The 144,179-nt window shown below is 41.2% G+C and overlaps 1 protein-coding gene across 1 annotated transcript; it reads right to left on the bottom strand.

Annotated features, from left to right (window-relative positions):
* Positions 1–42,888: 42,888 nt before the first annotated feature.
* NCKAP1L (NCK associated protein 1 like) lies at positions 42,889–143,371 on the bottom strand. The gene is made up of 31 exons (XM_070934997.1): positions 143,254–143,371; positions 139,938–140,048; positions 138,748–138,840; positions 134,572–134,628; positions 129,196–129,338; positions 127,904–127,994; positions 127,291–127,428; positions 123,102–123,150; positions 121,537–121,693; positions 116,806–116,862; positions 114,304–114,400; positions 112,127–112,230; positions 110,343–110,475; positions 109,420–109,501; positions 108,729–108,787; positions 106,685–106,830; positions 105,113–105,245; positions 104,005–104,124; positions 102,738–102,877; positions 99,557–99,688; positions 96,699–96,917; positions 95,870–96,000; positions 94,212–94,309; positions 93,721–93,814; positions 92,243–92,325; positions 92,009–92,089; positions 73,600–73,693; positions 68,682–68,798; positions 65,333–65,442; positions 49,068–49,157; positions 42,889–43,954 (listed from the first exon to the last, which is right to left on the bottom strand). The coding sequence occupies exons 1-31, from the start codon at positions 143,353–143,355 to the stop codon at positions 43,829–43,831; spliced, it is 3,387 nt and encodes a 1,128-aa protein (XP_070791098.1). The 5' UTR covers positions 143,356–143,371; the 3' UTR covers positions 42,889–43,828.
* Positions 143,372–144,179: the final 808 nt, after the last annotated feature.

The following is a 144,179-nucleotide window of genomic DNA, read 5'->3' as shown; positions in this document are numbered from 1 at the left end:
TCTAAACTTAGTGCCATTTGTTCATGTTGCCATCGTATAGTTTTCCAGTTTTTTTTCAAACTTATTTTAAAGGGAGTGCAAGTTCTCCCAAACAGGAATTTAAATAAAAATCTTAAGGATCAAAAGCTCTGGTCTCAGATTGCCAGTATAACATGATGCTTGGTTCAGAGGCAAATAGAAAAAATATGAAGAGCAAAGAAAAGGGGAAATGCTGAAGCCTGGAAATACATTTAAAATGGTTTCTTAAGGCTAGCACTGAATTTTTGGATCATTGAGAGATTGGGCCCCAACCCAATAAAGGCTTACATTTTCCTGATTTCAACCTAGAACAGGGATCTGCAACCTTAAACACTCAAAAAGCCATTTGGACCCATTTCCCACAGAAAAGAAAACACCGGGAGCCACAAAATGCTTCCCGTGCCTGACTATTTCTCAAGCGGCCACAAAACTAGTTTGTTTATTTATTTATTTATTTATTTATTTATTTATTTATTTATTTATTTATTTATTTATTTATTTATTTATTTAATAAAATTTGTATGCCACCCTATCTCCAAGGACTCAGGGCAGCTCACAACGACAGTCGACCAAGCGACTGTTAAAAACAACGAATATACATAAAAATCATGAAAGTTTTTTTAAAAAAATGTAAAATATACTACCCCATCAGTCCAGGCTGGGGGACATAAACAGCCAGGTTTTCAATTCACGGCGGAAGGTGCGAAGGTCAGGGGCCAACCGGAGCCCCAAGGGAAGTTGATTCCAAAGGGTGGGGGCGCTCACAGAGAAGGCTCTACCCCTGGGAGTCGCCAGCTGACATTGTCTAGCGGACGGCACCCTGAGTAGGCCCTCTCTGTGAGAGCGCACCGGGCGATGGGAAGTTGACGCTGGTTACAGGTGGTCTGACAAATAACCTGGGCCTAAGCCATGAAGGGCTTTATAGGTTAACACCAGCACCTTGAATCTCACCCGGAGGGCAACCGGAAACCAATGCAAGCCACGCAGGAGTGGTGTAGTATGGGAGTATCGGGTCCCTCCCGCAGCAACCCGCGCGGCCGCATTCTGTGCCAGCTGAAGCCTCCGGGTGGTCTTCACGGGCAGCCCCAGGTAGAGAGATATGTAGTTGAATTAAACATTCTGTTTTCTTCTGAAACTTTTCTTTTCTTGGATTTATCCATGGTTGGCCTACTGGGGCTTGAAAAGCTCAATAAATCGCATTCCAGCGGGTGTTGCACATTGGTGGTTGTGACGTATATTTTGAGTGACAGGGATCCGCAGCAGAGGGGTGAAAGAGCCACATGCGGCTCCAGAGCCACAGGTTGCTGACCCCTGACCTAGAATTAGGGACATGTTACTAGCAGCTAATTTCTGGCCCATTTTCTATCTGCAGTCTTCTGAAGAAACACCCCAATTCTCTGTTTACTGATGTTTATTTCTGTGAATCAAGGAAAGGTTGCATTAGAGTTAACTTCTGAGAAAACCTTATTCCTTTCTTCCTCTCTGCATTATAACTTGGTTGCTTAATATGCGCTATATAAAAAGAAGTCTGACAATTAAATTAACTTCCTCACAACACAGCATAATGTCAGGAAATAAAAATGAAATTGGAGCATCACAGGAAATGTGTAGGACACAAGCTTTCCTATTCATCCTCCCACCCCCAAAAATATTCTGGTGCCATTCCTCATTATAGTGGAGTTCCTCCAATGTCTCTGTGACTTAGTTATTACTCAGTTTTACGGGGGTAGAATAATGTTTTGGGGAATGGGTGTTGTGTCATCACTGATGGAGGGCAGAGAGATCTGCAAGACTCTGCCTAGAAACAAATCAATTAATAAATCGGTGGCTAATTCTATTTTCCTGGTTCTCATCTCCCCCAACCATGGTTGATTGGTTTGGATGTTGTGCAGAATGAACCAATTGCTAGCTTATTCAATTGCTAGCTACATTCAATAAATGTAGTTAAGCCATTGATTATTTGGCTCTGGGTGCAAACCCAGATACACAGTAGGAACATCTAGGAATCCACTCATGCTGTATTGAGCCAGATCATTTATTTTTTAAAAAAATTTGATTTATATGCCGCCCTTCTCTGGAGACTCAGGGCGGCTTACAATGCGCTAAGCAATAGCCTTCATACTTTTGTATATTTATACAAAGTCAGCTTATTGCCCCCACAAACTGGGTCCTCAATTTACCTACCTTAGAAAGGATGGAAGGCTGAGTCAACCTTGAGCCTTGGCGAGATTCGAACTTACAGTAATTGCAGACAGCTGGTGTTAATTACAATGCTAACAGTCTGCTGAGCCACCAGGCTCCCAACTACATTCACTAAAGGTACAAAACCTATCAAACCTTCCAGAAATGATCACTAAGGGTGACAAAAGGAGTAAATCCATGAAGTAGCCAGAAAGCAACTATATTGATATTTAAAATTTTAATCATGCAAATGATAATTACATCCAATTAAATTATTTTTCCTTTGGCTCTGTCTGGGTTTTTTTGGCCTTGGCTTCGACTTAATTTTCAGAGTGCAGCACTTGGCATGCTATAAAGTAAAAAGCCATTGTTGTCCCCCAAAGATTTGGGCATTGTTGATCAATGGTCCACCTTTAGAAGATGAATCTCTTTCCTGCCATAGATAAACACTAGGTTGATGCCACTGTGCTTTGGGGGAAAGGAAAGGAATTGCATGCAAAAAATTCAACACTAATGAAGGCACATCCATTAGTCACTCTGATGCTGGCCTTCATTCAAAGGTGGACCCTGTTTGTTCCAGGTAGACACCAACAAGTGAAAGGTGCCTCCTCATCTCCCCCAGCAGGAGAGCAGGAGGAATGTGGCTGTTTTCCTTCAAGTTGTCTATTGTGAAGGGCTTCTTTGTTGAGCAAATTCTGGGAGGAAAAGGGATGCAAAACTAATCTAGATAATGACTGTGCTGCTGTACCAGCAGCAGGGTGCATTAGAAGCTTATTATTGCTTAATGCTATGATTGATGAGTATGAAAATAGAGCATTGTATGAATCTAGAATAATAAAGAGTTCCTTGGTAGTAATTCCTAAGAGGGCATAGCTGTAGGAATGGCTGGGTAACAAGCTTAGAAAAATGGCTGAAGAAGGGAAGGAAAAAGACACAACATGCATCAGGAAATCAGGAAAGATTATGGTCATCCGTTGTGCCAAATCATAATTTGTTAATCATGGTTTGCTGAAAAAGCCACACCTGATGAATTCCACAAAACCAGCTTAGAGGTAAAACATGGTTTTCAAGCCACAATGGCTGGGTTTGTACAACCTGCTAAACAGAAGTGGGTTTCAATTTCGGTCGCTACCGGTTTGCTTGTGGGCGTGCACACCAGTGGTGGGTTCCTCCCGGTTCGGCCCGGTTCTCCCGAACTGGTAGCGATGACAATATGACATCACCAAACCAATTCTGCCCCCCCACGCCCCCCCCCACGCCCCACCCCCACCCCCCGCGTTATTCTTACCTTTTATTTGGCCCCATCCCCAATCTATTGCTGCCTCCTGAGTCCCAGCTGATGGCTAGAGGGAAAAAAAACTGTTTAAACTCTTGCCGCGGGTCTTCAAAGGGCCGTCCTACAGCTGATCAGTGTTAAAAGAAAACAAATGAGTAGACCAGTGCCTGCAAAAATACATGAGTAGATCAGTGCCTGCAAAAATAAATGGGTAGACCAGTGCCTGCAAAAATACATGAGTAGATCAGTGCCTGCAAAAATACATGAGTAGATCAGTGCCTGCAAAAATAAATGGGTAGACCAGTGCCTGCAAAAAATAAATGGGTAGATTGGTACAGCTCTGCAAGCAGTTAAAAGCCTGGTAGACCAGTACCTCTGCTAAATCCTAAATAATTGTCACATGACCATCAAGCCACGCCCACAAAATAAGCCATGCCCACAGAACCGGTAGTAAAAAATTTTAGAACCCACCCCTGGTGCACGCGCGATGCTCTGCACATACACAGAAACGTCCGGGCAAGTGGGAGGAGCCTCCTGCCACCACCACCACTTCTGGCTTGCCCGATCCGGAAGCAACCAACCACTGCTGCTAAACCAAATCAATGAGGCTACACAGGGCGATGTGTAGCTTTGTGAAAGAAGATCAAAAGTCAGGTGAAAATGCAATTCTGGGAAGCAGAATACTCCTGTTCTTGAATCATCCCCAATATTCAAAATCCATTGTAAAAAAACCCAACTAATCCATTTCCAAAATGCCTATTATTATTGCCCTTGCTGCTATTTACTAAATTTAATATAGCTACCCACTGCAGTAGACTCTGGGTGGCTTACAAAATATATAACTACCAAACACTGCTTGTTCAGATGACCTGGTCAAATGGTTTAAAACAGGGGTGTCAAACTTGATTTCATTGAGGGGCGCATCAGGGTTGTGTTTGACCTTGGGGGCCGGAGTGGGTGTGGCCAGAGTGGGCGTGACCAGTTTGATGTCACTTGTGTCGGGTGCCTGTGGCAGCCCGAATACTCTGCCAGCAAAAACGGCCTCCAAGCTCCGTTTTTGGCTGGGACGGCATCCTGCAACCCTCTGCCAGCAAAAACGGAGCTCGGGAGAGCCGCACATTTTAGCTGGTAGAGGCATCATGGGCCGGTCCTTCGCTGTTTCCAGGGTGGTCCCGTGGGCCAGATCTAAGCACCCTGTGGACTGGATCCGGCCCGTGGGCCTTGAGTTTGACACCCCTGGTTTAATACAATCCGGCTGACTTTCAAGCAAAAACACTGGAATTGCACAGAACAAGTGGCTGGAACATTTGCATCCTGGCTTATGAAATATTTGGTTCTGGATATGCAGTTTGTAGAAGAACAGTTGTGCATATCAGTGGTGGGTTTCAAATTTTTTTACTACCTGTTCTATGGGTGTGGCTTGGTGGGTGTGGCATGGCTTAGTGGGCGGGACTTGGTGGATGTGGCAGACAAAGGATATTGTAAAATCTCCATTCCCACCCCACTCCCGCGGGGGAGGGCCTTCTCTGTGGCTGCCCCAGCTCTCTGGAACCAGTTACCTCCTGAGGTCCGGACCATCCCCACCCTACTGGCCTTCCGAAAAGCGGTGAAGACCTGGCTTTTCCGGCAGGCCTGGGGCCGTTGATCTCGCTCTTGTGATCTGGCGAGATCTGGCCATGAATGGCGTGAATGAGTTTTTAATGTTTATAATGTTTTTAATGTTTTTAATTATTAAATGTTTTTTTTTAATAATGTTTTTTTTTAAATGTATTGTGAGCCGCCCTGAGTCTTCGGAGAGGGGCGGCATATAAATTGAATTAATTAAATTAAATTAAATTAAACTCCAGGGGAAGAATACTGTAAAATCTCCATTCCCACCCTACTCTAGGGGAAGATTGCTGCAAAATCTCCATTTCCTCCCAATCAGCTGGGATTTGGGAGGCAGAGAATAGATGGGGGCAGGGCCAGTCAGAACTTTTACTACCAGTTCTCCGCACTACTCAAAATTTCCGCTACTGGTTCTCCAGAACTTGTCAGAACCTACTGAAACCCACCTCAGGTGCATATGCATTTTATTTTACAATTCAAGGAACTGTTATTGAGGAAGGAGATTCTCCTTAGGAGAGGTAGGAAGGAATGCAATTTGCAAATCAAGTGACCTTTGGGAAATTGATCGATTTCTGTTTCCAAATAAATTATTACAAACCTTGGTAAAATTAATATTTTCAGTTTCTTGTGCTATTTATCACCCCATTGGTTAGATGGCATTCTCTGCTCTGTTAAAAAAGATACATATCAGAGGGTGAGTATCTAAACGACTAAATGATTTCAGAGTGATGGCTGAGACAGTACATCAGTCTTATAGGCAGCCTCTGCATTAGTGTCTGTTGATGACAACTATATCTTTCCTTCAGATGTTCAAGATCTAGTTCTCCTTTTTTCTAGTTTTCTATTGTTCATCACAACAGTTTTGTGGGCGAGGCTGGGACTAGCCATGCTCCCTCAGGGATCTCCATGGTAAAATGGGGATATGAGCCTGAACTTTCTACTTCCTAGCAAAGTCCTTAAACACTTCAGCACACTGGCTGGATTTCACATGTGGGTTGCTGGATTTTTCATATATTTATTTTGATTAAAAATAGCAATGGAAGAGTGATGTTAAATCAAAGCAGTAAGGTACAGAGGTGTTATGTCCTTATAAGGACGTCCGCCCTGATTGGCTGCTAGCAATCGGGCGGGAGATTTGAATCCCTGTCAAGGGGCGGTGCGTCTGCCGGGAGCGAATATAAGGAGAGCTCCGGCAGCGCGCCAGCAGTCTTGTCTTGTTACCTTGTAACTATTAAAGTTATTAAATGTATCAAGCTGGTCACGTCTTCATTTCCTGCGCCTGATCTAACAAGAGGAAAATGGGGACATAACGCTTCCCAGTTGGTTTATCCATTTGAACCCCAAACCTGTGCTCAGATTAAAAATGCATGTAGAGATAGTTCTCAAATTATGACCACAATTTGAGCCCAAAATTTATGTTGCTAAGTGAAACATACGTTGTGAGTTTTGCTCCATTTTATGACTTTTCTTGCCACCGTTCTTAAGTGAATCCGTGCAGTTGTTAGGTTAGTAACCTGGTTGTTAAGTGAATCTGGCTTCCCCCGTTGACTTTGCTTGTCAAAAGTTCACAAAAGGGGATTACATGACCGTGGGGCACGCAACCATCATAAATATGAGTCAGTTGCCAAGTGTCTGAATTTTGATCACGTGGTCATGAGGAGGCTGCAATGGTTGTAAGTCTGAAAAATGGTCATAAGTCACTTTTTTCAATGCCGTTATAACTTTGAGTGGTCACTAAATGAACTGTTTAAGTCGAGGGATACCTGTATTGTATTTTCCTCCATGGGATTATCAGTAGCCTGCTGGGTATAGGGAATGAATGCAAATATCTCTTTTTTTCTCCAGATATAACATCAATATTTCCAGAAAGTAAAAGAATGGAAGAATAACTGAACACTCCATCTCCCATTTCCTTAATCTATTTGCTTCTTCCTGCCAGCCACTGCTCTTAAGTGAAAATTAAAAAAAAAATCTAATTATCGACTTCCCATGTAATCAGCAGCTTGGCTAAAACAGGATCAACCATTAAGCTGCAATCCAGGTTGAAATTTCATTTCTGCCATGTGTTTAGTATCCTTTGACAAGTTACCACCTTTTAGCGCGCCATCTGCAAAATGGATGCAGTAACCCATTTCAACTATCTTTACTGCAAGGCAGTGGTGAAATGTAAAATTTGTTACTACCGGTTCTGTAGATGTGGCTTGGTGGGGAGTAATGTGACTGAGTGGGTGTGGCCAATTATTTTTTTTTTAACTTTTAAAACAATTTTTTCTTCAGCTGAAGAGGTTGTAAAAAAAAATGCTTTTAAAAGCCTCTGACGATCAGGCAACTCAGCTGGGATCAGCCGAAGAGGTTGTAGAAAAAATGTTTTTAAAAGCCTCTGACGATCCCAGCTGAGCCGCACGATCATCAGAGGGTTGGGGGTTTTTTTACTTTTAAAAGCATTTTTTTCGGCCGAAGAGGTTGTAGAAAAATGCTTTTAAAAATTAAAAAAAAAAGCCTCTGATGATTGCACGGCACAGCTGGGCATTGGGGGGGGCAGGGATTTTTGCTACTGGTTCTCCGTACTACCCGCCACCATCGCTACCTGATCGGGCAATCCGGTCCGAACTGGGAGTATTTCACCCCTGCTGCAAGACCTCTAAATACTTTAAATTACTATATCCTCAATCCTCAATCCTCAATCCTATTCCAGGTTTTTTTAAAAAAGTATCCACACAAAGCAGGATTTCAACATGAATACGTCTGTTCTTCCATGCTGTTCTAGATATGAGGAAGGAATTCACAGCCATTTGGACTGTGAAACTGTATCTTAGCTTTCTGCCTGGTGCCCCTGGCCTCTGCCCATGAATCCTTTGCTGAATTAAGATGGGAAGAAAAACACAGTGAGCTTGTCTTGCCAAGCAACTTTGAGCCTTGACGGTGAGCAATTGAACAGCGCAGATTTTAAAATGTACAGAAGAATCTTCCCCTGCCGGCTTAGTGCTGTTCAGTTCAGCAGCCACGGATCCAGCCTCAAAGCCAAAAACAGAGCAAAAGTAATAGAAAAGATATCTGTTCCAGGCTAGCCGAGGGAACTGACCTTTTTCGCTATTAAGGACTTAATTTCCAAAACTAGCCCAGACATACACAAAGTATATATCCCAATTTAAGATGCACAGGAGCCTCAGGGTAAGGAAAGGAGGCACACTGTACATGGTCAGAGGAAAACTGCTTTTCAAGTCTACAGGCTCTTTTTTTTTTTTTAGAAATGTTCTAGGGAACATTTTAGGGAACTACTTAGGGCAGTGATGGCTAACCTTTTTGCCATCGCGTGCCAAAAGCGGGGGAAGCACGGAGGGTCATGAGCGTGCGTGCCCACACCCATAATTCTATGTTCCCCGCCCCCCCCACTTGCAGGCATGACCCCTCCTCCAATACTCCCCCTGCTTTTGGTTTGCTGGCTTCCGGTAAAACCGGAAGGCCCGTTTTTCGCTCTCCCCAGGCTTCAGAGCCTTTCTAGGAGCCTGGAGAGGGCGAAAACGGCCTTCCCCACACCCCCCAGAGTGCCTCCAGAGGCTGGAAACAGGGTGTTTCCAGACTTCTGGTGGGCCCCAGAAGGGCCGAAAATCAGCTGGTCGGCACACACACGCGAGCTGAACTCGCGTGCCCACCGATATGGCTCCGTGTGCCATCTGTGGCACGCGTGCCATAGGTTCGCCATCACGGGCTTAGGGTTTCCTGCTTAAACAGGGGGTTGGACTAGAAGATCTCCAAGGTCCCTTCCAACTCTGTTATTCTATTCTATTCTATTCTATTCTATTCTATTCTATTCTATTCTATTCTATTCTATTCTATTCTATTCTTTATTGTCACTAAGCATAAAATTCTTAATGGATTTGATAGCAGTGCCTTCAGGAAAGACCCAGGATAGAGGCAAATAATTCAGATGAAATAACTCTTCATCGTTCACCCAAATCCCCACAACATCAATGCCTTGCCTTAGTTGCACTTGGGACCACGTGCTGGTGTCTCTGGGCACCAAGATAGCTTGTTATTTTACACTGCATGTACAATTACGAAGCAAAACAAGGCACCATCCAATGTGAAGCCCTGTCTTCCTGCTGCTGTACACAGAAAAAAAGAGAAAAAAGTTATGGTGGATGTCAAGTGAATAGATTTTTTTTTGACTGCCAAACCTGACCTAGTAGCCATTTTTTAAAGAAGCAAGCTTTTAGGGCAGCCATTTTGCGAAAACGACCAAAATTTCAAATGTGCCCCTCTGGCCTAAAAAAACTGCTTAGCATTATCTTGTGGACCTGGATCACACTGAGCCATCACATGATTTGTATGATTGTAGCTTAATGCAGTGTGTGGGCCCAACCACCATGTGATCTCTTCTTTTCATGATTTGTTCAACAAACCACGAACAAGCTAGAGATTCACACAAGGCATAGATCCTGACTACAGAATATTTTCTTCAACACATTTTTTGCAAACAGCAAACAAACCTCACAGTAGATTCCCCATCCCAAGTTTCTTCCTGGCTTAGTCCTTTATTTCTTTGGCCCTGCAATAGTTTCAGCACTTTATATTTTTTAGCCATTTTGTACTCATGTCCCTATTTGTCAGGCTACAGTTTTCCTTTTACCAATGTTCTCCTTTTAGACATCAGTTTAGCCTCTGGACCTTTTGTCCTGTAGCTCTAATTTCTGAGCCTTCTCAGCTTCAACCTGTCCCCTATTTCCCATCAAAATTCAAGAGCTTTTCCGACTTTCAGCTATTTCTTTGTTCTAGCCAAAATTGTTTCTCTATTGTCTCACTAAATTGGTTCTATTTCCCAACACTCTATTACAGGCACCAGAAGGCAGAAAACAGGTTATTTTATCATCCAGCATCTCAATTTGATTTTTTAGCTCTTTATTGAAAATGTCAGTTTATCAATGGAGAGCGAGCATCAAAAAAAAAATCTGAAAAAGAGTTCTTACAAAGTGATGGTTCTTGTTTAGTATTCTCTACTTACAGCGTAGCATTTTGGAGAAGTGAATCAATAACATAATTAAAATGCCACATCCGTTGCTGAGAAAAGGGATCAACTTATTCTAATAAGTAGGATATTATTACACAACCACACTCCCTTTATTCCTAAATTTCACCCCTTATCCAGAAGCCTAGGGTCTGCGGAATTGCAAATAATTCCCTTCCCTGAAAATATAACCATTTCAGGATCACTGTTTCAGCAAAACTTGTTGTGCAATGAACAACGATTCTGAAATCCGAGAGTCTTCACTTTTGTCATGAGGACAAAACACCCACAAGTATTCCAGTAGGGAGGCGATGAATCAGAAGTCCCATCATTGGCTGTAATTTTCTCAGCAATGCCCATGTTTGACTTTTAAGTAACACAGGAGAGAAGAGGGTGGACAGGAGAGAAGGAAGGGCATCCGTTGCTAAGTGCCTGGTAGGAGGCACATGTGTGTAGAGGGACAGCTTGTTGTTAGGACACCTGCTATCCCCATGTGTTGTGCATACAGAAACGTGATGGACCCCCTACTAGATTCTTGTCCATGACAGACAGCCCATTAAGAATCAGGACTACCAATGGATGCTTTGTTCTCAAAGGCAGAGTTGTCTTCTTTCTGGAAGAAGTATGAGCAATTCTCTACTATAGAACATTGTAAAAGAGGGATGGGGGGGCAGAGAGAGAGAGAGAGAGAGAGAGTTATATTGACTGAGCAGATGTAATCCACCTACTACCATTTCTTGTAACCATGAAGAACTTAGCCTGCTGTTTCTTGCTGACGTAGAGACTGACGTATCTACATATTTCCAAGGACTAGCAAATCTTTTAAGGGATGTGTGTGTATGTGTGTCCAGTAACGAAACTACAAAATAAAAAATTCAGTTCCTAAACAATAGAAACTGATAAACACATTCTGAATTGCTCCATCGTGGTTTTTTTTTTCCAGACATTTGTTTTCCTTTTCCTCCTAGACACATCCATGCAATATATTAAGTCACAGTATAGACGTGTTTTACTACTACACCAGAGGTGGGTTTCAGCAGGTTCTGACCAGTTCTGGAGAACCGGTAGCGGAAATTTTGAGTAGTTCGGAGAACCGGTAGTAGAAATTCTGACTGGCCCCACCCCCATCTATTCTCTGCCTCCTGAGTCCCAGCTGATCGGGAGGAAAGGGGGATTTTGCAGTATCCTTCTCCCGGAGTGGGGAGGGAATGGAGATTTTACAATATCCTTCCCCTGCCACTCCCACCAAGCCATGCCCACCAATCGATGCCATGCCCTCCATGCCACACCCACCGAACCGGTAGTAAAAAAATTTTGAAACCCACCACTGTACTACAGGTAGTCCTCAACTTACAATCATTTGTTTAGTGACCATTCAAAGTTATAACGGCACTGAAAAAAGTGACTTGTGACTATTTTTCACACTTATGACCATTGCAGCATCCCCAGGGCCATGTGATTTACATTCAGTTGCTTGACAACTGGTTCGTATTTATGAGAGTTGTAGTGTCCCATTTGATCCCCTTTTGTGACCTTCTGACAAGCAAAGTCAATGAGGGAGCCAGATTCACTTAGCAACTCACTTAACGTGAGTTAGTTACTCACGTAACGACTACAGTGATTCACTTAACAATCGTGGCAAGGAAAGTGATAAGGGGGGGACAAAACTAATTTAACAAATTTCTAATTTAGCAACATAAATTTTGGGCTCAATTGTGTTCATAGGTTGAGGACTTACCTGTACCTTTTTCTGGGGTTTTGTTTTTGTTTCTGTTTTTTTTTTACTTCATAACCTACAATTGTAGTGGGCTTGCCTCCAGGTTCTTACCAGACCTGACATTACTTAATTCTTTTAGATCGGCCAAGGGTGTTAAGTGCTGCCACCTAGCTGGGCTAAGCTACAATACATTGAGTACTTTATAAAGTTTAGGTCCCCAACCTTTGGGCCACAGAGTTGTACCAGTCCGTGGCCTGTGAGCAGTGGGCAAGCGAGCGAAGCTTCATCTACATTTGCAGTCGCTCCCCACCGCTAGTATCAACGCCTCAGCTCCGCCTCAGATCATCAGGCATTAGATTCTCATAGGAGTGTGAACCCTAATTGATTCCCTCAATGCCCGAATGGTTGCCAAAGTTGATAGACTCAACAGAGATGTCTAAATTGTCTGTTTTGATTAAAGAAAAAAAACACAATTACTTTTGTTTCTATTTGGAAACTGCTTCTGGGTTTTGTGCTTGAGGTGGAAAAACAATGAATTTTTGATTTTGGGTTTTACCAATTAGGTAGGTTTGTTGTTATAGAAATGGCTAGTTTATACTACTGGGTAAAAGTAAAAAGGTTTGAGGCAGGGGTGGGTTCTAATCTGCTTTACTACCAGTTCTCTTTGTGCATGCGCTTTGCGCACAATCACGCCAAACTTGCGCTTTGCGCAAGCACGTTGAGAATCTGCCCAGCTGAGGTGCGGCAATCCGCTCTGCCGCACCTCTCAGTTGGGTGAAAAAAGAAGAAATATAAGGTCGGAATAACGCGGGGGCGGGCGGGAGGGCCCATCTCCCGAAGAGAGAGAACCGGTTTGGTGACATAATAGCGTCACCATTACTGGCTCGGCCGAACCGGGCTGAACCAGGAGCAACCCACCACTGTTTTGAGGTTTGACACTATTATCTTATTTTACTGTATCAAAGGGAGTTGGAAGTCAATGCCTTTTCTTTCTTTTTCCTCTTTTCCCTACACATTTCCCTTCTCCCTCCCCTATTTTCCTACAATTTTCTTTTATATTTTGTATTATAAACTAATAATTTAAAAAGAGGAATGTGAACCCTACTGTAAACTGTGCATGCGAGGGAGAGGGATCTAAGTTGATTGCTGTCCCGCCCCCCAAGCCTGTGGAAAAATTGTCTTCCATGAAACAGGCCCCTGGTGGCAAAAAGTTTGGAGACTGCTATTATAAAGAACATCCCAGCTCATAGGGCAAAACCTCCACTCTCATCTGGACTCTAAACCAGCAAAGGTTTGCCTAAATGCATGAATACAGATCTGGGGTTTAACATAGCCATTGATCAGTCTCGAGAGGAAATTGAAGATCCCAGCTCAGTACTGTAGCAATCATCATCTTCTACATTATTAATATCAATTACTACCAAATTTATTTGCTGTCCACCTCGCGGTTCAAGAGGAGACTGAATCAATAAATTATTGTCGGTAGACGTAGTCTGCTGTCGCAAAGGCTAAAGCTAGCAAGGCAGGAACCAGCAGTTCCAGGGTAGAGAGGGCTGTTAGATGACCCTCAAGTGCATCTTTGTCTTCTCATTCCCTTTTTTCCTGATGACACAGAAGATGGCCACACAAAGATAGCACATGTCTTTCCTTTCCTGAAGGAAGGAAGAAAGGTTAACATTCTGCCACAATGGCCCACCATGGTAAGTAAGTATCCAGAATACCTAGAACTATACACTTCTTTCTGTGACCCCATAATGCCAAGATCTTGGTTTCTTCCTGCCACTTTGTCATTCCTGCAAAGAGCAACTGGGCTGATCTGTTGAATGCTACCTCTTTCCCACAAGCGCCTTGGGATACAGTTTCCTTGGACTTTGTCCAAGGAAGATTCTGGAAAAGATAATCAAGCAACAAATCACCGAATACCTAGAAGCAAACCAAGTAATAACCAAAAGCCAACATTGGTTTGTCAAAAACAGATCATGCCAGACTAATTTTATTGCATTCTTTGACAAAGTGACAAAATGAGTGAACCAGAGGAATACTGTCAATATAATTTACTTGGACTTCAGTAAAGCATTTGATAAAGTAGACCATAACCTACTACTAGATAAAGTAGAAAAATGTGGGTTAGACAGCATCACCACCAGATGGATTGGTAACTGGCTGACCAACCGCACTCAATGTGTAGTCCTCAATGGAACTTCATCTACATGGAGGGAGGTATGCAGTGGAGCTCTGTTTTAGGCCCAGTACTCTTCAACATCTTCATCAATGACTTGGACGAGGGGATAGATGGGGAACTCATCAAATCTGCCGATGACACCAAGCTGGCAGGAATAGCCAACACTCCAGAAGATAGGCTCAAGATACAGAAGGATCTTGACAGACTTGACCATTGGGCGCTATCTAACAAAATGAAATTCAATGGTGAAAAAACTAAGGTTCTACATTTAGGCAAGAAAAACAAAATGCACAGGTACAATATATGTGGTACCTTGCTCAATAGTAGTAACTGTGAGAGGGATCTTGGAGTCCTAGTGGGCAACCATTTAGATATGAGCCAGCAGTGTGCAACAGCTGCCAAAAAAGCCAACATAAATAGAGGGATAAAATCAAGTGTTAAATACCACTTTATAATGCCTTGGTAAAACCACACTTGGAATACTGCATTCAGTTTTGGTTGTCATGATGTAAAAAAATGTTGAGATTCTAGAAAGAGTGCAAAGAGGAGCAACGAAGATGATTAGGGGACTGGAGGCTAAAACATATGAAGAACACTTGCAGGAACTGGGTATGTCTAGTTTAATGAAAAGAAGGACTAGGGGAGACGTGATCGCAGTGTTCCAATATCTCAGGGGTTCCCACAAACAAGAGGGAGTCAAACTATTATCCAAAGCACCTGAGGGTAGAACAAGAAGCAATGGGTCGAAACTAATCAAGGAGAGAAGCAACTTAGAACTAAAGGAGAAATTTCCTGACAGTTAGAATAATTAATCAGTGGAACAACTTGCCTGCAGAAGTTGTGAATGCTCCAACACTGGTAATTTTTAAGAAGATGTTGGATAACCATTTGTCTGAAGTGGTGTAGGGTTTCCTGTCTATGCAGGGGGTTGGAGTAGAAGACCTCCAAGGTCCCTTCCAACTCTGTTATTCTATTCTATTCTATTCTATTCTATTCTATTCTATTCTATTCTATTCTATTCTATTCTATTCTATTCTATTCTATTCTATTCTATTCTATTCTAGCTGACCTACCATGTGTCAGGACCCTGAAGCAATCTTTTTATTAAGATGTTCCATCTCATTTGTTATCATGGCCCTAAATCATCTTGCCTGCTGATTCAACACATTTTCTGGGCCCATGCTTTGCTCAATCCCTTGATTTCTGTCAGAGGCCCACCAGGGCTTGGTGGCTCAGCAGACTAAAAGCATTGTGATTAACACCAGCTGTCTGCAATTACTGTAAGTTCGAATCTCACCAGGCTCAAGGTTGACTCAGCCTTCCATCCTTTCTAAGGTAGGTTAAATGAGGACCCAGATTGTGGGGGCAATAAGCTGACTTTGTATAAATATACAAAAGTATGAAGGCTATTGCTTAATGCATTGTAAGCCGCCCTGAGTCTCCGGAGAAGGGCGGCATATAAATCAAATTTTTTTTAAAAAAAATCACAGTTATTTTTGAAAAGGTCTATTTATCATTGAGAGCCAGTTTGGCGTAGTGGTTAAAGCATCAGGATAGAAACTGGGAGATCAGGCATTCTAGTCCTGCCTTGGGCATGAAGCCATCTGGGTGGCCTTGGGCCAGTCACTTTCCCTCAGCTGTAGGAAGGAGGCAATGGAAAACCACTTCTGAAAATTCTTACTAAGAAAATTGCAGGGGCTTGTCCAGGCAGTTTCCAATAATCAGACACAATTGAATGGAAGAGGGAAAAATTCAACTATTCGAATTCAAAATTTGGACACATGAACTCAGAACATTAGGATCCAAATCATCACCATCCTATAAAAGGAAAGACCTTCATCATAGTAGTAACAGTTCCAGTAGCAAATTCCACCTAGATTTATTCTGCAAATGAGTGCAAACTCAGAGTTACATTGAACACTTTACATTTAAAAACAAGTGATAGTAAAATCTTAGTTCTGCATTTTCATTGTCCTTCCATACCCTTTGATTAAAAGACTTGGCTGTACAAATTGCAGCCAATAACCAGTTCCCAGCTGCTTCTGCTTCAACCTTTCATTACAGATAGCCTTGCTGATACATTTTGGTCCTTTGTCCCTCATCTACAGTTACATGAAGAAATGAAGGGAACAAACAACACTTTATAGCAATACTGTCATGGTTATGTAAACTATAAACAAAACAATTGGCCTGACATTTCATCGTATTGCTGAGTTCCAATAACAAACTTCAAGCCTCCATCGCCATGTTAGGCCACTACTCATGCCTGCTGCCAAACCCCTCCCAGTTGCTGCAGATGTTTCCATTTCGAACAAAGTCCGCAAGGCATGGCAATTGAAGAGGTGCCAACACTATAAGTAGCATACCAATTTTCTCAACTGAAACAGTAACGACAGGACACTGTTTTTTAAAGTTCTCTGTGTCATTTTGTTCACGTATGTTTTATTATGTGTTGTTTCTTGTTTGGACTTTTCAATGCTTCTAGGCCATTTTAAATTGCTACCCTCTGGCTGTAATAAAACATTCAGGCTCAGCTTTAGCTCCTCAAAACCGGAAGGTGGCATTTAAAACCCTTTTCCTGAATTAGGTTGCGAAAGCTTCTCTGCTGCTGTTGTACATACAATGAATTAAACATAGAGAAATAATTATTTGGATGACTTGCTTGGATGGACCTGTATAAACACTCTCCTTCTAGGCCTGGAGATACAGAATATGTAATGGAGGAGGGAGAAGCAAAAACAAACGTGTGCATTGTGTTATGCAAGGCACACGGGAATAAACAACTGCCTGTTTCTGATTCTAAGATTATAACAGAAAAGGTCTGGATTCTTTGCCCGACTATCTTTTTTCCACTTGCACCAAATTGCCACAGGATTAAATCCCAGTAACTCCTTTTTTTCTATTGTGTCCCCATGATGTTATGGCCTCTTGTGCCCAACCCATCTGAAGCCGTTTAAAATCACCCATAAAGCGGTTTGTAATTAAAAGTTGTGCTTTCTCCCTCAGCCAGCAGTTGTTACTGCGAGTTCCATTAAATATGTTTTCCTGACCACTTTGTCAGCGGCAGTATTGTGTGACACTTAGGGGATGAAAACAGCATCTGCACTAATTGATCACTTTAGGCCAGTGAGGGCATATCTGCTTCCTCTGGTCTCTGAGCATGGTCTTCCAGGGCTGTTCTGGTTTAAGACTGGGAGGTTCTCTTTTTTAAAAGTGGAATCTTCCTTTCCACATAACCAGATATATAATTTTTATTGGGATCAATGCAGTGGTGGGTTGCCCCCGGTTCGGACCGGTTCTTGTGAACCGGTAGTAAAACCAGGGAAGGCTCCGCCCACCGACCCCGACATCATCAGAAAGTGTGTGCAGTCCCGCTGCAAACCAGTAGTAGAGATAAGTAGAACCCATCCCTGGATCAATGACCATTCATTGCTACTGTAGAAAGTCAGTGCCTATCCCTCCTAGAAGAATGAAATATTTTGGGAAATATTTTAAAAAGGCAGAATATTACATTTCTCCAAAGGGAGAAATGGAAAAACATGTTTTTTTAGCGGCAGCAAGCAGCCCCCCTTTCCTTAATAGCCCACAGCAGATATCAACACTTAAGAGATAAAGAGCTTATTGAAAAAGGAAGACAAGTATCTAGATAGCCCTATTCATAGCCAAAGCAAATCCATTCAAGACAGGATATTTTGAAGCTCCCTGCAGCAAAGTCTGAACAAAGGCAGAATGGTAGGCTTAGAAGCAGCCCCCTCACTCAAGATCCAAAATAGGATGAAAGCCATTAAGCCACAATAGCAGTGGTGGTATTCAGCCAGTTCTATCCGGTTCAGGAGAACCGGTAGCGGCGGCTGCAGGAGACTCTGCCCACCCGCCCAGACATCATCACATCCCATTTTTGACACTCTGCACATGCGCTAAAGGCTCTGCGCATGTGCACATTCACATTTGCGAACCGGTAGCGAAGGTAAGTGAATACCCCCCCTGCACAATAGGAATTGCCCAACACCCTTTTAGAACATAAGCCCTTTCATTGCACCATCCCAGAGCAGTCCAAACTTCATCTTCAGATAAACAATAAGCCAGAGGCTGATAAGATTAGCTCAGAGAAACACCTAGGAATTGCATTTCCTCTTTTGTCTAAAGAGCCAGCTATAGAAGACAACAGAATCTGACAACAGCCAATAAAATACATGTTCTTGCACAGGAACAGGAAGCTCAAGTGCAAAGCTTAAAGAAGGTATAACAACCCTCCCACACTCTCAACTCCATTTTGTCAGCTGCCTAGAACCACAAACCCATGTGGTTCTGCTTCATCAATAAACCATCTTTCCAATCAACCTCCATGTTTGCAGTGTCTTTCTCCCAGCTTGGAACTGAACCAGATGGATATTTCTTCCCACACTACATAAGCTTTGCAACAAACACAATGTGCAATAGATTATACCAGAGAAAATCTCTTGAGCGGACTCCTTGCTTGGAGGACTGGCAGGTAAAGAGCTTCCTCCACCTCTCCTCCACCTGACTCATCTCCCAACTCCAGCAGCTACCCCATACTGGGAGAGGGGCAGGTTAAAGAAGGGCAAGTACTGAGAAATAGTTCAACACATTAGTCTAATTGTGCGTCAAAAAACAAACAAACATGGCATTCACTGAAGTGGTATGATTGGCAGATGGTTTATCCACTGGCTGGAGATGTTGAGAAGGTTGGTGGACAACAGCCTTCTTTGCACAGGAAATTATAATACCATCCTTCAGCTATAAGACAGAACACAGACCCAGGAACTGGCAAGGGTGTCTAAAAAAATTTATACCATAGTAGTTTTTGCTGTCTCACAAATGGGAGGAGTGCATTCAGAGGTGCGTTTCAGCAGGTTCTGACCAGTTCTGGAGAACCGGTAGCGGAAATTTTGAGTAGTTCGGAGAACCGATAGTAAAAATTCTGACTGGCCCCGCCCCCATCTATTCTCTGCCTCCCAAGTCCCAGCTGATTGGGAGGAAATGGGGATTTTGCAGTAACCTTCCCCGAAGTGCAGTGGGAATGGAGATTTTACAGTATCTTTCCCCTGCCATGCCCACCAAGCCATGCCACGCCCACCAAGCCACACCCACAGAACCGGTAGTAAAAAATTTCGAAACCCATCACTGAGTGCATTGTAACTGAGCCATGGGAAAGAGAGAATACAGATAGGCCTCAACTTCCAACCACAATGGAGCCCAAAATTTATGTGGCTAAGTGAAAAATTTGTTAAGTGAGTTTTGTTCCATTTTATGTCCTTTCTTGCCACAGTTATTAAAATGAATCACTGCTGTTGTTATGTTAATAACAAGAGTCAATCCTGAAGCTGATGTGACCGAAGCCATCTTGGAATTTCAGTGCTGCCACACTGGGGCTGAGGGATAGGGAGGGGGAAATTGAGATAGTTGTGACTTTGTAGCCAAAACAAAATACTTTCTCATGAGAAATCAAGGACATTCTCATATCTGGTTCCTGAAAGGAGGAGTGATGTTACCACTCCTCCTTACAGCCATGTGACTGATTGTTTTGAGAAAGTGAAAAACTGTTGCTTTTAATTAGATGATAACCACAGGAATCCTCCGAGTCGGTTTTCACCAGATATGTGCCAATATGATATTTCCAATAAAGCTACCCTTTGAGGAATCCAATTGTCTCGGAGTTTTGCTTGCTATGGATCTATTACTTGAAACCCTGACAACAAGTTAAGTAAATCTGGCTTCTCCGTTGATTTTGCTTGTGAGAAGGTTGCAGAAGGGGATCACATGATCATGGGACACTGCAACCATCATAAATATGGACCAGTTGACAAGCATCATGTAGCCATGGGGATGCTGCAACAGTCATAAGTGTAAAAAATGAAACTTTTTTCAGTGCCGTTGTTAACTGTGGACAGTCATTAAATGAACTGTTGTAAATCAAGGACTACCAATACTGGAGGGTGTTGAGGAAATTGAGATGCAGAGAATAAATTGTATAAAGTGGGCTTGTATTAAATTAGACTTAGTGGTGTCAATCAGGCAAGAAGACAGTCCATGGGATGAGATATTAGATATTTGAAGAAACCACGAGAGTTTAAACATCAGGATCCTATGGTCAAGTTTAGGGACCAAGAGGTGACCCTTTCTGGATGCAAGAAGATTAAGAATCTCCTCATCATTTTGAGAGACCTGGCCAAAGAGAAGAAGTTAAATAGGCATGCTATTTGTGGACAGTCCAGATTGGAAATTGAACAGGGAAGGATCTACCTTAATTGTCTTGGGCAGGGAGAAAGCCCGTGGGTTTCCCTTATTACTGGGAATTTTCCATTTGATGGACAAGGCAACTGCTGACTTTCCATATAGTTAAGCCCAATAAAAATTAAATAACCTTGTGAAGCTACAACAGGGAGAGATTTTATTTTGAGGGAAGCTCTTGAGAAAATCTGATGATTCTTTCCTCAGGATTTGAAGAAACTAAACTAAACTAAACTAAGCAACTATCTGTTTAGTTATGAATGCTACAAACCTTCTTACTCACAATTTGTATACTATATTGTAGGAAAAGAGGAAGTAGAATAAATCGCCACTTGACATTGTTGAGATTGCTGTTTATAAAATAAGTCCGTTGACTCCATTCCCTTTCTGTGTGTCCCCATCCCCGTTACCCTAAAATCATACTTTTGAAATGTGGTATGGATAAGAACAAAACAGGCTATGCCTGCCCTCATGAGTGCTTAACACACGTAATAAAACCGCCTGCTCCCCCAAACCTATCATCTGTAAGTCCTAGCTTCTGCTTGAAATCATGATGTCATCATTGTCCCTCTCCATTACCCCCACCCCATCAACATTTACAATATTTACAATACACAACCAGACGCCATGTTCTTACCAAAACGTTGCTCAACTATGCTTTTACCATATTCTAATTTTTAATGAAATGGGGGGGGGAGATGGAATACTACAATAATAATTGGAAAGGAGTTTAAATGAAAACAACATGAAATAAAACAAGTGTCACTTTTCTCCTGATCCTACCCTCACTTTTTCTGACTAGGACGGCTTAAAGGCCAAGTACGGCCACATCAACTGAGAAAAGTTTGCCCATTTCTGCCTAGTGCAATGATCTCATTAATATTTCTGATGAATATTTCTGAAGATTTTTTTCTCTTTCTCTCTCTCTCCTTTCCCACATTGTGCCCAAGAGAAACCAAGAGAGGAGTTTTATAATGAGCTTTTTTTATCTCAGGGTCAATTAAAAGTCCCAAACTGGTGGCCATATGAATTTTCATTAACTTCTAGGTTTTTCCTGGCTGAGTAATTCATAGTTATCACATTGCTCTTTGAATGATTCCACTTCCTCTTTCAGTCTTATTTCCCTTTGGAAACAGACACAGGCCCAGATGCTACAGCTGCTGTCCTAAGGGAACACGGGTAAAAGAATGAAAGCTTAACTCTGTATCCTAAAAGAATCATCTGCTTCGAGGCAAGTGAGACATACCAATAGCCAGCTCTTTGGTGGGGATGGGGAAGTTTGAGGGCTGTGTATATTGGAATATACACAGCCAATTTTGCCTAACTGTTAAAGCATCAGGCCAGAAACCAAGAGTTCTAATCCCACTTTAGGCATGAAGCCAGCTGGGTGATTTGGCTCTCTCTCTCTTAGCCCAACCTACGTCACAGGGTTGTTGTGGAAAAAATAGGAAGAGGAAGGAGCATTAAGTATGTTTACAGTCTTGATTTATTTATAAAAACAATAAAGATGGGATATATATACATACATACATACATACATACATAACCAGTGGTGGGTTTCAAATTTTTTTACTACCAGTTCTGTGGGCGTGGCTTGGTAGGAGTGGCAGGGGAAGGATACTGTAAAATCTTCATTCCCTCCTCACTCCAGGGGAAGGTTACTGCAAAATCCCCATTTCTTCCCGATCAGCTGGGACTTGGGAGGCAGAAAATAGATGGGGACGGGGCCAGTCAGAATTTTTACTACCAGTTCTCCAAACTACTCAAAATTTCTGCTACCAGTTCTCCAGAACTGGTCCGAACCTGCTGAAACCCACCTCTGATACATACATACATATTTAAAAATAACACTTAGGCTATATGGTAGAATGAGTGCCGCCATCCTTTCCTTTGGCATAGTCCCTAGTTTCTTGATAGGACAAAATTTTATGAGGGATAGCACTTTTGTCTAGGGCTGGAGAGCAAGCATTCCTTTCCATCATCCCTCAAGACAAACACATTTTACAAGCCATACATATTGTACAAATGTAAACTACCCTTGTACTGATATACAGTTTCTTAGATTATTATGATTATTTAGATTATTGTGATTTATGCCTGGTTAGTCATGCTTTAGAAATATGTAAACCAAATCATGATTTATTGTCGTGTAGATGCAAATGAAACATCATCTATCTCAAGGGCATTCTTTTGGGGCTTTCTGTAACTGTGTATGTGTGAGATGCTTATGGCTAGCTGAACTATGATTTACCCAATTATCCCAGATCTTCTGAGTTCACGCAACCACCCCAAATCCTAAAGTAATTGTACAAAATACAACTAGGCTAAAATTAGTTTGATTATTTATTAATCAAATTTATATAGCATTTTCTCTCACGGAAAATAACTGGGCAGTGTATAACAATCCATAGTTCAATTAGCCATAGTTTAGCATCTCATGGGTACACAATCACAGAAAGCCCAGAAGAATGTCCCTGAGATAAATGATGGTTCTTTTCCATCTTGCACTATAGTAAATCATGATTCGGTTTACTTTATTTCTAAAGCATAACCAGTAGATTGCATCTAAACAGAGATGTAAGTTTTCTAAATCTTGAGTTTCTCTAATGGAGGGTCTGAGACCCTAGCAAGCATGGCCATTGATGAGAATTCTGGAACTTTATATCTTCAGATCTGAAGGACACCCAGATTAAAAAAAAAAGACAGGATATTACACAGTTACGGAGAAGTTACAGTTAATTTATAGCAAGAAGCTATCTTGCTTAACTTAATTAAATTAATTTATAGCAAGAAGCTATCAAGATAAGCATGGTCCCGCTCATGCTACTGGATTTGAATTGCAAACATTTGCTTGTCCAGTAGATGGCAGCAAAGAGTTATGGGGTTTCTGAGTCTCTTTGCTGCAATCTAGTGATCACATGGATCTATGCAGTCTGTGTGTGATAGGTCTAAGACCTACTATATGAATTTATGAATAATACAAATTAATAAATCAAGGAGAGAGGATACTTAAGAAGATTTGCTATTTAAAACGAGTAACATGGGGACTATGACAGCAGTGACAGCGTAAGGTCTAGAGGCAAATCTACATAGACATTATAACCCATTAGTGTGCTGATTGCTTTACCCGCAGAACACATGATGCATACTCTAATCCATCTTCTTGACACTATTTTTCTTCAAATAGCAATTTCCCCAAACTTCTCTTCAAGGAGTCATGCCTTTTGGCACTGCTAGGTCCCATATGTTTCCAAATTTGTTTTACATATCCAGCTAGAAGGAAGGTACAGAGTACTTCTGTAAGGTAACAAAAATCAAGCAGGAGAAGGATTAAATCCCTTTGTAAAACTGAACTATGCAAATATGTTGGACTTCCATGGAAAGCCTGCTATGGATTATGGAAAGCTAATATCTCTGGAGGCCATCCGATTGGGAAACTCAGTGTAAGAAGATCCTGTTGTATCTTTTTTTTAAAAAGCTTTTGCTATCACCAAAATGTCGTGAGAATGCGGTCTTCCCCACTTGTGATATATTGTTGTTGTTTCCCATTCCACTGACTTCCTCAAAAATAAATTATATATATATAAATGCAGCATCCTATTCCTCCCTTTACTACACAGTAATAGAGTGAATGTTGAATTAGCTGCTCCAGTTCCTATTGCACACAAGGCAAATGCTTGCTGAAGGCTACATCAGAAAGGACAATTCTTCATGAGGAGAACCAGAGCATGGAAGATACAAATTGTTGCACAGATGATATATGATCTGCAATGACTCATTCACGATTCAAGGGGAAAGCAAGGTCATCGTCTCAATGGCACAATCTGTGATTTACAGGGTCCTTGCCCAAGAGAACATTCACGTAGATCTGGCACCGGGACAGGATGTGTTGTCTTTTTCGTGGCTTGGGAATACACTTCAGAGCAGAAAGGCATTGATAAATCAGTTCTCCTTTGTCTACTGCTCTTCCGGTGCAGCCTCTGATTGAAGCTGAGCATCGATGTCAGCTACATCTTCAAAGAGGCTAAAAATGGCATAAAGCTTTCAATGAAAAGAGTCCCCTTTTTAAAAATCATTCAACAGTTCCAACAGATAGAAGGCAAGCAAACTAACTGAAATCAATAGCACTTACTCATAGATAAACTAAGATCACACAACCAGGCTGCAACTTTTTTCTCTCTATCAAGTCCCCCATTCTCTCAAAAATAGGGCTTCATCAGGTGATAGGCGGAGCCAGAAAACATCTGCAAGGGGAGCTCAGAAAAGTCAAGACATTTGTAATAGTTGGGGAATCAGGTGCACCCCTACCTGGGGCAGGAGAATCTATCTACAGCAACTCATGGACTTATCATCTACCGGTAGATATATTAGTGTAATACATACCTCTTGGGGATGGCCTTAGCGTCTCAGAAATTACCACTGGTCCAAAGGCATATTTTTTGTTCTCATCATTGGGATTATATAACATCAAATTTGCAGATCCTGTATTGGTTGCCTATTGGTTTCTGGGTAGAATTTGAAGCACTGGTTTTACTCTCTAAAACTCTTTATGGTTTGATGCAGTACCAATGTACCATCCTGACCAGTTTGATCGTACACTGCTACTGATACACAAAATTTGGGAAGTCATGGAGTAGAAACAAGGAAGCTCTGCTTCTCTGTGGCAGTGCTGCTACTTTGAGACAGCCCACCCCCCACCCCCAATTTAGATCAGGCCACCCCCCTCTTTGCTAATATTTCAAAAGCTTTTAAACACTGAGTTGTTCTAGAAAGCTTTCTCCCCTTTTTAAGACACCAGCTTTATTTTCTACTGTTGTAGTTTTCTGCTTGGGTGGTGATGATTTACTGTTTTATCGTTGCATTTACTGTGAATGGTCTAATTTGGTTACATATTTTAGGTACAGTAAGCCACTCTGAGCCTATGGATTGCAGTAGAATAGAAATGTGGATGATCAGTTAATCAGTCAACAGAATCCATTTCCATTTTACATGTGTTGGACTCGCAATTCATGTAAAAAAAAGGGACAGGGCTTTGACTGCATAGTTGCAGTCACCAATGTTGACTGTTTTGACCTTCCTGATGGTGCCACAGGAAGGAAGGCAGAGCAAAATGTGGATGCGAATGCATTTATTCCCTTTCTCTACCAAGCTACCAGTTGCAAGGAATGAACTGATAACTTCTACTAGAGATGTAAGCCAGTGGTGGGATTCAAATATTTTTACTACCGGTTCTGTGGGCATGACTTGGTGGGCATGGCATGGCTTGGTGGGCGTGGCTTGGTGGGCATGGCACAGGAAGGATACTGTAAAATCGCCATTCCCTCCCCACTCCTTGGGAAGGTTACTGCAAAATCCCCATTTCCTCCCAATCAGCTGGAACAGAGAATAGATGGAGGCAGAGAACAGATGGGGGAAGGACCAGTCAGAGGTGGTATTTACCGGTTCTCCGAACTACTCAAAATTTCCACTACCAGTTCTCCAGAACTCGTCAATACCACCTTTGATCTAAGTTCTTATAAGGGTGACAGTGAAATTAACAGAATAACAGAATTAGAGTTGGAAGGGAGTTTGGAGATCTTCTAGTCCAATCTCCTGCTCAAGCAGAAAATCCTACACCATTTCAGACAAATGGTTGTCCGAATTAAGTCAAAAGCAATGCAAGAAATTCAAACTTTCACATCAGAGACCCTAATAGTGCAGAATCTAAGTTCAGGTGAATACCAATGCAATCTAACTATATATGTGAAGAAGGCCCCCACGGCACAAATGCTGTTGCAGGTTAAGCATCAACCAGGGTGACTTCCCAATACTCATGCTCGCATAGTGACTGGTATCCTTTTGTGAACGTCGAGCCTTTTAACAGCAGAGCTTAATCAACCAAGCAAGAATACCGCTGACTTTCTTTAATGAGTTACAGGTAAGAATACAGAATCTGGAGAATCGAAATCAGAAGCTTCCAGTCCTCCATTACTAGCAAAGAGGGTCCATTATTAAGGAAGGGTCTTTGAAGTTTTTGGATCTCTTTCTCCCAGGCTGTTTCCATAATGGGCTAAGAATCTATTTCTAGAAACTGATTCTTTAATATGCCAGGAATGATATCTCCTTTCTGCTGATAGTTTGTGTCTAGAGATTTCTTCTCTCAGCCTCAGGACAATCTTTCACACCGATTAGCTCACCGGTGTGAAAAGCCACTGTTGTAGGAAAATCAGGGACATATTTTTATTGGATGCTATGCAATATACATTTTAACTTCCCTGTGTTAGATCTATGGTTGTATTTTAATTATATTTTTTTAAAAAAACCTCAACAATATCATCCAGTTACTCCAAACTATGGACGGATTTTCTTACCGGGTAGTAAACATGCAGGAGGTTTTACAGATGGGTTGGAAGCAGCTCCTAACCCCTCTTATTCTCCCCTGCAAAGGCTTATCTGAGCTGATGCTGCTGTGTTGCTTTTTCCCAGTCTTAAAACTTGCTGAGGATTAGAAAATCAAAAAGACCCATTGGAAGGGTCAACCAGCAAGGGGAAAGATCAATTGCCTCCTACCCACAGATTCTGACCTGAAAAATGCTACTTTAAATCATTTGCCTACTGTTGATCTAGTTCTGGTTTTAGAGTTTAGCTGCAACAGGTTTTAGAATTATCAACAGATGAAGATCAAGGAAGATTTAGCAGTTGGACGTGGGAAGAAGTCCTGCCCAGCCTTCTTAGTCACTTCAATCCCTGCAGGTAGCATCTTCCTTAATATCGGAAAGAAGATTGCATGCTTATTTCATGCCGTTTATTATCTGTTTGGTCCATCAGTTGGTCAAGTGAAACGAATAGTCTTAACTCCAGGGGTATTTGGAAGGCAGCTTGAGCAAGATACTTCCAACAAGTTCTGCTTCTAGGATGGGCCCGTCTTCTCTTTCTCACAACTTCTTTGAGCTCCAAGTCAGCAACATCTGTCCAAAAGGCAGTGATGTGTAAAGTCTGGGTCTTTTTTCTACTGTCCTCGATGCTCCCTCCTCTCCCAAAGAGTGTGAGTAAACAGTAGGGCTGGGAGTAAGGGTAGGAATATGGCTAATGCTCAGCAATGCCAACCCTAGTGCTGTGTTTCCTAGAGCAGGTCACAGATTGTGATGGGAGAATAGGGGTATTTGAAATATCTCAGCATCACTCTTTGTCAAACTACAATGCCCTTATCACAGTTATCAAACTGCGGTGATATCAAGACACCCAATCCTCTTTAAAATGCAAAGGGCAGGGGGTTTTTTGAGTCATAAAGCACTTGGCCTTAGGCTAAATGTTCAAAGCTGAAGCTGGAAAGTAAAAAAGGGGTGGGTGAAGAAGTAGGGTGAAAGTAATCCAATCTTGTCCATGTATTAGCTTTTTCTTGTTTCCATTCTCAAGACAGAATGTTAGAAGAGACATGTAGTTTTGAAGACTGAGTGACAATTTATTTAAACTGCAGCCTATCCCCATTTTAGAGGTCTGTAAGGGGCGTGCATAAGAGCACCAGCGTGCCTACCATCCCTGTCCTAATGTTTCCTCAATTTGTATCTATTTTATGTATCCAATCCATGCTTATACTTATTACCTAATACATTCTTGACAAAATAAATAAATAAACAATGACAGAAATGGATGCCTGAAGATGGACTTGAGACAGAGGTGGGCTAAGCCCTCAAATTTCAGCCTCTCCCTACAGTTCATCTACTTCTTCATTTAAACTTGGGCTAAGCCCCCAATGGTGCTTTCATTGGTTTTGGCTTAGGAGCTTCTGGGAACCCACCCATGAGGGTTTATAAATGAGAACCTATGGCTCAAAGGGGCATGCAATTCTACCGGTGCGGTGGCTGAAAGAAGCATGGCTTAAGGCATCCTTGTGAACCTGGTCACTGCAATAGATTCAACCAACATAGTTATGTAAGCCATGTGTTAACGGGGGGAACCAGTTTTAGAGTGCAACCCTAGACAGATCCTCTGAAAAGTCATCTTGCTCTTTGTGTGTGTGTATAGAATTACACTCTTATACATACTTTATATGCTGCTGATCTTTGGGGAAGCCAGCACTGTGTCACTCCAGTTGCCAAATAAGCTTTTTTTAAAGCCAAGCAGTTTAGAAACCAATGTCTTTGGCTTTGGCAATCAACATGTGTGATATGCCAGCTGCAGACCATTCCATTGTGCACTCCAAATGCTTTGTGTACTCCACTCCAGTCTGTCTTTTTGCTGCTGAGCACATGGGTTCTAAGGCCGCTTTCATTCTCTCCTCTGATCAAGCATCCTTCTGACAGATAACAGATCCAATGGGCTTGGGATCCGTGCATGAATTGTCCCTACATCTGGGGCTTTCAGGGATCCCCTCCTGACTGCAAGCATTGCCCTTTCTGTAAAGCTTCTGAAAGACCAGGGGATCTTATAACATCCCACTGATGCATGACATAAGGACTTGTGCAGCATTTTCATGTAATGTGCAGAAAGGCTTTGAGGCCAGAGATAAATCTGGTTCATTATGTGAATCTGCTGTATTAAGGCCAGGCAAGCAGCTTTAGGTCATAACCCGCATTTTATCTTAGATGACCAGAATATGAGAGAGAGTGCAGATTAGTGGTTAAAGGATAGCACAGTAGAAAACTGTCTCTAATTTTGGCTTTAACTCATACTTTAGGCAAAAAAGTGCAAAAACCATATTACAAACCATATTACAAGACCAGGGGTGAAATCCAGCAGGTTCTGTCAGGTTCTGGAGAACCAGTAGCAAAAATTTTGAGTAGTTCGGAGAACCAGCAAATACCACCTCTGGCTGGTCCCAGAGTGGGGTGGGAATGGAGATTTTGCAGTATCCTTTCCCTGCCACGCCCACCACACCATGCCCACCAAGCCACGCCACGCCCACCAAGCCACGCCACGCCCACCAAGCCACGCCCACAGAACTGGTAGTAAAAAAATTTGAATTTCACCACTGTACAAGACTATAATAAGAATTACAGTAATAATGTTAAAGCAGTACTTGTCTACTCAGAAAGTTGCAATGTAAACATTGCTGTTATGTGAACAATAATGTCCTGTCAGGAAACTTAGAAATTATTTATTTAGAAGTTATTAGGCAGGGCAATTGATTGTGCTTTATATTTAGCACATAATTTAAGTCTTTCTCTTTTTATTGCCAACCTCCTAAAATATGTGTTGCTCAGAAGGGTCTGCATTCACCAAATTGCTGATATTAACCTTACCAGATTGGAAACTATATTTCAGTACAGGTAGTCCTTGACTTAAAACAGTTCATTTAGGGACTGTTCAATGTTACAACGGCACTGAAAAATGTGACTTGTGACTGTTTGTCGCAGCTATGACCTTTGCAGCTTCCCATGTGATCATGTGATCAAAATTCAGATGCTTAGGAACTGGTTCATATTTATGAACGTTGCTGTGTCCCAAGGTCATGTGATCACCCTTTTGCGACCTTCTGATAGGCATAGTCAATGGGGAAGCCAGACTCACTTAACAACCGGGCTACTAACTTATCAACTGTAGCAGTGGTGACATGTAAAATTTATTACTACTGGTTCTGTGGGCATGGCTTGGTGGTGGGGTAATGTGACTGGGTGGGCGTGGCCAACTTTTTTTTTTACTTTTAAAAGCATTTTTTCTACAACCTTAAGAGGTTGTAGAAAAAAATGCTTTTAAAAGCCTCTGATGATCAGGCAACTCAGCTGGGATCTCAGAGGCTTTTAAAAGCTTTTTTTTTTCTACAACCCCCTCGGCCGAAGAGGTTGCAGAAAAAAAATGCTTTTAAAAGCCTCTGACGATCCCAGCTGAGCCGTGGGATCATCAGAGGCTTTTTTTTTACTTTTAAAAGCATTTTTTCGGCCAAAAAAAAAATGCTTTTTTTTACTTTTAAAAGTAAAAAAAACCAGCCTCTGATGAACGCGCAGCTCAGCTGGCATTGGGGGGGGGGGGTGCAGGGATTTTTGCTACCGGTTCTCCAAACCACCCGCCGCCATCACTACCGGATCGGGCAATCCAGTCCGAACCGGGAACATTTCACCCCTGAACTGTAGTGATTCACTTAATAACTGTCGCAAGAAAGGATGTAAAATGGGACAAAACTCACTTAACCAATGTCTCACCTAACAAAGATTTTGGGCTCAATTGTGGTCATAACTGTATTGATTTACTGATTGGACTTGTACATCGGTATAATCAAACAGCAGTTAACAATATAATCCACAATATAATTAAAACCCACATGATAAATTCAAATTAAGTTTCCCCATAAAATAGTATCAAAACAAGAGTGCTGTATTTTGCAATGTGCCACAACTGCCACAGACCTCAAAGCCAAGAGTCTTAATTAATTCTCCAAAAACACTCCAAAGCAATCCTGATTTTGGAAGCTTTGAGAAAGCAAATGATGTGTGAGCCAACCTAATTTCAGAGAGAGGTTATCCCATAAAGCCAGTATCCTCACAGAGAAGCACCACCTGTGAGCCTCAGCCTTCCCATATGGTGGAATTCATTGCAGAGGGTACTGTAATCCTTGCCCGTTTTAAAACCTCTCTCTCTCTCTCTCTCTCCTTCATTGTAACTTAGGATGCCAAAGACAAGGTTGATATATATGTCTACTTATTCAGATTGCAAATAACCCCCTCTGTGCTCAGATTCTTGGTGATAAACAAATATAGACTGAGTAATTAAACTCATCTATCGTTCCTGGCATCAGCTGCCTGTGTCTGGATTATAGTGCTTTGCATTCAACAAGTGAAAGGGATGGAGCACCATCAACTTAACAATTTTATTTTTATAGGCATCTTTTTTGCATATTTGATTTGATGCAGTGTGAGTTCATTCTTCTGTGAAAAGTGGCTCAAAGGTCCTCGATGAAAGTAGGTAAGCACTCATCGTTCTCCCTTCTTCGGTTCATGGAGGGACATGGCTAGACGGTTCATAAGCAGGTGAGTCAGAAAATCAGTTTCCCTCTTCCCTCAGTTCAATCAAACCCAGGTTATAGAATAAGGCTTGAAATGGAATAAGCATTGGACCAGTGGTGGAATTCAAATTTTTTTTACTACCGGTTCTGTGGGCGTGGCTTGGTGGGCATGGTATGGCTTGGTGGGCATGGCAGGAGGATACTGCAAAATCCCCATTCCCTCCCCACTCCAGGGGAAGGTTACTGCAAAATCTCCATTTCCTCCCAATCAGCTGGGACAGATAAAGCATTTTATGACATCATGTGAAATGTCATGAAACATTTCTTGTGGTCAGCTTCTGATGTTTCCCTACGCTGTATACCAGTGGTGAAATCCAAATTTTTTTACTATCGGTTCTGTGGGCGTGGCTTGGTGGGTGTGGTGTGGCTTGGTGGGCGTGGCAGGGGAAGGAGATTGCAAAATCTCCATTCCCACCCCATTCTGGGGCCAGCCAGAGGTGGTATTTGCCGGTTCTCCGAAATATTCCAAATTTCCACTACCGGTTCTCCAGAACCTGTCAGAACCTGCTGAATAGCACCCCTGCATTGGACCCTTTTTTTAATTGCTGAGGCCAAAAACAGGGACAGGTTTCTATGATGAAAATATGCCGAGAGCCTATGAAGCAGGCATGACACGACCTCAGAAATTTTACAGTTTCATGGATGGGACCATATGCATTCCTCTTTTGTCTACAGAGACAGTTCAAATGGCAATTACATCCTACTGGTCATGAGAAAATCTAGTTCATCCCATTGAAAATGATTAATGAGGCCAGGATCAGATGCCTTTCATCTGTTGACTATGATCGCTAGGGAGCTTAGAAGGAACAGTCAGAATTTGATATCCCGAAGGATGTGCTCACTTACATCCTTGTGGGTTCTACTTACCTTTACTACTGGTTCGCAATGGGAGCATGCGCACACACATGCTTCTGCACATGCGCAGATCATCAATTATGACATCTGGGTGGGTGGGCGGAGCCTCCCGCCACTTTTACTACCGGTTCTAAAGATCTGGACAGAACCGAGAGCAACCCACCACTGGATGTGCTCCATTAGAGAAAGGCCTCTCTGTATCTAACAGTAGGGTTGACCCTGGAATTATACCAGATCACCTTAAATAAAAGAATTCCTATCTATTTTTACTAGGATTCTTTTTCAATGAAGATTCAAGATTCCTGTGAATTGAGCTTGACTCCTGGTGTTTCATGGATATATCCAGGTGTTGTTGTTTTTTTACAACTATACAGAGGTGATTTGCTTGTATCGCCTTCTGACATCATATTGGCCTTCACCATATAATTTAAAATTTGAGGTTGCCCATCCAAATACTAATAAAGCCTAACCCTACTCAACTTCCCAGTTGAGACAAAACTCAGTCAGATGCTGCTATCTGAATATTCCTGCTTAGTTCCAGAGTGCATTATTTAATAATAAACAGCAATTCCTCTAGATCAGTAGAAAATGCCTACATTTCTTTATCATTAAATAATTTCTATAACCTGTTCACCTAGGATCAAAGAAAGTACTTCCAAATTATAGAATATGCTGTCTGGGCTAACTTAAGATAAATGCATTTTTAGAAGAAGAAGAAACTTTCAGAGATACAAGAGCTGACTGTGTATTTTGTGCTGAACGAAACAGGGCGGTAAGTGTCAAAATAGTCACAACCACACAGTAAAAGATCAAAGCCCCACTCTTTTTAAACATGCCTTGAGCGCCATTATTGTATGGATACAGTCACACCCCAACATCTGTCTGTTTGGGGACATGACAGTATTGCATTAAACACTCAATTCCAGAAGACCAAACTTGTTAGGAACATTGTCATCACAGTTATTCTTTCTCAGGCCAAAAGTTATTCAGGAAGGTTGCATATCATTCATTCAGGGGTCATTATGGGGAGGAGGCAAGAAAGTGGGTTTGGGGAGGGAGGAGCAGGAAAAGCTAATCCTAACAAGATTAGATAAGCAACGGAAGCAATTGTTTAAAGAACTGAAACAATTCTGCAGATTCAAGATAGTGTCAAGAAGATCAAGGCAGTCAAGTGAAGTCCTCATACAAAATCTGCTGACCATTGTCCCAGACTGTAGGACACTGATTCATGGTTTTAAATTGCAGGAAGACAAAGTATTCACTAAACTTCCTAGCAGTAAGAATAGTTTGAAGGTGGAACCAATTATTGAGGAATAGGGTTAGTTCTCCTTCACTGAATTCATTTCTGGAGAGGATGGACAGCCACTTGTCAGAGATTCTTTAATTTGGACTCCTACACAAAGGATCGGGCTCACGCTTCCCAGCTCTACAATATTAGGGAGTCCAAGCAAGAAGCTTTAACTGTATATTTCCATTTCAGCCCATTTCAACACTACTCTGCTTTAACACCTCTGAAGGCTACGTCCTGTCTTGCTTGCCGTCGTTCAAAAAATGAAGTGAATTCTTACAAGAAAAGCAATGCCTTGTCTGCTACATACATTTTCCTTGCACTCCTCAGCATTCATGGCAGGTACTGTAGATTGTCTTAAAAATTCACTCTCAGCAGAAGGTGCTTCTTTTCTACGTTGCTCCAAACCTCTTCTCTCTTAACATCCATCTGCCCATCCTCTTCCCTATCTCTTAGGCAGGATTGCCAGAGTCCACAACCAGAAATATAACAAGTCTGTTTTAGGCAATATGAAAAGACATACAGGAAAAAAAAATTTACAGTCTTGACTGTAAATCATCTATATAACCAATTAGTTACCATATTTATAAGCATATAGTATGACTACACGTTGCCAAACCGAAAAGGTTGAATTGTAATATTTTTGTCTATTCAATAAAATTTATTTTAAAAAAAAAGAAAAAGAAAAGGCATACAGGAAAGATTTTTCTCTTCCTCAACATGTTAGTGGTTCAGGAGTAGAGATCAATGAAATGGAGAAATATGTGAATCAACTTCAGTTAAGAAACTACAAGGATATACCTGATGTTTAGTGGGTGAGCCATTTCCCACAGAAAGACAACCCTGGATGGAGTTGCTGTCATAATGCTAGGCTCAACCATCATAATAAAGCTTACTGTCATTAGTTTGGTGACATATTTGAGGATGGGATCTGTTCCATCTCCTAGCTATTGAAGGTTGTTAGGGACACACTTTTCCCACTGTCCTTGCTAGGGGGCATTTTAGCTTGGGCTATGGAACAGATGCAACATAGAGATATCTGCATTCATATTGTCTGCCCAGTGCCTATAGCATCTTATGAGAGATCTTGATAACTGTGGGCTTAGCTTTCTTCTGAATGAGCAGCAATCCTGTCCTGCATTTGTTTTAAACGAGGAAATGGAGCTGGGTTTCCCAGGTATGTGATGCTGTCTCTATCTTCACTTGATGGATAACAAGTTTTTCATTGCTTCGGCTGACACAGTTTCCCATAATAGTGTTTTTACTGCTTCCACTACTCTTATTTCTGACTGAAGCGTGAGTTCTATATTGATGATCCTGGTTACAATGTACTTCCTTGGTCAGTATCATGGAGTTGCACTTCTCAGGGCTTACTTGTGCAATGCTTACTTCAGTTGTCCTGAGTGGGGGTGGGCAGCACTGCCTATTCCATTCCAGCTTTGATGGCCCTCAGTGCAGTGGTGGGTTTCAAAATTTTTTACTACCGGTTCTGTGGGCGTGGCTTGGTGGAAGTGCCTTGGCTTGATGGGCATGGCAGGGGAAGGATACTGTAAAATCTCCATTCCTTCCCCACTCCAGGGGAAGGTTACTGCAAAATCCCCATTTCCTCCCAATCAGCTGGGACTTGGGAGGCAGGGAATAGATGGGGGTGGGGCCAGTCAGAATTTTTACTACCGGTTCTCCGAACTACTCAAAATTTCCACTACCGGTTCTCCAGAACTGGTCAGAACCTGCTGAAACCCACCTCTGCCTCAGTGCCATATAATACCTGTTATTATATGCAGGCCAATCATGATAATGGCTATCTCCTGACTATCTCTTGGTACTGCCAGTCCCAAGGATAGGACTCCTTGGCTGCTTGTTGCCAGCACTGGCATTCCCCTGCAGCATTATTACAGGATGGAGCATGCTTTCTATTGATTGCTCTCTTTCTCCTTCCAGCATTCAGAAATAGACACATAGATAAGTCCAGGAGGTGTTGTGTCTGGTAGGAGCATTGAAAGAGCATCTGCTCATTACATTACTCTTCACCTCTTGGTTGAACAACTTGATAGGTGACTGTACTGTATGTTCTAAGAACCTGCCTGGGATCATCTACTCCCACCCCATTCAGCGTTAAAGAGCAGGAAATTAGTTGGGAGGAACTTAAAACAGAGGAATCTATCAGCTGGCTTCTTTAAGTTGGCCGGTAGTCAGTCAATAAGGACAGCACCATTCTCTGGCTGCATGCACATGGCTGAATTGGGACCCTCCATGGAGCAGTTCCCTTTATGCCAGCATACTTTTCTAATAGCGGCAGCATTTCAATATGCCATCTGAAAAGGCAGAGACTGAATTGGCAGAACTGGTTGAAGGCTACTCTTGGCCATTTCATTATAAAGTTTGGAATTTACAATAGGATGAGGAGTGGATACAGTAGCCCCAGACTCTTCTTAATCTGGACTCTTTCTAGGGCAGAGACTGTTATGCTACTGACTGTAAGGATTCAGCTTAGCCACCTCATTACCTTGGGCTGTGGCAAGTAATAGCATAGGATCAAAACATGCAGAGTGTTTCATCCCTTCCAAAATACTAACTGAAAGAAAAGGCTTTGGGTAAATGCTTCCATCTTAAGTTTATAGGAAACTGCCTTATCTTAAGGCAAAACCAGTGGTGGGTTGCCCCTGGTTCAGACCGGTTCGCAAGAACCGGTAGTAAAACGGGCGGGAGGCTCTGCCCACCACCACGGATGTTGTCATAGGCGATCTGCGCATGTGCAGAAGCTTCTGCGCATGCGCAGAAGCTCGCCGTGTGCACGATCCCATTGCAAACCAGTAGTAAAGGTAAGTAGAACCCACCCCTGGGCAAAACCCTTCTAAATTTGTTCTGTACAAATCACACTATCAGGCAGAGGCTTTCCGAGATTAAGCCAGAAGTCTTTCTTAGGCCTTCTCAGAGAATCCAAATCCTGAACTCAGGCATTCTACTCTGCCATTGCTTTGTTACAGCCCCAGCATCTATTCAAAGAATTTTCAGTGAATGCTTGACATCAAGGGGAGAAACTCACAGACCCTATGTGGTCCCCAGAGGCCACTTTTTTTGCCTGTCACTGAAATCTGAGATCACGAAGTTTATTTGCAAGCAACATTAGGTAGCCAAGTGGTTTTTAAGGATTTTTAAATTTACTTGGAAGAAATTTGACATACAAGTTTCTTTAGTGGATGGGCCCTCTTTTCTCTTCGAGTCAAGGACACTTGAAAAAAAAAATTCTGTGTCTGACAGTTTTTAACTCATATTTTTAGGCTTGCCTATTTCTAGTTGTTCTTCTGTGAATTCAGAGTTTTAAAGGACATGGAGGTTTGTCTGATTATTAGACAGCAGAATTGAGGTTTGCATGTGCCCTGATCCCTTGTGGATATAATAGCCCTCTTTTATAAGTGCATTTGACACACTGTACAGAGGGAGTATATATATAGCATCTTATGAATATTAGTTTATTGTTTGCATCTTGTGATTTATGTCGATTGCTTTTATTGGTATCCTATTATGATTATGTTGATTGCTTTTATTTAGTATCCGATGACTATCACTAAATTGCATCTTATGATTTATGACAATTGTATTTTATGATGATGATCATGATTATCACTTGTTGCTTGCATATACTCTGAGAGCCTCTTCACTGGAGACAAACTCCTTGTGTGTCCCAATCACACTTGGACAATAAAGAATTCTATTCTATAGATAGTGCACACTTGGTGAAAAGGAGTCAGTAAGTTCCAGTGAGAAAGTAAGTATTGGGTTGCTTCTTTCAACACTTGGCTTTTATTTAGCATGATGGTGCATGGCTCTCAAGATTATTTGCAATCTATAGATGCACCTTTAAGCCTGATTATTCCCAAGTTAGACCAACCTCCTGTTCTACTCCATATGCCCAGGAGAGTTCTGCTGTCGTTTCTGTGTATGTCAGCTCTGTTTCTTTGGGTCTTCCTGAATGTTTTTTCCCCCCAGAAATGAGTCAACCTTAAGTAAACAGGTTTACAACTCATGTATAATGGCTTGTCCTGGTTGCTCTCAGCTATTGGAATATGGCTGCTAACATCTAGAAGAGTTCCTCCATTTTGACTTCTGGATGTGATTAGATTGGAAGAGAAGGCATACAAGTTTCTTTAGTGAGTGGGCCCTCTTTTCTCTTCGAGTCAAGGACTCTTGAAAAAAAAATTCTGTTTCTGACAGTTTTTACCTCATATTTTCAGGCTTGTCTATTTCTAGTTGTTATTCTGTGAATTCAGAGTTTTAAAGGTCCTGGAGGTTTATGTTGTTTTCCTTCAATTGCCAGAGGAGCCTTACAAATGGAGCATTATAGAGATGTTCATATACTGTACCCAGAAACATAGCAGGGTACTCTGTTTGTTCTTTGGCCAAATCAGTTGGTTGGGAGCAGTGGTGGGATCCTACCAGTTTAACAACCGATTCGCTGAGCGTATGTGCCAGATGCACACTGAGTGCGCCAGACACACACTGCACACATATGTGCAGTTTGCTGAAAATTGAACTTCTGCGTTGCTGAGAGCAAGGAAAACAGCTAAGGAGCGGCAATCCACTCTGCCACCCTGATCAGCTGGGCTTCGGAAGCAGAAATAAAGGTGAGTATAACGCAAGAGCAGGCGGGTGGGCCCATTTCAAAGAAAGAGAACCAATTTGCTCATGGCTGAAAGTTTGAGCTAATGGTTCACCCAAATCGGTCTGAACCGGTAGAATCCCACCACTGGTTAGGAGCCAAATTAAATTGGAAAGAGGGCCATAAAGCCAGTCACCTCTATTCATTCTGATCCTGAATAGATCTACTTTCCTGATAGGATCGAAAAGAAAAGGCCAAGATGATGGGTAGCACTATCAGGATTTGTAGCAGATGGTAGGTGCTCCAAGTATGCAAGAATCAGAGACACATTTGTCATACCGCCGGCTCTCATGTGCAGCTTCAAGGAGACCATGCGGTTGTCGGTTTAAAAAAATATATGTAAACATGCCAGAAATTATCACAAAATATTTGGCATAGCAAGTGGTAAAACATCATTCCATTAAAAAAAAAAAAAAGCTTTCCTTTTCTCTGTTTGCCTAAGAGTTCATTTTCAAGTACCTGAGTGCTGAAAAAGAAACAAAATGTTCCTGTATATAAAACTCTCTTCTCTCCTTTTCTCAAGTCTGCTTTTCTACTCTAAAAGCACCAACATCTTAAAACAATCATCCTAGGGGAGGTATTGGTTGCTCTCATCTCTGTTTTCCCCACCCAAAACTATATCCTTTTTCAGACAGACAGACCAAGTATAAAATGTAGGCTTTTCAGAGCTTCTGGCTAAGTTTTATTTTTGAACAACTAAGCCAGTTTCATGAGGAACAAGTTTTCTCCTAGTAGTTCTGAGGGGTCCTCAGCTTTTGAACAGGGTAGTAATGGAGAGGAGTAGCAGCAAGAGGCAGCGTAAAATATAGATGGAGTAACAATGAAAATGTAATTAAATTCATATTCTATGTAAATAATGCATATTCACCAGATATTTGATAATTTCCCCTCCTGACATATTAAAAATGACAACCCGAAATTACAACTTTGAAAAATGATTTATAAATGAATGAAACAAACTTTAACAAGTGAATTTCTTTTCCAATCTGTTATTTTATAAATAATATATTACAGAATTTTCACAAAGTAAGCTCAATTATCTTTTTATACATAGTAACTGCTGCAAGGAGAGTCTATGCTTCCTATTAGAGGGTAGACTGTAGAAGAATAGCTAATTAAGTGCTGGGAATACATCTCAATGCTCCAAATTTGACATTTCAGGAATAAATGAGACAGAATTTAAGTCCATTTAGAAATCATTTTATGATTGTCATTCTATGTAGGAGCAAGTATTACATCCAATATTTGGGTTTCTTTTAAGATAAACTATTCAATTGCTCAGTTAGAAATTACTGTGATTCTTAATCTCATTTTATGATACAGTATATACTGTATTACATAGATTTTATAATGATTTTAGTATTTAAAATTATATATAGTATATTTTATTATTTAAAACTAATCAATGAATTATTGAAAAAATTAACCTAATTCTATGGGTGGTCAATTCCTTGTTTATCCACTTTGAGGTTTGTTTTTCCTTTTAGCCACTTTGTATGCATGTTTGTGTTTTTCTTTTCTTTCAAATGTATCATCAACATCATCATCTTAAAAGCCAGTAGCAACTTTGGAGAGGCACTGGAGTATCTTAAGCACTTAAAGGAGGATGCTTGTAGTTCTAGATTGACAATTTATCATCTTTTAGGTGAAGATGATAGACTTCTACTTGGAGCAATGATGGCGAAGCTTTTGGATTCAGCATGTCCAAAATTTGGTAAATGTCTAACTTGAATCTGTTGGCGTGTCTCACACTCATTCACACACAAAAAACAAAAGAGAAACAATTCTCTATCTCTCCCCCATCTAGCCCATCCTGAACAGGGGCATTCAGTGGTAGCGCCAAGACTGGGCCTGAAGAAGAGGCCTGGGCCTTGATTTTAGCCCAGTGCCACTGCTTTTAACCAAAGTGCTGCTTCGTACCATTTTGCAAGGAATGTGAGCCTTGGGAAACGGTGCAATTGGCATGCAGTTCAGCACTCCCTAGGATCTGCCATGCGTCGCTTACCTTCAGGCAATGTTCCCTTCCTGTGGACAGGCCCTGTGGCCTACTGGAGGCTGCTCTGGGTCACATGAAGCCTTTGTTCTTAAAGCTGTTTCAGAAAATGGACTTCCCAAGCCTCTGCACATAAAAGCACACTTCACTCTTGTGTGATTTTGGGAGGTTGCTGAGGATGCGCAAAGACATGGCTTCCTCATGTGATGTCTGGAGGGTCCAGACTCCAGAGGCTGTGCAAGAGCACACCCCATTCTTGTGTGGCCTCCACCATCTTCAAAATAGGACAAGGCATACTTTTGATAATAGTTGCTGCCTAAATTGTTAATAAAATGGTTTTCCTGTCTCGGTCTGCTTCATTGGAAAAACATGCATACCGAAGCATGAGCCTAGAGCAGTGGTGGGTTGCTACTGGTTCACCCCGGATCGAGCAAATGGTAGCGGCGACAGCGGAAGGCTCCGCCCACCCGCCGAAAAGCATCGCACATGAGCGCGGGTGCCCACGCGCAAACTGGTAACAACAGGTTTTGAAACCCGCCCCTGGCCTAGAGACAGATTTGGCCTTCAGCCAGGTGTTGGTGAAGGTTAGCATGTCATCCCAAATGTCATGGCGTGTCACCTTTGACACGTGTCAAAGATGCACCACCACTGACTTAAAGTCTGCCATTCTCTTTCTTGCCCTTCTAAAAGCCAGGCTTATACACTGAGGGGACTTACAAACCAGGGAGCAATGATGACCCATTTGCAAAATCTTGTTGTTGTTGTTTTTTACCATGAAGACGGGGAATTGGGGTGGGGGTGGCAAGGAAGGTGAATATGCAGCGGACCATATTAAAAAAGGATAAAATTATACATAAGACAGATAGAATATTTCCCTCCATGCTGTCCTCCCCTGACATCAATGCAAAATTGCCATGGGAGCCCGAGGCTCATTCTGACTCACCTTTCTAATATAAAACTTTGTTCTTGAGTACACTTGAACATGGCTAACACAAACAGAGAGCTTCTGCCGTATGCAGGAAGAAAGAGCTTGGAAAAAGGTAATTCACTGCAGGCAGAAGAATTAAACATCCTTTTACTCCCCGCTTCGCTGCTTTCAGTCATCCGACTTTCTGAAGTTGTGTTTCTCAGAAGCAGATTCTGCCAGGGATTCCCAAAACTGTTCACAGGAAGAACACAATAAAGTCTTAAGCAATAGAGAATAATGATATTACTGAAATGATTGTTTAAAAATAGATTCCAATGGGATTTATTGGTTAAAAAGTTTTGTTTATGGGAAGAAGGAAACCATGATAGGCAAAGTGAGAGGGAAGAGATGGTAATTGGCCTGTTTGTAAGCACTGCAAATATCAGAAGTTGCTTATTTAGAGATATTTTTCTTGCTTTTTTGTTATTCTTCACGAGGGATGGTATTCACTTACCTTCGCTATTGGTTTGCAAATGCGATCGCCTCCTCCACACATGTGCAGAGCTTTCTGCACATGCGGAGAGGGTCAAAAACGGGACGTGATGACATCTGGGTGAGTGGGCGGAGCCTCCCGCTGCCGGCGCTACCGGATCGCACGATCCAGATAGAGCTGGCTGAATTTCACCACTGTTCTTCGCCCTTTCTTTTGCCGTTTATAATTTATTTCTATTTATTACTATTTTTGGGGTTTCTGTAATTTTTAAAATCTTTATAATTTTTTTTAACAAGAATGATTTGTATACAATATATCTATATACTACCAAAACTCTTGGGTCTGTATTGGAAAGTATAGGGCAACAATTATTGAACCAAGGTAAACTTGAATCGGCTAACTTACAGAAGAATGCCAGGACTCCCGTGGGAATAAAATTTGAGGAAGTCGTGGCCACTTCAATGCCATCATGCCTTTCAATCATGCTTCATAACAACCTATAGGCTGTATGGCACAAGGGAAGATGGCTGGGCTATATTCCCACCCTTTGTTCCCTGGATCCAATCAGCTGGTGGCAAGGTCCAACAGGCAAGCAGGGATTGGCTGCTTTGGACAAGACAAGTCAATGGGGAAGCCGTAAGTCATTCCCACTGCTTTTTTTGTCCATGTGGTCATTCCATTGTCCTCTCCCCTCAGCAAAGTCTCTTACTGAAATTAGACCAGTGGACTAATTCCACTGGTCAGCCGAGGAGTCATTTCCAATGCTGCCTGCCAGCTTCCTACAAGCAAAGTCAGTGGGGAAGCCGGCAGGAAGATGGAAATCGCTCCTGCTCCCACTGCTGCATCCAAATGGCTGGCTGTAAGTCCCAAAGGGTGAACAACGAATGGCTGCTTTGAAACAGAGGCTGAAATATGAATTCTCTTAGGGGCAGTGGGCACGGATGGAAGGATGAGGGTTCAACTGGGATGCCTGTGAGGTAGGGGGTGTTCTCTTGCTCCCCGGAGAGAAGCATCCTTTGGGGTCATGCTGGAATGGACAGAGGGGGTGCAGTTTTCCTCACGGTCCATAACTCCCTGTTATGAAGCACTGTGAAGCACTGGCGGCTCCAGAGGAGCTGAGACCTGTTCCCCCGCCTTTCAGCAAAGTGGCAGGAAGTTCCACAAGTCAGCCAAGGAGGAGAAAAAAATGATTTATTATACTCCCTGCCAGCTTTCCACAAGTCAGTGAGGAAGCCAGCATGAAACTGGAATTGCTTAACCTTCCATTCTTTTTTGTCTGGCTGCGATCATTTTGTTTCTCGTTTAGATAAGAATTTCTAAAAGGTGGCCAAGTGTGTGTGTGTATATGTTCATTCCAATGAATTCTCAGGTTATACAGAACAAATATTGTTCTTTCTTCATCCTCAGAATCATGTGGGGCAAGTTGTGTGCTTTCCTAGATGTTATTAGGCCAGGAGAAGAAAGAGACGAAGAAATTTGAAGATAGATTCACGTTTATTATTATCCAAAGATATCAAGCATGTCTAAAGGATCATCAAGGTACCTGCCATCCTTCTGTCAAGGCTTTTAGATTAGTTTTGTGTGATCCAGCTATGGTGGTTTGTTAAAGAAACCATGGCTTAGCAAGTGTAAACCTAACTTATTATTCCCAATCATTAGTTCAGTCTTAATGCTTTGGGCTACAGTTTCCATCTCAAGCCAGTGCATCAATTGGTATTTGGACTGGGAAGGACATAAGGGGTAGATAATATTAGGAATGTCTTCCCTATTCCTTGTTGACAATTCCCATGATTGTTTTCAAAACAAAAAAACCCAAAAAGAATAATCAGACTGATTAAATTTTCTGACACATACTTGGAATACAAGACTGTTGGCTGTTTCTTTTCCAGAAGTGATTACTATAATCATTCATTTATAATTTTATTTGCAAAATATATATAAATATATATATATATATATTTACAAAAATTGGCGCTTATCCTAAGAAGCTTACAACCTAATTGGTGGATTGAAAGAATTAATGTGTGCTGAAAAATATTTAGACTTCTTTTTTCCACAGGTGACCGGAATGAACATTTTGGGATTTATTTGGAGGCTGGTCAGTCCAAGCAGACATTTTTCAAAGGCCACAAAAACCGCAACTGGTGAAACATAGCACATTCTACCAATAAGTACCCAGAAAACTTTGATGGCAACCATCAAATCGTTATACATTTCAGACTAGTAGTAATACTGGCCAAAACAAAGGCCATCAAATGTTAGCTAAGCACTCAAGAAGCTAGGACTGGTTCTCTTTAGACAATAAGTTGAAGGGTCAAAGAGACAGCTTGGCCAAAGCATCCACTATCCTTCCTATCCAAAAATTCTGCATTTATGATCTGGCAATCCGGATGGATGGCCAGAAGGGAAGGCTTTTCAATGTGCAGAGACACGACTCAAAAGTGAGTTTCGGGAGATTTCACGGTAAGCATTTCGCAGCAGCACATAAGGGAAGCAGGTCTCCAGCATATCAACGGTCAAGAAGGATGACTCTTCCACAAGCTGAAAGAGATACATAAAATCAGAAATAAGTCAGAGAAATAATTTACTGGGTTACCTAAGACTGCCACTTGACCAACAGGTTAGAATCAAGCATCCTGCCTGATAAAATATCCAGATTCTATTCTGGACTCTGGAAAGAGTCAGGCTATCTTTGTAAACAATATATATATATATATATATATATATCACATTCGCATTCAGAGTTTGTTTCCTGAAGAAGACAAATTCATTTGCTTTATAAGAGGTGTGGCACTCTTAAAATACTGTTTCAGAACTGCAAAAATCTGTTGGGACCACAGACACCAAACGAAGTCCATCTCAAACAACTGCAACCTCTTGTCTATTCTACAGTCTTGGCGGATTGTGAAATTTATTCCCGATTCCTTGTTTCTATGACAATTCCACAGCTTTAAGGGCTGCTTTGCTTTGTTTTGTTTTTTTTAAAAAAATAAAATATCTATTTGATCTTTTTCGGAAGGTATCTAGGGAAGGAGATTCTATCTCTTTGTCTGTTGATTTTTGGCTGTGTATGATACAGACTGCAGCATTCTTTCTCCACCATGGACACAGCAGAAATTAGAATACTGCTGACCATCCAGCACATCTGATGACGATCAGCAGGAGTTACTGTAGCAATGGGGCCCTGCCAAAGGTGATGCTGATGAAGCAGCTATACCTCTTCTCCAATTGGGATAATGAGTGAATACCAGGCTAGGCTAACTCATTCACACACTCAGGGGAGAAATATTTGCATTTAAATTGCTTTGCTGCAAAAGCTATGTGGCCAGTGAAGAATATCAAATCCCACCCAGGAAGCCAGAGCCCCACCTGGCTGAGCCATCTCCTCCCATCAGCAAGAAAATCAATAACTATCTCCTGCTGCCAAGGGAGCCCCTAATGGAGATGCATCACCTGAGCTGCTACAAGGACCACTTTGTTGTCTTTTCCAACCAGGGCAGCTTTTTTTTACCAACCCAAGATGTCCAGCCCAGTAATAGTAACCCCCCCACTGCCCAAGAAGGAGTGATATTTGATGTCTCTATCATTGTCATCTGGTGGAGGAGATGTTAGTACAACCAAAAAAAATGACCAAAAATGCATAATAAGTATTGATCAGTTTCTCTCGTTTTAAACGAAAAGATCTGATATCTAACAACTATTTCCTCATATTGTAAGTCAAGTCATGTCATGTAGCTTGGCTTATTTGCTGCAGATTTTGTGCTACTTTATGACAATGGTAAATCACTGGTGGGTTCCTCCCGGTTCGGCCAAGCCGGTAGCGGTGACGATATGGTCCTCGCACTTTTGACCAGTCCTCCAACTTACGACGGTCCTCACATCTTACGTTTTTTGCCCTATCTTGTCACCATGGTGAAGAGAAGCAGTTGTGAAATGAGTGACACGGTTGTTAAGAATGCTACAATGGGCATAAATGATGACCAGTCATAAGTGCGAAGACCGGTCAAAAGTGCGAGGACCTGTCAGAAATCACTTTTTTCAGCCCTCTGGGTAGTCCTTTTGTGAACATGGACTACTCAGAGGGCTGAAAAAGTTATTTTTGACTGGTCCTCGCACTTTTGACCAGTCCTCAAACTTACGACTGTCCTCACATTTTACGTTTTTTGCCCTATCATGGTGAAGAGAAACAGTTGTGAAATGAGTGACATGGTTGTTAAGAATACAGCACGGGCATAAATGTGAGGATGGTCATAAGTGTGAGGACCAGTCAAAAGTGCAAGGACTTGTCAGAAATGACTTTTTTCAGCCCTCTGAGTAGTCCCTATACACATAGCCATGGCCACCCAGTCACATGACCAGATAGCCACGCCCACCCAGTCACATGACCTCCAAGCAATGCCCACAAAATAAGCCACGTCCATAGAACCGGTAGTAAAACAGTTTAGAACCCACCACTGTGGTAAATGTTTTTTAGAAAGTGGGGCAGCAGTCTGTGGTGCAACAGTTTTCATTACAGAAAGTCCTTGACTTACAATTGGTCACTTAGCAACCATTCCAAGTTATGACGAACCCCCCCGAAAAAAGTTCTTATGACCAATTCTGAAGTTACAACGAGTGGAGAGGGGCCTCAGTCACACGACCACATTTTTCGCACTTAGCAACCAACCTAAATTTATGGCCATTTGGAGAGTCCCACAGTCACGTATCTATGATTTATGATGTTTTTCCAGTTTCTGGGTAGGGGAAAAAAACACCCATAGTGTACAATAAATTTGCTGAACAGCCACAGCATTCACTTAACAATCACTGCAAAAAAAGTCATAAAATTGGATCGGTCATGTGACGATCCAGTTTATAACCATTATGATTTAGGACTGTAGGCTCAGTTAAAGTCATAAGTCAAAGACTTGCACACTTGGTGCATCACTTTATGGTGATTGAATTCAACCACACCCACACCAATGGCCTAAAGGACACTCCTTCAAATTTCTTTCCAAAGTAGCCTTCCTCAAGTACAATGATTTTTATTCATCACTCGTTTTATGGTCACTGATCAAGGCTGTGTGCAGTTCATAAAGAGTTACAACACATAAAGACACCTCTAAACAAATGATGCAGATTAACACAGAACAAGCTCAAATATCATATTCATACATTATCTAAAATACTAGAAAAAAAGGGAAAAAAGAAAAGACTCTCTACCAAATTACTAAACAAATGAAAAACTAAAATCCTAATATACCAAACTACTGAAATGCCAAAATGCTATATTAATACACTACTAAATTATTAAAATATTTAAGGTATAACCAGATTTATCAGCCAGACAATCTGTCTCTTTATTACTGTTACAGGTCAATGTCAATTATTGAAACGTCCATGAAAACAATACAAAAAGCAGTAATTCTTATCTGTCTTGATTTATGTTCCTCCTTATAGCAGCTGTATCTGGCAGGCTGCCAAATAAAATTAGGTTACTTCCCCTGCCATATTAAACTCTTTATCTTCAAGTAGATAATGTACATATAATACATTGGGTACAAATGGGATGTTTTGTATTAGGAGGCTGTTATCTAGATTCAGCGAATATCCCTATAAAGGAGAGGTTAGAATATGGACTAGCTTTTCTAACATAACATTCCCACATGAGCAGAGTCTTTCATTGATCAGGAAGTTCTTGTATCTTCCCTCAGGGATTACTAAAGAAAGGAAGTTGAAATGTTGCAACCTTAAATATCTGTTTACACATAGCCAATTACTGCATGTATACACAGACAAATCGTTACATAGAAATATGAAGATATGTGATTCTCTGAGCTTTGAATCTATGTGGTTGATAGGACTCGAAAACAACTTGATGGCACAAAATTATCAATCAGTTAATCAGCGGTCCTCTGGTCCTTTAATTTGGAACATGTGTATTACCGTGTTGGCTTTCAATGTGGGTGCCACCAGCAAGCTCCAAGCAAAGTGATCTGATCAGCACAGATATTTCTCAACAATATTTTTCATGATTATTAATGTCCTCTAAAGTTTCACAGCTTTTCTAAGAGTTTTAGAAAGACGACACTTTCACAGACATGATGCAAAAGGAAAGACGGAGGGAAGAGGAAAAACAACCAACCAACCATGGTGGATTTGATGATATTTCTTAGAATAATAGCAATAGCACTTAGACTTATATACCGCTTTACAGTGTTTTACAGCCCTCTCTAAGCGGTTTACAGAGTCAGCCTATTGCCCCCAACAATCTGGGTCCTCATTTTACCCACCTTGGAAGGATGGAAGGCTGAGTCAACCTTGAGCCTGGTGAGATTTTAATTGCCAAAGTGCAGTCAGCCGGCAGTCAGCAGAAGTAGCCTGCAGTACTGCACTCTTAACCACTGCGCCACTAATAATGTTAGTTATTAATAAAAAAATAATTTTGGTTTTGAATGTTAACAAAACAAAGGAGATCATTGCAGATTTTAGAAAGAGCCAGCATAGTCATGCTCCACTTTGTATCAAGGCTGCAGCTGTGGAGATGGTAAATAGCATTAAGTAGCGGTATCTGGAGGTGCAGATAACTAACAATTTGACTTGGCTTCTTCATATGTTATATTTAGTGAAGAGTGCAAACCAGCATTCATTTCCTGCATCAGATGAGAAGAGCACATCTTTCTCCTTCTGTCCTGGCCACTTTTTACAGAGGGACGATTGAGAGCGTTTTAACAAAGTGCATCGTTTGGTTTGTTGGTAACAGTGCCTCCGATAGAAGGTCCATACAGACAGTGGTAAGGACAGCTAAGAAGATTATAGGAAGCTCGTTTCCCATTATTTGGGAAACTGCTTATAAGCACTATGTGCTTAGAGCTCAAAGAATTATTAGAGGCACCACATCCCCACTTCACGGTCTGTTTCTGTTGCTCCCCTCTGGAAGGAGGTTTTGAAGTATTTCTAGCAGGATTATGAGATTCTGTAATAGCTTTGTTCCCTATGCCATCTGTCTGGTAAACTCACAAGATTCGTTTTTCTCGCGATGTATATGTATACATCTGAACTAGACTGTGATGTTTCTCTGTGTCATACAGGTGTGTATACAGTATGTGGGTATATATTGTACATAATGGTTATCTTTGGAGAACTGAATGCAACGAAATTTCATTTTAATGTATGCTGATTAGTATACATTTAAAGTGACAATAAAATTCTATTCTATTCTATTCTATTCTATTCTATTCTATTCTATTCTATTCTATTCTATTCTATTCTATTCTATTCTATTCTATTCTACTCTACTCTACTCTACTCTACTCTACTCTACTCTACTCTACTCTACTCTACTCTACTCTAACGTTGGATCAGATTTTACTCCTGGTCTCTACAACCTTGTGCTTCTAGCACAGAGATAGGAACTATCTGGCCTGCTAGCTACTACACCTCAAACAGCATCCTTCACCACTGTTTGTATTAGTTTTAATTGATGGAGATGATTGAACACATTTTGCAGGTCACAAGTTACTCACTTCTACCTTAGAAGTTTTTATTTCTGTCTCCAGATATTACCTTGGGAAAAAAATAAAGCAATCTAATCTGATTCTCATTTATTTGAAGCACAGTATTAAAGAAACACACATCTAATAGCCTAAAATGGCCTAACCTTTAAGACACTTACCAGGTACAGGAGCAATGAGATGGACTCCCAGTTTTTGGCTTTCATCCGATCAACTTCTTGCCCTCCCTGTGAGATGCTAGCAGAAGCCAGCTATGGAGATAAAGAAAAGATAACAGAACTTCAGTCAGTTTTCCAATGATAACAAAAACTAGAACCATGAGATTTAATTGAAATGATTAAAATGTAAACTGCAGATCTAAACTCTTTCCCAAAAAAGAATACTGGTCAAGTTGAGGAAATTATTAGACCTCACAGAACAAGACATTGAAATTTTGGTGGGTTACAAAGTGCACTCATGCTTAAACAAAAGACAACCTACCTCCCTGTTTTAAAGACCAAGCATAGTATCAAAGTTTGTCCTATTTATTTTCAGATGGAAACCACAATCAGAAGTGGACATTTTATATATTTGTACTTTAGATTTATAAAGCTGTCCAACTCAACACTGACTTTGGGTGGTGTACAGATTAAAAATAGATACAGTACCTAAAACAAATAAAGATAACAAAAATAAATGTAGCGGAGGAACAAACATATAACGAAAGAGATACTGCACACTAGCTGGGCACACCCCAACCTACCCCAGAGCTGGAAGAAATATAGTAGGTTTTTGTAGATAATTTAAAAGCTTGCATGAGTTGGAAGAATTTAAATTTCTGAGCATTCCAAAAAGCAGGTATGTCTCTCTATGTCCCATCATATTAGATTGCTTAACGGATGAACATAATCTGTGCCAGTTGTGTCGGATTTTACATGGTAGGTAGAAATGATAGGACAAAGCTGGTCCCAGGAAGATAACCAGGTCATGAATGGTTTCATAAGTGATAACAAGCATCCTGAATTGCATTCATCAGTTAATTGATAACTAATGCAGCTGGAATACTGGAAGTGTTACACGGGCATACCAAGAGTCACCTCTAACTGTTCATGCTCCTGTGGATCATCAGCATACTGATGATGCCTGACCTCTTGTCATTTCTTGACCTGACCCAGCAGTTTCACGTAGAGGTTGAATTGAGCCCCAAGGCAAACCACAAATCACAGGCTCTGGCTGGACCTCTCTCTGCTTGTCAACACCAAATGGAAGCAAGACAATCACAGCAGCACCATAACTCTCATTCCCAAGCCCTGCTTCTAGTCCAGAAGAATGTCATGATTGATACACTGACTAAGAGTTCAAGAAGAATGAAGACAATGGCTTCCGGTTTGCTTTTCGTCGCTGCCAGACAGTCCCTCGGGACCGCCAGCCCCATCGCCTGTAAAGAGCCGCCTTTACAATGGAAAGGCGGCTCGAAAAACTCCATTTCCAGGAGGAAATGTGAGATAGAGCAGGTGAGTGTAGGTAGAGCTTTCCGCGAAGCCCCCAGAGTTTTTTTTTACTCTTGGGGGCGAGCGGATGAGGCTCCCTATTTCACTCGCCGTTCGCTCCGGGCGTTGGGAGACCTCTGCTTTTTTGCAGAGCAAGGCAACGAAAACAAGCTTTTCAAGAAAACTAACAGATTAAGTAAAGAGGATGAGATCTGGACCTGGACCTGTGACCCTAAATCGCAAGTATTTTTACTTATTTAGCAAAGGATATTGAACAAAGTAAAAAAAGAACTTTTAAAATGGCGACTGCCGAAGTTTGAGCAGGGAAAGCTGAAAAGGGAAAGTCCTTCCGTTTCTTATTAAGCCACAAAGTAGCGGAATAAATACTCCTAGCTACAATTGAAGAAAAAGCTCCACTTTTGTGTTTTCTCTTTCCTGGAGATTTGATATTGATCTTGTTTGGAAAGAAGCTTTTTTTTCTCTTTCTTTGTTTTTCTTTTCTTTTTTAAGAGAGTTTGCCTGTGTGGAAATATGGCGTTTAGACTTACAAAGCCAGACAAACAAGTAGTGAGGGGGGATTCCCCCATCTATAAACTACATGAACAAGTTCTAAACCTACAGACTCAGAAAACTGATTTTAATATAATTGAATTTCTCTTGGAGGAGATTGTAAGAAGGGATGAGATTGTGAATCAGAACTTTGAAAAATTCAAGCAGGAAATTAAAGAAATGGTGCAATTAAAGTTTGATACTTTGCAACGAAAGATTGCAAAAGTGACTAATGGTTTTTCAGAAATTGTTATGAAGTTGGGTACAAATATTGACTTATTAGAGTCTAAAATGGAGGAAATTGAGGATAATTTGGACAATAAAATACAAAGAACTGAAAATGATTTGATAAATACTCAAGATAATAGCTTAGAAGAAAAACTTAAAATGGAAGCTGATCATAAGACTTGTAATGCAGAAAATATAAAACAACGGATTGAAAAAGAAGTTTTAATGATGCAATATAATCTCACAGAATATGCAATTAGGCTGAGAGGATTACAGGAAAACAACAGAGATGACTTAAGGAAAATATCTTCTGAAATTCTGGCTGGGATCTTAAAGGTTAATCCTGAGGAAGTATTTTGTAGGATTGACAGAGTTTATAGAATAAACTCCTGGATTGCAAAGCAAAGGCAATTGCCAAGAGATGTGGTGATTTATTTTACAAACAAAGAAATAAGAAATAATATCGTGCAAAAATCTTTTAATTCTACTCTGCATTTGTTTGGAAGAAAGATTTGGATATACAAAGAGCTACCACCTAAGATGTTATTGGAAAGAAAGAAATTTGGTTTTCTGGTGACAGAGCTTAAAAAACGAAATATTCTATTTAGGTGGGATGCCCCAGCTGGTATAATATTGAGATATCAAGGAGTAAGATATCAATTAAATACTGTTGAAAAAGCGGAAGAATTTTACCAAATGAGTTCAACATTTTTATGCACAACACAAGATAAGCAGAAGGAGTTGGAAATAAAGGAAAAATATCGAGCCACAGAGGCCTCTGTAGATGAATCGTCTTTGGATTCTTTAGATACCTCAGCTGGATTATCCATAAATAAAAGAGATGTGGCATTGGATTCTAATGCGATGATTCATCAAGTCACAGACAAGCATGGAAATCAATTAGCTGATACACAACTTATAGAAAAGAAATATGAGTCACAAAAGCAAAACCAACAAGATCAAGCTATAAATCAGAATGAAAACCGATCAGTCGATATACAACTCGTAGAAAGGAGATTAGGATGGAGATCAAACCCACAACAAGTCAAGAAAAAAAGAAATAGATCTCGCAAAAACAAAAAATTCTAAATTAAGCAACAGTGAAGCCAGTTATTTAAAAGATGACTGAATACATGAAAAGATAGTTGAGGCGAAGTATTGGTCAATATTATCCTGAGGAGAGTGACAGACCTCTGCAATGCTGTAATTTTGGGATGTGAAAAGGGCCTTAAATTGTTGGATTGGAATTATCCATTTTGGACTTTTTTTTTTTTTTTTTTTTTGATAAATATATCATGCTTATCCTGAGCTATATGGCAAGAGAGTTATGCTGGGGCATGCAGAAGATCTGGTTGTTACCCCATTATGATGGTGGGATTAATAATCCTGAAGAAATCCACTATTACAGATATTATATGGAATACAAATATAATGTCACTCGGGTGGTTGTTTTCCTTTTTTATATACATGAAGATATTTATTATTGATGGGGCAGATGATAACTGAGGATTTTGAACATTCTGTTGCAATCAGGATGCTATGTTACCCTAATATGGGTGTTGGAGTTAACAATCCAGTGGAGAGACATCAAAGAAGATATTATATTATATGGATTATAAGTTTAAAGTCATTGATTTTATCTATATAAAGGAATATATTTTTTTTAGTAGGGTGGGCAGAAGAATAAAGATATTAAGAATTGTTATGTATGGTAATTTTGTAGGAAAGTGGGTGGAGACAGGTTAGTTTATTGATTGTTTAGTTTAAGAAAAGAGATGTTTAAGAGATACATTTATGGGAGTGGAGGAAATGGATAGAGCTGAATAAATGTTAAATTAGGATTTATTATATAGCTTTTTAGGGAAAGGCTGTTTTGAAATGTTATATTAATACACATTAAAGATTAAATGTTAAAATAGGATTTATTATATAGTTTTAAAGTGGAAGGTTGTTTTGAAATGTTATATTAATATATAGATATATGTATGGGGGAGGAGAAAAAGGGCAGATTATTGCTAAATTGGGAGTTATAATAATGTTATTATGCTAAACCAGAAGTTATTATACAATGTTACAGTAGAATGTTATTTTGAAATGTATGGTAAAAGGGGGATGTAATAATATTATTAGAAAGAAAGGGTCAGTATTTGAGGGATGGAGTAAGGGGATGGTAAAATATTATATAATCTGTTACGAATTTGGATTTTATTTTGAAGAAGTCACAGGGGGACGGGTGGTGAAGGGGGTTAGGGAGGAGGGGGGGAGAAAAAAGGGGGAAAAATTTGGATTTGAAAAACTTTTTCAATAAAAAAAAAAAGAATGAAGACAACTGTTATCATTTCCATTCGCACTTTACCAACAAGGGTGTTCCACGCTGTGTCTGTACTGTGCCTTGGCCTGAAAACTGACTGAAAATGGTCCATATTATCTGTCTCCTCAAGGGGACCCTGAAGCTGTGGTTTGACCCCTTTCTTAACAACCTTTACCCAAAACAGAATGCTAGACTGGATAAAATTTATCCAGAACCATTGGGTCAAGTGATGGCTTTTTGAAGAGGAGGCATGCCTCTGACTCCTTCAAGGCAGGAAAAACCACCCTCTCTTTCAAGGATGAATTTACCATCACAGGCAACCAAGCACTTGTCACCTCCTATGAAGCCTTAAACAAGGGACGTATATCTAATAAGCATGTGACTGGACTAACATTTCATTTCCAACTCCTCAAGAATCCCATAACGAACAATTCTTAGTTAACAGGACAAGATTGTGTCTTGGCCAGTTTGTCAGGACCTGTCCAGTTGGAATTTAACTCAGAGCGGAACCAAGCGACTTTCTCCATCAGATGCTATGGAGCAGCACAAAAATAGTGTTGAAGTACATATTCAGCAACTATTAGTAAAATATGAGGAGGAAAACAGGAATCCGTGAGAAAGAACTTCAAGATTATCTGACCTTGGAGCTCTTTGATATAAGATGAGGGAAGAGGAAATGCTGTCAGGCTTTCTGTTATTACATCTATTATAAAGTATAAATCTAATATTTCTGATGATGATGTTTACCAACTTCAGATCATGTCACAATTGCCCCACGTATGCCATGTGACCATCAGTGTGTATTAAGTCCTCAGTTCCCTGGGTCAGGTCCATGTAGCCAACATCTCCAGAGCTGCATCAAATTCTGTCACATGAAGACAAGCAAAGTCTCCCAGAACTATCCATCTTGGATAGCTGCTGAGCTCAATGACAGAATTAAACATCTTAAGCAGCGATATCTCTGGGTAGCAGGAAGGACAGTACAGCAGCAACAAACTCAGCTGCTCCCTTGAGCTCAACTTCAGGCCCAGGGTTTCACATCTATTATCTGCAGCTTAAACGCTCTGAAAATCACTAGGGCTTTCTAGATGAGCTTTCTTTCTCCTCAGCGTTGCTCTTCCCAAGCTGTTTTTCTTTCCCCTGGGGAAGAAGATAAGCTCCATTTCTCTTCCCCTCCTAGATAGGACAAAACTCCATGGGAAGGGCAGGAAGGTCTCTCTTATTATCCCTGTCCTGAGCTGTGTGAAACATTTTCCCTCTGCCAATGCTAAATCTGCCGTTTGTTTGTTTGTTTGTTTATTATATTCTGCCTTTATTATTTTAAAAAATATCTCAAGGTGGTGAACATATCTAGCACATCTTTCTCCACCTATTTTCCCCTAAACAACAACCCTGTGAGGTGAGTTGGGCTGAGAGAGAGCGACTGGCCCAAAGTTACCTAGCTGCTGGCTTTCATGGCTTTACGAATAGCTTTGAAAGCCAGAAGGACTGCCCAGCAACATTCAAACAAGAAGCCAAATGCTCTCTGTCTCTCACACACATAATATTTTCTCCAGAGCCTCTGTGTGTGTGTGTGTTTTGAAATCCAGGATCCCATTCAAGCAACTAAAATCTTTGTCAGACTGACTTCACTGATTGCATTAGAAGGTCTCTGTAAGTAAGGGTTGTCTTCCGTTATTTCAAGTTAATTCCCTTTAATATTTGAGAGAATTGACTATATCAAAAGAGTTCCTTTTGGGAGATGGGTAGCTTTATAAATTTAATACATATGTAAATTGAAATGGGCATTTCCCATTAAAACCTTCCTCACGTGTAAAGACTGCAAGATATACTCCTAATTCTTAGGATTATAAGATTTAGTTAGGTTCATACTTTTCACTTTTTTCTAGAGATATTCTGAAAGGTATCTTCCTTTCCCAACTTGCATCAATATGATAGAACTCCCCAAAAAATTTTCCACACCATATTGCCTTCATGTCATCCCGTGCCCATGAATCACCCTTAATTAAAAAGTAGTATTTCCCCCTTACCATCCTGGCACCAAGGATGATAAAAATTTATCCCCATTACTTTGGAAGGAAGTCAGATGACTAGTAGGAAAGAGATGAAGGATAAGATTAGCAATAAGGGACGACAATTTTATGCCCGTATAGTTTTCTTGTCAACCTCAAAATAGATCAGGCCTGCCACAGCCATTTTTTCCGTTTCTCAGATTGCCACACAGTGTTGGGAGGGGGGGAGGAGTCTGGAATGTCAGCCCAGACGACAACAACAAACCATCCCGTGGGAACCAAGGTCATCTCAATAGGTGCTGGCCAGAGACTGAAGGGAGTTGCCAAGGAGATGCCAGGACACCTAATTGGACAATATGACCTGTGATCATGAGGGAGGGAATTATCTATTCTTTAATTATACTGAAACCGCAGAAAATATTTAGAGCTGATTTCATTTTCATTCATGCTGAAATAATGTATTCAATAAAACAGTCCTTTGAGAAAGCTGAATCTCAAAGTGCTGAACTGGCTGGGTTCGTTAGCAACAGCAACAGCACTTAGACTTATATACTGCTTCACAGTGCTTTACAGCCCTCTCTGAGTGGTTTACAGAGTCAGCATATTCCCCCTAACAATCTGAGTCCTCATTTTACCCACCTCGGAAGGATGGAAGGCTGAGTCAACCTTGAGCCTGGTGAGATTCGATCTGCCAAACTGCTGGCAGCCAGTGATCAGCAGAAGTAGCCTGCAGTACTGCACTCGAACCACTGCGCCACCACGGCTCATTAGTCAGAACTTTGACATTTCCGTCAAGAAAGAATGAAAGGAAGCATTTCGAGTCCAAGGGTGTGTCAAGAGATTCAGCCTGGCTACTAGCAGCCTAATTTCATTTTTTTCCCCCTCCTGGAAACATTCAAAGAATCTACCAATGGGTTAAAACTAATTCTTGCTCTTTTAACAGCACATAAACACACACACGCCCCAATCCTAGCCTCCATCAACAAAAGCTGCCTACCCCATCTATTTTTTTCCCCCATCCTTCAAATTGAGCTGAGTTCAGGCAAAACATGGAAGTTGACTGCTGCTTCCTTTTTGGATATTTATTTTTGTTCAACTTTCCTGACTAGCTTAGAGCCTTCATAGTTTATCACATAGTATTAACCAAACCCAACACTGCTTAGCAATCAAGCTCAGACAAGTGGTGCACCCTGCCCTACCCACTAAGCAGACCTGGCCAAGGAACCAATTCACTGGTAGGCTAACACTATTTTGATTGCTACCGTATCATCAATGAGGAGAGAAACGTGCAGGTCTGATTGTGCTGTACCTCTTCCAGTTCGGACCTGTTCGGGTGAACCGAATGTTAATTTTAATCTGGTTCGTCGAACCGGTAGTTGCAAAGACTGGCTGACCCTGACCACCCCTCCCCTCCCCTCCCCTCCCCTCCCCTCCCCGGAGTCTCCACGTGGCCCATTTTGGATGCGAGGTAAGTGCAGGGCCCGAGGCTCTGGGAGGGTGAAAAACAAGCCTACTGGAAGTACCGGAAGTCTGAAAACGGGCCCATTTCCGGCCTCCAGAGGGCCTCCAGAGCCCAGGGAGGCCGTTTTTTGCCCTCCTAGGGGCTTGAGGAAAGCCTCCGGAGCCTGAGGAGAGCGAAAAACGGGCCTACCGGAAGTACTGGAAGTACCGGAAGTCTGAAAACGGCTTGTTTCTGGCCTCCAGACCCTGGAGGAGGCTGTTTTCGCCCTCCTGGAGGCTTGAGGAAAGCTTCCAGAGCCTATGGTGTAGGACAGTGGTGGGTTGCTCCTGGTTCGGCCCGGTTCAGCTGAGCCGGTAGTGGTGATGATGTGATGTCACCTAACTGGTTCTCTTTGACTGGGAGCTGGGCCCTCCCATCCGCCCCCGCTTTATTCCTTTATTTCTTGTTTTTTAGCCCAGCTGATAGGCACGGCACAGTGGATTGCCGCACCTCAGCTGGCCTACAAACCTAACACGCTTGCGCGGAGCAAAGCGTGTGCGCAAAGAGAACCGGTGGTAACACCGGTTAGAACCCACCACTGGTGTAGGAGGCTGAGTAGGCCATGCCCCCATGGCCACACCCACCCAGCAACTGGGCAGAGAACTGGTTGCTAAAATTTTTCAATCCTACCCCTGACCTCTTCCTTTTTATAATCCAGAAAATTGAGAGATGTTCCTGCCTGAGCTATTTCCAAAAGTAACCTCATTGCTTTGGACTTTAAAATGCCTTAGCCTCTTTTACCTAGGCAACAGTTTCTGAATATCTCTTGACAAGGTCATCTGCCTTACTGCCTACACTTGAGATAATGAACAAAATGGACTTTTACCAAGTAGGCTGATGCAGAAACAAATCCCTTTTCTCCACTGCTATATTTTCAATCTGGTCAGTAGTGAAAGGCACTTACTAGCACTGAAATGGAGCTGACCAGTGAAGAAAGAATGGAGCAACTTGATTTTCCTCTGTCAGTCCTTTCACTTGCTTTCTTGCATTCTGGGTTGATTATGACTACCCGGTAAGTTGTTAAATACTGTACCAGGCTGCATTTCCAAACATTCAGGTGGTCCTCAACTTACAACAGTTCATTTAATGACCGTTGAAACTTACAACAGCACTGAAAAAAGTGAGTTATGACCATTTTTCACACTCACAACAGTTGCAGCATCCTCATGGTCATGTGATCAAAATTTAGATACTTAGCAACTGACTCATATTTATGACGGTCATATGATCTTTTTGGCAAGCTTCTGACGAGCAAAGTCAATGGGGAAGCCAGATTCACTTAATAAACTGGGTTTTTAACCTAACAACTACAGTGATCCACTTAACGGTGGCAAGAAAAGTCGTAAAATGGGGCAAATTAACCTAACAAGTGTCTCACTTAGCAACATAAATTTTGGGCTCAGTTGTGGTCGTAAGTTGAGCACTATCTATATTCGGCAATCAGCAAACTCCACAGCTCACGAAGATCAAAGCATGTGCCTTTTTTCTTTTTAATTAGCTTAAAAGGTTCAAGGCATGCACATTTTTCACAGGTGTGATTAAAATATTGAAAATCACCTTCCTTTAAACAAAGAATATTTAAAACGTTGTAAATTCTGCAGAAAAAAAACCCCATTCATCTTCTTCTCAGAACCCCCATAAAAACGCTTTCCCGTTTGTGTGATATGTAAATTTAATCAGTTAAAAACTAATGCATTTCTAAATGTCTCTGGAGCTTCTCAGTCATCCAGGTCATGGTTGTCCCAAAGGTGCTTTTTTTTTCAAGAGGCAACTGGACTTTCTGGTTTTTCTATGAAGATGTTTCGCTTCTCATCCAAGAAGCATCTTCAGCTCTGACTGGATGGTTTGCGTTTATGAAGTGGCACAATATAGGAGAACAAACCCTTCATGATAAGATTCAGCAGCCCATCTGCATTTAAAAAAACAAAGGCCACTCTTTTGAAGACAGCAAAGTCTAAATTTTGGACATAGAGAATCACTGGTTTGAAACAGGGGTCAAAAAGGCCATCTATGTCAAAATTGAACAGCTCTCTCTCAACAGAGGGACAATAGACATCATCTATCTGGTGTTCTACAACACAGTCCTTTCAGCTCCAAGAAGGCTCCACACCCATTTGCACCACTCAGGGGACCCTGAAGACACAGATAAACCTCCAGGTGGCCTCAACAATTCTCTAAAAAAAAATCCAAATCACCAGCTGTCTGCAAGGAATATAAATCTTTCATTCCCCACCATCTAGTCAGAGCTGAAGAAGCTTCTTGGATGAGAAGCGAAACCAGTGCTGTGGAGTCGGAGTCGGAGTCGGAGTCGAGGAGTCGGAGTCGGAGGAAATTTTGGGTACCTGGAGTCGGAGTCGGAGTCGGCAAACAATGCACCGACTCCGACTCCGACTCCTACTAAATTTAGATTCAAAAATTGAATTTGATTAAGATTAGAGATGAGGATGAAGGGTAATATTGGTTTTTTACAAAAATAGATGAGGAATAAATATGGCAAAAAGGAAATATAGAAATTGTAAATTTAATTGAAATGACTAAACACTGTTTAAATTTATGAACCGGCCAAATACTCTGTTCAAAGAAAATACATTGTATGTTTGTATGTGTGTTTCTAATTATTGTTATTTATTCATATTTGTTCTCTTTTATTCTTTAAAGTTTAACAATTCATTCTTTATCTTAATATCTTTATATTTGTTTGGGGTTGGCTTTCTTCCCTTTCATCTTTTTTATTGTACAGCAATCTTTCTCCTCAAACCTACCACCTCTCTCTTTTCTTTCCTTCTTACTTTCTCTTCCTCACCCTCTTCTTCTCCTCCCTACTTCCTCTTCCTTTCTCCTTCTCCTCCTCTCTTCCTCCCTCTCTTACCCTCACTCCTACTCTAATTTCCCTTCCCTTCCTTCATCCCTCTCTATTGCTGTATCCTTTTATGTATATGGACTACTCAGAGGGCTGAAAAAGTTATTTCTGACTGGTCCTCTCCCTTTTGACCAGTCCTCGAACTTACGACTGTCCTCACATTTTACGTTTTTGCCCTATCTTGTCACCATGGTGAAGAGAAGCAGTTGTGAAATGAGTGACATGGTTGTTAAAAATGCTGCACGGGCATAAATGTGAGGATGGTCATAAGTGTGAGGACCAGTCAAAAGTGCGAGGACCTGTCAGAAATGACTTTTTTCAGCCCTCTATACACATAGCTATGGCCACCCGGTCACATGACCAGCTAGCCACACCCACCCAGTCACATAACCTCCAAGCCATGCCCACAAAATAAGCCACGCCCACAGAACCGGTAGTAAAAAAATTTAGAACCCACCCCTGGTTGGGGGTCACCACAACATGAGGAACTGTATTAAAGGGTCGCGGCATTAGGAAGGTTGAGAACCACTGGCTTAGAAGAACTTGGTGGAACAGCTTCTTGGATTCAACTGTAAGTGTTTATATTGTATAGGACAAATCATGTCTAGGTTTAGTGCTGGGATATATAGCTTATTTGTTTGTATGTACGTACAACTTACAAGACTGTGTATGTTGATATTAAAAATCTAATTATATGCCAGTTAGTATAACATATTTTATATTTTAGGGAAAGAGGCATCCTAAACAATGGCAAAAAGACTGCTAACAACAAACACAACAAAGTCTACTGTTTATGAGCACTTTGCATTATCAAGTGATGGAAAACATTACGTGTGCCAATGTATTAGAAAAGATGATGATGGTGAAAAACAATGTGATGCAAAAATTAGCAGTTTCAGTGGGCCTGATAAAAATGCACCTACAAGAGCATCAAATTTGAAAAGACACTTACAGCGTTTTCATCCCAAAGTGTTAGAAGCCGTGAATGAGAAAGATAGCAATGAAAACATTGCATCTACTTCTGTGACAAAAAACGTTCAGAAATCTACTGGAGAACAATCACAAATAAGAAAATTCTTTATATCTGACAAAGTTACCATAAGGATGACACCAGAAAAATTCAAACACCACATTATTGAAATGGTAGTAAAGAATAGTGTACCACTATCCTTCTTTTCACAGACAGCCTTTTTAGGCCTAAATGGAGAAATGGCAAAAAAACTTGGTGTTTCTCTGGAAAGAGAAAGTATAAGGAAACTTATAATTGAGGAGGCCAAATGTAAAAAGGAAGAACTACAGAAAGTTATGAAAGGACATTTTGTCTTCCTTAAAATGGATGCATGCACACGTCACAGAGTCAATTATTTCGCTATTAATGTTAGATTTGTGGATGAAAATAACAAAACAATAACACGGACCCTCGGAGTAAAGGACACTCAGGCACATCACACCAGTGATTACCTTCAGAAGTTAGTGGAGGGTGTTCTAGAAGATTTTGAAATTAAAAAGGAACAGATTTTATGTGTTGTGACAGATAACGCTTCTAACATGTTGAGCACAATTGAGAAGATGAAGGCAGATGAAGAAGGTATCAAACAGATATTAGACTTAGAGGAAGACAGCTCTGCAAGTATTAGAGAAAGTTTAGAAACTGAAGAGAATGCTGACATTTTTTTAGACAACTTTGTTGAAGAAGCATTGAAGCTTGCTACTATTCATCATATGCGATGTGCTGTTCATACACTGCAACTTGCCATAAGAGATGGATTAAAAGATCGCCATGCAGCTACATTAATTGGCAAATTACGGCAAGTAACTGTTGCAGCCAGGGCCCCAAAAACAGATGCAATTTTGAAAAGACGTGCAGGAAAAGGAGCCATTTTGGATCAAACAACTCGCTGGGGAAGCACTTATTTAATGGTGAAGCGTTTGCTTGAACTTAAAGACTTCATAGCAGAAATGGACAATGAAAATCTTGCATTAACTGCAAGCCAGTGGACACAAACAAAAGAGCTGGAGAACCTTCTTTCTCACCCCTTCACTGTCACCAAGAGGTTGCAATGTGATGATCTAACCCCGGGTAAATTCCTCTTGGAATGGAAGAGCCTGTTATATCGCCTGAACAAAAATGGAGGGTTAATAGCTGAGGGCATTGCATCTTCAATGATGAAAAGAGAGAGTCTTTTGCTGGAAAATGAAATCTTGTTAGCGGCTATTTATGTCGACCCAATGAGCCGACTTTTATTGAACAGTAAACAGATTGCTACTGGGAAAAAGGCCCTCTATGATGTAGCAGTTCGCATGAAGGGATTACGACCTGAAATACCTCCACAGGAGGATGGAGTTCTTTTAAGCAATAGTGGTAACTCAGAATCATCTTCTTCAAACGAAGAATTAGACTTTGATTCCTTCTTAGACAAAATGGAAGTTGCTAAAGGAAAGCGACGTCGCATAAGCGTTACAGAACCAGTAAATGTCCAAATAAAAAAATTCCAACAGGAGTTTTATAAAGCACTAAAAGAAGTTGAAAAGTATGATCGCTCATCAAAACTTACTGTCGAAGAAGCCATCCTTGTTTATCCAGAGATCGTTAGTGATGTGGCCAGAATAGTTACTGCAATGCCACCCACCCAAGTCAGTGTCGAAAGATTATTTTCAGCCCTAAAAATAATAAAGTCTGACTTAAGAGCCTCTATGAAAGAGGATCTGGCAGAGGCAATTCTCTTCCTTAGAACTCTACATTGAATTGATTTGCATTTGCTAAGCCTATAACTACATTTCAAGATTAATATAAACCATTTCTAGGTTTTACAGATTTTGTTTTTGGTTCATATAGATAAGCTTTGTTTTTGTTCTAAAACAACCAAATAATGTGGTTTGTATTTTTGAACTGGTAAAGTTCCTGTTCCTGATGTTTATGCCTGCTGCTACTATCCAGCAACTTGATTAATTAAATTAATAAAAAAAAATTAATAAAACTTTGTTGTTTTCATTGTGTTTGTCTTTTGCTTAAACTGTTCAATACAGTAGACTGTTGGCTTCCCAGCCAGTAGTCCTGTGGTAATGACATGTATGTTGCCTTTCTTTCCTTCAAGGAATGTATAAAATACATTCGCATATTAATACAGAGGAGTCGGAGTCGGGGAGTCGGAGTCGGAGTCGGAGTCGGAAGTACAAAAAACTGAGGAGTCGGAGTCGGAGTCGGAACATTTATCTCCCGACTCCACAGCTCTGAGCGAAACGTCTTCAAATAAAAACCAGAAAGTCCAGTTGCTGGACCTTTGGGATAATGCATTTCTACCTGATTGGGGCAGCCTCTTCAAGGCTTCATCTTTTCTCATACTCTAAAATAATTAAAAAAGCATAATATCTCCGGGGTGGGGTGTTTTAAGGGATTCACAACAGAGACTCAACTTGTGAAGAATTTTCCTCTACTGTGCTCTCCCTGTTGAATTGCAGTCTCCTAGTGGAAAAGGGTAGCAACATTTACCCACAAAGTGCCAGCTCAGGGACTGTATAATAAAGCTGATTCTCCAGTGCCCACAACTCCCTTCCTCATTTCCATGACCCCCTTTTACCTGGCAGGATGGCCAAGTGAAATGGCAACCTTCCCATGGTATCTAATTAACAGATATACTGATTCCCAGAGGCCAGAAATAAGGAAGCCATCATGCTGAGTGGCACCTCTATCCATCACTAATAGCCGGTGGGTTTACCTTTTTTTTTTTTTTTTTTACATTTGTGTGGGATGATATAGTTGCGCAAGATGTGAGTCACTTGAAATATTAGCAAGGAGAAATGCCTTTGGTCAAGGAGAATTTGCAAGACTGTGGAACTGGTCCCTGAATTAGGGGTAGCAGACAACTGTGTCCAATTTGCAAATGTGTGTCCAGTCTAACAACTGGAAAAATCTCAAGAAGATCATTTAGTCAGACCCCCCCATTCCCTTGTTTTCTTTTTACCAAGTAGCAGCCCAAATGTCGGGTCTGTGAGAGGCAGTGTTTCTGAGCGTGACCCGCATGAATTTTCTTCCTTTCGCAGATCGGAAGGAAGCAGAACTTTAACGTAGGTTTCTTATCAGAAAGACATATGGGCTTAAGGAAGACCAAAAGAGAATGGCCAGCTGTTAACAGGAGATAATGGGCACCAGAAAGGCCCAAACTCCTCTTGAGGCAATATTTTTATGACAGCGACTGAAAATTTACAAACTAGTTGCACAAGTTCAAGCGTTCAAGAATTCTTTATCAGGCAAGATAATTCCAAATAAGAAAAATGAGCAGAAGGTAAAATCAAATTGGGCTTAACGTGCACAGTGTAGATCTAGCTTTCACTTCAATCCCCCTCCTTTTGTCCCCCCAGATTTTTAATCACTTTGATTAATGAAGAAAACATTGAAACTTGAAAGCCTGAACATGCACACTTATTTGGTAAATCTTCTGGTGGAGAAGATTTCAGGTGCCTTTTGGATTTTTTTCCCCCTCCTGGCTAGCCTGTCTATAGTACTATTGTTTTTCACATACAGTACTGTTCTAAGCAATATTGAACAGGCCACAATGACTGGACATACAATATTAAGCAAAAGTCATTATAGGCATATATACAGTTTCAAATACTAGTTCCTTAAAAAAAACAACGAATGAAATTGATTGACAATGTATTTTTCCCCTAACCATAAAAATTAGATCTATTTTGTCGTAGTGAACGTATTTCATAAAATGCAATCATGATTATCAACCTTAAACCTGACCAAATACAATTTGTTTCCATCTTTCTGCAGCAAATGAAAGAGAAATGACTTTCTCAGTAAACAAATTATTTTCACTAGCAGTAAAAATAAAAAGAAGCAAACCAACCTCCAATTTTCTGTAGAGTAAATCAAAAGTGAATGCAAGGAGAGAACAAAGGGAACAATTCAGAGGTTGCCTTTTTATAAAAATGACACCAATAATGACCATTGTGTGAAACAGAAGGGAATGGCCCACAGCACAAATGCGGTATCTTTAGTCATACATTACTGTATATTTGCTGAAACATTTGGATCTCTCTTTCCCAGAATGATTTTTTAAAATCATTCAAAACAGCATTCAGGAAAATGAATTGCCATGCTCCGATGTTTCAAAAGAGTGTTTTTAAAGATTAATAACATTGGAAATATTTTGTTATGCAACAGACATGTTTTGATTTGATTTTTAAATTAAACCCCAGCAAAAGATAGTCCTTAGGTTAATTTTAAAAGAATAAAAACAATACAAATGTTGACAGGAAAAAAAAATAATGAAAGTAAAAAAAAAAAGTAATGTGAAAAAAATGCAAAGAAAGAAAAAAGAAGGGAGGAGAGGGGAGGGGAGAGGCATGATTCACAATCTGGGGACCTTTGTTCTCCACTAAGCTATGGCCTCCTAATTGTACTGATCTAGAGAAATAAAGGAGACTTGGGGAGTCCTGAAAAGCCATGGAGGAATAACACATGCAGGAAAAATCAAGAGTTCCACTCACAACCAGAAATTCCTTGAGATGGCTCTCAATATTTTTGTTGTAGATGGTGAAGAGTGCAGCCGACACCTGGATGATAGCTTTGGCAAGGCAGTGGATATTGTTTCTATAACCTGCAGCAAAGAAACAGTTGGGTTCAATCAACATAGTGGACCATGGTATTCTTAGTGATGTTGGACATACTACAGCTATTTGGCTTTGGCCAAAATACTACCATATTTTTTGGAGAATAAGACCCACCGGAGTATAAGACGCACCTACCTTTTTTGGTGAGGAAAAGAAGAAAAAGAAATCTGCCTCTGCCCAATTTTGCCTTGTTGCCGCAAACAGCAAACAGTCTGCTTTTACTTTCATTTTCATTTTCAGCATAACTTGATTAGCACAAGGGGAAAAAAAAATCTGCTCCAGCAATTTACCTCTTTGCAGCAAGCAGCAGAGCCCTGTGCAAAACAGCTGAGAGCAAATCAGCTGAGAGTCGGGAGGCGATCCAATCATTGTGCTAATTAGGCTGTGCTGAAGCTGAAAGGAGCAGTTACCTCTTGCTTGCAAGGAGGTAACTGCTGCGAGGCAGAGGCCAAAGGGTGGGGGCCAGTGAGTGGGCGCGGCTACATTCGGTGTATAAGACGCACCTAAATTTTCATCCCCTTTTATGCAGGAAAAAGGTGTGTCTTATACTCCGAAAAATACAGTAAGGGGGGGGGAACAATATTTCAGGGGCTGAGGATATAACCAAACCTCCTAACAGCCCCATTTTACTACTTTTCTTGCCACATTTGTTAAGCAAATCACTGAAGTTGTTAACTTAGTAATACAGCTGTTAAATGAATCTGACTTCCCCATTGTCTTTGCTTGTCAGAAAGTCGCAAAAAGTGATCACACTGCAACTATCATAAATATGAACCAACTGTCAAGCATCCAAATGTAAACCACATGATGATGGGGATGCTGCAATGGTCCTAAATCACTTTTTTCAGTGCTGCTGTAATTTAGAACGGTCACTAAATGAACTATTGTAAACCATAACGGTATGGTTGTAGACGTTCTTTGCATCTATTTTGAGAGGGATCTTCTAGCTACTTTTGCAAAATTAAAATCATATTCTACTTGGTCAACTGGACTTTAAAATTTGAGGAGGCACCTATATGCTGTAGAGCAATTAGTAAGCTCCCAACAATGCAAGGATGTTACCCAATTTCCCCGTCTCCATAACCCAGTTACAATCCTGATCTTTGGCTGCTTTCGCTAAATAAGAGGCGTGGCCAATATTATCTGCCAAAAATTGTACTGTTGCTACCCTCAGGCAGCTTTTAAGAACTTTCAACAATTGCTTGAGCCAATGTGACCTAATTCAACGAATTTCTGTGGTGCAGCCAATGAGGGTTAAGGTAGGATGATTAAACCTGGCTTCACACTCAAAAGAAACTCAATTTTAGACATATGCTTGGAAGCGTTCAAATCACCATCACAAAAATTATATTATGGCAAGGGGGCATCAAATGCTGGAAGTAGCCCAGAGCTCCTTCTGACTATCATTGCCTAACATTGATTCTTAGTGCAAGTCTTTTTAGCTGCAGCCAGCAATATTGTTCATGTTAAGCTTTCTCCCTAACCCTGGTGATCCCAGGTAACAAGGCTTACTTCTAGCTAAGATCTGCCTCCTCATTTGCTTAGCCTTTAACATATTAGAAAAGAGAGGGAGACACTGAACTGCCCCAAGGGCTGATTCCATTCCCTCTCATCCTGCCTACAGACAGAATACAGAGTTACCACAGTTCATTTGGTGATTGTTTGACGTTACAACGCCACTGAAAAAAAGTGACTTATGACCGTTTTTTAAGACCTTAAGACCTTTGCAGCATCCCCATGGTCACGTGATCAAAATTCGGACTCTTGGCAACTGATTCATCTTTATGATGGTGGCAGTGTCCCAGGATCATGTGTTCCCCTTTTGCGACCTTCTGGAAGCCAGATTCACTTAACAACTGTGTTCCTAATTGAATGCCTGCAGTGATTCACTTAACAGCTGTGGCAACAAAGGTCGTAAAATGGGGCAAAACTCACTTAACAAATGTCTCACTTAACAACAGAAATTTAGAGCTCAATTGTGGCCATAAGTCGGAGACTACCTGTAATTGTCAAGGAAAGCCAAGGGAAATCTCACTTTATCCATTACCTGGCCATCACTTCCTCCAAATAGAGGCCTGGTTCGACCAGAAAAGGAATTAGCATTTCAGGTATTCTCAGATGGCAAGATCTACAAACATTTATTTTTGTTTAGTTTTGCTCCCTGTATGTGAATCAGATCCTGCTGGCATCTGTGGCGAAGGAGAAGGGAACAAAGTATGGTGAGGAGAAATGAAGCTGCAGGAGTGGCTATACTTGTATTCTCGGAGCATTGACAAAGCTTAACCATTATGTAGACCTCAACCTAGATTCGGTCATCACATTGGACTGTGTTTTGAGTATTATATTAAGTTTTTCCCAATTGCTTTTCTCATTAGATCTGGCAAGAGAGCTGTGCTGCAAGTCCTGTTTCTCAAAGAACTACGCTTGGCAGCCTGAGGAGGTGAGCCGTCTCTGCTCTGGTACCCATCTTATGGAACATTCTCCCCTCTGAAGTAAAGACAGATCCATCCCTTCCTACTTTCTGGGCCCCATCAGGTCTGGCAGTCTTAGGGGACTGGTGACATCTTGAGATGCTATGTTGCTGACTGAATCTCTCTATGTCTCTCTCTCTGTCTGTCTGTCTGTCTGTCTGTCTCTCTCTGTGTATCTCTGTCTCTCTGTGTCTCTCTCTCTTGTCTCTCTCTCTCTGTGTGTCTCTCTCTCTCTGTGTGTCTCTCTGTGTGTGTGTCTCTCTCTCTGTCTCTCTCTGTCTCTCTCTGTCTCTCTCTCTCTCTCTCTCTCTCTCTTGTCTCTCTGTCTCTCTCTCTCTCTCTCTCTCTCTCTGTGTCTCTCTCTCTCTGTGTGACTGTGTTTGACATGTTTATTGTTTTAATAGGGGTTTTTTTTTGCATAAAACAGCACAAGTCACTTCTTGTGAGATGGGCAGCCATATAAATTTGATAATTAAATGCAAGCAAGCAAGCTTAAGTCTTCTACAACTCGGCTGCCATAATCCAGGCAACCAGTAGATGGCACCAAAAAGGTGGGTCCCTGGATTTTTGCATTTTTAGACACGGCAGTCATAGGGAAGCTACCCCAAATCAGGATACAGATTGGGATTAAATTGCTGCAACTTGAGTCAAAACACAGTACAAGTTAACATGTCATACAAACCAGGTAAGACAGCAAATAAGTATATTAGCAGACATTTGGAGAGGGTGCTCCATATTGGTATTACGTCTCTTACCATCTATCTCAGTGAGGTAAATAGAGGAAGGATCTGAGACCAGGAGTGGCAGAGACACAGCTATGAAGACTAGGAGCAAGCAGGCTGTCTTGTAGTCCTCCTCAGGGGACGAGCTCTCTATCAGGGAGACAAAAAGGATGATGTACACCATGAGATTTCAGAAATAAGTCTGATTTACTTTAGCAGTTTCCTTTCCAGCTGCTCAGAAGGCTTGCTCCCCCCACCCCTCCAAAAAAGGAGGGGAAAAACAAGGAAAGGAGAATTAAAAAAAAATGGTGGTTCTGACTGGCCAATAAATTAACTGATGGAAGGAGCTGGCTAGCTGAACAGAACGGACACTGCTCAGCTCTGCTTCAGTCAACACATCTGCACCATAAAGAAATAAATAAAAATAAGGCACTGCTAGAATAATGGGTGGTGGGATGGAGGACAGGAGAAGAGAGGAGGGGGAAAAACCCCCATAAATTCTACACATCTCATTAGTGTTCCTTAGACTGAGAGGGAGACCAATGTACCTCTCTGGTGCAGATTATGTATTTGTAAGCATGTATATGCAAGAGGAAAGAGAAAGCTGATTTGATTCAGTTCATATTATAAAATGAATATCAACATTGCCCCCTTCAGGCCCCACTAATCCTTGATAGGACACCATATTATACAAAGCGATGCCGGAGAAGCCTCAGGGAATAAGAGGCTGGGTTCACAGGCCCTGCCAAACTTTAATGTGGATTGTGCTTTATGAGACCTTATGTAAATCCACTCATTTGAAAACCCTCAGGGTTGTTTTTTTCTTCTTATTGCCTGTTCAACAAACCATAATTTAATCCAAGCATGTCATGGTACTATATATGTTGGGGGGGGGGAGGATTTCTTACACAATTGGCTTGGGAATGTAATTATTGTGGCAGGAAGAGGTGACTTCGGGTAAATGGTGCCACATAACTATGGTTTCTCGAGCCAGCAGGAAGGAAGCAAGCTTGCAGGGAGTCACCCCAGGCAAAAGCAAGATGCATAACAAACTACAACAAAGTCATAGTTTCAGCTTGAAGCTAGCATGGCAGACATCAGGGAAATAATAACTCACTTAGTTAATACAAATACTGTACAACACAGGATAAAGGAAAATATTCAAGACAATTAGGATTGTAAGAAGATGGCAGTCCCGATCTATCAAATTCACTGTTTTGCAGATCAGTTTGAAACAGATTCTTTACTTCCTCATGCAGAGAAGAAATGCATATAAGCAAGCACAGCATTGCCCTTAGTTAAACCCTTTCCGAGAACCGTATTAGGCATTATCCTTACACAAAATGTCCTTATTTTCTGAGAAAGGGTCACAAAATTGCAGGCAAGCTTTCAAACTGCTCTCCAGAACTTTTTACGAAGAAAAAAAAATGGTAAAGAAAAGAGAGAGGGAAATAGGAAGAATGATTGAATGCTTAAGCCAAGGAGTCTGCATTTAATTACAATCTTGAGATGGACTGGAAAGAAGCCCGCAGGTTTTCAAATTAGGTTCAGTCAGATATTGAGGCAATTTGGGATTGCATTGGGGACTCTCCTAAAAGCTGGAGGGAAGTTAAGCTAATACAATCCTGGGATGTATATACAGAGGCATAGAATCAAGGTCATGTGAAGTATTAGTACCGCTTTATAAAACCCTAGTAAGACCACAACTAATACTGGAATACTGCAACTAATTTTGGGCACTATACTGCAAAAAAGATGTTGAGATCTTGGAAAATTTTCAGAGTAGAGCAACTAAGATGATCGAAGGCCTGGAGACTAAAACGTGCGGGATTTGGGTTTGGTTAGTCTAAAGAAAAGAAGAATTAGGGGCAACATGATAGCAATATTCCAGTATTTGAAGGGCTGCCACAAAGAAGAGGGGGTGAAATTATTCTCCAAAGCACCAGAGGGCAGGACAAGAAACAATGGTTGGAAACTAACCAAAGAGAGAAGCAACCTGGAATAAAGGAGAAACTTCCTAACAGTGAGGACAATTATAGTAACCAGTGGAATAGCTTGCCTTCAGAAATCATGGGTGCTCCATCACTGGAAGTTTTTAAGAAGAGACTAGACAGTCACTTATATGAAATAATACAGGTTCTCCTGCTTGAGCAGGGGGCTGGACTAAAAGACCTCCAAGGACCCTTCAAGGGAAGAAAACACAGAAGCAGTAGAATGCAACTTCCAACATCTACAAGAGGACATTGCCCACAGCCCAGAGGCTACCATACAAGGACAAATCATGCACTATGAAGTTCGTTTGGAAGTGGGAGAAACTTTGAATGTAATTTACCAGATTCCTTGCATGGATTGCCCCTGCAACTATGTGGGACAGACAGGGAGGAAGCTAACCACCAGACTGCGAGAACATGAGTGAGCTGTTAAAAGAGGAGACTCTAACTCATTGGTAGCCTCAAACTGCAATGAACAAGGACATGCATTCAATTACGCAGCTACTAGATTGTTGTCTGAAGAGGAACAAAAATAGCCAGAGAACTGATTGCAGCCTGGGAAATGGGCCCTTGTCAGTCAACAAAGAGCCTGGTGGCGCAGCAGACTAATAGCCTGTTATTAACATTCAGCTGCCTGCAATTACTGCTAGTTCGAATCTCCCCAGGCTCAAGGTTGACTCAGCCTTCCATCCTTTCTAAGGTAGGTAAATTGAGGACCCAGTTTGTGGGGGCAATAAGCTGACTTTGTATAAATATACAAAAGGATGAAGGCTATTGCTTAACGCATTGTAAGCCACCCTGAGTCTCCGGAGAAGGGCGGCATATAAATCAAATTAAAAAAAAACAAAAACAGGAGTGCTGATTTACCACCAATTTATCAAATACTTAGGAGCCGAGGGCATATTGGCACAAGGATACAACTATCAATGACTTAATAGTCAGCCATCAATACCCCAATTAAGAACTAAAATCTACACACAACCAGGCACCATATACATACATTACATAGAACAGCCCAGTGCACATATTCTGGAGAGAGAGAAGTTCCCTGAGGATGGGCTCCAGCAGAAGCCCGAAAACTTGGAAGAATAAACCTATAGTTCTTGTGACTGATTCAGATTCTCTCCCTTGGCAACGTTATCCTGGGACATGTATATTTATCTTCATTTGCAAAACATAAACTGTAGGAAATTTTCATTTTTGAAATTCTAAACTGAGAAAGTTATAGAACAAGGATCAGGAAAAGCTTTCATCAGGGTGTAAAAATGAAGGACAGAACAAGGCTATTGCCAGAAGCTGGTTTAGAAGCAATAAAGAGGGGCATGATTACTGTCTTTTTAGCCACTGATAGAATGATAGGAGGACTGTAGTTTTGCTTAGATACTTTCATGAAATGTACAGCAGTTTTTTTTGTGGAGAAAGCAGGATTTATGGGCACACCAAGAAGCTGCTGGGTCTCTGCTCCTTTTTCCCTCGTTGTCAGCTGTGCTGTTACATTCACAAGATGGAATATGGAATGGAATATTCTTTATTAGTCAAGTGTGATTAGACACACAAGGAATTTGACTCTGGTGCATAAGCTCTCAGTGTACATATAAGCAATGAAGTGATAAATCATAGATCATAAATCATAAGATACAAACAAGTGATAAAAAGCAAAAGCACTTAGACTTATATACCACTTCATAGTGCTTAATTACAGCCTTCTTTACAGAGTCAGCATATTACCCCCAAAAATCTGGGTCCTCATTTTACCAACCTCGGAAGGATGGAAGGCTGAGTCAACCTTGAGCCGGTCAGAATCAAACTCCTGGCAGTCGGCAGAATTAGCCTGCAATACTGCATTCTAACTACTGCACCACTACGGCTCTTATGGCTATGTAAGATATCAATAGGAAAAGGTAAAGGAAACATGAGTAAGATAAGAAGATTATGATCTGCCATTTCTTCTTTTGTTATATAATAATATAATATTTTATATACATATATATATATATATATATATATATATATATATATATATATATAATGATTTTTGTTATAAGCAAAATAAGCAGATCATAGGTTTTTCTCTGTGAAGATCAAAGAGGCTGCTGTTCATCTCTGACCTATGTTGCAGCAAAGGAGGATGAAAAAAAGACTGCTGGTCATACAGCTAATCAGCTGATCGAAGAAGAGTATGCACTTCCACAGGAATAGTAGTTGCTTATTGTAGCATTCTAGTGCCTTCAATTATTGAAGGTGTCCACTCTGATCCCATCTGCCCAGATTATCTAGGCTTTGAAAATAGGAAATAAAAGAAAATAAAAAACATTTTTTTAAAAAATGTGCCCCAATGTCTCACTCTAATATCTATTAAATATATTAGTCCCCCATTAGGCGTGAAGCCAGCTGATAACCTTGGGCTGGTAGCTTTTTCTCAGTCTTAGGAAGGAGGCCATGGAAAATCACAGAGGACTTATCCAGGCAGTCGCCAAGATCCATGCATGTTTGAACGAATCTCTAAGTAAGAGATTGCATATCTCTCACCCACAGAGATGTTCAGAACCCATAAATACTGTTTATTACACATACTAGACTGTCCCTGCCAACTGAGAAAGGCACAGTTAAAAATGCAGCATAACTGCATTTTCTTCGCTACGATCTGGCAGTGGGCCTTTTCAGTAGAAACAAACCAGCAATGGCATCCAAGCAGTGACAGTTCCTGGAGACAAGAGATGAAATATTTTTGCTGAGTTGATGCTCAGCTTGGACAGATTCCCTAAAAGAGGATCTTTCCCAGTGCTAGATGATACAGGATCTTTCTGTATCATCTAGGCAAGTTTCCTAGATAGGGGATCTTTCCCAGTGCTGGGAAAGATATCCTATCTGGAAACTTGCCTAGATGATATAGGAAGGCAGCCCTACACTTTTATCTTAATGGGGCAAGCCAGATAAATGTTAGTAAGCTGTATACTTACCTTTCTTCAGGTTGGAGAGTGCAGAGACCAGGGCTGGGTCGATGTCACAGGGGAGTCCTGCAGCAGTGGCCAGTTCAAAGATGCTCAAAGTCACCTAAAGGGATGGCAGAACCAGATCTTATGAGAGGGACAGAACTATTGCCGGACTTTGTCCCTTTTCTCTTTCTTATAATGTTCTCTGTCGCCATGGTGGATCTGGTCTACATCGCATTAAGCAAACAACATGGTAGAATTCCAGACTGTATTACCTCAGACTGCAAATGGGCCATATTTTTTTCCTGTGTTGCTAGAAAGAAAGCAACATATTTTCCTGTGTTGCTAGAAAGAGACCAACATAACTCTTTATAATTAAAACAAAAACAAAAAGATCACGTATCTTCAGACTCCAGTGGTAGTTTTTACAAAAACAGTACAGATTCACACTTTTTATAAAATCAAAATATAATTTGTTTGGTAAGTTGAAAACAGAGTAAAACTGAATCTGATATAAAGCAATGTGTGATCCTCTTACTTAAAGGAAATAAAAAAAATGAGACCCAGAAAAAAATGAGAACTTCTTATTTTCCCTCAGAACTTTGCTATTTCATTTCCACTTCATGCTGTTTAAGCTTCATTGTTATAATAAATGTATACATGTGAAAAGCTTATATTTGACACTCAGTGATTTTATATGCATTATAGCCCTGGCTGTAAGAAACACAGAGGCTCATGATGTAATGACACTACCTCACAAAGGGAGATTTGATTGGCACCACAATCTGCCTTTTTGTCACTCAGAAAACACTTCTCCTCACACCAAGATGAAAAGGAAATATTAGATAATTCAACATTGTTTTGTCCACAGTTAACCTAGACAGGACGCAAGACAGGTTGCCTCTACTGCTTCATCCTTGTTAAGTCTTTTGTCTAAGTAATATTTGCATATTCAGGAACAAAACCAATGAAGCAAAGCAAAAAAAGCAAAACCAGAGATATTCAGAGTAATTGCTAAGGTAGACCTAAAATAAAATGTCATGTAGGTACAGTAAGTGCTGTTTTCATTGTAAAGTTATAATAACAGAGGCTTGCAAGTATGAGTGTGCCCCCTCCCACTCTTTATCTTTGTGAGAACTATGGAAGATCTCATTTGAAGCATTTACTCAGGTTACATTCCTGTCCTGGATTTAGTCCTCTTTTATTGTCTTGGTCCTCCTGTTCCTCAAGGCCATTCTCCCTTCCCTCCCACACTGTGTGTCATGGCTAACTCGCTAGGCACCCCGCTCGCAAGCGACAACAGAAACAGGGAGGGGGAGAGCAGGTTTGGAATGCACGGGAGGCTTGGGAGGAAATTGTGGAATGCAAGAGAGTCGACTGTCACCTAGCAATGTCCTAGTGCCAAATGTCAAATGATGGGAAAGCTCCAAGATGCTCAGACCAAAACATATTGACTGTAATTGATTACTGGACAACGAATAGTGGGTGGCCCAGGAGGGAAAAGGGGATTTTACCTATGCTGCTTTGCATGCAAAAACTTCAGAACTGGCTTTGCGTTTTCTGTGCTTATGTGGAATTATTAGTAAAGTTATACTAATAATGTCCCAGGAGTTTCTTTTGCTGCATTTGCCATAGGGACTGTTGACACTTCGCATATAACCATATGATACCCATTACACACACACAGAGCTCTCTAAATGCGGATGAAGTCCTGAAGGTTTACAGCATCGGGAAGAGAGGCAGGTTTTAGTTTGAATTTTAATGTAGATTCATCATATTAATTCCCCCAAATATATGACTATGACTATCCAGGCCATTTCTTTGGCAAAGTGACAAAATTAATGGACCAGAAAAATGCTGTGGATATAATTTACTTGGACTTCAGTAAGGCATTTGATAAAGTAGACCACAACTTACTACTTGATAAAATAGAAAAATGTGGGTTAGATAGCATCACCACTCGTTGGATTCGTAACTGGCTGACCAACCGCACTCAATCTGCAGCCCTCAATGGAACTCCATCTACATGGAGGGAAGTAAGCAGTGAGGAACCCCAAGGTTCTGTCTTAAGCCCAATATTCTTCAATATCTTTGTCAATTATTTAGATGAGGGGATAGATGGAAACTCATCCAATCTGCAGACAACACCAAGCTGGCAGGAATAGCTAACACTTTAGAAGATAGGTTTAGGTTACAGAGGGATCTTCACAAACTTGAACAATGGATGCTATCTAACAAAATGAAATGCAATGGTGAAAAAAGTAAGGTACTACATTTAGGCAAGAAAGACCAATTGCACAGGTATAGTACAGGTGGTACCTGGCTCCATAGTAGTAACTGTGAAAGGGATCTTGGCATCCTAGTGGACAATCACATAAATATGACCCTGCAGTGTGCTGTAGTTGCCAAAAAAGCCAATACACTCCTAGGATGCATTAACAGAGGGAGAGAATCAAGATCATATAAAGTGTTAGTACTACTTTATAATGTCTTGGTAAGACCACACTTGGAATACTGCATCCAGTTTTGGTTGTCACAATGTAAAAAAAATATTGAGACTCTAGAAACAGTGCAGAGAAGAGCAACAAAGATGATTAGGGGACTGGAGGCTAAAACATATGAAGTACGGTTGCAGGAACTAGGTATGTCTAGTTTAATGAAAAGAAGGACTAGGGGAGACATTATAGCAGTGTTCCAATATCTAAGGGGTTGTCACAAAGAAGAGGGTGTCAAACTATTCCCCAAAGCATCTGAAGGCAGGAAAGCATCTGAAGGCAGGAATGGAAGGAAACTAATAAAGGAGAGAAGCAACCTAGAACTAAGGAGAAATTTCCCGACAGTTAGAACAATTAATCACTGGAATAACTGGACTATTGTAACACTCTCTACATGGGGCTCCCCTTGAGGAGCACTCGGAGGCTCCAACTGGCGCAAAGTGCGGCCGCGCGGGTGGTGACAGGAGCGACGTGGCGCTCCCATGTAACGCCTCTCCTGCGCGAGCTGCACTGGCTCCCGGTGGTCTTCCGAGTGCGCTTCAAGGTTTTGGTTATCACCTTTAGAGCGCTCCATGGCTTAGGACCTGGTTATTTACGGGACCGCCTGCTACCACCAATAGCCTCCCACCAACCAGTACGCTCCCATAGAGAGGGGCTCCTCTGGGTGCCGTCGGCCAAACAATGTCGACTGGCGGCCCCCAAGGGGAGAGCCTTCTCTGGGGGGGCACCTACTATCTGGAATGAGCTTTCCCCGGAGATACAGAGGATCCCGGATCTGCGTACCTTCCGTCGCGCGTGCAAGACTTTTTTATTTCATCAAGCTGGCCTGACCTAAGTTTTTCCCCTTTTTAAATGGAAATTTTAAATTTGGTTTTAAATTATTGGGGTTTTAAATTTGTTCAGCCAAATTATTTAATTTGTTTTATTCTATTTTAAATTTTGTATTTATATGTTTTATTCTATGGCTGTTCACCGCCCTGAGTCCTTTGGGAGTAGGGCGGTATACAAATTCAATAAAATAAAATAAAATAAAATAAACTTGCTTCCAGAGGCTGTGAATGCTCCAATACTGGAAGTTTTAAAGAAGAGATTAGACGACAATTTGTCTGAAATGGTATAGGACCGTGATGGCAAACCTATGGCACATGTGCCACAGGTGGCACGCATAGCCATATCAGTGGGCACACCAGCTCAGCTCTGGCGTGCATGCACGTACTGGCCAACTGATTTTCGGGCCTTCTGGGCCCACCAGAAGTAGGGAAACAAGCTGTTTCCTGCCTCCAGGAGGCCTGGGGGTGGGTGGGTAAGGCCCATTTTTCTTTCTCACCTGGCTCCAGATCCTCTCTATGCATCTGGGGAGGGCGAAAACAGCCTTCCCCACCTCCTCGGAGGCCCTCCGGAGCCCTGAAACAGCCCATTTCCCAATTCCCGGTTGGACAGGAAGTGACTTTTTTGCTGTCCCCAGCTCCAGAGACTCCTAGAAAGGCTCTGGAGGCTGGGGACAACAAAAAACATCACTTCCTGTCCAACTGGAGTTGGGAAATGGGCCGGTTCAGGCCTCCGTAGGGCCTCCGAGGGAATGGGGAAGGCTGTTTTCGCCCTCCCCAGATGCATAGAGAAGATCTGGAGCCAGGTGAGAAAGAAAAATGGGCCTACCGGGCCATCGCATGCCAGGAGCGGGGGGGAGGAGGGGTTACGCGCGCATGCGCAGGGTGGGGCGCATAGAATTATGGGTGTGTGCACACGAACCTCCCCCACCCACCCCTCCTGGCATGCGATGGCAAAAAGGTTAGCCATCACTGATATAGGACTTCCTGCCTGAGCAGGGGATTGAACTTCCAAGGTCCCTTCCAATACTGTTATTCATTGCCTTGTGCTGTAGACATCTTATGAAAGTAAGGCAAATAATGTGTTTATGCTTTCTTACTGCCCATGTTGCCTCCCTACTGCACAAATACAAGATTGAGTGGGAAGAGGAAGCAAAACACATGTGGTTAATTCAGGATCAGTGACAAAAGAAACAATTCCCCCTATTGGATTTGCTCAGGCAAGATCTTGCCCCTCTAGGATGCTACTTCAGTTCCCTATATCTCAATCTTCCCTGAACCTAGCCTCCACAACTACAGCCAAATGCAATTTTTTTTCTTTGAGGATGGTCCTTCAGGCATACAGGCTGCCTGCCTGCTCCCCTGCCTTGTGGCAAGGCCATTTTGCATTCCTGCTGCTCTATCACTGAAATGGGGCCACTGACTCTCTAAACGTATGAACTGGATTTATATTTTCAGTTACTACTAAGAGCCAGAAGGGAGAAGAGAAGAGGAATTAACTGGCTTGAAAGTCTTCTGCTGATTTTGTGTAAAGCTGACAGAGGAGGCAGCTGGGGGCTAAAGAAAGTATTAAAAACATTTACGGTTGTTTAAAGCGGAACAGGTCGGCTCCTGCTATCTCATGCCCGCTCTATCAAGCATCTCTATGAAATACACAAGCTGATTTAAGTGGAGAGGCTGATGGTGAATGACAGAGCATCCACCCTCTCATTTAGGTAGCCTGTAGCAATTCAGCACCCTTGCAGTAAACACAGGGACTTATTTCTACAGATCTTCCCAATTCTTAACTCCTGGCTGTTGGTTCACATTCTGTTTTCTACCGCAAATACAAGCTCAGTTAACTTTGTAGACTGGTAGGGATCCGGAGCAAATTAGAATGAGATCCCCTTCCATCTTCTTGGAAGCAAATGAAAGAAAGACTACCCTGCAGCTGCAGGGCTCAAAAAAGTATGGCCCACTCTGTGCTTCTCACCATTGTGTGTCCTGAAATAAATAAAAGTGTTGTGAAATCACGTGTCCTATTAAGCCATAATTTATTGATCCAATAAGAACAATATGGAATTAATACAACAGACGACCAAAGTAATTTTCACCTGCTTGGACAATTTTTTGACTGTGTATCCTATCATGATGCAGTTCTGAGTTGTTAGAGGTCTGTGTAGAAAACAAATCAGGAATAAGGTTGAAAGCTGCAAAGAGTGTGCTCTGCTGATACATCATACCAAGCTACAATTATAATTGCATTCAACAAATCACAGTTGCAAATATTGCTTTTGTGCTTTCATCTTTAAAATTTAATCTTGTTTATTTACTGATTCCGTTTACATATTGTGCTAAGACAAAAATAAGGAAGCCTTTGCATTATGTGTAAATGGCAAGTCTCTATGGAAATTTCTCAAGCAGAGGATTTTAAATGCTGGCTCCCCAAATGCTTGGTTTCCATACCTGCCAAATATATTAAAATAAAATCAACCTAACAACCTACAGGTAGTCCTCAAGTTACAACCACAATTGGAACCAGAAGTTTTATCACTAAGTGAGGCAGTCATTAAGTGAATGTTGCCTAATTTTTTTACCTTTTTGCCACAGTCGGTAAACAAATCAATCAATCAATCAATCAATCAATCAATCAATCAGAATAGAGCTGAAAGGGACCTTGGAGGTCTTCTACTCCAAACCCCTTCTCAAGCAGGAGACCCTACACCTGTGATACCACAGGTGGCACGCAGAGCCATATCTGTGGGCACGCGAGTGTTGCCCTAGCTCAGTTCCAGCGCGCATGCACGTGCCGGCCAGCTGATTTTCGGCCTTCTGGAAGTTGGGAAATGGGTCGTTTCTGGCCTCCGGAGGGCCTCCGGGGGGACGGGGAGGCCGTTTTTGCCCTCCTAGAAAGCCTCTGGAGCCTGGGGAGGGCGAAAAAATGGGCCTACTGGGCCCACCGTGCCATTGCGTACCAAAAGTAGGGGGAGTGTGGGGGGTTGTGAACGCATGCACAAGGGGCGGGGCATATAGAATTATGGGTGTGGGCACACGCACGCGCCCTCCCCGCGCTCCCCCCACTTTTGGCACTCGATGGCAAAAAGGTTAGCCATCACTACCCTATACCATTTCAGACAAATGGCTGTCCAGTCTTTTCTTAAGTCCAGTGATGAAGCACCCACAACTTCTGAAGGGAAGCTGTTCCATTGGTTAATTGTCCTCACTGTTAGAAAGCTTCTCCTTAATTCCAGGTTGCTTTTCTCCTTGATTAGTTTCCATCCATTGTTTCTTGTCTTGCCTCCTGGTGCTTAGGAATCAAAGCACTAGAAGGCAAGACAGAGAAATCAAACCATGTGATTTAGAATAAAAAATCAGAAATCAAATCATGTGAATCAAATCACATGGTTAAGTGAATTCAGCTTTCTCCATTGACTTCACTTGTCGGAAACTGTCTAGGAAGGTCACAAATAGTGATCCAGGATGCTGCAACCATCATAATGGCATGCCAGTTGCCAAACACCTGTATTTTGATCATGTGACTACAGGGACGTTGCTATGGTTGTAAATACAAGGACTGGTTGTAAGTCACTTTTCTCAGCAATATCGTAATTTTGAATAGTCGTTAAATGAATGTTCATAAGTGGAGATCTACCTGTAACCAATCTCACACTATTCAATTGCTACAGTCTTTTCTGGAACAACAGAACTGTCCTGTATGTCCTCTAAGCCATTCCTTGGCCACAAATCATCAAAGCAGCCGATCAGAGGGATACAGACGGCTTGACACAGAGCCTTTCTCCATTGCTAGTTGAATTGCTCACTACTTACTAGCATGACATTTTTCTGCTCCCATTGCTGCTCCCTTATTCTACCTCCACTGCCTCTGTTTCAAGCCACTGAAGTCCTCTGACTGCCTTCCAAGATAATGAGTAACAAAGGCCAACAGACTTGGAATCTTCATGCCGCCTTTGATCAGCATCAGAGGAAGACAGAAAATGCTAAATGCTACAGTATTGGCATCACCAGGGGAGAATCAAGCCTGTTTCGCTCATTGACTGTAGATGAGATGAAGGCAACTTCATGGGAACCTGGCAGGAAAAAATGGCGGCCACGGTTGTGCTGTGTTTCACTTCAAGTACAGAAAAGCCCATATGGCATAATTTATGCAGATTATCTGCCTCACTTCAAGTCATTATATGCATTGTGAAAAAAACAGAAATGCATGGAATGTGAAAAGTTCAGATTCACTTGGAATTGACTAGGGAAACATTTCAAGCCAAGGTTTAATGAGGGGTTGGGGGGTAGTGGAGACTTGTTCATTTTTATGTTAATTCAGTTAGGGACCTTCCCCATCGGCATCACTGCCGCCACCATCTTTATTTCTTCTTCAGCCTCAAGCACTCTTGTAGAGTTTCCCAAAACTCAATGATGGAGGCATAGGTGACAGTGCCACTCAGTGGCACCACTTCCTTTCAAAAACATCAACCAAGACATGTTAGTGGAGAAATGTGTGGATGGATTTTAACAGAGTTTTGGGACTTTCGACTTCGAGTCTCATCAGGCTCAAGGTTGACTCAGCCTTCTATCCTTCCGAGGTCGGTAAAATGAGGACCTTGTTGGGGGCAATAGGCTGACTCTGTAAAACCACTTAGAGAGGGCTGTAAAGCACTGTGAAGCGATATGTAAGTGTTAAGTGCTATTGCTATTATGTATATGGGTGAGTGTGCTGGGGGAGACTGCAAAGCAGGGGAAATGCATAAGACACTTACATGCAAGGAGAGAGAGAAGCAAGAGAGAGAGAAAGAGAGAGGGAGAGAGGGAGGGAGAGAGGGGGGAGCACAGAATGGTAGGTAGGGTTAGGGTTAGGGTTATTGCTATTTACCATTCTCTTTGGAGAGAAGCAACTCAAAAAGAAACCTGGAGAAGAGGTAATGTTTCTATACAGTTGAAAGAGAGAACTATAGCAGCAGAACTGCAGGAAAGCTGAGCAGAGTGACATAACAGGAGCACTAAGGCTTTCCAGCTGGATTGGGCTGGGCACCAAGACTTAGCTAAGCAGATTACTCAGCAAAGCAAGATCAGTCAGTCAATTGTTTTCCCAAAACCTTCAGCCAATGCTGTAATGCCATTGTGTAGCTAGAGGCAAAAATATGCCAGTAACTTCATCATGATAAAGCCATTAATGGCTGCCAAGTGATAATTTTTCAATTGACGCAACTGCAGAAGTGAACCTATGTACAGTAGATATGTAGAAGCAGTCAGCAAAATACACAACAGAAATCTCAGATTAGATGAGATCTCTAGAAATTCAAGTGCAGTACAATAGTCATGCTGTTCTGTCCCCAACCCCACGCACACACACCAACAGACGTTCAGGAGTTAAAGACCAAACCAGCCAGCAAAATCCTTTTCCTTATGATAACGGAACTTGGCAACAACCTAGTGGCTGCCTGCCAAAAGTTTATTATTTACAAAGAGGAGAGATAACTTCTCCCCACTTCTAATACATCAAAAGAAAGCAGTTCAATAATTACGGAATTAAATCAAGTCCAGAGATATTTCCAGCAAAGTCTTAAAGCAAAAGTCTGGCAATGCAGAATGGCGTGGAAGCTTTCAGCTTTGTTCGTCACAAGGTTTGACTGGCCACCACGCTCCCTTTTATATCCTGTGGGGTGTGGTCCAGTGACTCAGCCTAATCTCGGGCACGCCCTTTCTTCTGTTGCGTGCGCTTATCTCTGCAACGCTGGCGTGGGTCCAGCCAAGACTTATTACCCTCATCACTGTCCATCTGTGGCTGCATGGACGTGCTTGGCCCCGGCCCTATCTCTTGCTCTTCGGCGGACACTGAAGGCATTGCCAGAGAGGAGGGTCCTGGAGAGGGAGGCCTTGCCAACTCCTCCCCTTCACTCTCAGAGTCCTCTCCTGCCGATGACACAGGCTCAGGTAACGGAGCCACAACTCATGCATACAGAGAAAGAAAGAGTGAAAAAAGATTCCTGAGGTCAATAAGTCATAGAGGATTTGGTTCATTCTTTAACAGGAATTCTCACTTGAAACGCACATCTCTTCAATATGAACTTGGCAGAGTTTAAAATGGGAAGTGATTGGGAGGGGAAGAGGGACACTATAATTCACGAACGAAGGCAAATATAAGTGTCCCAGGAAATGTTGCAGGATTCAATCTGGGTTGGTCACCGAAACGAGAGGTTTTGTCTTCCAAGTTTTTGGACTCATGCTGGAGCCCATCTGCAGGGAACTTCTCTCTCTCTCCAGAATGTCTGCTCTGGGCTATTCTCTGCATGGTATTCATATGGTGCCTGGTTGTGTATGACTTTTTAGTTGTTGACTGGGGTGTTGAAAGAATAAACAAAATGCGAGGTGGTTTGAAACCTGGGTTTGAAATAGGGTTAGTTACTGAATCAATTCCTGGCAAATAGATGGGGAAGAAATGGAAGTAGTGACAGATTTTATTTTCCTGGGCTCCAAGATCACCGCAGATGGGGACTGCAGCCAATATATTAAAAGACACTTGCTCCTGGGGAGGAAAGCTATGGCAAATCTAGACAACATACTAAAAAGCAGAGACATCACCCTGCCAACAAAAGTGCGTATAGTCAAGGCTATGGTTTTCCCAGTTGCAATGTATGGCTGTGAAAGTTGGACCATAAGAAAGGCTGAGCGCCAAAGAATTGAGGCCTTTGAACTATGGTGCTGGAGAAGATACCTGCAAGTCCCTTGGACTGCAAGGCAATCAAACCAGTCAGTCCTAGAGGAGATCAACCCTGACTGCTCTTTAGAAGGCCAGATCCTGAAGATGAAACTCAAATACTTTGGCCACCTAATGAGAAGGAAGGACTCACTGGAGAAGAACCTAATGCTGGGAAAGATTGAGGGCAAAAGAAGGGGACAACAGAGAACGAGATGGTTGGATGGAGTCACTGAAGCAGTCAGCGTGAGCTTAAATGGACTCCAGGGTAGAGGACAGGAAAGCCTGGAGGAACCAACAGCCTTGGTAGTACAGTGGTCTAAAGCACCCTGTTATTAAGACCAGCTGCCTGCAATTACTGCAGGTTTGAATCTCGCCAGGCTCAAGGTTGACTCAGCCTTCCATCCTTTCTAAGGTAAGTAAATTGAGGACTCAGTTGTGGGGGCAATAAGCTGACTTTGTATAAATATACAAAAGGATGAAGGCTATTGCTTAGCGCATTGTAAGCCACCCTGAGTCTCTGGAGAAGGGCGGCATATAAATCAAATTTAAAAAAAAAACATTGTCCATAGGGTCACAATGGGTCGGACACGACTTTGCAACTAACAACAACAACAACTGAATCATTGCTAACATTCTTTTCATTATACCTTCCTCATGTTTTTCAATAAATATTACTTTTGGAAATTTCCAGTGAAACAATTTAAAGGGGATCCAATTGAAAGAGTGAAGCCTGATGGATGGGCCAAAAAGTTCCCCATCCATAACATAAAGGCTTCTTCCATCTGGCCCTTTTTAAAAAGGAAAGGGCAATCCAAAGCCCTTTTTATGTCACCATGGAGCTTTACCTGATAATTTATTTATTTATTTTTTTATGGGGGGGAAGCACAGAAACACACTAACCTCTTGAAAAGGCTTAGTGTTTTTCTTAGAAAGACAATCACTCATGTCTTCCCCACCAAAATAACTCCCAGAAGGAATCAGCCCCATGCTGAGATTCCACATACTACTTAACTCAAGGTGGTGAACATATCCAACATACCTTCTCCCAGGGGTGAAATGCTCCCGGTTCGGACCGGATCGCTCGATCTGGTAGCGATGGAGGTGGGTGGTTTGGAGAATCGGTAGCAAAAATCCCTGCCCTCCATATGCCCAGCTGAGCTGCACAATCATCAGAGGCTTTTTTTTTTAACTTTTAAAAGCATTTTTTCTACAACCTCTTCGGCCAAAAAAATGCTTTTTTAAAAAAAGCCTCTGATGATCGCGCGGCTCAGCTGGGATCATCAAAGATCCCAGCTGAGTTGCCTGATCAGCAGAGGCTTTTTTTCTTTTAAATGCCTCTGACGATCCAAGCTGAGTTGCCTGATCAGCAGAGGCTTTCTTTCTTTTAAAAGCCTCAGACGATCCAAGCAGATTTGCAAAACTCAAAAAATGATTTCAACTCTTCTCGTTTCTTTGCAGAATTCGAAAATTTGGCAAAAACCTTCCGCACTACATTTTCGATATCAAAAGATAACTGCTTTAATGCATTTTTTGCGCTGTTGTGTAAAATGTGATTATTGCAATCGATCTTTGTCTCATTCTAAATTATGAAAAAAAAGACAAAACGGGATTCTCCTATCCTTATTCTCTTAGACTGTACAGCTTTAGATTACGTACCATTTCATCATAAAGCTTTTGAATAAAAAAAATGTCCACTATTTTGTGAAAAAAAATAGTGAACATAATGTGAAAAAAGTGGACTGTCCACTCAAATAGTGGACACCTGGCAGTCACAGTCTGTTTTCTAGCCTGTTGCCTTAAACCACTAGACCAAACTGGCTCTCCGTATTAAATGTGGATCCTGGTTTATCAGTCCTGACACAAGTAAAAATGGCTTGATTCAATTCCTGCAAATGCCTCCGGAGTGCAGAATCTGCACTCTGATCCTGATTTTTCTCTACCTGTGCTTCCCTTGTTTCTGGGTGGCTCCCCACAGCCTGTGATTTGTGCCTCCATTCAGCAGAAATGTTTAAGGATTCGAATTCCTTTCTTCCTATATTCACACTTGCTAGCTGGAAATGATGAAGTCAAGATTCCTTCTATTTATTCATAGGGACCCCGCTACTGGTAATGATTGCAATTAAGTCTAATACAGCCGGGGGGAGGGGCGATGTAGGAAGCAGAGAACAGCACTAATTAACTGAGCTATGAATTTAAATCAGTTTCCTCATTTACATTCTTCGTGTGCACTCTGTCCGCTGCTGCTGTCCTTATCAAGGCAACAGGACTGTAGTTAATACCATATCTGACCCAGCTGGTAGGACTAGGCCCAAACACAGAATATGCATTTAATGGAGTGTACACAAGGGAGAGGAAAGAAATCCATGACATTCAGACAGATCTTGAATTTCAGAATTCTTTTGAATCACAAAATAAAAGGTGGTGTCATTGTGAATAATCTCATAACATGGGAGCCTCTGGCCAGGACACAAAGGAGTATTAGATTTGTTTGCCACCTTGAGTTATCTAAAAGGTGCTTTTTTTTTTTCTTCGAAAGGCAATTGCTCTGTTTTTTCCTTGAGGAAGAACTATCCTTCCATCCCCCTGCCTTCAGAACTGATAAAGCTTCTTGGATGAAAAGCGAAATGTTTTCTTCTCCTTCCTCAAGGAAAAAAAAAAATAGGCCTTTTGAAGAAAAAAGCACCTTGAGACAGCTATGACCCGGATGACTGAGAATCTCCACAGACACCTTGAGTTATTTGTAAAAATAAAAAGGCAGGATAAAAATAAGTAAAAGAACATGGACAAATGGTTCAGAAGAACAATCGTAGTTTTATAGTATGTTCCTTTCCATCAACAAACACAACAGCATGGGATTTAGCTGAAAACGATTTACTTTATTCCATATTTTGTTCTTCCATGTGCAACATTTTCAATTATTGTGAACATTTATTGTGCAGGTCCACTCAGGGGAAAAATATTCTTCTATTTTGCAATATAGATTGTTCATAATTGTGGGTCTTTTATTGAGCTATTAATGCTAGGGATATTTTTTTCTGCCTGGTTTTGAAATGTCATACCAATATGAACTGAAGCAGCATCCTCATATTTCCATCATTCATTTCTACTGGCCCCTGTGTGGGCATACGCTCCCAACACAATATCGAGAAAATATCTAAATATCCCCTGAAACTTTAGCAAAATTGTAATTAGGTTACTACCTATATCAAAGATTAATTCATAAACTGAACAGCACTGGGGTGGGGGAATTCCCATTTGGGGATTATGGTAAGAATGAAAATCAAGCCACAATGCTTAAAAATCACCATTAATATCAAAGAGCTATATTGGGGCATGCATACATGTATCTCATATATAGTATAGATCATTTATACAATGCTAGTTCCATGTATAAAGGGATGCAGTGGCTTAGTGGCTAAGACACTGAGCTTGTTGATCGAAAGGTTGGCAGTTCAGCGGTTCGAATCCCTAGTGCTGCGTAATGGGATGAACTCCCGTTACTTGTCCCAGCTTCTGCCAACCTAGCAGTTTGAAAGCATGTAAAAAATACAAGTAGAAAAGTATGGACCACCTTTGGTGGGAAGGTAACAGCGTTCCGTGCACCTTTGCTGTTTAGTCATGCTGGCCACCTGATCACGGAGACGTCTTTGGACAGCGCTGGCTCTTAGGCTTTGAAACAGAGATGAGCACTGCCCCCTAGAGTCGGGAACAACTAGCACATATGTGCGAGGGGAACCTTTACCTTTAGTTCCATGTATCAAAATATGGGGTGAGAATTTTTATTGGGAAGGAGTGCAGGTTTGGCAGGGGAGACTTTTAGTGCTAAGAAGAACAACTGCAGAGAGCACCATGTTCCCAGGAAACACAAAGGCAAGAAAACAAAGGACAGGAGACATGGCCGGGTAATTTTTTTGGTGACTGAGAGCACCCTTCCACTCCTCTATCCATTTTAAGCTTTATCCAGGTAATTATGTGCCTAGAGTCACACTGCATACACAGAAAGAATAGTGATTTTACATATTGGTTTAGTTTGTTTCACCTGCCATTTATTTATTTAGTTAGTTAGTTTGCTTTTATACCAGGAGAGGTGGTGGCACAGGGATTAGAATGCAGTGTTGCAGACTAACTCTTCCCAGAGCCAGGAGTTCGATCCTGACCAGCTGAAGGTTGACTCAGTCTTACCAAACCACTTAGAGCGGGCTGTAAAGCACTGTGAGGCAGTATATAAGTATAAGTGCTACTGCTATTTCAGGGCTTATAGCTGTGATGGCGAACCTATGGCAAGCGTGCCACCTGTGGCACGCAGAACCATATTGGTAGGCACACGAGCATTGCCCTAGCTTAGGTATGGTGCGCATACCTGCGCCGGCCAGCTGATTTTCGGGCCTTCCAGGCCCACCGGAAGTCAGCAAATGGGACGTTTCCAGCCTCTAGAGGGCCTCGGGGGTGTGGGGAGGCCGTTTTCACTCTCCCCAGGCTCCAAGAAAGCCTCTGGAGCCTGGGGAGGATGAAAAACAGGCCTACCGGGCCCACCGGGCCATCACATGCTAAAGCAGGGGAAGCACGCAGGGGGTCAAATGCACATGCATGGGGGGGTGGGACGCATTGAATTATGGATATGGGCACATGCGCGCGACCCCCCCCCCCCAGTGCTTTTGGCACATGACGGCGAAAAAGTTAGCCATCACTGGCTTATAGCATAGTTTTTATTTACATTCCACTACTAAATGGCAGTAATCTATGCTATCCGTATTCATTAGTCACAGTCAATGAAGACTCTGGGGAATTACATAAGGCAGATTCCAAATGTACAGTACATATGGTTGAAATTCAACTTTTCAGGCATCAGATTTCTATAACTATTAATATGTTGTCTGTTAAGGGCCATAGATGTGAAGACCTTTAGTAGAAGAACATTGCAACTCTTTATGTTACATAGCTTCTATTGTGTAGTACAATATTTTCAAGGTTCTCATCATTTTTTCTCATTCTCTCTCTCAGCTCTCTTTTGACTCTCATCTCTGTACTTCTGGTCTTTTTCTGATCCACTCTTTCTACATGCTGGAGGATAGCATCCTAGAGGCACTTAGGTAGAGACAGACTTAAGTAGCTGAGGCCTTTATTATTTCCAAAATAAAGCTTGTCTATTTTTGTTCCATGCAAGTACTAGCCTCCAGAATACTTTCTTACAGACATTATATTCCTAACTTTAGCATTCCTCTTGTCACATTTTCTTTTCAATGTGTAAAACTATCTGATACCTCATACAAAGAGCCTTGAGGCTACAAATGGTCCATCCTTTCATCTGTGCCAATTTCCATGATCTCACTGTCACAAAGGTGTTTTTTCAAGAGGCAACTGGACTTTCTGGTTTTTCTGAAGACGTTTCGCTTCTCATCCAAGAAGCTTCTTCAGCTCTGAAAGATGAGAAGCGAAACATCTTCAAAGAAAAAACAGAAAGCTTCTTGGATGAGAAGCAAAACGTCTTCAAAGAAAAACCCAAAAGTCCAATTGCCTCTTGAAAAAGCACCTTGTGACAATCATGACCTGGATGACTGAGAATCTTCAGAGACATGTTCTCACTGAATGCAGGTAGTTCTTGAGTTACGACCACAACTGAGCCCAGAATTTATGATGCTAAGTAAGACATTTGTTAAGTGAATCACTGCAGTTGTTAAATTAATAACACCATTGTTAAGTGAATCTGGCTTCCCCATTGAAGCCACTTTCCTTGTCAGAAAATGACCCCAGGACCCCATACTTATGACTGCAATCGTCATATGTGTGAACCAGCTGTCAAGCATCATAATGTAAATCATGTGACCATGGGAATGCTGCAATGATCATAAATGTGAAAAATGTCATAAGTCACTTTTTTCAGTTCTGCTGTAATTTCGAACGGTCACTGAAAGAACTGTTATAGGTTGAGGACTACCTGTACTGTGATGCTGGGAACACAGTTTCAGGAAGACTGACTTAAAACCCTGAGTCTTTTCAGGGAATTCTGAAAATCCCAATTCACCTGAAAGCCTGATTCACTTACTGCTTTACAAGCTGCAAAAACTGATTGGATTTCTAGAAAAAAAACGGAGGAAGTGGCAAGCTGAGTAACAAGAAACCAAGGACATACACATGGAAAAGGCAAAATGAAGATCTAAATTTGCTTCCGTGGCATCTCTAATTAAAATAGATTGAGCCGCGGGCTCTCCAGAGACACTGGTGAACTTCTGCCAAGCTCTCCAAATAATGGAAAAGCACAGTTAGTAGCACAGCAGTTCATGCAGTCCATCTCAGTCAGGAATGAGGATTAAGGGATTAAGCAAGAGATAGAATAATGCTTTGATGTAGCTCCTTCTACAGTACAGATTTGGGGCTTAAATAGCACTGTCAATAAAGTATGAAGACAATGCTCATGTATGACCATTGCTCAACAAGTGCATCTGCTCTACATACAGAAAGTCCAAGATTCAATCCCTGGTATGTCCAGTTAAAACCAATCAGATCTATTTACAGTATGTACTTTTCTATTAAACAAATGTATAAGGCTGTCCAACTTACACATGGTTCCTCTGGGTGGCTTAAGAATTAAAATGTCACAGTGGAAGAAGCCATAACACATACGCCCCTCCAATATTTAGCAAATATGGCTAAAGATCTTGGAGAGCTACTGTCAATCAGAGTAAAATGCCAGATTGAAAAAGAGTCTGCTTATGTACCACTCATAGCCTGCAGCTGCCTAGAAAGATTATAAAAGAAAAATCAAATAGAACAAATGGAGCTGGTGTAGTGGTGAAGATGCTGACCTAGAAACCAGGTGACAGTGAGTTCTAGTCCCATCTTAAGACATGAAAGCCAGCTGGATCATTTGGGGCCAGTCCTCTCTCTTAGCCCAACCTCACAGAATAGTTGTGGGGAAAAAGAGGAGGAGGAATTATGCACGTTTGCCACCTTGAGTCACCTATAAACAGTAGTGGGTTTCAATTTAGTTTGCTACCGGTTTGCTCATGTGCGCGTGCGCGTGCATACGCAGAAGCGTCTGGGTGGGTGGATGGAGCTTCCCGCCGCCATCGCTACCAGTTCGCACTACTGGTAGCAACCCACCACTGCCTATAAAGTAATAAAGGCAGGATAAAAACCTAATAAATCTAATCTAATAGATACAGAGACAATTTGCTCAATTCTGCCTGCTATGTGTATGTGTGTGAGATAGAATATGCATCAGCACATCACCTGCCAAGATAGAATGATGCTCCAGAGATGCTAAAAAATGCAATGACACAGCCATAACATCCACTAAGTCTAAACTGAAGAAAGTCACGATGCATTTAAAAGATAGCAGACACTATTACTGAAAGAGGTGCCTCATTAACAGAGCGGCACGGAGAGAAAAAAGGAAAGAGGACAGAGACATAGAAAGTTAATATAGAATATGAGCCAGTAGGCTACACTCTTCCATCTCTTCCAGTCTTTGATGCAATGATTGCATCAAAGTTTTGGGATACTGAAATAACAAAGTTCCTAAATTTGGCACTTTCAGAACTGTGCTGAAAAATGCCTTTAAAGGTGTTACAAAGAATGCCAATATCTTTAGCATTAGTTCAATATATACCTTACAAAAGAGCTGATGAATCTTTTATTTTAGATTAAGTATGAACAGTGTTTGAGGGGTTGGGAGTTGTAATTCAGACTTTTAACCTCCCAGAAATACACAGGAAGTGCTCTCAAGAAGTCATAGAAAGAGTAGGCTACCCTATTTTCTGTTCCTGATTCAGAATCACTAGGGAAAATAAATCACAGTCCATTTCAGTGTTTGGGGGATTTTAAAATTGGGGCTTCCCAGAATGTTATCATGCCTAACCTTAAGACATCCTGTATTTTTAAAAAACTGAAATCGGCTCCCAAAAGGCATTCTGATACAGGGAAGGAGTCAAATTCTGACAGTGAGAACTTGAGGTGCTGGTGAGCCGCAGATTAACAATCTTTGCCACTGTGTTGGCAATTTCAGCTCCCAACCTGTCAAATGCTGTCCCTATCTAATCTATGCTAAGAGAATCACCAGCTCTTTTGTAAAGATATGTATTGAATTAATGCTACTGACATTCTTTGTAACATCTTTAAAGGCATTTTAAAAATAAAATTAGCATTTAAACTTAAATCAGCAGACTCCATATGGATATGAAATTTCCTTTCAGATTACTGTCTGTGTGAGCATGATGTACACATTCTAGGATGACTGATAAAAGACACCTGCAAAGTAAATGCTCTCCTACACCTCCACAATTTTTTCTGCATACTGATAAAGCAAGGACAATGGTTCTGGTAGAGTCAGTATTGTTGTCAATATAGCATTCAGAAAGTGCAGAGAATGGACCCACCTGGCCACAGGCTTCATACAAGAAGAGAAAGAAAAGCATCGACCATTTTACCTTTATGTCCATCTCAGGGTTGACAAATTCTTGCAGATACTGAATGGGTCCCATCAGGAAAGGGCAACGATTGCTGAACACCTGTCCATATTAGAATGCAAGAGGTGAGACAACAAATAGGATCTACAGTACCTTTTGCTTACAAGCTATTTAATTGCCTTCCCTCCACCAAAAAAACAAAGCAAGGAGCAAGCCATTGTTTGTAGCTATGTGTATCAGGGTCCCACCACTTACCTTTTGAAGACCCTCCTGTGCCATTGACCGGAACCACAGAATTTCCCCAATAATTGTCATCCTTTTTAGAACATTATCTATGCCTGGACAGAAGAGATTGTGATTAGACACAATTTTCCAGGAGCCACAAGACCTTTAGCTTAGTTTATCCAAAGCTGTTGTGTGTGATTGTATTTGAAGTATAACGTCCATAATCCCTATCACCCATCTTATCATAGGATACACTAGTTGGGAACCATCGTCATTCCATAAGTACCTTTAGAAGGCATCCAAATGGGAGAGACTATCCAACATCAACAGAAATTGTTGAGTTAGTTCTAGGAAAACAAAGATAGTCTAAACCAGGAGTCTCCAAACTTGGCAATTTTAAGCCTGGTAGACTTCAACTCCCAGAATTCTTAGATTCTCCAGGCTTAAAGCTGCCAAGGTTGGAGATCCCTGGTCTAAACAGTCTTAGAGTGAGAGCACAACACAGTTGCAATATTTAAAACCAACGTCTAGAACAACAGGAGCTTTTACAAGACTGCATCTGCTGGTAAGTTTCTAATGATGTCAGATATATTTAGAATCTGAAGCCACTTTTGTGGAACTCTGCAGAGAGGTTTGGCAATATAATATTCTATTCTGTTCCATTCCCTCCCCATTCCCCCACCTCACCCCATCCAAACCTATTAGCTAGTCTCAGGATATATCCAGATAGCTGCCCTAATATGCTGTAATGCATGACAAAACTATGCCATCATAATTTGCTCTGTCCCCACACCCAGTTTCCAGTCTGCTTTACTGAAGAGTTTGGTAAATTGTGTCGATTTCATTGAGGGCCGCATCAGGGTTGTGTTTGACCTCCGGGGGCTGGGGTGGGTGTGGCCAGCTCAACGTCACTCATGTCGGGGGCGCCTATGGGGGCCAGAGTGCGCTGGTAGAAGCACTGCAGGCCAGTCCTTCACTGCTTCCAGGGCAGCCCCATGGACCAGATCTAAGTACCCCGCGGGCCAGATCCGGGCCCCGGGTCTTGAGTTTGACACCCCTGCTATAGAAGAAGAAAAATCCAGTTTCAAGTCCACATTTAGCTATAAAAACTTCCCAGGTGACTTGAGAGTGGTCAATGGTCATGCTCTCTCAGCTCACATTATGCACAGAGCTCTTGTGAGAAAAAGTGGTAGCGGAAATGTCATGTTCACTATCCTGAGCTCTTGGGGGAAAGGTGAGTTAAACCTAATGAATTTATTATCTCTAAAATATTGGGATTATCAAAACAGTGAGAAATGAGACATAGTACCATCCATTCTAAGATTTGGTCTGAAAACATACATTTAAAGTCAGCAATAAAGCCCAAAGTCAAAATAGATTTGACTTCTGTATAGTTGTGGTTTCTCTCTGTTTTCTTTTAAAAAACAAAAAAATCCTGAATTCTCTATTAGTCCCACTGATGACTACTGAATATTTGAGGCAGAGAAGAACAAGTACAGAACTATTACCTGATAGGCGGGGCATTAGCGTTGCCATCTGCTCTGGATGGCAATAATTGGATCTGATCTGAACCAAAGTATCCATATTCTCAGTCACAAGTTTCTGAAAAGAATGAAACTTGGTGATATCGTATGACGACGCTGGAGATAGTACAAAATTTATCTTGAGCAGCCTGCTTCTCAGTTTGCTTTGAGAAGTAGCCATATGCCAATCTTCAAATCTCTCCTTAAGAAACTTAGCAGAATTTCTAGAACCAGACCTTCTGCTCAGTGCCTTTTCTTCTAATATGAAAGGCAGGTTTCATGCACCACAGTAAGCCACTATTGACTAACTAGACCAGTCAGCTCACTTAATATACTGTACTACACTGTGAGGAATGGCAGGGGATTTACAAAAAACTCTGCTCAAACTAGATAAATTATATTATGACTTCATGAACCCAGAATAAGTAAGAAAATAGCTGATTCCAATCCGTTCCCCTCTCAACTGAGCTTTATACCTTTAGCTCCACCATCTGTGAGGTGACATGCCACATGAGGTTATCACTTAGGAACTTCAGTCCATAAGGACCAAGGAGTTCAGCCAATGCTCTCATTTCTGCAAGGAAACCAAAAGGAATTCATTTTTATCATAGTACAATAGTACAGTATGTATACTTAAAATAGCCATGGCAGGGTCAATCTATAGACATCAGGGAAAAGGAGACATCAGATGTTGGTTCATCCTCTTCCAATTATAGAAATTGCAACAGAGATTTCAGCCTTCTCATTTAACCTATTGGTGGCCTTTAAAAAAAAAAAAAAGCAATAGCCAAGACTACATGGCACTGGCAATGATGAATACAACTCACTCAAGAGACTAAGACCGTGATGGCGAACCTATGGCATGCGTAAGCCATATCAGTGGGCACACCAGCTTAGCTCTGGCGCACATGTGCATGCCGGACAGCTGATTTTCGGGCCTTCTGGGCCCACCAGAAGTAAGGAAACAGGCTTAGTCACTAAGACCTTGTCTGGGATGGAGAGAGTTGCTGAAATAATTATCTTAAATTTAGTGGATGTTTGTCATACATTTATATTTACTTTTGTTGTTGAAGATACTGTTGATTTTCAACATTTTGCTGCCAGAAATTAGTGGCATAGTCTTGGAAAGCTTCAGAGATATTCAGAAAAAGGCCAGGAAGGATACGGAGGGCCCATGGGCTGATGTCTATCCACTTTGACTTTAGTAGGCAGAGTTTTATCTCCATTTGGTATGATGTCCCAAGTTCATCCCTGTCTTCTAACTGGTTGAGAAACAGCCAAGAGCCATTTCCCCGCTGGACATCTGTAGAGCTACACAATTTGAGACGAACACCCTTTGAATAGATTTCCTGAGGAAAAATTGTAGACTACAAGAACCAGGAGCACTACTCAGGTGACCCTGAGGACTCCAAGTGCTTCAATGACCCTCTAAAAGGATGCAAATGACCAGCTGTCTGCAAGGAATATATATCCTATAAATTCCCAACTATCCTGCCAGAGCTAAAGAATCTTCTTGGATGAGAAGTGAAACCACCGCTGAGGCCAGAGAGAGAGACAACTGCAAAACTTCCATTGTTCTGAGATCCAAACTCTATGACATACTGAACATTCTAACTAGGAAGCTCATATGCAAAGTATGTGCTTCTGTCTCGTTTTAAGTTGTGTCTTTAAGATCTTACATTTAAGATCTTAAATGTAGATCTTTTTTTTTTTTAATCTTTGTATATCACTGTGAGAGTGTATGTTTGAAATGACTGGCTGGATGTTAAGGTTCCCTGTGTTGTTGATGCTGTCTTGGTTCTGAATACTTTAGTACTAAACTCAATTGCTGGTCCATGTAGTTTGCTTATGAACAATATGGAAGTGGCTCCTCCTCCTCCTCCATTACTGAAGATTACTCCATTATTTCTGCTTCATACGATTTGCTACATCTTCAGATTTAAACCTCAGCTGCAATTCACATGCTCAAAATATGCCTGAGCCAAGCTAGGCTTGGTGGGAATGCCAGAGCTTCAAATGGGCAGTACAATTCAAACCTGTCAGCTCATTTACTAATACTAGGGATTAAATTCAAATGAGGTAACCCATTGTAACCCAATTCTGAATGGTTCTGTCTAGGCATTTTGACACCTACCTAGGACATCAGAAAATTCTTCAGCATTGAAGATCTGTTCCCCTTCTTTGGGAACACTGACAAAGGCTTGCATTAAAGGTGAAAGGACAATGGATCCCATGCTTGCCTGGCGTAGAAGTGACTCCAGATACCTGGGAAGAAATTCCAAGAAAATCTATTCCGTCTAAGAACAACTAAGTACAACTTTCTTAAAAATGTTGCAGGGCAGCTATGTGGAAAGAGGAAATTACAGAGCCAGAAAACCTTACTAGCAAAAAGTCTTCCTAAGAAGGCTTTGCCTCACAACCATAATATTCTTTCTATAAGAATGTACTAACAGAAAGAAGGAACAGCTCATCCATACCTGAAAATAGAGTCTTATTTTCAACACAGAAAATCCTCAATGTAGTATCTGGTCTCGAGAAGAATTTTTTAATGAATATCTCAGATATTTTTTTTAAATTTGATTTATATGCCGCCCTTCTCCGGAGACTCAGGGCGGCTTACAATGCGTTAAGCAATAGCCTTCATACTTTTGTATATTTATACAAAGTCAGCTTATTGCCCCCACAATCTGGGTCCTCATTTCACCTACCTTTGAAAGGATGGAAGGCTGAGTCAACCTTGAGCCTGGTGAGATTCGAACCTGCAGTAATTACAGGCAGCTGTTCTTAATAACAGGGTGCTTTAGACCACTGTACTACCAAGGCTCTTTCAGGGCTGACTTTTGAAATTTCAAGGAGATAGTAAAACTGACCTTAATGACCTTGGGACAAATTATGCCCAGGCTCCTACAGTTGTACAGCAGTATTTTCTCCCTGCAGGTTACCATTATGCCCTGGCCACATACCAGTTGGTATAGAGTGTGGTGATTGTCTGCTCCCCGCTTGCATCCAGTGGCTGGGTGTGCTGCAGGAGCACCCCACGGAGGAGGCGTGAAGTATCCACTCCTACACGATGCATCAGGGACACCAGGAAAGTAGCATAGGCCTGCACGCCTGCTAATACTTCTGTGGGACGCACTATCTCTGGAGAACTTGGGTTTGGTTTTACCAGTCGCGCCAAAGACCTATGGGCAAGATCAGGAAAACAAGGACAAACAACAAAAAAACACACATAAACATATCAACTTGCAACCCTCAAGTCACTATTCTGCAGTACAATATTTTTTCTTTTCATTTATTTATTTTATTTTATTTCATTTCATTTTATTTTATTATTTTATTTTATTTATAAAATTTATTGGCCACCCATCTTACCATAGGGTAACTCTGGGCATCTTACAGATGCCCTGTTTCCCCCAAAATAAGACATCCCCTGATAATAAGCCCAATCGGGCTTTTGAGCGCATGGCAATAAGGCCAAGCGTTTATTTCAGGGTTCAAAAAAATATAAGACAGGATCTTATCTTTGGGGAAACACGGTACATAAAATCCAAAACATAAAAGTTAAAAACAAACATTAAAACCAAAAACACATGGGGGAGTGTGGGGACGGAGTGTGTGTGTGGGGGGAAGAAGTGGGATCTATTATTACTCAAATCAACCACCTCCATTGCGCTGATCCCTCACTGGAGTCCCAAGCCAACTGACACAGCTATCTCTTTAGGCCCTTATGGTCCGTTATGTAGCTTACAATGCCTCAGCAAAGAGGAAAGAAATGGGTCCAAGGAACACAAGCCAGGCCTGATAGTACATTTGGAACTGGATTAGATATTTGCTTATGGAGAGAGTGGTGGGGTAACAGCAAGAAAAAAATATCAGCAGTTTTAAATGTTAGCTACCAAAGGAGACTTAAATAATCTGGCTGAACAAATAATATTGCTTAACGCATTGTAAGCCGCCCTGAGTCTCCGGAGAAGGGTGGCATATAAATCAAATTAAAAAATATATATATATATGTAAGGAATAACAAGGTATGGATGCTGTGGTTTATGGGGCCCTTGTTTGTCTCCTTTGCATTACTGACTGCCCTGCACAAGTTAGCTTAGCTCCTCTTCAAGATGATCAGATATTTAGTGCATTTTCATGATCTAGCAAGTTCAGTTCCAGGACTGAAACACTTGCAGGTCATTTTTATTAATTGGGTTCACATAAGCTTCAAAGTGGCATTTTATTGTTGTCTGCTATGTCTACCAATACACTTTAATTCAAACTGAAGGGGCTCCCCTCAAAGCAAGACAAAATGAAAGCATCATAATAATACAATATGCTGTTATTTGTAGTAACTAAAACAAAAGCAATTCAAAATAATTATCTAAATAAAAAAGCTTGGTGTCAAAACAAAACAATTGTTCCCCACTCTATATTTCTGGTAAGAATAGAGCGATCTAACAGATGGTAAAGCAGATGCAGCTCTACTCTTTAAAGAGCTACAGAAGGAGGCAAAAGCCAGTCAGAAGTTCCAGGAAGAAACATCATCTGGATTAGATGGTATAGCACAGGGGTGTCAAACTCAAGACGGCCCGCGGGTGCTTAGATCTGGCCTGCAGGGCCTCTGCCAGCAAAAACGGAGCTCATGAGGGCTGTGCATGGTCCTCCTGAGCTCCGTTTTTGCTGGCAGAGGGTTGCAGGAGGTTGTTGCAGCCGAAAACAGAGCTTGGGAGTCCATTTTTGCTGCCAGAGCACTCAGACCACACCCTGTCCCAACATGGCATCCCCAACATGAGTGACATCGAGGCACCCCCAACATGAGTGACACTGAGCTAGCCATGCCCACCCTGGCCACTCCCCCCCCGCCCCCCCCCCCCGAGGTCAAACACAGCCCTGATGCGGCCCTCAATGAAATCGAGTTTGACACCCCTGGTATAGCAAAAGCTCTCTTCTCTGGGTTGGTGGTCAAAACTAGCTGCCAGCCTCTGCTGGAAAACCATTAAGGAATTCATCAGTGCAGGACCAAAAGAGAAGGTCAAGTATTGTTCCACAAACTAAAATAAGCTTTGTTAAAGAGGTAGTTTAAAAAAAAGTTTTGTAAAAAGGCAGTGTTGTATACAGTAGTTAAAGAAGCGCACAACATTCTAAGCCACTGATTTAACCATTAATTTAAACCATAATTAACTAGGTTTGGAATCTTTTAGCAAGCAGTGACCCATATATGGCAGGGTCCCTACTAAGCAACACACTAGTATCTAAATGATTGCATGAACAGTATTTTACACTGTATTCAGTTAAGGTATCATCTGAAGAATTCAGTATCAGGTCTCTCTACATGCTCCAGTAAACTTGACGGCTAACAAACAAAAGAAATATTGTAAAACATTTACCTTATTTTCATTGTTAATTTGCCCTAGGTCACTCACAGAATCTTTAAAAGACTTTGAAACAAACACACCCGATTATGACTTAACATAACGTGGAAACTAACGTTCTATAGAAATCTTAACGCATCCATCTAGCGGATGCCTGGATTTTTGTGATCCAGATCTGGGCACCCTAACAAATCCAGCCATTCAATTCATAGACATGCCAAGAATTAAATGCATGGGAGAGTTAGTAAGATTGAAGGGAGGCAGATCATGCCCAATTCACTGAATTGAGAGAAATTCAGGAATGGGACCACACACACACACACACACACACACACACACACTTACTTCTTTTCCATTCTTCAAAAATAACATGCAATATAGCTGACACCTCCACTATGGTGGCTCACTTCTAGAACAATCACCCTACTCACGTGGCAACTATATCCCATTATTTCCTGTACCTGCTGAGTCGGATCTCCAACTGGCTACTGAGATACTCCACTGGAGTTACTATATGCTCAAAGACAACAATGCTGTCTGTTTGGTTTATGCTCCAGCAAAGTTCAGACAGGGTCAGGTGCAACTTGTCTAGACTGGGAAAAGAAAAAAAAAAGATACAGAATGGATCAGTGTTTTTATAATATAGAAGGCATTTCCCAAAACATTCCTGGCAAGAAACAGGGAAGGGCAGAGAAAAGAAAGTAAAGATCTGGAGAAAGCTTGGGTTAACCCAACTCTAGAAAATACCACTTTGAGTCCAATACACTTTGGGAATATTAGTAAGATTTCGAGAAAGTTTATTTCTTTTTCCACTGCCTGCTCCTAGATGTTTCAACAAAATATTTTATATATTTTTAATCATACTATCTATCCTGGGTAGCTGGCAGATATAAACAGAATATCTGTGCAGAGTTTCAGGTTCAAAGAGAGAGAGAGGAAAAAGTGCTTCAGAACCTCTGCAGGCACACCTGTAGCACATCAGCAATTCATAAACTGCAAATGTGTCTTGCACTGGATTGGGATTGTGCTACCTGCAGCTGCAGAGGACAACTATGCCATCCACCAAAAGGTGCCGCTGTTTTAAGGAGATGTCAAAAAGTGCCACTCAAGTAATTGTTATATATTTTTTTTTTCTCTGTTAATTTTGCTACTTTTATATTTTAGGAAGAAAAGTTTTCTTTCCCTTGTGATGATTGATTGATTACACGCCACCAAGTCAGGTCTTGCAACATACACCCATAGCCAATGTAACTGAGTTTATCCAATTTGCCACTGGTCATCCTCTATCTCCCTTCCCTTCTACTTTTCCTAACTATAGGCCCTTCTCCAGAGAGCTAGGTCTGTCATAATGTATCTGAAGTAGGATCATTTGAACTCTGAGTTGATCTGTTCAATGATCCATTATTTGGTTTTCTTGGTTGTCCATGCTACTCTCAGGAGTCTTCTCCAACGGCAAAGTTCCAAAGTGCCTGATATTCTTTCCATCCTGCTTCTTCAAAGTCCAGCTTTCACATCTACAGAGTGTCACAGAGAGTTACATGGCTTGCACTATTCTGATCTTTTTAGGTAGGTAGAGTCCTTCTTGCATCTGAATATGTTTTCCAAGATTGAATATCTTTTCCAAGATCTTCATGGCTCCCCTACCAAGTACTAATCCATGATGTATTGCTTGATTGCTTGTTCCCTTAGGATGGTTGATCCTAAAAGGCTGAAGCTATCTACCACTTTGATGTCTTCATTGTCAGTTCTATGATTGGTATCCTACCGTTGTCCTTAGTTTGGTGTTGTTCATCTTTAATTTCTGGCCCATGTTTTTCACTGTGCATCTAGATTTTTATTACTTTTCTATTATTTTTATAACTTGAACTTGCAGTTCCTTTGTATTTTAAGCTATCAGGTAGTGCAATCAGCAAAGTGCAAGTTATTGATCTTCCTCCAATTTTAAAATGCATTAATCTTTTTCCAGTCCAGCTTCCTTTAATAAACATTCCGGATGAATAAATAAGGGAAGAATATACAGCCTTGCCTCACAGCTTTACCAACGTAGAGCCAATCTGTTTTGCCATGTTTTGTCTGTACTATGGCTTCCTGAGCTTTATATATAGGTTTCATAGGAGAAGTGTGGGCTTCCCATTCTTCTAAGTACATTGCACAGCTTGACACGATCAACACAATCAAAAGCTTTTGATAGTCAATGAAGCAGATGCTGACTTTTTAAATATATATTCTTTGGCTTACTTAATTATCCGGCGTGTATTGGCAATAACATTCCTATTGCTCAGCCTTTTCTAAAGCCAGCTTGAACATCTGGCATGTAGAGCTCTAATCTGCTCTGGAAGATCCTAGCATTATTTTTGCTAGCATGTGAAATTAAAAACAAGGTGCGATAGTCTGCTCTGTAAAGTCTCTTTTTCCTTTCTTTTTTTGGGGGGGGATGGGTGGGTGGGTTAGGGTTAGGGTACCAATATTGATTGATCTCTTTCAATCTGATGGGCACTGTGTCATTGTTCAGATTTACTGGTTACAACTTAGACCCATGATGGCGAATCTCTCTAGAAGTCTCTGGAGGCTGGGGACAGCAAAAAATGTCACTTCCTGTCCAACTGGAAGTTGGGAAACGGGCCGTTTCTGGCCTCCGGAGGGCCTCCGGGCAGGTGGGGAAGGCCGTATTCGCCCTCCCCAGAACCATAGAGAGGCTCTGGAGCCAGGTGAGAGAAAAACAGGCCTACCAGGCCATTGCGTGCCGGGAGCAGGTGGGGGGGTCATGCACACATGCGCGGGGCACATAGAATTATGGGTGTGGGCACGTGCGTGCGACCCCCCTGACCTCCCCTCCTGGCACATGATGGCAAAAAGGTTAGCCATCACTGATCTCGACTAACACTTCTTCTGTTGCCTCCTTATTTCTTTAGCTATTCCATTAATTCTTTTAGCCTTCTGACTTGATAAATAAATAGAATGCTGATCTACCCTCATCTCATAGTATTGGGAGTTCTTGTAAATAGGAAACATCTTTTATGCATCTTGGATGTTGATATCTCTCCTGTACACTCCTTTCCATCTGTGTTGCTTTTTGTATTCCTTGTGCGCTTTTGTAGCAATGCAGCTGGAGTCCTCAGAGCCTGATTCAAGGCTATTTGCAGCCCCAATTATAGTTCCATTCCATTACCTAGGAAAGCCATATCCAATCTCTCCTATACATTATAAAATGTCTCATATCCCACCCTTCAAAGCATAAAAATAAACAGCTCCCCTCTCTTCCCATGAAGAAGTATATCTTCTTCATCATACCTATTTTGGTTTTGATTATACATACTTACAAACAAAATAATAGACCAAGAGAACAACCTTAGTTCTGAATTAGCACATGCGATCTTCTTGAAAACACTAGATCACTTTAGAAATTTCATCATCATGAAAAACCTTTCAGGATATATTAGGATTATATTCAGGATTACATTAGCTATATTTATTACGATAATATTAATTCAGGGTTATATATTAGGATATATTCAGGATTAAATTAACATCTCAAGGTATCTACCGGTATATGCTCTCTTATAACAGAACCATCGGATTTCAAAGTTATCTAAAAATTAATCAGTTTAAGAAATATAAACAATTTGATTGTTATGATCTTACTTTGTGACCAGACTGCGGTCCTTCCGAATACTCTCTGCTCCAGGTTTATCCCTTTCTGGCTCTAACTTTTTGGAAGTTTTTTTTTGAACCCTCTTGGTTCGGGCCTTGCTGATGGTGGGTGCACAGTGCTTGGGTAAGAGCTGGGAGATAAGACAAAGATAAAGGGTTAGGATATGGAATGATTGTGGTGAGCTGTGGTGGTCTGGGAAATCACCTTCAAGAAGAAGCTTTTCTCCTACCAGCATGGAAAACCAATTAATAAAATCAAAGCAACCATGGCTATCAGTCAACTATGTGAGGTTTCGGTAATCCCCTAAATATTAATCATTTGCTTTGTCCCATTAACCATCCCCCCAAAATGCTATGGTATAACCAGCAACATGGTGAATCAATCTTCAGGTAAATCCAGGCTGATATCTAAGGCTTAGTTGGACCAATTGGAGAACCCAAGTGCTTTTGTCAATCAAACGGGTGAGGGGTCCTTGGTGCTCTCCAAGCTTGGTTGTTTTCTTGCAGACATTTTATTACCCAAACTAGGTAATATCCCTGATGATTACTGCCGTGTTTTCCTGAAAATAAAACCAAATCTTATATTAATTTTTGCTCCAAAAGACGCATTAGGGCTTATTTTCTGGTTAGGTCTTATTTTTGGGAAAACATGGTACTAAATGCATCCATCTGGCTGACAATCTTAACTGGGCTTATTTTGGAGGTTGGGCTTATATTACGGGCATCCTGAAAAAATCATGCTAGGACTTATTTTCCAGTTGGGTCCTATTTTCAGGGAAACAGGGTAGTACTGATGATGTTACTCAGTTTGTCCACAAGAAAACAACCAAGCTCAGAGAGCACCAAGGACCCCTTATTTCAACTCTGAGCTACAACTATGCTTCTTTATGGGAGCGTGTCCAACCCATTCCCCAAGCTGCCTTCTTTTTGTTTTATACTAAGAATCTAGCCCATGCCCTTCATAGTCCCATTCATTTGCCTATCCAGCCCATTCATAATTTCTATTCCGCAGTTCTACCAGAAAGTGACCAGAGAAGTGCACATGATGTCTAGTGTGTTACAAAAAGCACATGCTTTAATCTTACTTTCAAAGGACCAGAACTTTATATAAGATTATATTAGTATTCTTCCAAAATGCCATCTTTCTCAGATCAATCTTTTTTCATCTTGCAGATTATTATGCCTTCTTGGAATCCTTGTATATGGTTTACCTCTGGCGTCTGATCCTCAGCATCCCATATGGAGTTGGGTTACTCACTTGCTCGCTCAGATTACAGTGTTCAGCACAAGCATCAAGGATGCAGGTCGAAGTCTGCTTTGCAATCTCTTCCAGGAAGTTGTTGCATATGGCCAAGGCACAGGTGCGCAGATGCGGATACTGGAATAGGAAGCAAAAATCACCTTAGTTCACTACATGGCTTGTGTATTACAATTGGGATCAACTCCTTGGGTAAGTGAAAGTAGCATTTGTTCATTAAAAATAGGTTTCATTATCCTCAGTAGGGCTTGATTCCTAGTGCATATTTTATTTTTTATTTATTTATTTATTTTAAATTTATATACCGCCCTTCTCCCTGAGGACTCAGGGCGGTGTACAGCCAGAATTAAAAAACATAAAATACAAATATTAAAAAACAATTAAAATATATATAAATTTGGCCCAAAATTAAAAATACAAACCAATTAAAACATTTAAAATTTCTTTTTAAGCCAGCCCGGCTTGCTGGAAAAAGTGGATTTTAAGGGCACGGTGGAAGGCACTAAGGTCTTGGATTCTCCTTATCTCTGGGGGCAACTGATTCCAGAGGGTAGGTGCCCCCACAGAGAAGGCCCTCCCCCTGGGGGTCACCAACCTATGATAAGGTTTATATCTTAAATTATGTGCTCATCCCCAAAAGTTAAAAATTATGTATTTATCAAGCCCTTCATATCTTGCCTATTCATAAGAATTTAATGCTTACTGTAATAAAATGCAGGGCCAGTAGCAACCACAACAACAACTATAATAATAATAATCAGTTTAAACCATGGTTAACCACCACTGCTATCTTACTTCTCCATACTACATGTTCTTCAAAAGACTGCCATTTGCATAGCTTCTTAAATCACATATATAATTAAGATAAAATATTTGAAACTTTCTGGTTTGTGTACGTATTGTAGACAGGATCAAAAAAAAAAAAGAACACTTTTTTTCTAGTTATGAAATTGAACATACAATATGTACAGAACATTACTTTTTAAAACCAGACAGGCCGATAGAAACTATAAGAAATGGCAGAAAAACCAAGCTTATGTAGGCTGGTAAGAACCTCTCAATCCAGCTGTTTGTCTTTCTTTTTCTCACGAGCCAAAAATGTACATACCTCCTCAGGGCACATTGGATGGATCGTATTACTGAAATCAGCACACAGAAGTGGGAAAATTATGACATAACGCAACATGGATGGTTCCTCTAAGGAGGCGGCAAATAACTTCTCCAAATGGCGCACGTGGAAACTGTCAAAGAGATAGGAACTGAAGAAGCTCAAACAAGTGGAAGCAAGCAACCTCAAGGTACATGTTTCTTTTCCATTCATTCTTCTAATGAATAGTATGATGAATACTGTGTACAATTACTAAAAAAAGATAATGCTCCCAATGATATGGCCTGCAGAAAGCATTCTTTCTTGTATTTTTATTTAATGGTGTTTTTTTTTAAAAAAAGAGTAATTTGAATAAAATGCCCATCAAGGCAATTAGCAACAGATGGTACTTTCCTGACTTTTTATTTAAGAAATGTTTATCCACTTCTCTTCCGCAAAGCATTCATGTAGTTTGGCATAAAAACAAAAATATATTAACAAGTTACGAATAATACCTAAAACAAAACACGCAACCCTATCCCTACTTAACTGTTGAAGAATTGAAGAATGAAGAATTAAAAATGAATCAGGTATGGAGATCACTCCTGAAGAAAAGGGGCTGCATAGATGGGCTGCTGCTACAAACAAAATCCTCTCATTGGTAGCTTTGCTAATGATTCCTCTGATTGCAAACCTAGGCCAGAATCAGGGGTTGTCCAGCAAGAATATAAACCCTTGTTCTTTAAGCTTCCCAAGCAATTATCTCCATACAATCGGTTTTAAGGAGCTTTCAGCAAGAGAGCCAGTTTGGTGCAATGGTTAAAGTAGCGGTCCTCAAACTACGGCTCGTGGGCTGGATATAGCCCACTGAAGCCATTAATTCAGCCCATGTGAGACCACGAGGCTGCCCCGCCCACATCACCCCACCTACCCGCCAGCCTCCACCTACCTTCTGGAGGCCAAGGAGGCCAAAAACAGGATGCGCGAAGGCCGCGGGAGGCCAAAAATGGGCCTGCTTTTGGCCTCCCCAGCCTCCAGAGAGAGAGAGAGAGAGAGAGAGTCCCTCACACGCACCCCAAGTCCCTCACACGCACCCCAAGGCAGCCATATCCCTTCACTAACCACCTTTCCACCCCCAGGAGCATAAGAAATTAAAGTTTAATTTGTGTGTATTGTTTAACGGACTGCTAGATTAGCCATGCCCACCCAGTCACATGACCACCTAGTCACGCCCACCCAGCCGGTCTGGCCCCCCAACAGTCTGAGGGACCGTGAATTGCCCCCCCCCCCCTGTTTAAAAAGTTTGAGGACCCATGGGTTAAAGCATCAGGCTAGAAACCAGAGGACTGTGAGTTCTAATCTCACCTGAGGCAAAAAGCCAGCTGGATGACCTGGCTAGAAAGAATATGCACATAAAAGCCTACGAAAAAGAAAAAGAAACATTATACCTTTACAGGGAGGATACTTGAGAAGAGGGTGTGGCTCACTGATGATGCCTTACAAGGCAGAAATAGCTATCTGAGTCTCCCAATGAGCAGCACAGAGTTGCTGTTTGTCAGCAAGATACAAAAAGCCCAGAAACTTCATACATACCCAAAGAAGGAGAGATCAGATGTCTCCACTATGAGCTGTTCCACAGAGTCTAGCATCTTAGTATGAAAGACAATGAGGTTCATCACTTTGGCAAGATCATGATTCTCCCGCAGTTGCAATGGGGCCTTAGTGACACTGGTGTATGCCTGATGGAAGAAAGAACCCATTATTAAGGACCTATTACCTTAAATTCTCAGAATAGGACATAACATAGGACATGATATAAATTGTAGAATGGTGGGGCAACTTACATGCATATGCCCATTATCTGATCATCTTGATTATGTAATGTAGCTTTATAGGGCAATGTAATATTTTGAGAGAAAATTGTGAGTTTGGATGGCCAATATAGAAAAATAAAAAAGTGCTTATGATGATGATGATAGTGATAAAACAAGATACTGGTAACTGAGGACAATTAGTCTAGAATAGCTCACTCATATGCATAAAATTTACCAATAAACAGAATAGTTAACCAATGGAGAACAGGCTGACACCTTAGGCTAGATCAGGGCTTCCAATCTTTTCATGTTGCAGGCAACTCTCCCCCCATATTTTAAAATGCCTAACAAATTATGAGATTGTCAATTCTCACTCTCATCTAGAAATCTCCCACAAGAATGCTGAGATCTTTCAACATTTGGCATTCTTTCTTATTTATTATTTTATTTAATTTGGAAGAATGTTAGGGGTGGTTTTGAAGCGTAACCAATGCCTTGGTGTCTAAGGCTGCTATTTTGCCAGTGTATTAAGAAGTGTTTACCAATGGAAATGTTGATAATGCTAGAAAAAGAACTTTTCTCCACTGGCATGCCCAAATTCTTGACAGACAACTGAAAATGATACAACTAACTAAAAGGGGGACTATTTGAAACCCTCCAGAAGCTGATAGGTCACTAATTTCAAACTTGCTCTACAAATAGCAATAGTACTTAGACTTATATACCACTTCATATGCTTTCCAGGCCTCTCTAAACGGTTTACTGAGTCAGCCTATTTTCCCCAACACTCTGGGTCCTCATTTTACTCACCTCAGAAGGATGGAAGGCTGAGTCAACCTCAAGCTTGTCAGGATTGAACTGCTGGCAATGAGCAGTGAGTTAGCCTGCAATATGCATTCTAACCACTGCGCCACCATGGCTCTTTCAAATGCTTTCTCAAGCCAGCAACAATATGAGCAAAAATGTTTTTAAAGCTCCTTTAGCAATTTACACTGCATTAGCTCAAAGTGTCCTGTATGTATACTTCTGTAAGTTCCTCCCCCCTGCCCGCCAGCAGATAGAAAGGGTTAAGGAGCTGAACAATGACACTTTTTCTTCTTGTCTATCATCTCCGTTTCTTTAGCAGCATTTTTTCCCCCTGTTTATCCCCTACGCAAATTCTAGGAAAAGACATTTTGAAATGTACACTTTGAAAATACAAATACAAAAGGGACTGCCCAGTCAGTTCTCCTTCTCTGCCTGCAGAATTCTCATTGTGTGACAAGCTGTCAGGCCTGGAAGCCATCTTTTACATTGGGCCTTCAGGCCTGCCACATTTCCTAGTGTGGGAAATTGGGAGGGGGGATCGTATGGAGCATGGGTGATATATAGTCACAATAACATTCCTTTCTCAGAGAGTCAAGGACATCTTGCCCTGCACCTGGATGACTGGAACTGGGAGGTATCTCCAGTTGGGATGGTGCTTTGATTGGACCATGTGATGGATATGTGGGTGCTGGGCAGGGACTTGAACTTTCCTTTGGGTGGAGAAAACCTGGAAGCTTTCAGATTTGGGTTTTCCCAGATGTGCCAATATGACATCTCTTAATAAAATGGAACTTTGAGGAAGCTCAAGCCTCGGAGTTTTCTTTCGTGGGGGGTGTTACTTGGAACCCTGACACGAGCACAATATGCAACCCAGCTCTCCATTACTCACTCCCAATGAATAGATGGAGCTCCAGGCAATACAAAATCCTAACGGCATAAAATATTCCAAACATCCTAGGAGCCATTACAGGAGAAAGGGGAAGAAAAGGGGGAAAAGGTGACTGGAGAGTTTTTACCTGTAGTCTGAACCAATCCAATCGCAGTCCCTTGAATTCAAATTTTTCCTTGACATCAACTGCAAAAGACAAGCATGAAAAAAGACAACACTTAGTGAAAGAGCCTCGGGAATTTTCTTCTGCTGTTTAAGGATGAAAAAAAAATATTCAAGGTCAAGTAGAATGCTGCTGGAAGAACTATTTGCTGTGCACAGCTTTTTCCACATCAGTTTACAGACTACATAAGGACTTTGCTTCTGGAGGTAGTATATCTGTAGCTTTGGTATAGTCCTACTAGCATCCAATCAATTCCACATGTAAGAAAGTATGGTCAAATAATAAAAAAAAAAACTAAAGAAAATTTGAATCATGTTTCTTTCAATGTCTGAGGTGAGGAACTACGCCCCCTTTATGACTGGTAGACTTCAACTCCCAGAATTCTCCCAGAATGCTGGCTCAAGAATTCTGGGAGTTGAAGTTCACAGGTCATAAAGGGGGCGTAGTTCCCCACCCTGGTGAGGTAATATGCATACAAAGCAAACACACAGAATCCGTAGAATGTGCCTATTATAAAATCCCAAACCTTTTTCTGGCACCATGTCTGAATTACTCTTATAGAAGGAGTTTTATATAGACCTCTTGGAAGTATGAACCTTGTGCTTTGAGGGCAGGGAAAAGAGACACAGAAACTTCTAGCTGACAGCGTAATTACCCTGTTTGACAGTCAGGGATGTGAGTGTGTTGACAAAAGCTGACATAATCACTGATTCCTCTTCAGGGCACACAGTCAGGTCCTGCATGAAACAAAAGGGGTTAGAGTAAAGACAACCATTTGTTATTCAGTGGTTTGTTTACACTGAACTTTACCGCATGCAATTATTTAAAGGAATTGTGCTGTCCGATTTAATGCTGTATCTCGCCTGAAGTGTCTTCAGAAAGAGAAGCAACCATCAATATAAGTAACAGATGCTTCAAGGCAAGGAAATCATTTTAAAGGGCTTTACTGACTCCCTTTTCTAATTTGTGACTTGTGAAGCAGCTTCCCTTCTATTGAAAAAATAGGACTGATTTCATCTAATTCATCCACTCTGACAGCAGATAAAGATTTTTGCCAGCATCCAGATACTTTTTCTTTCTTCCATTCAATCGTATTTGATTCTCATAAATTGCCTGGACAAATCCCTGCAGTTTTCTTGGTTTGCCATTGCCTCTTTCCTAGGTCTGAAAGAAAGTGACTAGCCCAAAGTCACTCAATTGGCTTTGTGCCCAAGACAAACCTGGAATTCATGATCTTCTACTTTCTAACCTCATTCCTTGACCGTTTGTTTATATACCACCTTTATTATTTTTATAAACAACTCAAGACAGCAAACATATCTTGATACTCAATTCCTCCTCCTATGTTCCCCACAACAAAAACTTATGAACTGGACTGGGCTGAGAGTGAGTGACTGGCCCAAAGTCACTTAGTCAGTGACTTTAATACTTAATTTAATACTTAAAATTCTTTTACATTCTCACTTTTTCCCATCCAATCTTTTCTATCTCTTTAGGACAGAGTCTATTCATTGGGTCCTGCTCCAGTCCCCCAAACACCACCATGCCACTGGCCTCAGTTCTATGCTGTTTCCATACCTGTATGACGTTACCAAGCACCTGGGCATCAAAGCGTGACAAATATTGTACATGGTACCGTTGAATGACACTTCGGTGCTGTTTAAGCAAGTTGCGTAGTCTTTCCATCAGAAATAGCAGCTCAGCCAAGCAGCTGTGAGGAAAATAAATAGAATTTTGGAAGAAGCATAGCAATCTTGCCCAAGATTCTTTTTGCTGTTACAAAGTTGATTTTTGCCACTACCAGTTCCCCACACAAACACACAACAAAGAGATCTGCCAAACTATTCAGACCCTTATTACAAAAATCCACTCTCTTGAAAGAACTACAGTACAATATTCGGTTCACCTAACCTTTTCCATGCTGTGCCCAGATGTGAACAATTTAACAGATACACAAGCTGGGAGCCAAGGAATACACAAAGTGGGTAAGGGGGCAGACCAATTGTTCCCCAACAGCAAACATTCCCATGCAGATGTTGCCTCTCTATGCCTGATCTTGCCTTCTCTGTATGCTGAGTTTGGGTATCTTTTCCACATGCAAAAGCTGGATTTGCGTTTGGTTTGCATGCTTCTTAATTTACTTTAAAACGTGGTAATTAATTGAGATGTGAGGGAATGAAAATTGCATTACAATCCAACAGTTAAAAGATGGTTTTCAATAGAATAAATTCAATTCAGTTCATCTCCTATCTATTTTTTGCAGTGATGATTATGGTATGGTATAAAAACTGCTGTAGCCTCCAGTATGCAAATCTACCTGAAGTGGAGCATTTACTTCCCAAGTTTAGCCAATGAACTCTGAAAATTTAGCATGGACAGACACAACAGAACTATAAATGACCCTATGCATACATGTGAGGGGAGCCATGCATGCGCCCGAAAACAAGGCTCTCCTGTCTCAAAACTCTCCTGTCACAGCTATGCTAACTACTGGTTTGTTTCTATTTTAGGACTATTTTGTCCTAAGTCCTATTCTACGTCCTAAAGAGCTTTCATCTGTTGTAATGCCCTGCCAGAGGTAAATTGTTATCTCAGCCTGCAGCAAGGTTACCCTGCAACAAAAAAAACTGCCAAAAATTGTGAGGAGAGGTATTTTTTCATTTCCCCTCCATCTCAAGATGAATGTGCAACTGAATATGCCTCTCCTACCCTTCCTTTATGGATTGGAGAGACTAACTCTTCATCACTCTCTTTGCTTCCCGCTTCCCATTAGTGAAGTTTGCAAACTGCAGCTGAAAAGAACAATGCTGAGAAAAAGCAGATTGAGTTTACTCACTGTTCTATGAGTTTGGGTTGCAAATCCAGTGGGCAGTAGTATCAGGCCTCATAAACACAAGTTTAACCATCATGTTAAGCTACATAGGCTCTTTGGCTAATTGTTTAATGACTTAAGTTTTTAGGTGTTGGCCAATTGGTCAAACCATAATTTAGCACGACGTGAATACACTCCAATATGAAATGTGAACATTTATCCCCCAAAGAGAAGAAAGGATGAATTTTCAAGTGGTCTTTTCCATCCCTTGTGAAGATTTAGAGCTTGCCTTTCTAACAGTGGTGTAGAAAAGAACATTTTGGCAGCTATAGTGAACCACATAGGTTCATTAACTTTGAAAGCTTTAGAGCAGGGGTGTCAAACTGGCGGCCCACGGGCCAGATGCGTCACGCGCAGACCACGCCCACCCCAACTCCACGAAGGGAAAAAACCGTCATGATGCATCATGTGATGGCAACCTGTGCTTTAGAGTTTACCTCAAGTCTAAACTTCCAATCCTTGGATGACACTTCCCCAATCTGATCAATACCTGTCAGTGAATTCCTCTTGGTTCTTGCCTTTGTGCTCACTGTGTCTGCATAGCCAGGCAACCTCATCCCGACAGAATGACAGAGCCATGAAGACATAAATAGCCTATTGATATTGAAAGGGAGGGAGAAGTATCAGACAAAAGAGAGTTGAGCATTTGATTCCAAGTAGAATTCCCAGTTTATGAAAATTATGTGCATTTTCTCCAAAGATTTTAGAGTAGACGGGCAAACATATCTCAATACTACAAATAGCTTCCCCAAATCTCTGTTCTATTGTGAATTCTGGGTCAAAATAATGGAGTGATTTAAAGCGTGAAAAAGAACATTTAAAGAAGTGAAGAACCTGAAATCGGCAGACCAATTTTTAAAACTGCTGGAATCAGTATAAAGAGACACATTTAGTTCTGGTTCATGTTCTCTCCTTGTGTCAAAGATTTCTTCATGACTAAAGTGATGAAGGAAGGAGGGAGGAGGAAAGCAAGTAGATGAGACAGAAGAGGAAATAACTTTAAGGGAAAGAATGAAGAAATATTTGTAAGACAGAAATGATAGGTCACAGCTTCCAGCAATGCTCATTATTTTAGTAACGTAGAACCATGTTTTTAAACTTTTTTTTTCTCAGAATCTCTTCCCAAATTTAAAAATCAAGGAGGATCTCAAAAGAGTTTTTGTTTGAATGGTTTACATTTATCAATATTTATCATATTTGAAACTAAAAATTATTCATTTGTTGCCGCTACTTCTTTACACGATGGCTTGATTGGACTTCTATATTATATGGTTTTTATAATTTTGGTTTTGTAGACCCCTGAAAGGAGGAGTTCTGGGACTACATTTTAAGAAATATTGAGGTAGAATAACAGAATCTTGAAAGGTTATCAAAATTTTGAGAACCTTATACTAAACAAAATCAACATGGCATTGTTTTGAGTTTATGCTAAAAAAAGAAGATTATGATTTTGAATTTCTCAAATTTCCTTCTATCCTAGGGCTATGTAATTCTTCCTTTAAGGTCTCCCTTAATGACTCACTCCTTTCTTTCCTCTTTAATGGTTCTCTCATAGCTTCCCAAGATCAGCTCAATGTTCCTTTACCCAGATAGGAATATATATGTTCCTTGGTAGTTATTTTGGGTATCTTTGTTACATGCATCCTGGAGCAGTTCTCCAGCCTGGTGCCTTTCCAGGGTTCATACCAATTCCCATAATGCTTAGAATAGCTGTTTGCTAGGATGGTTACAGGAAGGGTTAACTGGAGAAAAGCAGCTAGGTAGGGTAATACAGAAAAAGATAAAAAGCAGACAGGCAAGGATGAAAATCTCTTCCAGCTCTTTTCCACTCTTTAAATCACTTCCTTATTTTACCCAGGATTCCTGCAAGAATGAGTTTAGAAAAGCTTGCCACTGGCAAGTATAATCTAGCACACAAATAAGAAAAATGTCTTTAGGCTGACCAAATATTTCATCAAGTTAATTCACCCAGGAAACCAAGGTAAATATTATTTTTTTTCCCATTTGCTTGTTAACACTACGGGTGTAAAGCATCAGGCACTGACAGCACAAAAGCCATCTCTTTTTAAAACGTGTTTCCATTCCTCTGAGGCCCTGTTAACTGAGCATCAGTTACTGACAAAACACAAGCCATTAGCAGAGACAGAGACCGGGGCACATCACATCAAGAACCAGTAAGCCAATGCAGGTAATCCTCAACTTATGACCACAACTGCACCTGATTTTATCACCTTCTTTGCCACGATTGTTAAGAGAATTACTGCAGTGGTAAAATGAACTGTTTGATTGCTAAGCTTTCCCTACTGACTTTGTTTGCCAGAAGCTGACTGGGAAGGTTGCAAATAGGACACTGTGATTGTTGTAAATACATGCCAATTGTCAAGCGCCTGAATTCTGATCATGTGAGCATGGGATGCTGTGATGGACCAGTGATTTTTTTGTAACACTGTTGTAACTTTGAACACTTACTAAACAAATGGTTGTAATTTGTACTTGTTCTGGGTTCATTCTTCTCACATAGAGGCCCGTGTGCATTTTATGTACACAAATCTTTCTTGTGCCTGCATTGGCCCAGCTCTAACTGCTCACACACAGAATAAATAAATCTGCTTGCACCTTCACAGCTTTTAGTTCTTGCCCACCTCTATATCTCCCAGACCAACTTGCCTTGGGGCCCAGCAGTCCAGGTTCATTGGCCAGAATAGCCTCCATCTCCCGCAAAGCATTCCTCAAGAAATTTCGCCGGCCTCGATGTAATTGCCCACTGTCAAGAAACCAGCCAAAGAATTCATATGAAAAGAATCCCACTCCTCCCAGTGCCCTCCCTGCATGTCATCAACATCAGGAAACAATTTTTTTTGTTGTTGTTGGCCAAAGCAAGCAGCATAAAGGAAAGATTGTAATACTGGCTCAACCAAAACAGGAATTTCCCCCTATTCCTTTTTAGATCAAGGTAAGTAAATGTGTGTTAGGGGGGTGGGGGTTCATTCTCCAAGCTTGTCTGTTGGTTTCTGAATGTTTCATGACCAGGCTAGGTAACATCTTCAGCAAAGTTTAGGGGATGTCAGTGTTCCTCTGTTTATAAGGGTTTCAGGTATGGGTGTGTCAAGTAAGGGTCTTGTGATGGGTCAGCTGTGAGTCATCAGTGAGTCTTGTGATGGGTCTTGTGATAAGGACATCACATCAGGTCAGGATCATGGGGAGGTGAACTGCTGGTGGTGGGGGGCTGTGTGAGTTGGTTGAGGGTCGGTGCTGTGTGATGTGGTGTGGTTTGGGTGCTGTGTGTCGGAAGATGAAGTTTTTTGGATAGGCATTACGGAGAAAGACGTCAAGCAGCCATTTCTCTTCTGCTTTTCTTAGTGTTGTGGTGCTGAAATGTCTGAACAGTTCTGGACACGGTTTCTTTTGTGTGCGGTGGGGTGGTTGCTTGCGAAGCTGAGGATCTGGTCCATATGCGGTAGACACAGCTTTCTAGTTTCTAATCACCCTCATCCTACACCTGAGCTACAGATTTGCCACTATTGCAAATGTGTATTAGTTATCTATTGCCCAGGTAGGTGGTAGCATCTGGCCAATGCTGACTGATCTCATAAAGCTAAGAAGGTTGAACCTCATTATTACATGGACTGGGAGCCCACCAAGCTGTATTTTTGCTGAGAAAATAACATGGATGTGTCCCATTAAAAACATCAGAAGCCAAGCTTGACTTGAATGTTTAATTTTCTGCCGACATGCTTTGTACACACTAAAAGCCTGCCCATTCGTTCAGAACTTGAATCTTGAATCTTCTTACATACCAGAGCTGTTACTTTCCAAAGACTGCTGAGCTACAATTCTCAATACCTAACCACGATGACGAAAGGCCTGCAGATTTCTCTCAATTGAAAATCATCTCAACACTCACCAATTAAAATAAAAACGCAAACGCCCTTTATCTTTTGACAATCAAGACAGTATTTAATCAGTACTTCTATAAAAAGTACTGCCAGGAGCATCTGCAGTTACAGTGGAGAAAAGACTGCAGAACTAGGTAATACTGCAGAGCTAACAACTGGATAATGTTATTTAAATCTACAGTCAAAGTGACAGAAGTAGCAGCAGGAACTTTGTGGCAGCTCATTCCATCCTTGCCTTTCGGGTTGTTATGGTTCATTAGAACTCCACTGAATAAGACAAAAGACCTATCTAGGCCAGAAAACTGTTCCTCTCCATGGTCAAAAGGATGCCGTTGGGTTCCAGACATGAAGACAATCATCTTTCCCCATAGCTATTCCATCACATCTGGTGCACAGAGGCATGCTCCTCCTGAGCCTGACCTCTTCCCCTCTCATGATAGCCAAGTTGCTAGTTGTGATGCACAACAGATGGCAGTGGAGGAAAGAAGCAGAACAGGTTGCTACTCATTTACCATTATCAGCATGTCAGGTTTCAAAAAGAATTCTAACCATGATCTTAGAAGGTCATTCTATTGGCTGGGATCATACAGCAAGCCAGGATAACTAACAATTTGAATTGGTCTCTCCACACGTCATCCTTAGTGATGTGTGCAAACCAGTGTCTGCATTTCCTGCATCGGATGAGGAGAGCACATCTTTCTCCTTCTGTCCTGGCCATTTTTTTAACAGAGGCACAATTGAAAGTGTTTTAACAAACTGCATCACTGTTTGGTTTGATGGCAGCAGTGCCTCAGATAGAAAGTCCATACAGAGAGTGGTAAGGACAGCTGAGAAGATTATAGAAAGCTCGCTTCCCGTTATTCAGGATACTGCTTATGCTCAAAGCATTGTTAGAGACCCCCACATACACACTTTACGGACCAGCTCAAGGTAACTTATGAACAAGTGCTGCTAAAGCAAAACACAACTTAGCATAAACTATAAGCATCAAAGACGTTAAGAAGCTCACACTATGTCATAGGTAGGACTGCAACCACAGAAGAGAATGTCCAACATACAAGATAAGAGGGCCAATATGTTTGCAGGGCAATATGAAAAAAAATGTATCATGAAAACTCTGGTTACATGGGTCTGGGAGGGAGGTGGCAGACAGAAGTTGAAGACTGATGAGACTGAAAGGAAAACAAGTACTGAAGCAAATAAAGCAGAGCAATGGATATACAGTAAACAGCAGAGAGCAGCCCAGAGCGAGAGAGAGAAGGGACATTCCTACCTTTGTTGCAGAGCATGCTCTTTACAATCTTTAATATCAGTGATACGTTTCCCATAGCTGTAAAGAGAAAGTACATTTTCAGGCCCTAAAAACAGGCACAATTTTCTTTATTGTTCTTTACCTATAGACAGAATCTTGCCAGACTAAAGTAACTATTTACGTAACTATAGATATATTCTGGGAAACGCTAGGGGGAACCTGTTTTAACCCTCTTTCTGCCCACCAAACTTTCTAAGCTTCGCTGCCTCTTTGCCCTCTTGAAAGCAGCCCTTCCTTCTGGAATCCAGACTACATTCCACCACAACTCATCCATTGCTTCATTCTCCCAAAGCCAGAGTTTATCAAAACTCGAAGTGTAATCCTTCATATTATACTTAAATTTGTATGTCCCCTTAAAAACTAATCATTTCACTGGGACTACAGTTGATCAAGTAATAATTGTATCACTTACTTGTAACCATTAAAATTTAATCCCTATATTACACAAAAGTATGATACATACTGCAATGTTTTAAAAAACCCTTCACTTCCAATAAAGAAACTAATTCAAAGGCATATTTTTCATGAGAAGGATAAGCTTACTTAATTTTACATCATTTTTGAAATCTAGTGATTTTTTTTTATTTATTTATTTTTGAGACAGCTGCTTGCATTATTCCTTCCATATTTATTTTGGATTGATGTGTGGTTTTCATAGGAGCAAAATGGAAAAATTCTGACTCTCAAAAACAAGATGTTGCAAATTGAATCAGAATGATTATAGCTGGCTCACTTAGTTCTTTGTATTCCTTTTACACACTGATTAGTAATTCAGGGAGAGACATTATCAGGAATTATTTTCAGAGAAATCCTTATCAAGAATAGTAATATCCAGTTATATTTTGATTTGTTGCACATGAAAATTTGTTCTGAATTTCAAATAAAGATGAATTAAATATAAATCATATTTACTATTCTCTATGTTACCTCTTTCAATAGTTTCAAAGCAAGAAACATGTCTAAATTTGAGTCTTTCAGTTTTACTCTTCTCCAGTTTAACTTACACATTCATTATTTTTATTTGTCACCAAGTTCAAGGAAATTGTCACCTTGCATTGAGGTCTTAAGAATCTTTAGCTTGTCAAAAGTATACTAAATAAATACTGAAATCACAGTTGATAAACATGTAGATAACTATGTCTTTTCATAGTTAGAGTTCATTTCTCCATTTGAAAATGGGTATCAAACATCTTAACTCACCGTAAAACAGTGAAAAAATGTATTTGTCAGCCATCACGCAATCTTTAGAGGTCTAGTTTTTGTTCAATTCATGTAATAGTTTGTAAAACTTATTGAATTGTTGGACTCAACTCTTCCAAACAAGACCTTGCCTACATCTAATCCAACTATGAGATTCTGGCATATTAAAAAAGTTTCTATGACATTGTGATATAGAATATGCTCCATCAGTACATCTCACGATGCAATTTGTCCACTTTAAGTGATTTGCATTCATACAATTACCCACATCTTCAAAAAGGCCCTCAGCTTTACTCATCTTTATCACTTCTTTACATGAAAGTAAATTTTCATTTATTTTGGTTTCAAAAACATTTCTAACATAGCATCCTTTGCCCTATCTGTCACTTCATCAGTCTGATGAGCAAATGGTCTACTGCTTAGTTTTTCGTTCAGTTGATCATTTATATCTTCCACCCTCTCAGTAGTTTGATGGGAAATTGTGTCATTTAATGGAGAGACAATTCTTACTGTTTGACACTAGATGCCCAATATAGCTATAACCAAATTGCCAGAATTGTCAACCGTATTGACAATTGCCAAACAATTTTCTCCAATTGTATGGAAACTTTTTCCCCTCGGTGAGTCTGTATACAATTTGATGAAAAACAATTTTACAAGGATGGTCATATATCAAAGTAGTATTTTTTTTTCTCCAGTTCATCTTTCCACCTTTGAATGGAAAAATCTCAAGTTTTTTTCACTAAGTCTGCTTGATCAGTTTCCAGGTATTATTCTGGTTTTGCTTGGCTTCATACTCTCAACTGACAGTTTTTTTCTGACAAGTTGCATACTGATAACATTCTTCTTCGATAACAAAATTCTTTGTCAACCCAAAGATATGCAACTTACTTCACATTTTTTGATTTAAACTTACTTTTATCACCACCACTTCATCTTTTCTTTTACCATGACACAAAAGGCCTTTCTCTTTTTAAAGGTTAGAAATCCAAACTAACGTATTTTTCGGAGTATAAGACACACCTTTTTCCCCCAAAAAAGAGGGTGAAAATCTGGGTGCGTCTTATACTCCGAATGTAGCCCCGCCCAGCCTCGCAAACAGAGAGTTCAGAGGCTGAAAGAAGCCTCTGAAGGAAGCTTCAGAAAAAAGGCCTCTTGAAGGCTTTTATCTAAAATAATATGGCAAGCAACAAAAGAAGAATCAGTAAAGGTTCTAACCAAACTATGTTAACAAATCTGGAGAATGACACAAAAGCCTACAGATTGGAGGAGGTTAATCTACATACCAATATGAAAGAAAGGAGATGGAACAGAGTACAGATAGTCCTTCAGAATAAAATCCTCTGAAAGAAGCTTCAGAAAAAAAAAGACTTTTTTCCTGAAGCTCTGTTTCGGAGGCTTTCAGAGGCAGGAAAAAAAAAAGCAAGGCACAGAGCTCACAACCAACGAACCTATTATTAAAATTCACCTCTGGAAACAGCTGATTGGGGGTATTCTGGGAAGCCAATCCACCCACCAATCAGCTTTATTCTTATTTTCCTCCCCAAAAACTAAGGTGCGTTTTATACTCCAAAAAATACAGTAATGAACAGAAACACTGAGATTTGCTAACACAGAACTTTACTTCTACAGAAATTGTCAACATGCTGGATGCCACATCAGGAGTCATCAGCCAGCAAGAAACCATATCTCAGTCACAGTGCTGCTGTGATTGGTGGATGATTTTGACAGACAGCTAAACCTATGGGATTATCCCTCCCTCAAATTCAGCTGTGGGCTTTGCTGCTTGCTTGGCTTGGGCAAATCCAGAAAAACCAGGAACAAATTCTGACCTTGTTCCTGGTTTATGAATATAAGCCTCCACGTCAATGACTCCTTCGGATTTGCTCATGGACTTTAAAGAGGCATGAGTCACAATTTAAGAATCCCTACTCTAAATAAAACCACTGTTCAGTGAAGCAGAAGTCTAGCAAGAAGAGTTTTACTTATAGAAGATGTTTAGTTTAATCCATGGAATCAGGATTTTGAAAGGAAGACATAGGAAGCCGCAAACTGAATCCTTGGAGAGGTATTACTAATCATTTAGTAATCAGGTAGGCTGGCCTAACTCTTTTAAATTGTTTTAATTTTTAAAGTGCTTAATTATGGGTTTTAATACAGGGGTGCTTTTAATTGTGGGCCAAATTAATTTAATCGGATTTTAATACTGTTTTTAAATTTTGTGTTTCTTGTGTTTTATCTGTTGGCTGTTCACCGCCCCGAGTCCTTCGGGAGGAGGGCAGTATATAAATATAAACAATAAATAAATAAACAATAAATGTATTAATACTGGTCAAGTCATGAGATTAGAAAGTTCAAAAATGAGTGGGATCCTTGAGTACAACTCCCTGTTAGGAATCTAATTCAAACTCTGTTGAATGCTAAAAGAAACTTCCTAAAAACCTACATTTCCACATAAGTGTATCTTAATATTCCATGTCCTCTGCACTGCCTGACACAACTATAAGTAGCTGAAAAGTGCAGTTACAGATATCTCCTCTCTACCCCAGCAGGGTTTTTTTCCTGAAGGATCTTCTCTCAACCTCTCCTTGGAAGAGCTCATTTCCAGTCACCTGAGCATCCTCACTGCCTTCTTTGGACGTTCAGTTTATCTGAATCCTTCTTAAAATGTAGTAGCTGGAACAGGGTGCCGTATTTAAGATGGTAATCTGAACAACTGAGAATGGAGTGAAAAAAAGATGCAGGTATATCAAGTGGGCACCTTCATTGTACTTGTCAGGAGCTCCTTTAAAATCCAAAACACCTTTGTCCACTTGGATCTGATTATGGCACATTTCTAGAATGGAACGTCCAGTAATTTGGAAACTATATACTTCTACATGCAATTTGATAATAATTCTACAATTAAGATTAGCCTATCCTATCTGGCATCCTTCAACTTGGGCCATGCTGATTAGAAATTCAATGATCTGCATTTCCAACAATTCTGGAACACATCAGATTAGACTACGACTAGCCTAGGAGGACCAATCATTACTGGTATAAAAGAGTTGGAGAAGAGGATATCTCAAGGTTATTTTTTTAAAATTCCTAAAATGACCAACTTCTCTGACATCCTTGGCATCTGCTTTCTCTTGCAGTGCCCCTTCCCCAGTGGTGGAAGTGGGTATTAGCCTAGTTTAACCAGTGCAGGATCATTATTTGATTGCTTATTTGTTCCCTATGACTATCATTAAGTGTTGTACCTTATGATTCTTGATGAATGTATCTTTTATGTATACCGAGAGCATATGCACCAAGACAAATTCCTTGTGTGTCCAATCACACTTGGCCAATAAAGAATTCTATTCTATTCTATTCTATTCTATTCTATTCTATTCTCTTCTATTCTATTCTATTCTATTCTCTTCTATTCTATTCTATTCTATTCTATTCTATTCTATTCTATTCTATTCCCACATGAGCCCTTACACACTTCAGCACATTACTTACCCTTTAATGCCACTGAAGGCCTCTTCTGTCACCTTGTGAATAGAAAGCACTTCATCTCGTATCAGCGTGATATAGAGTGAGCCACGAAGAGCCATCCGCCAAAGATCCAGGCAGCTCTGGGTAGAGGCCAGGCAACTGTGGCAGAGCAAGAACCCCACTGCAAGAGGTGGGGGGGAAACGTTACTGAGGTGTGAAAACACAAACCTTTGGTGTTTTGAAGAGTTGCCAGCGGGGGTCCAAAAATTGGTGGGAGCAGAATGAATAGGGCATGTTAAGCCACAGAATCACAAACAGCAGCAAATCCTTACATCTTCTTTGAAGTGAGGCTGAGGCAGGTGGAAATGCATGGAACATAGTTTTGCCAAATGTGATGCTAGACAAGCAAATCTACCCTAGCTAAGATAATGGAGGAATATTTTCCTATTTTTGTAGGAAGTGAGGGAAGAGGGATCCTGCATGTAAAAATTGGCTAAAAAGTGCAGAAACTGTTCTTGTCAGGAGGAAAATTTTACCTCTTCCTAATAACGTTCAGTTTTGGAAGTGTTTTGCTCTTAAAAGTCTGTGATGAGGAATGGACTTTCAGAACCCTGAGCTGAGTTTGGAGAAAAGAAGGATTTCGATCCTATTCCTTGTTTATAGAAATAGAAAAAACAGGGAATAATAATAATAATAATAATAATAATAATAATAATAATAATAATAATAATAATAATAATAATAATAATAATAAGGCACTTGGACAAAATAAGAATGGAAACTTTTCAACTCATCTGTTACAAAAAGTTGCAATACTTGGGACATGGTATCATTACAATGGTATCATTAAATATCTTAGTTCCTTAAGGAGGATCCAATAATCAAAAGTACTAAATCCTAAAAGTAAAGTAAAAATACTAAAAGTACTATCACCAGACCTGTCATAAGACTCTCACTGATGACTCACAGCTGGCCCATCACAAGAATCTCACTTGACACACCCTTATAAACAGAAGAACACTGACATCCCCTAAACTCCGATGAAGATGTTACCTAGCCTGGTAACAAAACATTTGGAAACCAACCCACTTGGAGAATGAATGAACCTTCACCTTCATATGTATAAACAGTAATAATAGCAACAGTAGTAATAATTTGTCCAGGTACAATAAGAAGGGAGAAGTTAGTCCTGCCTTGTTTGTGCTCTTTTTTCTGTCCCATCCTGTTTCTCCTCCTCCATCCTATTTCCTCTCTCTGTTACTTCTCTGTCCGTTAATTCCCTTTTGTCCCTCTTGCTGTATCTGTGCAAATTTTCACATGGGCTTGTTCCTCTATATGTCTGCATCCTATTCTTACCCAATGACTACAACGGAAGGAAAAAGCCAGAGGAAAGTTGAGAGCAGAGTGTTTTCAATGTGTTGTTACTGGCTACACTCCCAGTGTAGAAGCAGTTTGTGATTGGTATGCCCTACCAAATGGCTGCCTTGCTATTGCTTTCTAACAATGATGAATGTGCCTTAAAAGATCCTATCGCTCCTCTACATTTAGGATCCAAGCAGGAACTTAAAATTAAAGTAATGGTAACTTACTCACAATCCATCGCTCGAGAACCTCCCATGAAAGGTATTCACAGGCCATCTGTTGATGAAAAGGGGTGGACAAACAAATAAGATTCCTCTCCACAGCCACAAACACAATGATTTATAGAGTCTATCTTGCAGGTGAGTGTCCTTTTGTATCCATGTGGTTTTCAGAAACATAATAGAAATAGCACTTAGACTTATATACCGCTTCATAGTGCTTTTCCAGCCCTCTCCAAGTGGTTTACAGAGTCAGCCTCTTGCCCCCAACAATCTGGGTCCTCCTTTTACCGACCTCGGAAGGATGGAAGGCTGAGTCAACCTTGAGCCTGGTGAGAATCTAATTGCCAAACTGAAGGCAGGCGGCAGGAAGCAGAAGTAGCCTGCAATACTACTGCATTCTAACCACTGCGCCACCACGGCTCATAACTGTGTTATGTACAAGTCAGAACTGTTGTTGGGACATCCATTATCACATTCAGTCCATTCTACTTCAGGAGTCTTCAAACAGTTGGAGTTTCAAGGAAAAATTCTGGCTTGACCACTGTGAAAATTTTCTCCTTTTTATGTCTAGAAGTGTACATTTGTCTGGCTTTGCTCTCTCTTTCCCTCTAACTTGCTTTAACTGGTACTTCTTCCCCTCTCTTTGACTGCTGTCATACGCACTTTTCTCAGTGTTTGCACTTTCCTTTTTTCCCCCCAGTCTGAATGACTTTCCTCTCCTTTCCAGTTACCCTAGTTTACTTAATTTTTCTTACAAAACTGTCTCTTTGCCAGATATCTGAGTTCTTTTAAAATTTCAGTATGTATTTTTAAAAAATTCAAATTAGAAGGAGTAAGGCAATGAGTGGGATTAAACAAAAATGTCCACTGGCAATCATATTGTCAACTTCAGCCCAGCTAGTAAAACGGTTCAGAAAATTAGAACCAGATTTTTTTCACCCTATTGAGTTAAAAGGAATATCACCCATTCTTCTTGCATGAAATAATGCCACCTTAAAACTGGCCATCTCCACCATCTATTCCAGTTCTGCCTGTACTGTGCTTGTTCTGAATCACTGCTGAATCACGTTGGCCTGGCCTATGAGTCTATGGTTCATAAGAGGCCAGGCGATTGGCTTTCTGCTCTGGTTTTGCACTTGTCCCTTTTCGGTGTATTCTCAGACAGTGATGAAAACATCCTCCAATCAGAGAACTGTCGTAGGAACAGGGCGGGTCTGACTCTGTCAGAGCCTTTCTATTAACTTGTTTTCACACACTGCATTGAAGCATCTCCCACATACAAAATAAAGGAAAACAACGGGAAAATGCCAGGGCAGAAACAGCCTCAAACGGAGAGATGCCATAATTGGGCATGATTGTCCTGTAGAGTAAGATAACCGAACATCAATAGCTGCGTTTATTTTTCTTTTCATAGGGAAGAGGTTATTAAAATCTGACAAATACGGGAGAACCATAAAACAAGCAATGAAAAGAAAACAGCCTGACACTTCTTGTTTTCTAGATCCTGAGGAAAAGAAAGCTTCTACATCTATAGAGAAAGATCCCCAGTGATGCCATTTCAGAATGCTTTTTAACAAGGAAGAAACTGGCTAGCACAGGACTCGGTTTTACAGCTGAGAAGCTGCAAATACGTCCCTTCTTCTTCACCAAACAACATGGTGGAGATTAGATCATTTCAGAACACTGCTAAAAAGGAATCCTGTAAAATTTCTCCTTTTCCTTAAAAATAACATAATGGAGCAGAAGTGGTATTCAGCAGGTTCTGACCAGTTCTGGAGAACCAGTAGCGGAAATTTTGAGTAGTTCAGAGAACCGGTAAATACCACCTCTGACTGGCCCCACCCCCATCTATTCTCTGCCCCACGAGTTCCAGCTGAACGGGAGGAAATAGGAATTTTGCAGTTAACCTTCCCTTGGAGTGGGGAGGGAATGGAAGGATATTACAGTATCCTTCCCCTGCCACGCCCACCAAGCCACACCCACCAAGCCACGCCCACAGAACCTGTAGTAAAAAACTTTGAATCCCACCACTGTAATGGAGGTTTGTTTTCTCTTTCCATTGCTGGAAACCTGGATAGGGTTTGGTTGGAAACATTTCTAGGAAAATGAGATTATGGGTAGCACAGTGGTGGCGCAGTGGTTAGAATGCAGTACTGCAGGCTACTTCTGACTGCTGGCTGCCTGCAGTTCAGCAGTTTGAGTCTCACCAACTCAAGGTTGACTCAACCTTCCATCCTTCCGAGGTCGGTAAAATGAGGACCCAAATTATTGGGGGGAATACCGCTTAGAGAGGGCTGTAAAGCACTGTGAAGCAGTATATAAGCCTAAATGCTATTGCTATGAAAGATAGAAAGTAAAGTGCTAATAAATAGGGCACACTGGGGAGCAAACAGTGGTAGAGTAGGCTAGCTCAGAGTTCCCCAACCTTTTCGGCTTTGCGCCATCCAGAGGTGGTATTTGCCGGTTCTCAAATTACTCAAAATTTCCGCTGCCGGTTCTCCAGAACCTGTCAGAACCTGCTGAATTTCACCCCTACTATGAACCCATTATAGATTTTGGTTGAAGGCTGAAGCTGTGAAGGGATAGTATTGGTTTAAAAGGAGGGGGGCTACTTTTACATCGGTACACTTAGTCTCATATGGTGTGGGCTGTGAATGAGATGAGGATAAGCTGTGCAACCAAGGGCAAGACGGGGTTGATGGAGCTTAATAGTGCTTTCAAGTGGGAATGGAGCCTAAGACAGACATCCGGAGTAAATCTATTCTTTTTGCTCAGCCTCATAAATCAGCATTCTAAGCTAGGAAAAAATACCTCAGAAGGGGAGGACATGAACAGACATTGCACAATTGTTACATTTACTAATAATTCTCTGTGCATGGGAGAAGAAAAATAATGGACTGAAGATGGCTCTTCAAAAAGACTATAATAAACAAAAAGAAACATATAAAGAAGCGACACCCAACCCTCGTTACAACAAGTATAAACAATTGTAGTAATTTTACACAGGGCTGCCATGAAGAACAACACAAGGAAGCTTCAACTAGTCCAGAATGCAGCAAGGCACTGCCAGTTTGCTTCAAGTGTTATTTAAGTTACTGGCTGGGCCCTATAAAGCCTTACAAAGCATAGGGCAAATCTGAGGGGCCACTGATCTTCTGTGGTGTCTACGCAGCTGATCTAAGAGCTAGCATGCTCCAGGTTTGTTTGATTAATCAGGGCCATCTATGAGGACTTCAGACGCATGCCTCCCCTGTCGCAGCACCTGCTCCTTAGAATGTGGTTCTCCCAAGATCTGAACGGCTCCTATCCTCATGGAGTTTTCAGATGCCTTAAAGACTTCTTGTTTTGTCAGGCCTTGAGCTAGTGTGACTTGATCTGTTCGCATAACTCTTTGTATTGTTGACCTTGTTCATCATTTTCTTATTTATTTACACTATATTTTTATCCTGCTTTGTTACATTGTGAGCTGTCCAGAATTCTTCTGAAGTTCGTGGTGCCTAGACTGACTGACTGACCTACTAATTGACTGACCAACCGACCGACCGACTGACTGACCTACTGACTGACTGACTGACCTACCTACTGACTGACCTACCTACTGACTGACTGACCTACTAATTGACTGACCAACCGACCGACCGACTGACTGACTGACCTACTGACTGACTGACTGACCTACCTACTGACTGACCTACCTACTGACTGACTGACCTACTAATTGACTGACCAACCGACCGACCGACTGACTGACCTACTGACTGACTGACTGACCTACCTACTGACTGACCTACCTACTGACTGACTGACCTACTAATTGACTGACCAACCGACCGACCAACTGACTGACCTACCTACTGACTGACTGACCTACTAATTGACTGACCAACCGACCGACCGACTGACTGACCTACTGACTGACTGACTGACCTATCTACTGACTGACCTACCTACTGACTGACTGACCGACCGACCGACCGACCGACCGGCTGATGTTTGTGTAATGTACATTTCAAGAGAGAATGGCCGTTTTATGTTCATGGGGATACATTACTCTAATCAACAAATATTTTATTTTACCAACAATTTCAAAACCGCACACTAGGAGAGTCAGATGCTTGCCATCTCTAAGGCTTCTCTAGCATCAGCCATTCAAAGCGGGTGACTGCTGAACATACTTTCCCACACTCATACTCACAGTGTCTGAACTGGCAGGAGACAGCATGTTGGCAGGATTGCTGATCAAACTGAAGAGCTGGTCACCTCGCCACTGGTCAGCAGAATGGTTTCGACGGGCAAACAGGAAGTGCAGTGAAAGAAGTGCATGGCTCACAGTCTGGGAAGAAAAAAATGGACTGGCACGTTTAGGAAGGAATAGCATGAAGAGAGAGCGAGAACAAAAGGGCAAGACTATGTGCCATCTTGGCAAATTTGTGTTCCTAAATCACACAAGTAGAGATAATGCAGACGCACAAGGCACCTGACTGGGAGGTAAGCAGAAGGAAAGAGTAAAGACCATTCACATACTCATTTTTCTCAAACTCCTCCACAAATGGAGGTAAAGACATTCACTGAGGAGAATAGCAAATGGGAAAAGAATTCAGGAGTTGCAGTAATTCTGTAATTACCACAACTGACATAAACACAAAAACACAATCCCAGATAATAACCTCTGCTCAGAAATAGCTAAAACCTATCACCCCATCAGTGATCCCAAAACATAAAGGCTGGGTTTACAATTTAAGCTTAACCAGGATTTGTTGAATATTTACCTCAAAGGACTAGATTTGTACAACCCCGCAGCCCCTCACCTTGGTATGAGGTCCAAACTCCTCCAGCAGCTTGCGCAAGGGATTCTCGTACTCGATGATCATCTGACCCAATCGACGGAAGCTAGCTTCACTGAAGTCAGACAAGCAATGCATTGTTTTATTACACAAAACATCGACCTAGCTCCAATTGTAGACTCTGGGCAGTCAATCTGTTAAAACTGCCTGCCAGATACAGACTCAGTACCACCTACCCCTTCAAACAATGCTCACCTTACTCCTATATAATATAGAATAACTTCATGGAAGCTGCCTGAACATTTCACACAATATCAGTATCACAATATCTCTCAGCCCAATTTATTTTGCCAAGTCACTGTTGTGTGGAAAACTTGAAGAGGAAAGATTGTACATATCACCTTGAGCTCCCAGAAGAGAATAGGATACAGAGCTAACCATTAAAATCACACTATCTACATGTAAAAATGCAAAGGTAAAAATTTCCCCTGTCCAGTCATGTCTGACTCCACGGGGTGGAGCTCATCTCGGTTTCTTAGTCTAGAGAGCCAGCATTGTCCAAAGACATTCTCATGGTCAAGTGGCCAGCAAGACTATATGCCAAGGTGCATGGAACAATGTTACCTTCCCACCAAAGTGGTACCTTTTTATCTACTTGCATTTGAATGTTTTCAAACTGTTGGATAGCCGGGAGCTGGAGCAAGTAACAGGAGCTCATCCTATCACGCAGCACTCGGGTCTCAAACCCGGGCTGTTAGCTTTCTAGGTGACAAGCTCAGTGTCTTTAACCACTGAGCTGAGCCACCACACCCTCATCCACATGTACTTTAGCACAATAGATAAATCCAGCCTATTATATTTCTCTTGACATTGGTTTCTACATAATCTTGTCTCCAAAGAATGAGACTACAGATTTGCTGATCAAGAGTTAGTCATACTGTTTTGACCATATCAAGCTTCATGCTGGAATTGTTCGGGAGTGGAATGGGTTAGCCACAGCCAAATTACACTCTAGTGCTGGAGAAATGGGGGTCACCTGTAGCTTCTAAATAGCAGATGAAACAAAGAAAAACATGACTGGCAGCTGGGGTGGGGGGGGGCACAAATCCTTCTGCTGATAGTTCTCATTTTATTGATTATCTATTGATTGATTTTATTCATTAGTGCTTGACTGGTGTATATCTACCCCACAATAGGAAGCTGAATGAATGCTCCTGGCAGAATAAGACAACATGGAAAGCAAATATTCCACCAAAATTGGCAAAAATACAATGAACTCGCTCCTGGTAATATAGCCTGAGTAGATAGACTCCAACCTGGTTCCATGGATCATTTCATGGGTGCAGTGATGCAGACCAATCAGAACTTTACGATCATCAATACGGGAAAGAAGTACAATGACAGAAACATAGATGACAATCAGGTCCAGGTAGTTCTTGGTGAAATCATAATTCACATTCTGCAGAAAAAAGATTACATATAACTGAATTGGAGGGAAGAAAAAGGAAAGACTGAGCTAGCACTTCCTCACTCCTTTCACATTTCTCATTCCTGCCAGCCATCAATCAGAATAGAGCTGGAAGGGAGTTTAGAGATCTTTCAGTCCAACTCTCTGCTCAAGCAGGGGACCATGCACCATTTCAGATAGATGGCTGTCCAGTCTTTTCTTAAAAACCTCAAGTGATGAAGCACCCACAACTTCTGGTGGCAAGCTGTTCCACTGGTTAATTGTCCTCACTCTTAGGAAATTTCTCCTTAATTCCAGGTTGCTTCTCTCCTTGATTAGTTTCCATCCATTGTTTCTTGCCTTGCCTTCTGGTACTTTGGAAAATAGGTTTTCCCCACCCCCTTCTTTGTGGCAGCCCCTCAAATACTGGAATACTGCTATCACGTCACCCCTAGTCCTTCTTTTCTCTAGAGTTGCCATACCCAATTCCTGCAACCATTCTTCATGTGTTTTGGTCTCCAGGCCCTTAATCATCTTAATTGCTCTTCTTTGCACCTTTTCCAAAATCTCAACATCAGCAAAAGACAGATTCCTCCTCTTCCTCCTCCAACTTGGTAGTCTGAACTCAAATACTTCATTAAGCCATAATTCATATTAGCCATGATTTGCTGAATAAACTACAGTAATCTGTTTCACTTATAATATTAAGCTAGGAATCAGCATTTACAGTGACAATGGTTGGGTGCACATTTTGCATTAAGTCAAAGCACAACAAACCTCATTAGGGCATAACACAGCATGTAAATCGTACTAGTTTCTCAGTTGAAGCACTCCCCCAAATCATCTGCAGTGAATGAATTCTGTTTGCCAGTTGAGCAAAAACCATACTTTGTCATCCTGTACAAATTGGCAAACCTTCAATCTAAGCTCAAAAATATTACAAAGCACCCATGTACCAGCGCATACACATGTACCATTGAGATACAGAGTAAATACTAGGCATTGTGTGGTTAAGACAGGCACCAGGGAAACTCAGGTTTTAATACACTGGACGACTTTGGGTCAGTCATTTGCAATCTAATCTGTCACATGGAAGAGGGTGCCATGGAGAAAAATAGGAAAGAACACCTGGCACATAACCTTGAGTTCTTTTACAAAATTTCCATCCATTTAATAATATATACCTATATAATTTTAAGAAACAGATTAGTATTACTGTATCAGGGTTCCAAGTAATAGACCCATACCAAGCAAAACTCCAAGGCAGATTAATTCCTCAAAGAATAGCTTTGTTGGATATATCATATTGACATGAAACTGGTGAAAACTGACTCTGAAGATTCCCATGGTTTTCACCTAATTAAAAGTAAAAGTTTTTCCCTCAACCCCAAACAATCAGTCACATGGTCCAATCAATACGCCATCTGGTGGCCTGGTGACATCATTCCTCCTTCCTCCGGCCAGATGTGAGAACATCCTTGGTTCCCAAGAGAAAGTAATTTATTTTGACTACTCCAGCTAACAGAGCCTTGGTGGTGCAGCAGACTAAAGTGCTGTTAAGTAGCACCAGCTGCCTGCAATTACTGCAAGTTCAAATCTCACCAGGCTCAAGGTTGACTCAGCCTTCCATCCTTTCGAGGTAGGTAAAATGAGGACCCGGACTGTGGGGGCAATAAGCTGACTTCGTATAAAAAAGAACACTGCTTAGGGAGGGCCGAAAGCCCTACTAAGCAGGTATATACAAAAGTATGAAGGCTATTGCTTAACGCATTGTAAGCCGCCCTGAGTCTCCGGAGAAAGGCGGCATATAAATTGAACCAATAAATAAATAAATAAATAAATAAATATCTCTAATCCCCCCACCCTACCCTTCAGCTCCAGTGTGGCAGCACTGAAGCTCCAAAGTGGCTTCAGCCAGGCCAGCTTCAGGGTTGATAACTGGGAGGTCTCTGCATATAGTTCCAATGATGGGAATGGTCAACAATATAAGCCTTCTTAGTGATATACCCAATAATAGGTACAGGTAGTCCTCAACTTACAACATTTAGTCATTTAGTGACTATTCAAAGTTACAACGCCAATGGAAAAAAAGTGACTTATGACCATTTTTCACACTTACGACCGTTGCACCCTCCCCATGGTTAGGTGATCAAAATTTGGACACTTGGCAACTGGCTCATATTTATGATGGTCACAGTATCCTGGGGGTCATGTGATCATCTGACTTCTTGACAAGCAAAGTGAATGGAGAAGCCAGATTCTCTTAGCAGCTGTGTAACTAACTTAACAACTGTAGTGATTCACTTAACAAGAGTGGCAAGAAAGGTCGTAAAATGAGGCAAAACTCACTTAACAAATGTCTCACTTGGCAACAGAAATTTTGGGCTCAGCTGTAGTCCTAAATCAAGGGCTACCTCTATTCAGCAAGGCCCCAAATCTGACTTCATTTAGAAACCAATTGAAGCCATGCTTATTTCCCTGGGTGTTTATGTTAATAATAACTACAGTATTCCAGGACCAAACTGCCTATACGATTGCCTGCCATGGATGGTTCTTTTTTATTCTTTCTTAATCATTTTTAATTTTTATATTTATGGGGCTTTTTTTAAAGCATTATTGCTTTATTGTAATGTTTTTAATACTGTTTTTCCTCTCTTGTGTCTTAAATCTCCTTCAGAGGTCCACGGAAAGGAAGAGCAATATAGAAATAAAATACATCCTTATATTTAAGCATGTGTTCCTTTTCTGTTTTGGAAGTAAAGGGCTGACTATTTGGAATTTGGGGCCTGTAGCAGAACACCAGATGATATCCATCTATTTCACAGTTTCAGATACTCATCAAGTCCCTCCTTGCTTCCCCTGTTTTTAAAAGCACTTTACATTTCTTTTCTAAGACAGGAAAGCAGAGTCCCAGTTTCTAATTATCTATACTGCTGCCTTTTTTTCTGTTGAGCACAGCACACTTCCCAGGAGAAAAGCAGAAGTTGCCACGTTCTTCTGAGAGAGACCGCCGTGCTATTTATTGATTTGATTTTTTTCTAAATCCTCCATTTTTTTTTTTAAATAACTCCAGGTGATGAACATACATAATACTCTTTCCTCCTCCTGTTTCCCCCCAAATAGCAACCCTGTGAGGTGGGGTGGGCTGAGAGAGTGTGACTGGCCCAAAGTCACCTGGCTGGCTTTTATGCCTAAGGTGGAATTAGAACTAGAACTAGCATCTTAACCATTACACCAAATCATTTCCTTCCTTCCTTCCTTCCTTCCTTCCTTCCTTCCTTCCTTCCTTCCTTCCTTCCTTCCTTCCTTCCTTCCTTCCTTCCTCCCTCCCTCCCTCCCTCCCTCCCTCCTCCCCTTCCTTCCCTCCCTCCCCCTTCCTTCCTTTCTCCCTCCCTCCCCTCTCTTCCTCCCTGCCTCCTCCCCTTCCTTCCTTCCTCCCTCCCCCTTCCTTCCTTTCTCCCTCCCTCCCTCCTCTGTCTTTCCTTCCTTCCCTCCCTTCCCTTTTTTCCTCCCTCCTTCCCTTCCTTCTTCCCCCTCTCTTCCTCCCTCCCTCCCTCCCTCCTCCCACCTTCCCTTCCTTCCTCCTTCTTCCCTCCCTCCCTTTTTTTCTTTCTTAAAGAAAGCTGGGGAGAAGAGATAAAGAGATGAGCAGGAAGACCAAGATCATGAAAAAAGATAATATGTTGGGGATAATTTGGGATGAGGGGAAAGTACAAAAGAGGAGTTTGCAGATGTCTGTTTGGGGGGGGGACTGGTGTCTCTATGCATGCTTACTTTTGGAAGAGTGGAGCTCATTCTATTCCCTATTTAGGAGGTAAGAATATTTTTTTATTCTCTATCTGTCTCTATACAGATAGTCCTCGACACAACCATTCGCTTAATGACTGTTTCTCACAATATGACTGTTGCAGGATTCCGATGGTTGTGTGATCAAAATTCAGACACTTGGTCACTGGCTCATATTTATGACAGTTGCAGTTTCCTGGGGTCATATGATCCCCTTTTGTGACCTTCTGAGAAGAAGCAAAGTCAACAGGGAAGCCAGATTCACTTAACAACCATTTTTGCTAACTTAACAATTGCAGTGATGAACTTAACAACTGTGGCAAGAAAGGTCATAAAATAGGGCAAAACTCACTTAAAAACTCTCTTGCTTAGTGATGGAAATGTTGGGCTCATTTGTGGTCGTAGGACAAGGACTACCTGTACTTGCTTGCCTGCATTTGATGGTTCTTTTTTTTGTACTACATGGGGACAATAATGTCATTTACAACCTCAGTCTTCTCTGAAGACAATACAGGAATCTTTCATGAAGGTGTTGTTTTTTTTGTGTGATTAACGAATCTTATGAGCTGCCATCTTGCAATGATGCCAATGAACACTCTTCAAATTTCCAAATATGCCCTCCAGTCCTAAAAGCACTGGTGATCTGACTAACAAATTTGGCCTGGCCAGATAATTTCTCAGTCAGTCAAATTTGTAGTTAAAGGTCAACAGTTGTTTTTTGCCCAACACTGTGAAGAAACCGTAACATAATGCTCATAGCTTATAGCAAGGATGGAGAATCCCAAGCTCTTCGGGTGCTGGTGAGCCTTCGATGCTAGCTGGGAACTGTAGCAGCAATATCTAAAGGGCTGCAAATTCTTCACCTCTAGTTTAGAAATTTAGAAAAGTAGACACTCGGTTGTTGACGTTGTACTAAAATGTGTTTTTTCCATCCTCATCTCAAAAGTAATATCTGTACCAGAGGGGGGTTTCAGCAGGTTCTGACCAGTTCTGGAGAACTGGTAGCACAAATTTTGAGTAGTTCGGAGAACCGGCAAATACCACCTCTGGCTGGCCCCAGAGTGGGGTGGGAATGGAGATTTTACAATATCCTTTCCCCAGAATGGGGATTTTGCAGTATCCTTCCCCTGGAGTGGGGTGGGAATGGAGATTTTGCAGTATCCTTCCCCTGCCATGCCCACAAAGCCACACCATGCCCACCAACCCACGCCCACAGAACCGGTAGTAAAAAAATGTGGATTTCACCACTGGCCCTGCCCCCATCTATTCTCTGCCTCCTGAGTCCCACTTGATCGGGAGGAAATGGGGATTTTGCAGTATCCTTCCCCTGGAGTGGGCTGGGAATGGAGATTTTACAGTATCCTTCCCCTGCCACGCCCACCAAGCCACACCCACAGAACCGGTAGTAAAAAATTTTGAATCCCACCACTGGTCTGTACTATATGAAAATGACACTCACAATGTCCAAGTAGCACTGGCTTGCATCTATGGTATTCAGCAGTTCATAAACATGGTCCTACAAGGGGAAAAGAAACATTAATGAGCGTATTCAATTAATAACTAATTTATCGCCTTACATTATTTAGCATTATTTCCATTATTTCTTTTTTTAAATAATTTTTATTAAACAGTTTGTCCTTTAAAACAACACAAAAAACAATCACACATATATAAAAACAAAACATGTCAAAATGTAACGTATTGAACATTATATAACATTAATGGTAATTTTACAGCATTTTGTATTAACTTATGTACTTTGCTTTTGTAGTTCTCTATTCTATCATTTCTATTTACTACTCAATAGTAGAATAATCACATTACTCCAACATACATATGTATATGTATGTGTGTGTGTGTGTGTGTATATATATATATATATATGTAGGTCTTTGGTTATTTGGGTCTTCTCCCATGTAAAATTGGAAGTGTCTTGGCGACGTTTTGACGAAGTCTCATTCGTCATCTTCAGGCTGGTGTTCTCGGCTTCGTGCTTCCAGGAGCAATGTGAGATCGCAGCCGAGAACACCAGCCTGAAGATGACGAATGAGACTTCGTCGAAACATCGCCAAGACACTTCCAATTTTACGTGGGAGAAGACCCGAATAACCAAAGACCTACATACAGACACCCGCGAAAACCTGAGAAAACATATATATATATGTGTGTGTGTGTGTGTGTGTGTGTGTATGTGTGTATATACACATTATAATATTCATTTGTTCTTATCTACACATTTATATTTGTTTATATTTACCTCTCTTTATTTAATGTTGTTCAGTTACTTTAAGTTTCATCAATATTAAGTTAAACATTTCTTGTTCTGATTTCTATTTTTGAGCCAACTGTACATTTTATTCCATATTTCATAACAGTCCGAATCCTCCCATTATTTCATTACACAATCAACTCTGGACAGGATTCACATGAAATACATTATGATATCACTGATCCAAAACCAGGTAAACCAGGAATAACAACCGAGAATAAAACATTTCTATCATAAGCTTTGTTGGACTTGTAGCTTGCACAGGCTACTCATTCACAGAATATACATCTTAGGATGACTGCACCTCCATCCATAAATAGGACATGGCTCTTGCTCACATCCATAGGGTGAGACTTGGGAGACCTGCAAGTTCTTTTAAAATGAGGCAGAAACTGTTGGATAGAGATTGGAAAACAAATGGGGCACTGTATATCACCTCCCCTGGAAGTCTGCTACTGAAATTGAGACTGAGAAGGAGACATGATGGATTGAAGCAAAGGGAAAATCTGTTCAAAGAGCCTTCTATTTTGCAGGAATAGATTAAAAAAACATTTAGCTAGAATTCTGCAGTAGATAATTGGTCTGGTTTTCTGAGCGGTACTAATTGTCTTTATTTCCTGAAAAATTACAGGATTGGATATTTAAATCCCAACTTGCATCTATTGCTCAGGTTGCGGGCCTGAAGTTATAATATTTTTGTATTTTAACACTTTTGTAATCGCAGCTTGGGATTCTTCCTAGGCTCTGACTGGAAAAAAGTCATTTTATAATAGACCACTATGATCTTATAGTTTGCATGGATTTTTTTTTTAACGTTGAAAATTCCCTTTTAAGTTGCTGTTCCTAATTGGAACAGCTCTGCTCATCTTTATCAACATTAAATATTGAAATTAAGAGTCCAAATTAAAAGGGAATTTTAGATTTTATCACTTATTTTTAAAAATAAAGCTGATTTTATTTATCTCCCAAGAAAGAAGAGAAAGGATGACTGGCACTTCTAATCTGGCAAGAGCCTTGGTGGTGCAGTGGACTAAAGTGCTGTTAAGTGCTAGCACTTAGCTGCCAGCTGCCTGCAATTAGTGCAAGTTCGAATCTCACCAGTCTCAAGGTTGACTTAGCCTTCCATCCTTTCGAGGTAGATAAATTGAGGACCTGGATTGTGGGGGCAATAAGCCAACTTTGTATAGAACAACACCGCTTGGGGGGGGTCGAAAGCCTTAATAAGCAGGTATATACAAAAAAAAGTATGCAGGCTATTGCTATAATGCATTGTAAGCCGCCCTGAGTCTACGGAGAAGGGCGGCATATAAATTGGACTAATAATAATTAAATAAATAATCACATACCTCAAAACTATACAGCTAAAAGATGGAGCTGTAGACATTATTTCATTTTTCTCTATTTTTATCTTTTAAATGTCAGAAAAGCAGTGTGGGAGCCTTATCTCTCTTACACATCAAAACTAGGGGGAGGACAGTAGAAGAGATACCCTATGGGAGAAATGCATAGTAGTAACTATAAGCAACTATGCCAAAACAGGATCAGAGTCAGGGTATATCTATCTATTGTGCTTTTGAAAATGGAGATTCAAAACTTCCAGCCTTGAATGCTAGAGGCTCAGCCTTGTTACTATATCCTTCCTTATTTATCCTTAAAAGCTACATGAATCATGTCTAATTTTACCCAAGACTGACAAATCTTTGCCTTCTTGGCCAATCTATAATTGTAAACATTACTACTTTTTCATTTCCACTATGACACGCGTGCCAGAGGTGGCACGCAGCGCCCTCTCTGTGGGCACGCGAGCTGTTGCCACAGTTCAGGTACGCCTCGCATGCCTTCCGCCGGCCAGCTGGTCTTCGGGTCTCTGCCGCGTATGCACGGGGCGTGTGGGGGGGCGTGCGCTCATGCGTGGGGCCATGCACGTATTGCATTTTGGGGGTTCAGGCGCATGTGCACGCTTTGGGCACTTGGTCTGGAAAAGGTTAGCCATCACTGCTATAGGAACATCCAAGATTTTTTTGGAGAGGGGAGGAAATTCTGTACTTTTATAGCTTTAAAGCATGGGAAAGTTTTATCCCTGTTTATTTACATGCCAATTGTACAATTGTACATATGCCTCATAACAAACCAAATGAACATAATAATAAATTGGCCTACGAACCTTAGTCTCTCCTTAATCACATGCAGCATTTTGTGCTAACAGTAAAGACAATGTCAGTCAGTTTGAGCATACTTTGGCCAATATGCTAGAAGCCCAATTTTACCCCAAGCATATTTAGAACTGCAAGTTAGTTCTTTAACCTAGAAACCATTTTATAAGCCAACAAACTATGAGATACAAACAATATATTATAATTTACTCAGATACCAAAATATTTATTTGGTTTATTTTAACCCACAATAAGCAGACTTTTATGGGAAAACTGATATGACTTTATTCAAGACTGGATAAGGTGGGGGTAAGAGGCCAGAAATTTGTGATTAACATTTTAACATTTTCCAACAAGTAAACAATGTGGCCATGATACAGGCCTGTTTTGCAGGTCACTGAAACTGATTTAGTTTGGACCATGCATATTAAGCTCAAGGCTATAGAATTCTGCCATCTCCAGAATGAAAACAGAGAACTTGATTCTCTCTCCTTGCTCCCATAATTAATCAATATGGGGGCAGTTTCAGCTAACATAAATGGTATGTTAGATAATAAGAGCCGTGGTGGCGCAGTGGTTGAAGTACAGTACTGGAGGCTAATTCAGCCAACCACCAGGAGTTCGATCCTCACAAGCTCAAGGTGGACTCAGTCTTTCGTCTTTATGAGGTTGGTAAAATGGGGACCCAGATTGTTGGGGGCAATATGCTGACTCTGTAAACCACTTAGAGAGGGCTGTAAAGCATTATAAAGCAGTATATCAGTCGAAGTGCTCTTGTCTTGCTATTTGCTACAACAGAATCTGTGTCATATGATTTGAAGGCAATCCCCATATAGTCAAAAAAATATTACCAATACAATCCAAGATTAATTTTGTGAGAAGTCAATGCAATGGATTCATTGGAGCTTATTTCCAAAGAAAGGATAGTATTGTTGCACATTAAAACAAAATAGTGTCCACTCTTACGTTCCAAATACAATTTACCTACTGATCAGGACTCATTAGGATTCCTAAAATAGGATGGATGGCATTGGTACATGCCATCATGTCTTTAAGTGCAACACAAGAGTGAGAAAAAGTGCTTCTGTGTTTTCTATATTTCTCCATAAATTTGGAGGTTACGTAACACAAAAATTTTCCCCTAATTAAAACAGAGCAAATGCAAAAGGCTCAACCTCACACAGCATGGATCTAACTCTGGCTTAATACTCACCCGGAATTCCATTACATCCACAAAGGTCTGATAGTAGGCAGTGAGTGCCCGAAAAATATCTGCTTTCTCTTTGTGTACCGGACCCAAGTGTTGCTGTAAGGGGGGAAAAAAGCAGGCATAAGGTGGTGGGTAAGCTCTGCAGCAGCAGCCTTAATACATCCCCATTTTTTGCCACTTAAGACAGTGGTCCCCAACCTTCCTGGCTTGGCTGAGCGGTGAGGGGGAGAGAAGGGATCTTTCTGTGCAAGTGACAGGTAAGTGTGAAAGCGTGCACAGCTCCATTTGTGCAAACGGTGTTCATCTGTCACTCATGCAAGTGGAAGTGCATATGTGCACACACTCTGACCCACCACTTTCATGTTCACACACTCTGACCCACCGGTTCCAAATGGTCTGTGGCCTGGCCATGGACCGAGGCCCGGGACTTGGGGCCCCCCACTTAAGGAAAAGAGTAGAGAACTCCTTGCTGTTTCTGAATCTTGGTGTTTTTTTCTTCCTACTAGGGTATTTCAAAATTAATTTTTTTTTTAATTGCTTTTGAAATAATAATAAAAAAATTCTTTGAAGTTAAGTTTGAGTTTGATGAAAGCTAGGCAATACTGGATTATTGAGTATGATTTAGAAATACATTTTCACACGTATTACAAGAAGGCAGAACAGCTAATATTGCTTTTCCCTTTTCGCTGCTGTAAGACCAACTTTGAGAGTAAAAAAACTCGGTTGTTAAAACAGAGTTAGGAAGGTAGCAGTTTTCTGCATGCAGAAATTGCTCTGGCTGAAACTAGAATGGCAGTTCAGGGAAGCCCCCACAAGGTTCTTTTTCAAAAGGCAACTGGCTTCTTCAGCTCTGACGTTTCTTGGATGAGAAGCGAAACGTCTTCAAGGGAAAAAGAAAGTCCAGTTGCCTTTTGAAAAAGCACTTCTGGGACAACCATGACCTGGATGACTGAGAATCTCCATAGACCAGGGGTCTCCAACTTTGGCAACTTTAAGACTTGTGGACTTCAACTCCCAGAATTCCTCAGCCAGCTTTACTTTGCTGGCCGAGGAATTCTGGGAGTTGAAGTCCACAAGTCTTAAAGTTGCCAAGGTTGGAGACCCCTGCCATAGACACTTCCAGGGAAGTGTCTTTCTTTTCCAAGAGGATAACTTGTTCAACTTTCTACTCTGCTTTAAACTCAGGGTCCCACCGTGCTGCTCCGTGTGTCCAAGTTGGGAAACTTTTTGTTGATATATTTGATAGAGGACTCCATTGTCTTCTCCGTGAGGAAAGGAAGCTTGGTCTGGGAATCCGTGCATGTCTGCAAAGATAACAAAGCCAAGTCAAAACTGCATTTGTTTGTGTGCATAATTATTAAGCTTTTCATAATCTCACACTCACTGCAGCATGCAGCTAATCTCTTTCTTTCCTTAGAAATGAAAATGAGAAATGGCAGAACAAAAAAAAAAAAAACCCACATGGGAATGAACAATGTTATTTGCCAGGAAAAACAATAGATAAACAGATTTTCAAGGGACTGGTCCATCTTTGCTGTCAGGACATTCTTCTTTCTCTCCAGCTTTGTTCATTTGAATGGTTCTTTATTCATTTTCAATGGTTAATTGAGCAAGGTGGAGGGAACAAAAAAAAAAAAGTCAGCTCTGTATCTTTTGTTCCCTTAGCTCCTACTTTGAGGTTTTGATGGCTTGATGGAAATGGAACAAGCTGCCTCAATATCATTGGTCAATTATTACCAAGCGCAGGCAAATGAGTCCCCTTTTAAGATATTAACTTAATAGAAGTTCATGAATCAATCCATTAAAATGACACCCTCCAAAGCGGTACTCTAAATGCAGCCTTTCTCAAGCTGGGGCCCCTCCAGATGCGTTGTTCAAACCAACACTAAAAGCATATGTGTCACAGAGGACACTATTACGCAGTCCTCAAAAGCATTAAAAATGCTTCAGAAATAGCACATTAAGCTTAACTTCCCTGCAGGTGAGGGATCAATGGAGATTGAAAATGTCTATTAGTTGTTTTATTTACAGCCAGAACATCGGTGGAGAAAGCAGAAGGCATTCCTACAAGCAAGCGAAACTACAGTTAGATTAGATTCCTAGCATCCTAAAATTCTTTCTGCCTCTCCATCTCCATATGACATTAAACCACAGCAGATGCAGGAGAAGAGCAGTCAGAGCTAGGAGGGGTGGAGTTAAGTGAGTCATGAGCCTAGAGTCACTATGTTCTCACAAACAGTCCAAGTCCAACCCGTCTTGAATGCCATTGACCCTTATCTGGCACCAGTTTAGTACTAGTTTTCTGTGTATAAGCTTGAGCAACGAATCTTCTCAACCAGGACTTATATGTGTTCCTGATATTTCTAGCACAAAAGTGCATAATTTCTCTTGTCTCAAAGTCAGCACCAGATTTTGCATGGCCACAATTCAGTGGAATGGGGTAAAGGAATAATTAAATGAAGAAAACGATGCCTTATATTAAGGCTAAAGCATCCAGTTGGTCCCTAAATCACCAGTAAAGTTAAAAAAAAAAAACCTAAAAAAGAGAATTGAAAGAAGCCCCACCCACCCTAAAGGCTGCAAAAGGACACTGGTGAGATGATGCGTCAGCCTTAAATTACACTTTGAGCAAAACTAATGTACCACAATCAGACAGCAAATTCTTGATAGAAACAAGAACTAATAGCATATAGAGCTCCCCCAAATTCTTAACTGTATTAAGAATTGTATAATGCCATTTAGTACAATGGGAGATAATTGCTATGTCACAAGGAAATATTATGATCGCTATCAAAATACGGTCTGTAGCCAGCAGTGGGGGGTGGGGAGGAATGTAAACATGGGTGCACAATCTAATTTGCATAAGATGTCATGGCCCTCCCCCAACAGTTCCAAACAGGAAGAGGAAGTAACTACTTCTGCTGGCTTCTTGTCTGTTGATCTGAATTACTTACTCTAAAGCTGCTGTTTCCTTCCTTCCTCTTAAAGCCTTCTCCAATCACTATTAATTAAAGCAGCTAAGAATAAGGTATAGTGCTTAGCAGTTCAAGGGATGGTGTTTCCAAAGGCATATTAGCTTAAATCCTCATTTGGTCCAAACATCCATAGTCAACTTGTGGTCAGTTTCCTTTTCTCGGGGAGCTTTCCAAAGTCTCATCTCCTCCAGATATGTGTAACTACAACATCCAAAATGTGGATTATATCATCTTGGGGGTGGGGGGGGGGGAGGAGGCTGCTCTAAATTTAGCTCACAGGACTTTTGTTAAAATGGAAAATCCCCTGTCAAGCTTTTAGGCTCTTCTGAAGAAATTTGGGACACGCGTGAAACATTTGAAAATCCTAGCACACTATCCTCTGCTTTTAAAATATAATCTTAATTCTGTCACTGAGCACTATAGACATCATAAGTGAGAAGCAGTCCCTGCTTAGATAGAGGGAACATTAGGCCACAATAGAATGTAGGCATTAAAGACAGCTCAGAAAAAGCAGCATGCTAAAACCACAAACTAGGTTCACACACTGCATTAAGGCATAATTTGAGTAAACCACAGTTGGCTGGATTAATTTAACATAGAAAGCCATAAATCCATGTTTTATGTTAAAAAGAAATATAAGCGCTAACAAAACACTAAACCAGGGGCGGGGACCGATGGCCCTTTTATGACTTATGACTTTGAGTCATGCTGGCTCGGAAATTATGAGAGCTGAAGTCCCTAAGTCATAAAGGGGCCATAGTTCTCCACCTCTGCACTAAACCAAAACAAACCATTTTATCAATGTGATGTTTGAACCAACATTGTCTGAGCAGGGATACTAGAAAGGAAGAAAATGACTGCATAAGGACTATGTGCAACAGTTTAACCAATGATTTACAGCACTGACCCAACTATCTAAGTTTGTGCTACACACAACACAGTGAACGATAAACCGATCACCAGGCTTGGATTCTCAAAGCATACCAAATCATGTTCAGTGTAATGTGTTGTGAGAACTACTTAAATAAAGACAAGGATATTATTCCTGGTCTAGAAGAAGGATATGAATAGGATACAGGAAGGAAAGCTAGTCTGAAGCTGGAGAAAATTAGAATAAAGCTGCAGATCAACAAGGGGAAAAAAATCAAACTGTTTTCTTCTAAAGCATCACCTAAGAATCACTCAATTAAAAATTAAAAAGTGCTCCCGGGCCTTTATCGAGACTACCATATACTTGCTGTATAAGAACCATTCCTTTCTTAATCTTTCTTTCAGATAGTGTTTCTGGGTGGTAGTTGTAGGCTGCACTATTTTTTCCTCTATCCACCGGTTTCCTCAAACCAAGTTTAATAGGAGATCTTCTCTATAGCTCCCACCTTTGCCGTAAGCCAAAAGAACAGAGAAAGGCTCCAGTCAGATAGACACACCCACACTTTATAGACCCCAGACATTGCTATATTCCTTCCTTAGGATCAGCTGGAAACCTTTGTCCGAAGAGCAGAAGGACCAGCCCTGGGGACACATCAGTGCCTACCTTCTTGATGTTATATATGCGGATGAGCACCCCTTTGCCCCTGTCATTAAGAATTGTCAGCTTCTCGGCAAATTTGTGCTCGTACACGGAGGACAGGGACATCTTCCCAAGGAATCGGCAGTGCCCCTTGGGGCTTCAGGCTCGATGAGGGGAGAAATTCAAAAGCAGGCCACACCCAGCCACAACTCCTATGGCACGACTTGCTCTTGGGGCTTTCAGCTTATCGTGCAGACTTCACCACAACGCTTCCTCTTCTGGCAGTGGAGAATGCAGCTTCCCCTATGAGGCTGGGACTTCCTGTAACCAGGCTGCTCAATGAGCAGAGCAGTTCTGAGGCAAAGCCACATTGCTAACCTTTCCTGCAGTTAAACAGCTTCTTTCACTTCTGCCTAGCTTGTTACTTAGTACTGCTCTGTTCCTATAATATGACATAATGAACCACAGTCTAGTGATTCGCATTTTAGCCTTGTGAACTCACCTGCTGTACAGGGGATATCTCCATGAACACCCATCCCCAACGCCCATGGGTTAAATGAATAAACACAGATAGTCCTCGACTTACAGTTCATTTAGTGACCATTCAAAGTTACAGCGGCAGTAAAAAAAAAGGTGACCTATGACCATTTTTCACACTTATGACCGTTGCATTTTGCAGCATCCCCATGGTTGCGTGACTTACATTTGGATGCTTGACAACTGGTTCATATTTATGACGGTTGCAGTGTCCCGGGGTCATGTGATCCCCTTTTGTGACCTTCTGACAAGCAAAGTCAATAGGGAAGCCAGATTCACTTAACAACGGTGCTACTAATTTAACAACTGCAATGATTCACGTAACAAAGGTGGCAAGAAAAGTTGTAAAATGGGGGGAAAACCCGCTTAACAAATAACAACATAAATTCTGGGCTCAGTTGAAGTCATGCTCA

Source organism: Pituophis catenifer, unplaced genomic scaffold, assembly GCF_029215685.1.
Source record: "Pituophis catenifer annectens isolate HBS135680 unplaced genomic scaffold, rPitCat1.0.hap2 SCAF_2, whole genome shotgun sequence".
NCBI classification, from domain to species: domain Eukaryota; kingdom Metazoa; phylum Chordata; class Lepidosauria; order Squamata; family Colubridae; genus Pituophis; species Pituophis catenifer.
Note: the sequence above shows the minus strand (reverse complement) of the source record. Positions and strands in the feature narration are given on the sequence as shown.

Coding starts and splice junctions, on each gene's coding strand:
- NCKAP1L (XM_070934997.1), bottom strand. CDS start 143,355: ATGTCCCTGTCCTCCGTGTACGAGCACAAATTTGCCGAGAAGCTGACA. Junction 129,339..134,571: donor GCCAGTGCTACTTGGACATT/GTGAGTGTCATT, acceptor TTTTTTCTGCAG/AATGTGAATTATGATTTCAC. Junction 114,401..116,805: donor GAGCATGCTCTGCAACAAAG/GTAGGAATGTCC, acceptor GTTTCTTGACAG/TGGGCAATTACATCGAGGCC.